The sequence below is a fragment of the Dermacentor silvarum genome, chromosome 9, assembly GCF_013339745.2.
Source record: "Dermacentor silvarum isolate Dsil-2018 chromosome 9, BIME_Dsil_1.4, whole genome shotgun sequence".
NCBI classification, from domain to species: domain Eukaryota; kingdom Metazoa; phylum Arthropoda; class Arachnida; order Ixodida; family Ixodidae; genus Dermacentor; species Dermacentor silvarum.
Genome location: NC_051162.1, coordinates 48,701,566 through 48,845,744, shown reverse-complemented (window position 1 = coordinate 48,845,744; position 144,179 = coordinate 48,701,566). Strand labels below are relative to the sequence as shown.

Genomic DNA, 144,179 nt, shown 5'->3' with positions numbered 1-144,179 from the left:
GCCCGAAATGTAACTAAAACAAAGGCCCTTAAGCTTTACAATGAACGACAATATTCGAGAATGCCCCGATGCTAGAAGGAGCTTCTTGCGCTGTGCCATAACTTTGTAACCGATGGTTAAAAACGCTCACCAGACAAAGCTAAAACCAGTACGCATAACAATAGCATCATTGTTAGGCAGTTCAGGAGCAGAAATGTGTTTATGAGCTCGCTTTTCTCATGCGGAATTAAAGTATGCAATTGTTACCTTCTTTATTATTGATGCAAAGATTACCCCGCATCGCCCTTAGGCATTACAGCTGGCCGGTTACAGCAATCAATCGAATGTGTCTTCATGTGCCTCGTGCACTTGCTCTTCATCCTGTGACACTGGCTTACTGTTCGGACGCGAAAGCAGTAAGTAATAAATAGCATACACGTTCTTATTGGTTTGCTACTTTAGGATATTGCAGTCGTGATATACTCACTATATCTCCTTGAGATATAGTGAGGCTACTCTGGTAATGGAAGCCTTACTGTGGTACTATATAGATAGAAGCTTCAGTATCAGTTTTCTGCTTCGGGCGATGAGTTATTCTGAACATAGCTCAGCTTTCGGTAACGTCCAACTCTCTTTTCGTGTGACCCCAAGACGAGCCAGGCATCTCGGTTAATTATTTCTTACGGAGAGCTAATGAGAGTAACTTCGGCCCGGTCCCTCACAGTACAGCCATATTCCCAAATTGGCCAAATTCAATTTACGTAAACCGCATTTTTAAGATTCAGGTGCGCTCATCGCTAGTTTTACAGAATTAAGTTCAACGCTTTACCAACCTCAGCTACGCCGTCATTTATTTGTTTCCATCAATACACCTCCACTAATAATATTTTTATGTTTGGTCTCACGATAGTGTTATTTGCAGTGCTTACCACGGTATTCTGTTGTATTGTACGTATTTATTGATGTGTAATAGTTGCCTGCATTTTTCTAGCTTTGTGATATGTTTACTTTCCTTTAATGATATGCTGGTGCTCAGTGTACTTTGATAAATAATTAAGCAAAATACAATGTTACTCGAATAAATGGCCTAAACATTACACAGTTGAGAAATCAGGCAGTTCAAGTATGCATCTTGAAAAGCAACAAGTTCTGCTGGTGTTGTAATACACGAGAGTATTAACTGTCGAAAGCTGGACGTAGATGACCCAACTCCAACTATTGTACAGCTGCTGGAACAGGTGGAACCGTCAGTGTAAGTGTTTAGGTGGTGAAATTAGAATTCCTCCCTTCTCCTTCGCATAAACTGAAAGGCGCACGCAAGTTTGTGGAAGACACCACCAAACATACGTTAGGCACATTCCGCGCTTGCCTCCACACGGTAGTATCTGTTGGAGAAAAACCATAGCACTACAGATTTTTTTTTTCAAAAATGTGGGTTTGAACGCTTCAAAACTGCACAGTGAATATGAGAGACGCCAAATATGAGAAGGCTCTATAGCATGACCTTTGGTCTTCCGGCTAGCAATATGATCCAATTACATGTATAAGTTGCATTCACCCATAATGTATAATCATTTCATTCAGAGCTTTGTGAGCGCATATTGCTTGTAAACCTTGTGTTAGCGTTGTTAACCAAAATACCGGCTCACCAATTTTTCACAAAGGCCCCGGCGGCGAACAGGAATCCACACCCACACTTGGTCTCCGGGATTGTAGCACACTTGTAGGTGGCGGATATTATAAGGCCTAGCATCTGCGCGCTGCTGCTGACCGATGTGCAGTCGCTCGAACTGGCGAGCTTCCTCAGCGCGCCCCGCAAATTCTTCTACGTCAGTAGTTACGTGCTCGGCGTATTGACACGGAAGCACAGCGTCTACCATCGTCTGAACTTCGCGGCCGTAAACAAGGCGAAATGGTGTGAAGCCGGTTGATGGGTGTGATACGCGAAGCACACATAAGGTAAGATATGATACCGTGTTCTGTGGAGGATGTCGATGTACATAGAGTTCATTTCTGTGACGGTCTTGTTTAATCGCTCCGTAAGTCCGTTGGACTGCGGATGATAAGCAGTCGTCTTTCGATGCCTCGTGTTGCTCGAGTGAAAAATTTCTTCCATGACCTGTACTGTGAACGCCGCCCCTCTGTCTGTGATTACAGTAGACGGGGCACCATAATGAAATATAGGCCGACGTATGAACGCCTGCACTACCTTAGAAGCCATGGCTCATGGGAGCTCCTCTGTCTCGGCATAGTGTCACGGCGATCACCAATCACCAAATCCCAAGAATGTCCGAGCTGACTTGGTCTAATGGGTTATGCAGTGGTTCGTTAGGGTTACAACAACCCGGCGGGCTTCAAGAGTTTAGGGTTTAGTTTTGTCCCCCGGGAAGAAAAGGAATGAAAAAAAAATGGGGGGGTGAGCCCGCACCACCATAAGGTATAACGGGCAAAAACAGCAAATGTAAACATAAAATAAAATGGGTTATCATCACCAATAACCCGCTGACATTCACGGCAGCCTTTAACACACTGTTTAACATTTGCCGAAAGCGCGGGCCAGTAATACATCCACGCACTCTGGCAAGCGTTAGTGAAGAGCCTAGGTGGTCAGCTGTGGGCTCGTCATGGCAAGCGAAAAGAATATCGTCCCGCAAGTCCTTTGGAACCACCCGGAGGTCGGCTCGGTCATTCGAACGGGTGTTTCCAAGCGAAGCTTGTATTGGCTCACGAGTTTCGGTGGTTGTTGTGGTCACGCAAAAAAAAACCCCGACTGCTCTCAGAGCAGAGCAGCTGTTCCAGCTGCGCCGACGCCGGATCATGTGACGCGCGCGACCTATCAGGGTCGTTTGGTGTGTCGCGGGGAGGGAAAGGGAAGGAAAGGTGGTTGGCACGCGCTCAGCTGGGCTTCCCTCGCCTCAGATCAATCTCAGCGACTGGTTGCGAAAGTCGCGCGTGGTGCGCTCCGTCGAGGAGCAGGCTGCGTTTGAGAAACGGCACGGTGAAGTCGCTCGGAAATGGTTCGTCGTCGACGTGCGGATTCTAGCGTGAGGGCTTCCGAAGCACAGGCGAAACGTCAGCGACGAGCCGCGGACCCCGAGTTGCGGGAGGGCGATGTTGAGGCCAAACGTCAGCGAAGAGCCGCCGACCTCGAGTGCGATGTTGAGGCCGAGCGTAAGCGTCGTCTTGCCCTCCGGGAACCCGACAATGCTGGTGCACGCCTCGGCAACGCTCACGCGAACTTTGCCGGTGTGACGGCCAAGTTTCAACACGAGTTGCTCAACCGCAGCATTGGAGCAAGTTGCAGTGCGTGTGACCGGTTGTGGATCGAGCACAACGTAGTATTCGTTAGTGCAATTCGTTCCGAGGAACACCGAAGACACACTGGACAAGATTCGCTTACCCTCATTTCCGGTAGGGGAAGGGTTGGTAATTTTTTATTGTACAGCACGGTTGTCTGGTAGACGGAAGGACGTTAATATTCGACACAGATGGCGTCGTATAGTTCTTAGGCGGCCCTCTAAGTGGTCGATCATAGGTCGAATTTCCTCGTCCTTATCCTGCCGTCTGATCAGGTCCGATACAGTAATCGCTCCCAGGAAGCCGTCATCGTCCTCTGACTCTCGGCTGACAGATTCGGCGGATGCACGTGACAGTGTGTCAGCGTCTTCGTGTGTGCGGCCAGACTTATAAACGGTGGTGACCGCATATTCTTGTAGCCGCAAGTTAACCGTGCCAGTCGTCCTGAAGGATCGCATCCCTCAGATATCGCTTCCATTTCGGACCATGATCTATATTGTACAACCATTTACAATCACGTATTTGATGACGCATGAAGTGTTTTTTTTTTCTTAACGTGGTTCTTCGCATTGTATCTTCATTCCTACTTTCTGTTGTATTAGCCTAACATTGTCTCGTCCTGTTTATTGTAGATCTTATTAGAATTGTACATATTCTGTACATCTGTAAAGCTCTGTGCGCTTGAGGGTAAAATAGATAAATAAATAAATATGTTTGCCAACCAACATAGAGCATGATGGTGCGTCACGACTTCGAAGGGACGGCCGTACAAATAAGGGCGAAACTTCGTGATCACCCACGCGACCGCGAGATAGACGGTCGTTTTTTTTCGTTTTTTTTTCTTTTTTTTATGTGGTAGAGTAGCTCGCCTCGGCAAGAGACAGCGAGCGGCTAGCATCAGCTATTACTCTTTGAATTTCGCCATGAAGTTGGACGAGTACTGCGCCAAGACAGATGTTGCTGGCATCAGTATGCACCTCGGGGTCAGCATAGCAACTAACACGGAGCAACTAACACGGGAAGCACTGAAGGTCATTCGTGCTTTGTGCATGCGTCATGATCAGAAGGGGTGGGGATGCCTGGTTGTTCAAAGGGCGTCGTATTGTTGGACATTTTATCACGAAGGCCACCACGGCGGCATTCCGATGGGGTTGGAATTCAAAAACGCTCGGGATTCACTGTAAAGAACTTCACGCGGTAAAAATTCTTCCGCAGCCCCCCACTGCTGCGTCCCTCATTAGCAGATTATGTTAAACAATACCAGGAAGCCTAATGACGTGGACCAAGGAGGCATAAGCAACTAAAGGTTGAGCACAGTAAGCGCACGCTACAATTACATATATATCTAGCCTTATTTTCTGAGAAACAATTTCGCAGAGCGCGAACGCTTATACATATTCCAACACTTACTAGATTTTAACCTTTTCTTTTAATCCTAACAAACCTCATCACATTTGGTGCTGTGGTAGCTCAGGAAAGCGATATCTCCATTCGCATGTAGACAGTTTAGGATCCCCCTATCTAAAGTTTCCATCTAAGAGGAAACTTTAGCTCGAGAACTCCTATCTAAACATATGAGAATGGAGAAATAGTTGTTCTCGGCAACCGCTCCACCAATTTCGAATCGGTTTGGAGTATTTCAACGGAAAAGGTTAAAAGCTAGTGATTGTAGAAAGCGCAATGTTTATACTGGCATGAATGTTATTTCAATATCGCTAAATAAAAAAAAACTAATGTATGATGCTTTTTGCGCTATAACACAGCAATAAAAAGCATATCGTAATTTTGTAAGCTGCACCTAATGATACGTTTAAAGAGGACGAAATTCATGTATTATAAACTGCCCCGGAATACGCTGCTAACTTGTGGCTTGTACTTCTGAAATACTCACGCAAACATTGTAACAGTTTTACGCAAGCTGGAAGCTCTCATAACTCAAACTTTTGCGCTCATATGGTTCAACAGATGACTTTTACAGAACGGCGATATCTGTTTTTGATGTAGAGTAACGGGTAAAGCCGGTCGTTATTCCGTTAGTCGTCCACAAAAAATGTGGGCCGATCCTGGCGGTGTGCAGAAAGTGTCCAAGTGCAATGGTACATTCCCTGTGAACTAGCGAAGCTGAGCCTGGCTGTCTAAATAAGCATGGTTGGGACTACTCTAGCTTAGTCAGTCATCGATAGTCAATCAATATCCCATCAATAGCTAATAGATAATCGATCAGTAAGCAATACATTCCGGAAAATGCCGGGGATGACTTGGTAGTGGTTAGCCTAGCCCAAATACGTAGCCAATAGCTTCGATAGCCAATCAATAGCCAATCAACAGCTAATCGACCATTGATCGTTAATCAATAAATTCCGGAAAGTGCTGGGGATGACTTGAAAGTGCTTAGCTTAGCCCAAATACGTGGCCAATGCCTTGCGATAGCCAATCGACAGCCAATCAGTAGCTAAAGAATAATCGATCAATAATCAATAAATTCCGCGAAACGCTGAGGAAGACTTGAGAGTGCTAAGCCTAGCCCAGATACCTTGCGATAGCCAATCAATAGCTAATCGATAATCTATCAATAATCAATCAATTCCGGAAAATGCTGGGGATGACTTAGTAGTGCTTCATCATCAGCCCATATTTGTGTCCGCTGCAGGACGAAGGCCTCTACCTGCGATCTCCAATTAACCCTGTCTTGCGCTACCTGATTCCAATTTGCGCCTGCGAATTTCCTAACTTCACCACTCCACCTAGTTTTCTGCCGTCCTCGACTGCGCTTCCCTTCCCTTGGTATCCATTCTGTAACTCAAATGGTCCAGCGGTTATCCATCTACGCATGACATGGCCTGCCCAGCTCCACATTTTCTGCTTAATGTCAACTAGAGCACCGGCAAACTCCGTTTGTTCTCTGATCCACACCGCTATCTTCCCGTCTCATTAGGTTAGGCCTAACATTTTTTGTTCCATCCCTCTTTTTACAGTCCTTAACTTGTTCTCGAGCTTCTTTGACAACCTCCAAGTTTCTGCCCCATACATTAGCACCGGTAGAATGCAATGATTGGGCACTGCAATGATCTGTGCACTTTTCTTTTCAACGACAGTGGTAATCTCCCCGGCAGGATTTGGTAATGCCTACCGTATGTACTCCAGCCCAATTTTATTCTTCTATAAATTACTTTCTCAGGATCAGGGTCCCCTGTGAGTAATTCACCTAGATAAACGTACTCCTTTAGAGACTCTAGAGGCTGACTGGTGATCCTGAATTCTTGTTCCCTTGCCAGGCTATTTAACATTATTTTTGTCTTCTGCATATTAATCTTTTACACTCCCTCGATTAAGGTCCTCATCGTAATTTGTCTCCATTGTTGCTGAATAGTTCAATGTCATCTGCAAACCGAAGATTGCTGAGATATTCACCATTGATCCTCATTCCTAAGCCTTCCCAGTCTAAGAGCTTCTTCTAAGCATGCAGTGAATTGCATTGGAGAAATTGTGTCTCCTTGCCTGACCCCTTTCTTGATAGGTAACTTTCTACTTTTCTTGTGGAGAACCAAGGTAGCTGGGAAATCCTTGTAGATATTTGCCAATATATTCACGTATGCATCCTGTACTCCTTGGTTGCGTAATGCCTCTATGACTGCTGGTATCTCTGCTGAATCAAATGCTATTTCATATTCTATGAAATCCATATAGACAGGTTGAGTGTATTCCGCAGATTTCTCTATTACCTGGTTGATGACATGGATATGATCCATCGTAGAATATCCTTTCCGGAAGCGAGTCTGCTCTCTTGGTTGGCTGAAGTCAAGTGTTGCCCCGATTATATTTGAAATTACCTTGGTGAATATTTTAAACAATACTGAAAGCGATCTAATGGGTGTAATGGGTTAATTCTTTAACGTCTTTCTTCTTATGGATTAGTATAATGTTGGCGTTCTTCCAGCTTTCTGGTACACTTGAAGTCGTGAGGCATTGCGTATACTGGGCCGCAAGCTTTTCAAGTATCATATCTCCTCCATCCTTGATTAAATCTACTGTTAGTCCATTTTCTCCGGCAGCTTTTCTCCTGGCCATGTCTTGCAAGGCCCTTCTAACTTCATCGCTAGTTATAGAAGGAGCATCTGTATATCCTGTTTATCACTACTTCGAATGAAAGTAGCTTGGCTGCTCTGGGCACTGTACAGGACAGTGTAGAATTATTCCACTGCTTTTACTGTGTCACCAAAATTGATTATGATATTACCCTGCTTATCTAATTTACGGACATGCTGTGGACATGCTGCGTCCATATTATACGGCTTCTTCAATCAGTCCCACGTGATAATTTAGAATATCCCTTACATTCTTCTTGTTGATAAGTTTTGACACTTCAGCGAATTCTATCTGATCTTTTGAGTTGGACACTTTCATGTTTTGCCGTTTCTTTATTAGGTCCTTTGTTTCTTGGGAGAGCTTACCTACTGGTGGCCTTGGTGCCTTACCTCCCACTTCAATTACTGCTTCTGAGATCAGCCTAGTTACGCTTTCATTCATTACCTCTGTATTGTCTTCATCTTCCCGTTCTAAAGCTGCATATTTGCTTGCGAGCACCAGCCTGAATTGGTCTGCTTTTACCCTTACTGCGTCTAGGTTGGCCTGTTTCCTCTTGACTAATTTCACTCTTTCTCTTTTCAAATTGAGGGAAATACTAGACCTCACTAAAGATGGCCGCCATAGCAGGGGTCGACCCCGGCGCTTTCTTTAATGACATGACGTACTATTAGACGAGGTGTGCCTTTACGTGGCACTAGCTAATTACTCCTCGTGGCGTAACAAGCAAACTGAAGTCGCCGACTGTGCCGGAAAATGGTGAACCTAGTCAGAGACAATGAACACAAACGCGCCGTCGTCTTCATTTTGTTGCGTTAATTTCATAGTCGTCATCACATCGTTGTCAGTCTGTCATTTTTACGCACACCTCGTCCTTCCACTGTCCCCATTGCTTCGTGGTTATGCCGTAGTCGTCACGCGGTCAATGCTATCGATGGTTTTCCGTCGTCGTCGTTGTCGTCATGCAGTTGTCATTCTATTTTGCAAGGGTATGCCAGCAAACCCAAAGAATAACCACAAGAAAAAAAATAAACAGGAAGCGTGCGGGTTAACATTTTCTTTTAGAAACGGCGTCCACCGATACCAAATGGAGCATGCGTAACAGTACTTCAGGTCACTTCGCGGTAATCAGTCTAACTACATGCGGCAATTTTTATTAAGAAACCGGAGCTCTTTACTTTTCGGGAGAACCGACGATATATGTACCCACACTTGTCCGGACTAAGTTCGCAGTTCTGAAAAGCTTCAAAAATCTCATTTTCGCTTTGCGTCTTAGCTTTTCCACCTGCTGAAACGTTACTGAGGAGGGTAGCTCAACCACATTCTTTACAATACATCGGTAGATTGCCAGCCCCTGCCCTCAATTGGCATGCAGACGCATCCTATCATTACCACACCTACCCGGCTGCCATGTGTGCTCTTTCCCACATGTGAGGACAACTTACTTTAAACCACACATTTCGCATCTACTACACTTGTTAACGTGTGCGGATTTCGCGCTCAGCCCTTTGCATACCGTGCTGCGAGACCCGCTTACATATGTTAGTCAACTTGCAAGACGCAGAAACAACCAACCTAACGACGTTCCTAGCATGAAGGTTTTAACATTATGTAAAATGACGTGTAGGCACGACACTACAACAAAATTCCTTCTGACCTGGATATGCTCTTCGCAATCACTATATACTGTGAAAACACAAGCATTCTGTTGCGTGTGTTTCTCGTATGTGTTTCCCGTGGAAATGTTGCGCTATCCAACTTCTAGTACAGGGAGTATGAGCATGGAGGTGCAGGCGCGCATCCAGGGGGGATGTCCGGATATCCTGACACCCCCCCCCCCCCCCTCAGATTTCTGCATCGCCCCCTCGCTACAGGGGGATGGCACTGTCGCAAAAAAATATGGCCACCAGCATTCTTCAAAAGTATTTTAACACGAAAGTGTTTTATTCCGGGGTCCACCAAGACTTCACTGACGTATTTCCGTCACGGAAATACGTCATAGAACATAATACAAAGTATGAAACCAGAAGAAAAAGTTCCACAAACATGCAAAATTTGGGAATCGAACCCACGACCTCTCGGTCCGCGACGATAGATCGCCGAGCGTTTAACCCATTGCGCCACAAACGCATTCGCAGAGAGCTACACAGACGCGCCTTATATATCTAACACTCCTCCGTGTACCCGCGCTCTTGCTCGGGGCGGTGCCGCCGCCTACGAGCAGAAAAGAGAAGTACTGCATTATGACACTAAAGCCCGGGATACATGGAGCGAACTTTCTCGACGAACTTCACGCGTCAAGTAACGACGCGGCGACACGACGCAGGATGTTTGCTGTGTTGCAATACATGCGGCGAACGCCGCCGCGCGTTGGCCGCCGTGTTGGCGGCGGTCCCGGCCGCCCGCTTCGAACTGAATTTGGCGTTGTCCTTGTAGAATTCACTTAGTTGGAAGCAAATGACTGCGTAAACGGCTTTCGCTTAGTCTCAGGCCGCTTCGACGACAGAGTATTATGGATAACCTTGAGTAGTTTTCGAGATCGCTTCTCGTTTCGAACGCGTCTAAGCCTAGCGAAAGAAATATCCGATGCCAACGTCATCTATCGGGGAAGTCGGGAGATAGGCATGACGACAGCATGTGGCCTCTGAGATCAGAAGATTTCTGTTGAAGGTTGTTGTAGAGAGCTTGCACTGCTTGTCTGTTTCCTCGCAGATCAGCGGATATGGGATGTACAAATACAACGCGATTCCTGAGAGATCATACTAGGAACTACTCAATCGGTGCAGAGACATGCAGACACGGCAACACCAACGCGATTGCAGACGACGCGAAAAGGCGCGCGCGCGCGAAACACCAGCATGCATTGCGACCGGAACTAGTGCCTCCTGATTGGCTGTCGTCCACCGCTGCGCGCTAGACGCTTCCGGCGGCGGCGTTCGCCCGACGAAAATGTTTGGACAGGCAGATCGGCTGCGGACGGCAAATTTCTTGACGCCGGCCGTCGGACGTTCGCCGCCCGACGAAGTTCTTCGCTCGGACGCCGGTTATTCGCTCCATGTATTCCGGCCTTAACGCGCACCGACAGTGAACGCTTCGGTGGTCTCAGCACTACGACGCCTCGATGCCAGCATTCGAAGGGACGCTGGCATCAAGAAGCACTACCAACGCCACCTAGGTGGCGTTCACCGTACTCAGCACAGCGGAGCGTGGCCTCCGCAATTAGCTCTGAAAATGTTTCTGAAGTTGATCGCGGAGGCTGCAATTACGACGCGCTGTACGCGCTGATTTGACTCGGTGACGATTCAGTTACGTGCTTTGTCTTGCGCGTTGTATTAGTGTGTCAGTTACGTGCTTCGTCTTTCGCGTTGTGCTAGCGTGTGCAGCGTAGTGCAGCTTCCATATGCACGACGGTTGCTCATGGTCATCGACGTTGGTAGTCGTGATGGAGGAGACGTGCCACCAGGCGTCAGCGTGGGTGCATCAACGCCTAAGGGCGCTTTAGCCACAAAACACCAATAGACATTATATATCAATGTGCAATAAACATTACACTACTTCTGTGAAGACACGTTTCACTTTCGTGTTCTATACCGATTCCTATATAAGAGGGATCAACCACATTTTTTCGCGAGTACCAGTGGTAGCAGCCATGTAGAAGTAAAGCTAGCTCGCTCACAAGCTTAGTTGTATTCTGTAGGGGTGTGGTGTCCCTAAGTTGCCGTAGTTATTTTTTATCATGAACACCTTGGACCTCCTGGCACCGGCCGTGCCTTACTCGTCCCGTCGGTGGCGTCGAATGAACGAGGCGACGTCCCTTTTGCCAAGCACGCTGACGTGCGCGCAAGCGCCTTCGCGCCTGATTAACTTAGTTCCCCTTCGGGGTGTCATCGGTTGCCTCATGGGCGGCCATCAGTTCCGCGACCAACCTGCTTAATGAAAGAGATCTCTCACTGAAGTGTTCATATATAAATAATAACAACTAACAGCTAAACTAAGAACTGCGCATGGCAACTTTTTTTAACTGTAGGACTAATTGTGATCACAGTTAAACGTTGACAATATCCAGCACGAGCACAGTACCCTTCGTACGCAACAAGTTTTTCATTGTAACTTCGCAGTTTTATTGTCGTACATTAAGCATACCAGACTCAAACCCGCCGGACCTGTTTGGCTGAGTGGGCGTTCTAACGGAGCGGGTCGAAGCCTCGAGCCGCGTCTGCGAAGTGGGGGAGCGTGACGTCAGCAGCCAACGCCAGCGCGCGGGCCTAGGATGGCGTCGCTTGGTTATAGCAAGGAGGATTTGGGTTAGAGAAACGGGAGCAGATGCACTCCTTGTGTAAAAGAAAGGCGTCGAGTGGGAAACAAAACATGAAGACGCTGGCTCGCGCTCTCGGCTAACACGCCGCATCGTTCTTCTTGTAGGTGGCGTCGTGAGTCTTCACACGCGGTGATTCGCATATCGTAAACACCCAGCGTTGGGGTTGCCGCGTTGGAGCGGGGCGTTACACCCGCATTCAAGAACGTTCCTCTAGTCAATACAACACCTCGACTAGCACCGCCATCCCTCCAAAGAAGTGGTCACTGAGCTTCATGATCATTCACGGGAATTCTTTAAATTGTCCCGTCTTTAACAGTCGAGAGGCGGCGCTGTGCTCAATAAGGTGGAGTGGAGGAAGAGATTCGAGTCAACGGCTGTTTGAGAATAGGGAAGTTAGTCCTCCAAATCAAACGAAGGTGTATCAGCCGAACACAAATAATCTTCTCTAAGGAAATCAAGGTGTCCCAACAGAACTCCAAAAACGGACGCGTGCTTACGCATTTATAACGAACCTGCAACAGATCGTCCCAAATTTTATTTTAAGAAACTATACAGGCTAGATATACCGAGTGTTCAAAATTAAGCTGTATGGTTTTCTTAAAATTAGGCACTGGGAGGCACGTGAAGACCAGTCTGCGCAAACAAGTTATGTGGCCAGGGGGACACAAAGTGAGATGATAATTATCGCTGTTGGCAGCCGAATTAACTAAAATTGTATAATAAACTTTTTATTGACTGCAGTAAGTACGTATGTTTGTATTCAAAAGTTAGAGACAGTCGTGTTTCTACACAGCTTCACTTGGAAGAATTCTTCTAGCATGTCTGTGCTCCGAGATATCCAACTCCATATTTTAATTGTCGTTCGCATGATACGCATGCAACTTGCAAGAAAGTGAGGATCGGCGCAAAGCTCCTCCCTGATGTGACGCGGCTGTTGCGTGCGGCGTTCAGTTTGACAACGGGGCGGAGGCATTGGCAAAGATAATAACTGTCCCTCTTCCCCTCACGGCTGGTGAAATGAAAAAAAATCGAAGAACCAGTAACTGCTGTCGTAACACGCAACCGCGCAGCCTGTAAAGATGGCGGCAGCTGCCATGCCGAGATAATGGCGCGAGCGGAGAAGCCGGAGGGCAGTGCGTGTGCGTAATGGTGACTAGATTGGTTCTTCCCTGGGTTACGCAAATAAAGTGACTGCTGATTTTTAAGTATTGTAAGTTTTATTGAAATCAAGAGCAACAACTGCACCATCAACAACAGAAACCTTTTTAGCTATGCTAACGAATATTTCATACTGCCGCTTTAAGTTTGGTGTTGTCATGCACAAATATCATGACAACACTTCACCCATCAAGATGTGAATGCCCTAAAAATGTTCAAAATGCCTCCCTTCCACAGAAACACAAAGCATAAACCGCTCCGCGTCGACTCGATAACTTTGCGCAGTACGACAATTGAAATTTGGGATCGTATATCTCGGAGCACGGACACGCTAGAATAATTCTTCGGACTGATACTGTGTAGAAACACGACCGCTTCTAAGTTTTCAATACAAACATACCCACTTACTGCAGTCGACAAAAAATAATCGTTCAATTTTAGTTAATTAGGCTGCTCACAGCGATAATTATCATCTCACTTTGTGCCCCCCAGGCCACATAACTTATTTGTACAGGTGGTCTTCGCGTGCCTAACTTTAAGAAAACCATAAAGCTTAGTTTTGAACACCCTGTATTATTAGGCACAGCCGCCAAGCACATGGCTGTATTGGGTAACGTCCTTTTCCCATACGCTCGGAGAAACCGATACCTGGCTTCGCTACAGGTCTTTTTCCTCTTTCTGGGGTTTCCCGTGCCAAAACCCGTTCTCATTATGAGGCACGCCATAGTGGAAGGCTACGGATTAATTTTGACCACCTGGGTTTCTTTAACGTGCACTACAACGCAAGCACACAGGCGTTTTTGCATTTCGCCTCCATCGAAATGCGGCCGCAGCGGCCGGGATTCGATCCCGCGATCTCGTGCTCAGCAGCGCAACGCCTGAACTGACTGAGCCACCACGGCGGGCTACAGGTGTTGCTCTAGCCATATAAAACGCGAGTTTATCGTGAGCAGAAACGGTCAATTACGCTAAATAGGAAAGGCTACTATCATCATTATTCACAGAAGCTGACCTCCCCCCCCTCCCTCACAAAAAACCTGGATCCGCCCCTGTGGAGGTGGGAGGTTAGTGATAAATCTAAAAACCTGATGCCATTTTCTTGTGGCACTTCATGAATTAAACGAGACTACAGCAAGCCTAAAACACTGATAGGATATCATTAATAGCATTAGTGATATTATTGTTGTAAGGCGCCCAAGTTCACGTCCGTGCCATCATGCGATCGTCATTATTTCATCGTTGTGATGCCGCCGCCGTCATTTCGTCATCTTCGTTCCATTGTGGTCGGTCCATTGTCGTCGCGATCATCTGATCGTAGTTTTACGCACGCTGGAATAAATAACAGTAGGGTGCCTCAGCAGCCTTGCATCATGCATGCGTCGCATGTCTCGTCTTTCATCGCAATTTTAAAGCAAACCTTTCTTTGCTTCTCTCTACACTCTATGGTGGCTGTCTGCTTTGACCGGATGGTCCCGGAGATAGTCCATGCTGCAGTGGCCCGGGGCTCCGGGTGGTGTAAGCGCATACGCGAGCTCAGACACAAACAAAGTGGAGCCTTTACCGAGGATATAGAGAAGCTCGCAAGAAGCGCCGAGCCGAGCGAGAAACGTCTTCAGTAAAACGCAATCGCATACAGAGAGAGAGAGAGAGACATAAATCTCATAAGTGAAAACTAGTGTCTGCCCTAGAATAATGCAGACTACAGAATATGAAGGTTATAAGGAGAAAACAAGGAATGAATGAATCAAACCACGTTTATTCAACTTTAGAATGCGCCAAGGGCGCTGCGATGGAAAAGGGGGTATTATTGCAAAGGGGGAAGGTTGCCGCTGCCTCCGTTTTATTAACTAACGTCCTGGAGGCAGCCAAGTGGGGGCCGCATGACTCTTGTGGCTCTCGCGGAGCCAATCGCCGACCGGTGGTGCCGCCGGGTCCTGGAGGAACAAGAGCAGTGCTCGCCAGAGCTCGATGGCATGGTCCGGAGGCGTGGGGTCCGGGCAGGCCCAAGTCCGGAGAGAAGGAGGCCAGGGTCACCACCTTATGGTGGCCAGGACACGAAGCCTACGAGGGATGTAGAGGGGGCACAACCAACACAATTGCTTGAGATCAGCATGACATTTGCGCGTGGAACAGAACCCAGTCATGACTGGTGGTGTGCCACCCCTGTGGAAACGGTTCAGCAAGAATGGAGTATAGAGGGTGCCTGTCTAAATTCTCCGAAGCAAGACTGACTCTCGCCATGTGAATACTTTCGACGGAAGCGACGGTATAGAGAGTGGATTGCCCACTGCTGTGAGGTAGGCGGCACGTCGTTGTTTGGTCGCATGCTTGTCTGCCATCGGATCTGCTAGCTCAGGTGTGGTATCTACGAGAGCATAAGGAGCTTCGGAGGCTCTGGCTAGCGCAGTGGAGAGATGAGCGCGCGCCAGTCTATGAGCGTTCTCGTTTCCAGGGACACCGCAGTGCGCAGGAACTCAGCGGATGGTAACATCGTGACCGCATTCGCGGAGCAGGCGTGCCTGGTGCCGGATCTTCTGCAGTACGGGATCTGCATAAAGAACATTAGCGCATGCCCGATGGGCAGCCTGGGAGTCTGTATACACATGATGGTGAACAGGATCTCAGACGAAGTTGCGAGAGCTCACTCCAAATAATCTGATATGGCCATTAGCTCTGCGCGGATGCAGTACATTGCTTCTGCTGAAATACATATGATGGCGTCGGTTCTGATTTTCATTTATCTCGTCGTACCACGCAGTGACGTAACAAGTGTCACTAGTGCCGTCTGCAGGAAGTGCAGCGTCCGTGTATACGATGCGTTTAGTCAAGGGGAGTGAACTCGCAACTGTAGTATGCCTCTTGGCATATGCAAGGCGCCGCATTCGCTGATTAGGGTCCATATTGAGAGGAAGTGGCTTGCCATCGGTGAGAGCCTTGATTTCCCACGGCGGCGTTTTGTTGGGGAAAATGGGCAACGTGTGGACGTCATACCCGAGGAGCATAAGTTTGTGTCGCCCGGCATTTGAGGCGCGAAGTCTCGTCTCCTGTGTATAGTTGTGCATGTCGACGAGCTCCGACAGGTTGTTGAGCTTGCCACAGCTCTTGAGCGCTTCGAGGCATGTGTAGCTTGGAAGTCCAGTAACAATGCGTTTGGCTTCGTTAAGTAACCGGTCGAGCGCGAGCATCTGCGTGCGGTTGACTGGGTGATACGGCAGCCCCGACATGATACGGGAGACGAGAAAACCTTGCGCGAACTGCTGCATTTCACGTTCGTTTACTCCATGGGTGTGGATTCTGTGTAAAGCGTGCATGATTTGTTTGCTTGTCTTCGAAACGCGTTGGAACCAAGTGTTCGCTGTGCAGTTCTCGTCTAGCTGCATACTGAGTATTCGGATAGTAGATTTCCGTGTGATGGGTCTGTTACCGATGTACAGTTTAAAAGATTGCTTTTCTTCCTGTTTGCCAAAGGTGGATCAGCCACCATGAATGACGACGACCTCTGTTTAGTCTGGGGCGGTGTGTAAACCCGTTTCTGTGGAGTAGTCGTGGATAATGTCGAGAGCTCTTTGTAAGACGCCCTCCTGCTCACCGATGGACCCGTTGATGCGTCCACACGGTGACGTCGTCGGCGTACAGCCGCGTGTTTCAGGCCCGGTACGTCCGCGAGGCGGCTTGTTAGCTGCTACATAGCTATATTAAACAGGGTCGGTGAAATCACTGAGCCTTGGGGGACGCCTTCTTGGTTGGTTCGTGTGGCGCTGGCGTCATGACCAGCCTTGACTTGGTAGCTTCGCTCTTCTAGGAAGCCGGCTATGAAGTTGTACATTTTACCTTTAATGCCAAAAAAAGGTGCAGGTCTTGTGTGAGCGTATGTTCGCTTATAAACGCAAAGTGGAGAAGCGTAGAGTTGCGGCAGTGAGCACCGAGTAGTGCGGAGGACATTTCGGCCAAAAACACGAAGCAGAGGAGCGCCAACAGGCAACGAATAAGGCTTGGAACTCGATTGCACACTTGCTCGTAAACGCAAAGCCAGTTGGCGCTGATACGCAGTCAGGAGACAGCCATAAAATAGGACCATGTCGCTTACGAGTACAAATAAGTACTTAGGAAACACTTTCTGCCGAACTATAGTTTTGATTGATTTGTGTACTCCGGGACAACTTTATTTGGCAACGAAGCCAAAGCTAAAGGGATAGAGTTCTGCAAGTAGTCCAGTATAGCCAGAGCTGATTTTCGTTTTCGCTATTGCGTTAGAACATTTCACTTCTTGCAGCTTCACTGGCCATAGCCTTGCACTAGTTGTCTTTCCACGTTTAGGTGACGTACTCAAACGCCATCCCTCGCACTAAATGTTGCTTTTAATTACTGCGATAGCAATCATCTGAATTTTCAGGTGAATTTTCATCGTTGCCGGGATGTCCCGAATAATGTCCAAGTGGGGTAAGATCTTATCGCGTTCCGCACGCTCCATGCTCTGTGTGCGAGGGAAAGCGTGCGAGGATGAGCCGAGAACACTAATGGCTCTAAATATTTTATTTATTTATTTACGTAATACTGCAGCTGCCTGTTGGCTGCCAAAGCAGGAGTAATACATTTGGCAAGGCAGGCATTGGCAATCATCTTCGAAGCATTTGCATTATTTTAAACACTACGGAAAAGATGACGAAAGAGTTAAAAGTGGGAAATCAGATAGCAACATCAGGAAAACAAGTCGAGGAGTCTACCTCTTTGTAAAAATATATTGCCACAAAAAAGAGAAACAATATAACAAAAAAGAAATCGAACCGCATGACAAGAAACTCTGCCGCATAAACTTTTCCACTAGGCATAGATGACGTCAACGCAGATAAATGATGAAGAAACAGCGGACGTTTTAATGACGTCACGTGGGAGCAGGTTTCATTCCGCACTTGTTCAATATAGAAAGAACGCGTCAGCGGTACGCACTCGTTCTTGTATGTGGCATTCGCAAAGTTTTGTCAGGCTTACCGCATGTTGTTTGTCTGGTTTTGAATTTCATACATGTCGCAGTGTTCATTATGCATGGTTAAATTCTTGAGTATACTCATACGTATTTTTCGGCGGTTCACCCTGCTGCGAAGTTCAAGATTAAGTCGAATGAATTTATAATGAAGTGCTTGGGGCCCTTGAACTCATTATACAGGTCACTTCATTGAAAAGGTTACACGCCGCACTAATAACACTAGAACCGGGATAGAATTATGTCTTCGTGACACGGGTCATTTCGTTGAAGAGGCGTTCGTTGTTAGTGAGCGCGGAACTCGGTTTGTGAGGCGTGTTACAACGTTATAACGGCGCCATCTCGGTACGCTACTTGTGCATGATTGATAATGGCGTCTCTCCTCTACAGTACAGCTGCAAATGTATAAGTGATAAAGCTATAACATGTTTTGCTTGCATGCGGTCTAGCAAGCAAACCACTCTAACTGATTTTAAAGATGTTTCACGTCAGAACGAAGTTTAAATAATTACTTGCAACGTCCTAATTAAGCCAATAACGTTAAAATATTGCACAAAATGCACTTACAATGCGTCCCATCTTTTTTTTTTTTTTTTTAGAAACATAATGTTTGTGTAGGAGAGAATTCTCTCGGGACATTGGGAAACGTAGCTGATAACGAAACCACGGCACTTTCACACACTCTACAAGAAATCAATTGAAAGAGAACGTAATTGATTCACATGCATTTAATTTCGTACAAACATTAGCCATAGCATTCCAATCAATTTCGCCTAATCTATCACGATGGCATTTGTACTTAGGCCAAGATACCGGGCAAAGTTTTGCGACGCTCCTGAGGCGAGGGTCGTATAGTTCCAACTAACACGGGAAGCAGAGAACGTCATTCGTGCTTTGTGCATGCGTCATGATCAGAAGGGGTGGGGATGCTTCCTTGCTGAAAGGGCGTCGTATTGTTGGACATTTTATCAGGAAGGCCACCGCGGCGGCATTCCGATGGGGTTGGAATTCAAAAACGCTCGGGATTCACTGTAAAGAACTTCACGCGGTAAAAATTATTCCGCAGCCCCCCACTGCTGCGTCCCTCATTAGCAGATCATGGTAAACAATCCCAGGGAGCCTCATGACGTGGACCAAGGAGGCATAAAAACTAAAGGTTAAGCACAGTCAGCACACGCTACATTTAGATAAACATGTAGCCTTATTTTCTGGGAAACGATTTCGCAGAGCGCGAAAGCGTATACGTATCATATTCGCCATATTCATATTCGCCATATCATATTCGCCATATCGTATTACGCCATATTCCAACAGTTACTAGATTTAAAATCTTTTAATAGTAACAAATTTGATCACATTGGGTACTGTGGCAGCTCAGGAGAGCGATATCTCCATTCCCATGTATATAGTTTAGGGTCCTCCTAATTAAATTTCCATTTAAGAGGCAACTTTAGCTCGGGAACTCCTATCTAAACATATGGGAATGGAGAAGTAGTTGTTCTCGGCAACCACTGTAACAATTTTGATTCGGTTTGCAGTATTTCAACGAAAAAGGTTACAAGCTAGTGATTGTAGAAAGCGCAATGTTTATATTGGCATGAATGTTATTTATATCGGTAAATAAAAAAAGTAATGTATAACGGTTTTTTACGCCATAACACAGCAATGAAAACTACGTATATCGCAATTCTGTCAGCTGCACTTAATGATACGTTTAAAGCGGACGAAATTCATGTATTATAAACGCCTCTGGAACACGCCACTGACTATAGTGGCTTGGACTTCAGAGATACTCTCGCAACCATTGTAAAAATTTTACGCACGCCGTAAACTCTCATAAATCAAACTTGTCCGTTTCATATAGTTTAACAGATGACTTTTAAAGGACGGCGATATCTGGTTCCGGTGTAGAGTAACGAGTTTATCAATTTTGTGCTTTAATTAACACCGGAGCTGTTTAAGCCGGCCGTTATTCTGTTGGCCGTCCACAAAAATGTGGGCCGATCATGGCGGTTGCACAGAAAGGGTCAAAGTACAATGGTAAATATCCCTGTGAAGTAGCGGAGCTGAGCCTGGCTAAGTCTAGATAAGTCTGGTTGGGACTACTCTAGCTGAACCAGTCATCCATAGTCAATCGATAGCCAATCAATAGCTAATCGATAATCAATCAGCAATCAATAAACCCCGGAAGTGCCGGGGATGACTTGGTAGTGCTTAGCCTAGCCCAAATACGGAGCCAATACCTTGCGATAGCCAATCGATAGCCAATCAATAGCTAATCGATAATCAATGAATAATCAATAAATTACAGAAAATGCTGGGGATGACTTAGTAGTGCTTAGCCTTGCCCAAATACTTTGGGATAGCCAATCAATAACCAATCAATAGCTAATCGATAATCAATCAATAATAGATTCCGGAAAATGCTGGGGATGACTTAGTAGTGCTTAGCCTAGCCCAAAAGCCAGTACTAGTTAGGTGCTCTTCAGCTGCGCTGTCTCTTTAGCATTGCGCCTCCAGTGCAAGCTACGCTAGTTTTGTCTCAAAGTCATTACAATTCAATATTTTTTCTTTGAAACGCAACAAATTTGATACAACTTGGTCTAGTGGTTGGCAAAAAAAAACATTTTTGCATTTTACATGTGCTTGAACAGCGAAATTCAAACAGGTCTCCAGCTAAAGTTTCCTCTTAGGTGACGAATATTGGATGTTGGAAAACGACGCATATTTTTGTTGTTCTATAAGATAGAGGCCTATCTCAGTAATACTCTTGAGCGGAAAGCCGATTCCATTATAAATGGTCCTCGCCGCGTTGCGGTCACTACTCGTCACTACTGTGTCCAGTGGGTGTCCAGTAGATAAGTTGAAATTATAAAGCGAATATTACTGCCATCAAAGATATATAGTTAGCAATTGTCAGTAAAATCCACTTCACAAAATTCAACCGCCGGATAAATACGCCCACGGGGAAAATAAATATATTGTTGAGTCGGACGCTTCAACAGCATCACTCCCTGCACTCGATTTATCCCGTATTAAATCCAAATCTTCCACGTCAGCATTATGTAACTTCAAATTTCCAAGTATTTACTAGTAAGACGTGTTGCCTTCTCGTACAATCACCAATCGTCATTATGATCAAGTATTGGATTTAATGTCCCAAAACAACACGTGGCCTAGTGACGGCCAACGTAGCAAGGGTCTACCCCTGCGCTTTCTTTAATGACATGACGTACTAATAGACGAGGTGTGCCTTTACGTGGCACTAGCTAATTACTCCTCATCGCGTGATAAGCAAAATGCACTCACCAAATGTGCCGGAAAATGGTAAACATAGTCAGAGACAATGAACACAAAATCGCTGACTTGAGTTCCAACACAAACGTACCTTCGTCTTCGTTTTGTTGTGTTAATTTCGTAGTCGTCATCGCACCGCAGTCATTCTGTCATTGTTATGCACACCTCGTCCTTCCATTGTCCCCATTGCTTCATGGTTATGCCGTCGGCGTCACGCCTGCAATGCTATCGATGGTTTTCCGTCGTCGTCATCGTCGTTGTCGTCATGCAGTTGTCATTCTATTTTGCAGGGGTATGCCAGCAAACAGAAAGAATAACCAGAAAAAAACTAAGCAGGAAGGGTGCTGGTTAACATTTTCTTTTAGAAACGGCGTCCACCAACACCAAATGGAGCATGCGTAACATTACTTCAGGTCACTTCATGGTAATCAGTCTAATCTACATGCGGCAATTTTTATGAAGAAACCGGAGCTCTTTTCTTTTCGGGAGAACCGAAGGCGTGCTCACACACTTGTCCGGACCAAGTTCGTAGTTGTGAAAAGCTTCGAGAATCTCGTTTTCGCTTTGCGTCTTAGCTTTGCCAACCTGCTGAAACGTTACTGAAGAGGGTAGCGCAACTACATTGTTCAGAGTGCATCGGTAGATTGCCGACCGTGCTCTAAATTGGCATGCAGACGCGTCCTCTCATTACCGCACCTACCCGGCTGCCATGTGTGCTCTTTCCCACATGTGAGGACAACTTACTTTAAACCACACATTTCGCATCTACTAAACTTGTTAACGTGTGCGGTTTCGCGCTCAGCCCTTTGCATACCGTGCTGCGAGACCCGCTTACATATGTTAGTCAACTTGCAAGACGCAGAAACAACCAACCTAACGACGTTCCTAGCATGAAGGCTTTAACATTATGTAAAATGCTGAGTAGACACGACATTACAACTAAATTGCTTCTCACGTTGTTATACTCTTCGCAATCACTATGGCCTCTGCCACAACACAAGTGTTCTGTTGCGTGTGTTTATCTTCTGTGTTTCCCGTGAAAATGTTGCGCTATCCAACTTCTAGCACAGGGAATATGAGCATGGGGATGGAAGGTTAGTGACAAATCTAGAAACCTCATGCCATTTCCTTGCGGCGCTTCACGAATTAAACGAGACTACAGCAAGCCTAAAACACTGAAAGGATATCATGAATGGCATTAGTGATATTATTGTTGTAATGCACCCATCTTCACGTCCTTGCCATCATGCGGTCGTCATTATTCCATCGTTGTAATACCGTTGTCGTCATTTCGTCATCTTCGTTCATTGCGGTCGGTCCATTATCGTCGCAATCATGTGATCGTAGTTTTACGCACGCTTGAATAAATAACAGTAGGGTCCCTCAGCAGCCTCACATCATGCATGCGTCGCATGTCTCATCTTTTGTCGCAATTTTAAAGTAAACCTTTCTTTCTTCTTTCTCCACTCTATACAGAATCTCTGCTTTGACCGGATGTTCCCGGAGATAGTCCATGCCGCAGTGGCTCGCGGCTCGGGGTGGTGTAAGCGTATACGCGAGCTCAAACATAAACAAAGCGGAGCCTGTATTGAGGATATAGAGAAGCTCGGAAGAAACGCCGAGCCGAGCGAGAAACGTCTTCGGTAAAACGCTATCGCATAGAGAGAGCGAGAGACATAAGTCTCATAACTGAAAACCATTCTCTGTCCTTTCAAAAGACAGAAAAAATGAAGAAAAAAGACATTGAACCACATGAGAAGAAACTACCGCATAAATTTTTGCACTAGGCATAGATGACGTCGACGCAGATAAACAATGAAGAAACAGCGGACGTTTTAATGACGCCACGTGGGAGCAGGTTTTATTCCGCACTTGTTCTAGCAGAGAACGCGTCAGCGGTACGTACTTGTTCTTGTTTGTGGCATGGAGCCTGTATTGAGGATATAGAGAAGCTCGTAAGAAACGCCGAGCCGAGCGAGAAACGTCTTCGGTAAAACGCTATCGCATACAGAGAGAGAGAGACATAAGTCTCATAACTTAAAACCATTCTCTGTCCTTTCAAAAGACAGAAAAAATGAAGAAAAAAAAGAAATTGAACCACATGAGAAGAAACTACCGCATAAATTTTTGCACTAGGCATAGATGACGTCGACGCAGACAAACAATGAAGAAACAGCGGACGTTTTAATGGCGTCACGTGGGAGCAGGTTTTATTCCGCACTTGTTCTAGCAGAGAACGCGTCAGCGGTACGTACTTGTTCTTGTTTGTGGCATTCGCAAAGTTTTTTCAGGCTCACCACATGTTCTTTGTCTTGTTTTGAATTTAATACATGCGGCAGTGTTCATTATGGTTAAATTCTTGAGTATACTCATAAGTATTTTTCGGCGCTTCACCCTGCTGTTATTGTTCAAGAGCGAGTCGAAGACCTTTATAACGAAGGGCTTGGGGTCTCTGAACTCATAATACAGGTCACTTCATTGAAAAGGTCACGCTAAAACCGGGATAGAATTATTGCTTCGTTACACAGGTAAATATACATTCCTTCGTGATCCGAGTCAAAATACTTTTTCAACGCATCTGGTGAATAGGGACCTCGTGGGGTCACGGAATTCCAGACGAACTTGTTCAAGAATGGAAGAACTGGCTACGTGAAGTGCCTGATATTGCATCATTGGCTGTTTAAGACTGCCATCCCTCGAGCTCCTTGTCAGACACACAGCTGCACGTTTTCACCGACGCGAGTAATGCAGATTACGGAGAAGTCGCCTATTTGTGCTTTCAAGACATTCTAAGGGCTCCTAGAGGCACTTCCTAATGGCAAAGGCCCGAGTTCCTCCATTTTAAGAACTTTCACTACGATGACTTGAGCTCACAGCAGCTTTATATAGTCTGGGCAAGGCTTTCAAAGTTCATCAGGAGCACATTAAATATTCTCTCCCTGCAATATTTTTGTGGCTCTAAGTTCTATTAAAGGATCCGTCACGACATGGAAGCCGTTCGTCAGTTAATCGAGTAGCCGAAATACAAGCACTAACACACAGACCCTTCACAATGGAACCACTGCTGTGGACGGGACGACCCTGCAGACTTGCTTTCTAGGGGATCGTCAGCGCGCTCACTCTGCACCAAGAACCTCTGTTGGAGAGAGCCAGCTTGGCTCGCAACACTGACCGAATGGCCACCGACAACAACTGTAGAGACCTGCCCACAACTTGTGACAGAAGAATGTGCGCCCGATACCGTCAGGTTATATGCGTCAAAAGAGCTCCACACTTCGGGCAGATATAGCTCCTGGACTAGCGTCTTTAGATTGACCGCCTATATCCTAAGGTTTGTCGATGGTTGCAGACGACTAGCACGTCAGAAGGAAAATATGCTACTGACTGAATAAATTGCCAGAGCGGAAGAATTCTGGCTCTCCTACACCCAAAGCCCAAGCTTTCTCAACGGAAATAGCATCGCTGAAAGCTGGTGCGCCATCGAAACGTCATCGCGGATAAAAGATCCCCATTTGTTTCTTGGGGTGGATGACCGACTTCTACGCATAATAACGCGACTACAGAACGCAGGTACTCAGCCTAAGCGTCAAGAACCCTCTACTGCTTCCTGGCGATCACCGAGTGACGCAGCTGATCGCCCTCAGTGCCCACAAGCGTTTCTTCCACGCTGGAATAGCAGTTACAGTGGCAGAGCTACGGGAGAGATTCTGAATTGTGACCGCCAGGCATTGCGTGAAGAAAGTGATCGCGAAGTGCTCATTGTGTGCTCGTTTCCGCCTTTGTGCCTGTGTCCCAATGGCACCACTGCCTGCTAACCGCGTGCAAATGGCTCAGCCTTTTGACACAGTAGGAGTGGATTTTTCCGGGCCGATATATGTGAGGGGTGAAACTGTTGTGAAAGCCCATGTTGTCATATTTACGTGCGCCGTAGTACGAGCCATTCATCTAGTGCTTGTTACACGTGCTAACACTGAATGCTTTCTAGAAGTTTTTCGCCGATTCACCTCTCGCCGCGGGTACTCTCGGGTTGTTTACTCTGACAGTGCGTTATCCTTTAAGCGTGCTTCCCGAGAGTTTCGGGAGTTATATGAACTCTAACGGGGCATGCAGTTCGAGACTATGTTTGCTTACATGGCATCTCATGGAAGTTTTCGCCAGAGCGCGCTCCTTGTTGGGGTGGGTTCTGGGAGCGCATGGTTCGATCTCTCAAGGACAGTCTCCGAAAGGCTCTTGGCACATCGTTCACCACTTACGACCAGGTAGCTACTTTCTTAACGGAAGTCGGACCCACCGTAAACAGTCGCTCGTTAACGTATCTGTAGATAGATAGATAAACTATAATCCAAAGATAGTTTTTGTCTTGCCCCAATGGGGCATCGCTAATAGTCGGGGCCCCTAGTCTAGGGCTCCGCTGGCTCTTGCCATCTTCTCTGCTCTCTGAATCAGCTTGAGCTGGTCGTCGAGGGCCGAGCTGGACAGCAGTGCCTCCCATTGTTCCCTCGTGGTGTTCTTGTCATGGTGTTCTATCTTGTGTAGCGTGCACTCTCACGTAATGTGGTATAAGGTTGGTGTGGCCCCACACCACGGGCATTCGTCCCTGTAGGCTGTGGGGTGCATGCGATGTAATATGTATAGGTTCGTGTAAGTGCCTGTCTGGAGCCTAAGCCAGGCGGCGGCATCCTCCGTCTTTAGTATTCGATGGGGTGGGGGATATCGGAAGCGACTCCCTCTGTGGTAGTTCAGGATTGCTGAATTCTTGGGGTCAACTGGGTCAGGGTCATCTGCAGTCGGCGTGATGAGTGCTCGTTTATGTGCAAATTTTCGAGCTGCTCTGTCGGCATACAGGTTACCCGTGATGGCAGCGTGACCCGGTATCCAAATGATGGTTTGGATGGTGTTGTCGTCAGTGTCCTCCTTGGGTATTTGGGCTAGGACTTGTGCCGCAGGTCTTGCGATTCTTCCCTGTAGGAAGTTGCGGCAGGCCTGCTGGGAGTCCGTGAGATCGTCAGTGGTTTGTTTGCGTGTTGGCCTTCGCGGATGGCTAACGCGATGGCCAGCTCTTCCGCTTCCGTGATCGTGTAGTGGCGGGTCGATGCACTGGAGGTGACGTGGCCTCGGCGGTCGCAGACCACTGCCACTGCGCCCTTTTTCTTCGTTCCGTACATAGCGACGTCCGTAAAACGGGCCGTGGTATCGAACCTGAATGTTTTCTCTATGTATTGCGCCCTCGCTTTCCTCCTTCCGGAGTGTAGGTTAGGGTCCATGTTGCGTGGTATTGGGGCAATGTGATACCTGTCCTGGACGTGACGAGGTATCGCGCAGGTTTCTTGGGTTCGTATTGTTGTGGCTTTGAAGCCCAAGATTTGTAGGAACTGCCGGCCCGTGTGAGTCCGCGCATACATGTGTGTATGCGACACCGGATGAACGAGAAGTGTTAAACCCCGCTCATTTCTTGAACGGTCCGAGGCTCACTGTCCTTCCCAATTTAAAAGCACTCAAGGTTGAACTCGCGACGCATACTGACTTTCTTGAGACGCGGATTCACGGCAAGAAATGGAAGAAAGCTTCTGGAAGCGGTGGTACAAAGAGTATCTGGTTTTGCTCAAAAACGCCCATAATAGACCCGCGATGCCTCTAACACAAATAAGGAAAGATGACGTGGTTATTATACAAGATGAAAATGTACCAAAAGTTCGCTGGAAACTGGGAAAGTAGTGGAGACTTTTCGTGGTACTGATGGGGTGGGTCGTGCCTGTCGCTTGAAATTGTCGAACGCCCAGGTAGTCTCGCGAGCAGTGCAGCGTTTGTACCCTTTAGAAATGCGCTTCTAGCACACACTCGCGCCAGGAGAAACAGCAAATGTAAACGCGATAGCCTTTTCGAAGAAAAGAGCAGGCTTCGTCGTCAGGGACGGACAAGCCTTGAGACAAAGAGACAATGATGATGATGATGATGATGATGATGATGACGATGATGATGATGATGATGATGATGCCTCAATCAATGGCACAACCCACTGTGGGGGATAGGCCACGAACCGGGTGGTATTATGATAGAAATTTCAAATAAATTAGTTTAGAAATAAATAAGTAATAAAAATTCAAGGAACATAAATAAATATTTGAAGATGTGAAACGAACCGGTAATTAAAGAATTAAGTTGTCTATACTAAGTTAGTCAGCCTTACAAAGAGACAATGCTCCAGCTCGTCTTCAGGGCTGATGATGATGAAGATGATATACTTAACACATGTACTCACTACGGGGAATTTGGCCAATAATTGGGCACCTGAACCTCTAGATGCGGTTTCTGAAACTGCAGTTACTGTGCAATTTAGTAATAAAAGCCGACAGATTAATTTTGCTAAACTGCACAATTTATAATATTAATGCCATGCATTAAAAACTCAAATATATCGGAGAATTGTAAAAGTAGGGATTTAAAATTTTATTCGTTTTGTTGACTGAATGAAACCCCAAATGGCATCAAATACGTCCCTGTGGCTAAAGCCAAATACCGAGGCACCGAATGTGAGTACTGTTTCTGATGTTAAATTTACCCCTAATTTAGCAAGAGGAATTTCAAGAAGTCTTTTTCTTTGTAATTTATACCGATGGGAGGTATTAAAAGATAGTGTTCTACGGTTTCTACCTCTAAACAGAATTGACACAGCGGCGATATCGCCAGACCAGTCCTGTGTAAATATAGCTTTAATGGTGGGACACGGCAGCGTAATTTTGTGATTATTTCTTCCGATTGTGTTGATGGGCACCAATGTATCTTCCACGGAAATTTTAGGTGCTGAAATTCAGTCCATGATGTTATTGTTTCAATGATATCCCTACGAATTGAAAATTTCTTATATCTGATCGCTGTTATTCGTGCCACCACCGGAAGGACCGACATTATCGGTCCATTCAGGGACACTCGCGCTAATGAATTGGTCATTTCATTGAAATGTAATCCGTAGTGTTCTGGTATCCATAATAACTTTTACAAGATTCAGCTGGGGGGGGGGGGGGGTAACTAATGTTATAAATGGCTTTAGAGCTGGTGAATTGGTTCAAGCTGTAAGCGCAGTACACCCAGAAATGGAATCGGTTATAATAACCACACTGGATTCATTTAAAGGGAGTTTTCGCAGAGCTAGAATCATTGCTAAGAGCTCAGCTTCAAATACAGGAGCAAAATCTGGCAGTCTCAAGGATAATGGCCAGCCAAGCGAAAGCGAGAAAATGCCAACGCCCGCCATATCGTCGTTCACGGAAGCGTCAGGGTGCTATGATCGGCAAGGAATTCGACAGCTCAACTGTGTGGGATACATCGCCGCGCGCTTTTCCGTGACGGGAGGCGGTTATCATCTTCTTGGGAAAACTCGGCTTCCACAAGTGCGGGAAACATCGCCGCGCGCTCTCGTCTTCCTGGAAACTGTACTTCTCAAATGTGGGAGACAGGCCCGAGCGCTTTTCCCGTGACGAGATAATCCCCTTCATTCCCGAGGAAGCGTCACACCTCTACGACCTGAGCAGACGAAAAGGCCAGCAACCAAAGGAGATGACCCGAGGGGGAGGAGGTCGTCAACTTGACCACCCGACAGAGGACTGACACTTCCGCAAGTTCCCCGAAGGAGACATCGGCTACCACAATACCACGAGGGGATATTTAAGGCCGTCCTGGCCCCCGTGTTAAGCAGAACCGCTTGAGACTCGGATAGACTCAAAACCATGTACCAATGAAGTGAATACAGTTTTTTTTTTCTATTTTTCATCATCACGATGCCCGCCTTCATCGTCGTCTCCTGATTGTTGCGGTGACGACCCACCTCACCCGGTCGAGATCATATCAAGGGTTAATGTTAATTCTGTGTACGCGTGACGGTAATCTTGCAGCAGATTATTTAATAACCTGACTGAATGAAACTTAGGGTTTTGTGGGAAAATTTCATCTAATTCAATCTTTAGATTCTGATTTGAGTAATATGATGGAATAACGTGTCGAATGTTCACATTTAAACTATCTGATTGCTTTAGTACAAACACAATCTGTGGTGTGTGAAAACGTGGCCAATGAGCAAGAAAGAAGGAGTTCGGATCGTTTGTGAAGACATATTCAGATCGTCTAATTAGAAAACTGTAAAATCTTAGAAATCTTTGTATCGTCAAGATGCGTAATCTGCAGGACAATGTTGGTAGGCGTGCTTCCTGATAAAGAAGATTGTTTGCTACAAACCTAGGGAGTCCCTGGCACAGGCTCAGGGCTTCACGCTGCAAAAGAACCAGAGGGTTAGTTTAATAAGCAGGGCTTCCCGGGAACAATACACAGCCGAATTCCAATATTGGGCGCGTGTACATTTTGTATATCATTATGAGAGCGTCCCTACGTTGCCCGTATTTTTGGTTGCTCAGTCTGCGTAGTAAACCTAAAGCACGCTGTGCCTTAGATGCTACATTTTCTATGTGTGGACTCCAGTTGAGTTTTCCGTCATAAATGATACCTAAGTATTTAAGAGACTCAACCTGGGGAATGGGTTCTTGATTGTAAAATATAGCGATTGAAACCAGGTCCGTAAGTGGGAACACCAAGATTGCGCTTTTACTTACATTTAATGACATGCAAATTGACTGAAGCCATATCTCAAGCATAGTCAAGTAACTTTGCAAATTTGGTATGTAGAATATATGTCGTTGTTAGCCGCGACGAATGCAAATCATCTGCATAAACGTAAACTTGCACATCCCGACTGGCTAGAATGGAACTCATTAATATGTTAAATAATATTGGAGATAGGACTGCTCCTTGGGGGTCACCGCGAGTCTGTTTGAATTTAGACGAAGAGCAGCCATCCTTAAAGCATTAAAGTTATCTTGATCTCAAAAATTCTGCCAACCACACAATAATATTTTTGCGACATTATGACTGTAGGACATTCAGTAAAGCTGAATGTTCCACGGAGTCATATGCTTTAGCTCAGTCTAATGTCACCAAAGCAGCATATTGTCTTCTTTTTCTAGCAAGTTGTATGCGGCTCTCTAAATCAACATGGATGCACCATATAAAGCAGTCAGCTCTGAAGCCAATTTGATTTGGATTTATATTAAATTATCCGACATTCAGGCAGTAATTCTGTAATGTAGAACCCTCTCTATGAGTTTGACCATATTACAAGTAAGAGAGATAGGTCTGATATTTTCTATTGTGTAACCTAATCCTTGTTGTTTAGGTATCGGGATTACTTTAGCTAGTTTCCAATCGTGTGGTATCCAGGCGTTGTTTAGAGAATAGTTTATAATGCTTAGGAGGTCACAAGGAGATAGTTCAAATAAAATTTTTATCATGCACTGTAATTTCATCACGACCTGGAGCTGACAAGGGTAAGTTTCGAATTACTTGAGCTAATTCAGGCAAAGTAACTTCATTAAAGTCTGACGTTAGGACTGGTTTTTGCAACTTATATGACATAGGACGACATGAATCTGCACTAAAGGCCTTTAGCAATCTGTTACTGCGAGTATCCTGCAAACCCGCAGGAAAGTATAAATTTACTAAAGAGATTGGTAGGCAACCCGGTAAGGTTACATCTAAGGCAAAAATTTCACTTTCAGGAGACATATGTTTATATGAAATCTTACCCTTGCGACTAACTCTATTAGTAATGAAGAATGCTAATCCTCCGTCATTCGATGGATGGTCCAATCGGAAAGATCGGAATTTATTTATATGAAGAGATTGATGTGCTCAAAGCCATGTTTTTTGCAGTGCAACAATATCCGGGGAAATTTTCGATGCCAAATACAATAAATCTGTTACGGCAGAGTGAATTGATCGGCAATTCCAATGAAGAACTTTGAGGAATCATATGGTTACGAAAGGATTGACTGAGTAACTGCCTTACTTAAAATGCTGTCTTTTTAGAAATTGTTCTATGTAAGGTTGTCCTTCAAGTATTTTTTGGTTTTTGAGTGAACAAGTGTAGTGGCTGTTTTCGGCGAAGGGGATCTAGATAGTTTTAGATAGAAAGGGATCTAGATAGTTCTAGATAGATAGGGGATCTAGATAGGTCCATGTCCATTTCATCTGAGCTTTTAGCATACTCAATGGCGCCGTCATTGTGGTTCTTCTTTACATCAACAGATGGACCCGCAATTTGATCATCTTGGGACGTGAGTTAAGGCGCTACCTCTTCATTTGATGATCGTGGACACTCAGTAGTTTGCGAAGTCATGCTAATAGCTGCTGTTGTGCCGAATATCTGTGCCATCTGGTTAGTTAGGATTTGTGACAAGGACTCACAAAGGTTTCCATCTAGTCGCTCCATGGCCTTCTCCATTGCCCTTTCAACTGCATCAGCAATAGCAATTGAAAGAGACGCTTCCGTGGCGATTGTATGACGGGCTGTGACAGCTGCGTATCCCTGTGTTCTAGCCTGCATTTCAGATATGGCTTCGTGACGAGAATAACGTCTTCGTTCAATGATTTCTAGAACTTGTATTTCTCGTGCCCTTGCCGAGCAATTTAAATAATCAGCAGAGTGGCCTTCATTGCAGAGGCAGCACTTTTCTTCCTTGCTGGTGCACTCGCTGGAATTGTGTTCCTCCCACAAACTCGGCACCTAGGAGCAGACCTACATTCTCTCATAGTGTGTCCGTAGCGCCAACACTTTACACATTGGAGAGGACGAGGGGATAGATGTTCCACTCGATAGATTAGGGGCCATGCCTTAATTTCTGTTGGTCTATCTGTCCCTGCAAACGTTACAATGACCGATTCAGTAGGAATTTTGCTCTTGTCTACCACACGTCCGCATCGATAAACTGAAATTGCACCTGCTGGTGAAAACATCTCTAATATTTCTGTTGGTTCCATGTTCACATCGACGTAACGCACAAGCCCTTTCACACATGCCAAGTGAGGTGGAAGGAATGCGCTTACCGGATTTGAAGCAAACATGGAACACTTAAGAAGGTCTTGTACACATGGCTGGTTTGGGGAAAAGCATAGAATACCTCCTCTGCCTAACTGGCGGACCTTTGTGATATTCTGAAAATGGGTTGTCACCGATCGCAGTTCCGCTTGAATCACTTTCGGGTTCTTCATCCGTATGATGCCATCATTGGTTGGGACGATAGCTACGTGAACTGATCTGACGCCGTTGCGCAGAAACAAATCCACAGGTAAATCCTGATAGCGAATAGAGGCGCACCACAGGAAAGTCCCTGGCCCTGGTGACGAAAATGGCATCTGTCTGGTCTGATTAGCAAAAATGCACGTATTAAACAACAACTACTCTACTAAAACTGTTAACAATCAAAAACGAGTCGGCAACTACTCAATCCTTGGCCGCAACCCCCAGAGCCAGGAACGAGAGGGTTCTTTACTTAATTTCTTTTTTCTTCTCCCTTGCCCATGCACCGCATTCAGCGTGCCACGCGCACTCCTCCAAACCTTTTTCTAGTCGGCTTCTATTCGCCGCACGGTGTAGCAGACGACGCTACCACTATACTTAAAATAGGCGTTTCAACAAGGCGTTCGTTGTTAGTCAGCGCGGAACAATTGCGCCATTCGGTTTGTGACGTGTGTTACAACGTGAGAACGACGCCATCTGTGTACGCTACTCGTGCACGATCGATTATGGCGTCTTTCCTCCACAGAACGATACTAAAGAAACGCGCCATGCATGATGAAACGCGCCGTGAAAGTACGGCTGCAAAAATATAAGCGACAATGCTATAAACATGTTTAGCTTACCTGCGGTTTAGTAAGCAAGCCCTCTAACTGATTTTAAAGATGTTTCACATCAGAACGAGGTTTCAGTAATTACTTGTAACGGTCCTAATTAAGCCAATAACGTTAAAATATTGCTACAAAGTGCACTTACGATACATCCCGTATTTTTTTTAATATATGTTTGTGTAGGATGAATTTTCTCGGGACATTGCGAAACGTAGCCGACAGCGAAAGCGCGGCGCTTTCACACACTCTAAAAGAAATCAATTGAAAGAGAATGTATTTGATTCGCGTGCATTTAATTTCGTACAAACATTTGCCATAGCGTTCCCCTCAAGTTCGCCGAATCTAGATGGGATTTGTAGTTACGCCAAGGTCCAGGCAAAGTATTGCGCCGCTCGCGACACAAACTCATAACGCTCCGCAGCACTCACATACGTAATTTTTTTGCAAAAGCCGCAATTTAACCACATGCTTCGAACTTTGCCACCCCATTACTCGTAACATATTCTTTATTTTCTTCAAGTATAAACAAAGTGCGTTGTCTAGCTCAACGAAAACACAAATGAGATAACTACGACCCTCGCGTCATGCATAAAAGGACGGAAAGGACGAAAACTTAGTGATTATTTGCAGTGCTTGTAATTTAGCCAATAACGTGAAAGTATCGCGCAACATTACTCTTAGGATCCCTCAACCCTACATCGTGACCAAAATTGAACTTCATTACTTGTACGTTGTTTTAGTATTGTAGGAAACGTTGCAAATAACGGCACTATGACAATTCAAACGCTTGAATAAATAACCTCTTGCAAGAGCTGTAATTAACCTACACAAAGCAAACATTTATCGCTCGTTACTGACAATAGGCTTCCTACTTCAACAAAATAAACACTTTGCCTTGCCTAGTTCACCGAGAAATCCCGGGAAAATCAACTACATGTCTTGTGTACCACATAGAAAGTGGCATAACGCAGGAGTTCATTAATTATTTTGAGAATACATAACAAACGTGCACAATTCAAACTTTCCGTACATGTTATCAAAGTGTGGTCCTCAGTTCCTCAAACTAGTAAATCTCTACCGTTTTTCGTCATTCATGGAACCGGACAAAATTTAGAAGCGTTTGATAAAACACCACTAAATGAGCCAAAAACCACGTTCTAGCAAATTTTATTTAACCGCTAATCAGCAAGAAATTTTGAAAATTTCCCTTAGCATTGCCATAACAATCCCCCCACACTTTCTCAAAATGTTAACTTCACGAGTGATGTATTTTCTCAGAAAACCGTGAAAATTGGCATAAAGTGTTTTCGAGGGATTCTAACACATTCGCTGTAAAACAAAGGTGCGCACATTGCTCGCTCAGAAAGAAGAAATAGCCTAGCACGTGTTTGTACGTGCCCTTTCTGACCACTGCATGCAAAAGGACAGGGTTCCTATTCATCTAGATTAGGATTACAACCTGTCTGCCACGCTCGCTGCGACGTAGACAGATGACGTTTAGCGAGAGGCGAGGAGGCTAATTAGATCTGAGCCTGGCATGACAATAGCGCGAGGTATATGACCACCGGAAACAGTCCGCATTGAGAGCCGGCAACGTAGATAAGTACATTGTAAGCACACTCGACATTACCACAGGGCAAAATGGTCGACGCTGCTCGAACTCCGCTTTATTTGTTCCTTGTTTTTTATATGATGAATGTGGTTACGGTTCATACTGAAGAAGATAAAAGTGAAGATACAAGCATTGATTCCCATGTCAATTGCACCGACTATCAAGACATCGTCAAGGTAAACTTTGTTTCACCTGTGATAAGGAACGTTGAAACAAATCCGTGCGTATTGTACGTCAAACGAATAGAAGCTTAGAAATGTTGATAATTTGAACACGATAACGGGCAATACAAAGCAGAATTGAAGCAAAACTAATAAATATAGGAATTTTAATAAATGAATTAAAAAAACATCGCTCTTCGCTGCTTCTGGACATCGAAATTGGGCAGCTGGAAGCTCGATGTGTGGACCTTTGAACAATTGTGCGACATTCGCGCTTGGTGATGTTTGTGGCGTTCTGTGCGCCAGGCAGACTCTTAGAGTGCTATGCAGGAAGGCCCGAGTTCGGCGGAACTCAGCATTTCCCCGAGCTCTGGTGGCACCCTCAGATTAATGAAGAAATGGTGCTAAGGCACAAACTTGAACACTCGGCAAGCCTCCAGTTTCACTGGCTGCTCTAGATTCCCGCGTTGGTTATCATCACTTTGGGTTTGTTTCAATGGGCGGTCGACAAAGTAGGAGTCACGTGGTCAAACCATGAGCGCCTTCTTGCATTTGTTTATCGTTCCACCGAGTGGCATTACCTGTGCAAATCAGTTATAAAAAAAGTATTGTAGTTTATTGTTATAACGCCTTCATGTTAGTTTATGAGCATTTCGATGAGTGTAGGGGGCGCACTGAATGTGCTTTAGAAATAATTTTCATTTATTGCATTTCGCGTTGTACGGCGAAAAATCACTGCGGATGCGTCATTATTTCAACCACTTGATTTTAGAAAGCAGCGACAGGTACCTTCTCGCACGCACTTTCCTTCTCACTTGCCCTCGAACTTCACTCTCCCGCAGGGCCTACGCCTTGCACTAATCGCGCGCTTTTCATGTCTACAACCAGTGGGCGCCATGGAAGAGTAAATGCAGGCGCTTGTTGTTTTGTCCGTCTAAGAGTTATTGTGGAATTAACGTCTCGAGACGCGACTACAAAGCTGTCAAGGTGCCGACAGATTGTTTGGAGGAGTACTTTACCCCCCAAAAAATGTCAGTTTCGCCCTATGGGCGAAGCAATGAATGCGATAGCAACACAGCAATGTCATACGAAGTAAGGTGAGCGGCCTTGGTAGCAATATGAATTGTAGTAAACATGAGCTGATTAAGTAATCAGGTGTGCTGCGACGTAAGTAGACCGACATGAAGAGAGACTCGATGACCACGAGAAGGCGCGTGTGAAACGGTGGTGTTTATGAGAAGCGCTTACCGTGGGCAGCGCGTGCGAAGGGACACACCTGTAGTGCTGCACTGCCGATCTGGGCAGCATTGCATGTGTAGCGTGCGTTGGAAAATGTGGCCCGACTATTACTAACTGAATGAACAAGCGTGGTGTGAGCGCGCACAAACAAACATGAATAGATCGCACTGAATGACTGCAGCCAACGACTGTCAAAACGCTGGCAGCGAGCGCAAGGTACGTGCGGTCTATCGCTTCAACGGAAACTGAGCGGCGAATGCACGGCGCATAAAGGTCAGAGCCGTGTGGAGATAAGAGACGGTGCGGTCGAACGAACGACGAGCGCGGTTGTTGGCAGCGTAGAAGTGCGCCCCCCCCCCCCCCCCCCCCCGCTACCTCCGGCGCTGGCTTCCCGCTTCCTTGCTTGCGCGTGGGAGAGATAAGAGACTGTGCGGACGAGCGACGAGCGCGGTTGTTGGCAAAGAAGTGCCCCCCCCCCCTGCTCCCTCCGGCGCTGGCTTTCCGGTTCCTTGCTTGCGCGTGGGAGATTGAGTGCGTTTGCTCTCCGTGATAGCGCGCGTCCCCGCACGCTTCCGCTGGGGCATACGGCGCGCGGCGAAGATTTTATCTATACGGAACCTCACGGCGACGGCGACGCCGACGGCAGAAATCCGGTTGAAGTGTCCATATAATTGCTATCGCAATAAAAAGGCTGGGAGATAGACCAGCAATAGTGCTCTGGAAATGGGCATCAAGGAGTGATTCAACAGCGCACTCTTTTTGGTAGCCTTCACCGTCTGTAGCACAGAAAAGTGCGGAGCCATCGCAGCTTTTGTTTTACGTCCGGGACTTTAAAAAAATTCAGCAATGGGAACATCAACGTATTTGATAGTATTCGCAAAGTGAATGAGCCTTTATTTACTGCTCTTCAAGAGCGCTGGCGCTAATCCTAATGCGCAAGGCACATGCTGGGCATAGGTGACGCCCTAACACTACATGGTTTATTGCAGGCGCTTCAAGCGGCGCAATACAAACTAGTGTGGTTAAAGCGTTGTAGCAAATTGTTCAGTTTTTTCTGGAGCTTCCCTGGGCCTACCGTCAAGGTTTCAAGTTTCAAGTTTATTCATCAACGATGTCAGTTTTAGAAAGACTTGTATGCAAAATTAGTACTACACAGGAAGCCGCAAAGTTAGAAACTGTCATGTGGACTCCAAAACATAAACAAAATGGCGAAAAGAAACGAGATATGGATCAAGCATTGGTTACGGGGATATTACAGACAATTTGAAAAAATAAGGAACAGTGCGAAAACAAAGAAAATATAAAGCTGTTTAGTAAGACAAAAACTTATAAAGACAACTTCTGTAATAAACAAGCAATGTAACTTTACAATACAATAAAAATGGGAGTAATATACCATGTAGTATTATAGATACGTTAATTATTAATATTACAATCACAAAAGTCAGTTGTTAGGATGAAGTGAGTTGTTGCATAAAATATTTCTTAACGTGGTTCTTGAATATATGCTCTATGGGTGATGGTTTAACGGTATATGGAATAGAATTCGACAGTTTGATTGCCGCAAATGTGGTAGTGAACTTACCATAGTTTGTGCGCAAAAGACGATTATCGAGTTCAGAGAACCTAGTAATGTTAGTATTTACAAAAGTTTCAATGACAAAGCCATCGATATGTGCAATATTACGAAATAACTTATATATCACGATTGGTAACCTAAACTGAAAGAGCTGATGAATAGAATAAATGTTTAAACTGCAATAAAGTGGCGTTTCATTGGATAGGAAATGGCTGAAAGTCATAAGACGAAGTGCCTGATTTTGCAGGCGTTGATGTTGGCTGAGGTGTGCGAACTATGCGTTACCCCAGGCTGATACGCAGTAAGATAAATGGCTGTGAATGTGTGCATGATTAAGGGAATGCATATTGTGCGGCTGGAATTATGGGTTTTAATTATGGCGCGTATTCCAAAAAAATCTTATGAACAACCGAATGCGCATGAAGATTGAATTTTAGGTGTCTGTCTAAAACTACGCCAAGACACTTTGTGCTATCAGATATTGGTATTAAGTTGTCGTCAAGACACAGATATAGATTTCGAAATTAGTGTCGGGAAGGAATGAAAAACCATAAAAACCGTTTTTAGCGGATTGAAGCACATGTTCATTCGACACCAGGAAGTTATGTTATGCATATCAGCGTTAACATTTCGCTGTAACTCGTCGACATTATTAGCGCAAGTAAAAATAGTCATTTCCTCTGCATATGATCACTATGATAAAATACAGTCTGTAGTGGTCAGAACGTTAGGTAGGTCGTTGATAAATACTAGAAACAGCAGCGGGCACTACCGTTGATAATGGTTACTTTTCCGGGGACGCCCTAGCTATGATCACTATGATATAAATAAGCCTATTCGCGCTGAAAGGTTCCGATGAAACCACGCCATATAGTGCACCAGCTTCCCCACGCCACACCAAAAACTGCCTTGCTTGATAATAAAGTTATCATCATACTTTATTTTGCTGTAGGTACAAGAAACCATTGCTTAAGCGCAACATCTAGTTCCCATGACCTCATTCCCCACCGGTGTTTTAGATTTCGATGGGATGATGGTCAACGAGATGGCAGTGCCACTACTAGGGATAGTTGGTACTAAGAAATCAAACTTAGTACAGTGAATTCCTTGCCAAACTGAGCGCTCGTGATTGGTAGGCGCTTCGCAATAGCTTGTAGGTCTCGGAAATTAAGCCGGTCTCAGCATTTCATTCTGCCAAAAAGGTTATAATATCTCAGCAAACTTTGGAATAACAATTAAATCCCATAAATACATGCCTCCAAGGATGTGTACTTAAGTGCTATTTTAACTGACGCGAACTATTAGTTGTACTATGTGCACAATTTAATGTGCAGATGCAGTCAACAGCCCATACGAAAGTCCACGCCCTGTTTAGCATAGGCAACAGGCAAATTTCAATGAACATATATTTAGTTTTTCACAAAAATCAAGCAGTATCAGCCATTCAAATAGTGAACAAAACGTCACAGCACGAGACAAAATGAACTTTTGTGAAATTTCTGTGAAGAAATGAACAAAATGAAACATCTGCACAACCGCCTTCGATAATAGCGTCAAAGACGTCAAAAAGCGATAGCCCAAGCTCCGGTTTCCGCTGCCATGATAGTTTAAAGTTCAATTCGGGGACTTTCACCACATACGAGTCAAGCCTGAGTTCGTCTCTCAATCAGAACGATAGGTCACACCCCGAGCGTAGCTTGTAAATCTTGTGCGCGTACACACTACGGTTGGGCCACGCCCAATCTGGTTGCCGAGTAAGCAAAGTGGTGCTGAAAGAGACCAGCAATGTTGACCATCAGATGCCGATGCATCTTAGCACCACTTTCGAAAACACATATAGCGTGGCGGACCGTATCGCTGGTTTCTGTATTTATCGGGCTGCAATGACATCACAACACTAGAGCCTACATCGTAGCCCCGAAGCAAAGAGCTGGACATCTCACTGGAGCTGCTTGCAAGGCGTTGGCCACGGTGGACGACGATGACGAATCAGTGGTCCGGGCCACACGCCATCCTACAGCCGCCCGATTCATGGCCGATCCCCCGTAGTGGATTGTGCCATACATATAGGCACCAAACCAACAGCAACACGTCACAGCTGTCAGTTGCGATGGTCGTGCTGTCATTCCTGATGAACCGGAACAGCAGTGTCGCAAACACTCCCAGCCCTATAAATTGTTGCGCAAAGCTTTGGTGGCGCCAGCGGCCTGCGCCTGAGGTGGCTGAAGTGAGCTGTCGTGGTGCGGCGCTGGTTTGTGATTCGTGTTACGGATTTGTGTTAAGCTCAGGAAGGGTGCGGGAAACGGTGGCTGTCTGCTATGCTGTTCTATTTTTCGCTTTTGTACGTTATGCAAGCCACAAAGCAACTTTTAGTTTTGAGTGTCTCAATACGACGCCTTCACTACCTTATTTATACCTCCGCTACGTTTCGCTGCTTGTCCGTGGCATCTTGCACTTTTCCTCATTACTAAGGTATGTTTCACGCTAGTGATGCCAACCCCTTGCTTTCAAATATCCAACTACCACAGAATTATCCACGCCGTCAGTGCTTACGATCGAGTGCTGGGCTATATACGAGCCCAGTATTAAAGTGGTGAAACAGCAAGCTCGAGTTGGGCTGTCTAAAATGGCTGAGGTGAGGTGAAAATCACTTTTGTACAGCTGCGACGAGAATATCATTTCGCGGCTATGTAAATTGTAATACGTCGTGAGTTCATCGCACTTTCAGCCATATGAAACGAAGAGATTCAGCAAGTGCCCAAGGGCATCCACAGAAAGCATACCCCCCCCCCCCCCCCCCTTCTCACAGAAACGGCTGCTCACCGCTAAGATCCCTGATGTTGTCAAGGCCTTCGATGACAACCTCGAAGACGCTACCGAGAAGCGAGAGCCAAGGGGGGCCCCTAAAACCGTCCGAGCATGTTAATTGTAAATACCACCGTGTGTGTCACCGACCCGACAGTGGCCACTGCACCCTCTCCACGGCACTGCAGGTGCTTGACTCACGCCCTTTTACTGTGTTTCTTAACTTCTATCACGGCCTTTCCCCACTCTAGTCATTTACTACTGCACAATAAACCAGTCTCGAAACAGACCGCAAGGAGTGAACTTCTTTCTTCGTGGCTCCTGCGCGCATGGCCGACGCCATCCAGCGAAGTTAACGCGCAGCATAAGTTTGCAGTCATTCAAAGGCGACAGTAATTAGATTCAGCCCATCGGCCCATCACACATGTGCTTGGTCCGCTACGCCGCCGCACTGGTCCGACCTGCTCTGGCCGCCTGCAACGGGAGCGATTCTTTGCAGAGAGTTTCGTGCAATCAGGTTAATCTGGGTACTTATTGCTGCAGAATCTTGTTGACATACATGGCTTTATCATGGCATCTTAGTGTATGCTGCTTTCGCACGTTCCACGCTATCTTCGTTCACTGACTCTCATCCAGCAAACGCGCTTAAAACTCGGGTGAGCGAAAAATTCGGGGCATCCTCCATAGCTCCCTTAGAATGGTGGCATCTGCGTCGTTTCAATGGCCACAGCCGACAACACTGTAGCAGACGAAGATGACGTTGTCTGCAGCTCATATAAACAAAACGCCCAGAAGTACTTCCTCTAAAACTGTTCTTAAAAGCAAATACCAGCCAATTTAAAGATCGAGACTATTAGCGAATACGGCCGGTGAGTGCTATATGGTACTTATGAACGAAACCTTTGTGAACGGGCGCCCAATTTCTGAGAGTATGGCGCCTGTTATTGCGATGACATTATAGGCGGAATTCACCAACTTTGTCTCTTCAGGGGGAAAATACGGTTTGATCACGAGTGCAGCACAGTCTAACACGGTGCCTCAAAGCGCTAGCTATGACAAGGCAAGAATGTGAGTACAGAAAACGCGACGTGTCTTCAGCGTACGCGAGCACGTCACGGTGTGCGCGAAGTGACATGTTTGTAAGAGATACGAGGTATAGGAACGTCACTTTCACAAATGAGTGTGTGTGTGTGTGTGTGTGTGTGTGTGTGTGTGTGTGTGTGTGTGTGTGTGTGTGTGTGTGTGTGTGTGTGCGTGCGTGCGTGCGTGCGTGCGTGCGTGCGTGCGTGCGTGCGTGCGTGCGTGCGTGCGTGCGTGCGTGCGTGCGTGCGTGCGTGCGTGCGTGCGTGCGTGCGTGCGTGCGCGCGCGTGTGTAAGGTCACTCGTGACGCTCGCGCACGCATCTGCTGAATCGTCACATTCATGAAATGCCACAGAATTTGTTTATCAGAGCAGCACACAACGTCATCTTCGTCTGCTACAGCGTTGTCTGCTGTGTCTAGTGTAGTTATTTTTATAATTTTTGAAAGCGAACCTTTATTTGCCTTTTTCTGCGCTTTAGGGGTTATCTTTCATCTCACCACTATGGAGTCCGCAGGTGCACACTGCCGTCATATAGTCGTGTATCGTCTTATACAGTGCCCGAATGTGTGTATGGAGGAAGTATTACAGGATGTGTGTCATGTGATATTTTTGTGAAAAAGGATGTGTATCACATATACTGCATCCTTTCCGCACCCGTAATCCTCACAAAGGTTGAAGCAGACACAGTCGACTGCCGAGCTCGAATAAAGTTTGTGTGCTAGTTGTGTACTTAGTGCACTGACCTGGTTTATGACGTATGCGCCACTCACCACGCCAACACCACCTAGATAGCACAAGGCCTACGCACTCCGATTCATGACGTCATGCTGCGTGGCCCGAAATTTCCATTTCCAAGGCTGGCGTGACGAAAGCAGTGACGTCAAAATCACTGTTGCTTACGCGGGAACATCCCAATTAGATTCTATGGCAGTCGGGCCAGGTAGCACGACGTCATGGATTGGAGTGCGTAGGTCTTGTGCTATCTTGGTGGTTTTGACAACCCCACCTAATGCGGTAAAACCGTCAGCAGGACCATACAGCGTGCACCCTTTCCGCACGCTTAGCTCCCGTGAATGTCTAATCAGCCAGTGTCGACCATGGCTTTCGACTAAAGGGTGTCCGCTAGATCTGCTATTAATTCACTCATGTGACTTAAGCCACATGGGCGCAGTAGGGAGTGATATAAATGCACAGAAATCAACAGCACGGAATCTTCTGTCAGTAGCAACAGCAGTTGCGTTTCGCAAATAACTTTAAAAAAAAAGGCACTGTGAATTACTAACTCGCCAGAAAGAGGCATTTCACGTCACCAGGTATATATGAAAGAGATTGCAGAAAATCCTTTCTCTCTGCTATAAATTCTGCCCTCTTGGGAGACCCAAATAGCTGCGGAAGAAAACGAAAAGCAACGACCTGAAACTACCTATATGCCGTATTGTATATGTAAAAAGACCTGCACATGGCAGGAACGCACGTGTTGTATTTCAACACATCATTCGCCAACACTAAGAATGCTTTGCCTACATGGACAGACATCATAGATGTGTCTTGCGTGCTCTTTTTTTTTTCGGGGGGGGGGGGGGGGGGCAGGTTAGTAGGGTTGTTACTCAGCCGCTGCAGACAACGACTGCACGTGATGTCACCCTGCGAACCCTCTATATAAGCCCCCGAGGACGAGAAGGCCGCCTTCCACAAAGATAGGTCCACCTATTTAAACTTTGGCTAGCCTTCCTGGGGCCCTTCGTCTCTGCTTATGCAACTTCTAAAGCACACAAGGCCATGAAAAATTTTCGGTTGCGTTTTTACTGCAAAAGCTGTAATTAGTACCCAAACGTTAAACTTTGGCTACGTGTTGCCTATAAAATTCCCCTTTGTTTCGTCTAATATAATAAAAGGTGCCTTGTTTAGTTAAGCGAGGAAGCAGGAGAAATCCGATGCGAACGTCATATGAAGCAGGAAAATAGAAAAGATGGTTTAGCAATTGTTTCAGTGCCTCTGAATAAGCAAAATTCCTGAAAATTTTCTCACACATTGCACTTACCATTACCTTCATTTGAACTAAATATAGACGTGGTGTTATGCACAAAGTCTGTAGGTTAGACCTGATGCTATATTGACTATACAGACCTACAGTTACATCGGGACATTAGCAAGCACAGCTAATGGCGGCTGTATCCAATCTTCTAACACCTGATTGGGGTTATTTTGCAATACCTGTATTTAATCCAGAAGTATTCGGAAGTATTCAATTTCGCACAAATATTTGCCCTAGCGTGCCACTCATTTCCGCTAAATTTGATTTCGGTGGAATTGATAGTTCTGCCATGGCAACGGGCTAAATTCTGCGCCACTCGTGTGGCACAATAATCACGCTCGATAACGCTTGAATGCGTAATTTATTGCAAATTCCATAATTAGCCCACGCGAATTCAACTTTATCAAGTTGTTGTTATTACATGGCCCTTACTGTCACCAAACATAAAGAAGCTGCATTGTTTAGTTCACCTTGGGCACCAGCCGAATATCAAATCAGGCATAAAAAGGAAAAGAAGAAAAGGGTCCCTATTTACGGCATCAAAGTTAAAATTCGGCAACGCATTGAACTTATCATATCCCCTTTTTCAAAAAAAATAGAAACTTGGTGTAACAGAAAGTCTTCTCTGCAGAATGGCAATGCATAGCTGCAAGCGGCCGAGTGACATTTTCGAACCGTTGATTAACAACTTTTTTTTGTAGAGGCTATATTTCATCCACATGCATTTAACTTTGCACACAAACTCGTGGTAGCGTTTCCCGCAAGTTCTGAGTATTTCATTGAGGTGGTAGTTACACTTACACCCAGAGGGGGCATCAGACTACATTTGGCGTCGCTAGTAAAACACACTCATTACGCTCTGGAGCGCTTGCAAATGTAATTTATTTTGAACGCCGTAACCAACCCACGCACTTCGAACTTTGCCGATACATTAAAAATAACTTGCCCTTTATTTTCACCAAATATATGCAAGGTGCATTGCCTAGTTCAGCGATGACATCGTCGGAGAAACTAACTACAACCATCACATCACGCATGAAAATAACTGAAAACAGCTGCGTTCAGTAATTATTTGCAACGCTTGTAATTAAAACAGAAACGTGAAATTTTCGCCGCCTCTTACACTCAACATTTCCCCTATCTTCACAACTGGAAGCTCCTGTCATGTGCAGTTATTTCACAAATTTGGGAAACATTGCGAAAAACGCAATGCGCAAAACCCGTAGAAATAAGGAAACATTCAGTTTTTCCCCATTTTTTCCTGTCTTATCTTTTCTCCTTTCAGCCGCTTTAACATAGAAGCTACCTGAACAAGTCAATACGCAGTTCATTTTCTAGGTAGGCACATTCGGTTGTGGTGAGAGCCAGAAACGGGCTATTTACACAACCATCACCGGCTTTATTTTTGTGCAAGACGCTTCGATTGTTTCCGTCAGCCTGCCTTTAGAGCCGTCATAGCACCCGAGTGCTGTGAAACTGCTTCTTGCGCACGCCCCTACAGCAGCGGTCAGCAAGATGTCCACCATCCGATAAAGCAGTGACTGCTGCTGACTGTGTTCCCTCAAGCAATCTTTCAAACAACGGCCCGCTTGACCAATATAGCACCTGCCACATGACAGGGGAGTCATATACACCTCAGCCACGTGGTAGTTAACAAAGCGTGTGGCGTGCTTTTTTTACGCAAGCTTCTGCACTTTGCGCTACATTCACTATATGGCACATTCTTGATAGTTTTCGTGGCACTGTGAGTATAATCGAAACGGCCACTGTTTCCTTCTGCCTTTTCGAGGTGGTGCGACGGCTTTGCATGTATGGCACCAGCAAGGGATGTACCTGGTGCCGTTTTTCATAGCGGCCAGTGGCCTGTCAGGGTTGCTTCAGCTCATAAAGTACGCTCTCAGCTTCATACACTATCGTGCGTTATGGAATCCCAGCGTCATGCAGTCGACTAACCTGGTGCTGTACACTACAGGCTACCAGGTGGATACAGGATTTCAGGAGGACCCGATGAAACAGGTCGCCAAGATGTGCACTGCGGTCGCTGACCTCTTAGGCCGCCTTGCCGAACAGTCAGATAGTTCTTCAGCCGAACCGCAACTCGGAGCACACGTTTAGCTGCCGCAATACACGGGCAAGGATGACCTGCAATCAGTGTCCGACTTCCTCGATAAGCTGGAGTCGTACACCAAAGCGACTGGCGCTTCGGAAGTGCATGCCTCGGCCTAACTCTTGCCTTGTCAGAAAAAGACGGACGTTGGTGGAGCGTTCAGACCTCAGACCCCTTTTCCAACGCGGGAAATATTCGTGGCGCCCGTCCCAAAAAAAGTTCCTGCCAGTTGAATACTAGCTCCGAGTCCGGGGTGAGCTTCGTTTGCGAACGGAGCACCCAGACAAAAGCTTGCTCGAGTACGTCGGAATAATCCAGAAGCTTTATCGCCGAGCACCACCATATGTGGCTCAGGTTTACAGAGTTGTTTGGGCCTTTCGACAGTCACCCCAGGTTTGAACCATTTTAGTATGGGCGCTGATTAGATACCCTCGAGCAAATTATGCGATTAGCACGCACGATTCAAGGCGCCCTGCTTGCCGAAAACACCTATGCATGTACCTGTCAGGTTTTTTTTTCCGAGAGGCTCCTATTCAGCTGAGTCAAAGTCTCGGTGCATTGAATGACAACGAGACCGCTTGTTATAAAGAAGACGCGGTGAAATTATGTGAAGACAACGGGAAAATGGTATTGGTACACAGGAATTACCAAGAAAAGCGGTAAGTTCACCTACTTAGAGCAGCTGCGCGTGTTAAACTATTGAGAAAAAGAAATCAATGTCCACATGGAAACCAAAAGTTCATTACAGAATTCCATACACCAAGACGCGGTGGACATGGAGGCGACGCGGAATGAACGGGGAAGATGGCTCATCGAACATATGTTGCATGTCTTTGGCGTGATGACTGTAGCGATGGCGGTGGCGCAGGTTTCCTTGTCGCTCCTGCAGCGAACACCGCAAAGTGTTCAAGTCACTTCGAGACACTTTGAAGCCCGGAAGAAGAGTTGTCCGTGCTCCGGTTGGGGTCACGGAGCTAGGGCCCTAGCCTAACGGCTCTCCCCAGTTACCGGTGGATGTCGACTTTCGTGGCAGACGTACGAGCAGCCCGGCGTGTTCCAATTCTTCTCAACTGTCTTGCCATTCTTTATCCGTGATCCCCCAATCAAAATTCACGAGAGTGTCTTCATTGGCTCCGCTTTTCACTATTTTTCGTGTTTCTGACCCGCGGGCACGAGGTGCAACAGGCGGCTCGTCATCGTTGTCCTCTTCTTCGGCTCTGCCCTGCTCCAGGTTATTCAACTGTGTTGATAGTTGCAGTTGTACGCACAACACAACAACCACTGTGCATAAGTTTTCCTGCGCACTATTCTCCCCACAGTACCCCCGGCCGCAACCAAATTGTACCCTAGGACGGTCGTTGGTTTGGTGAGCTTCGCCCTCATCGCGCGACGAGACGAGCGACGTTGCTGCGGCGGCCTGTTCCTCATGCGTACTGGACCCCTTACCCTGCGGGCAATGGTTGCGTGTGTCTGACATTATGACTGAGGTGGTCCAAGCAAAGGCAGGGTGAATGCCCTTCGCTCCATGCTGGAGCACACCGGCAGGACCCCGATTGTGGTTCGGCCTGGCAAAGACCTTCTATTTCCGAAGACGGAAGGCCCTCTTGTATCTGGTTTCAATCCGGAACGCTTCCGCAGTTAGACGCCAAAGTCCTAGGAGCAGATAATTTTTAATAGCGAAGCTGTTTAAGCCAGCCGTAATTTGTGCGTGTGCCACGATATTATCATCATCAGCATTGGCTCGAGTGTCGTCGTCTTCTTCTTCTGCAGTTTAATCCAGCCGTTATTTGTGCGTGTGGCACGAAACTGTCGGGCCGTAGCCATGGCTAACAGGCGACGCCACACAGACACGGCTCCGCCGAGCTCCCGCCAACTGCGCGCTACTGCGCATGTGCCGTCACGTCATCCCGGTGCGTCTGCGCTCGGCGCCCGAGAGAAATAAATAAATAACTAAATAAAACAAAATGAACGTTTTTCGCAAGGCAGGATATAAACCGGGGTACCCACGGTCCGAAGGCGGGCGCCATAAATACTGCGCTAAACATCCACGCTTGCAGAACGTGCATTTATTGGAACCATGTGGTTGCATTGTACTGACGATTGCAACACAACTTTCTTTGGGAGAGTGAAAGAGAAAATGAAAGCGATATAGAGAGAAAGAAGGGGAGAGAGACAGAGAAAGAAAGATAACCTAGCTACAACCAAGAGACGCAATCAATCGGCCAGCTTCGCTGTGTCTTGAGCTTTGCGCGGCATAGTGCAAGCTTTCGCCTTTTTTTAGCAGTGTAGCGAGGCAGGATATGGATGGCGGCAACGCTACTGCCAAAGCGCAGCTGATATCAAGCAGAAAAAAAAACAGTGAAGACTGTTAGGCGGTATTTATTCCCACAGTAGGTCGCACTACTCGTGTTCCGATGATAGAACACAAAATAAGCGTGAAGGCAGTTGGAATGATTGTGCCTGCTCTATCCTGATTGTTGCTGCAGAACTACTGCAGGAATTTGTAGGAGTTCTGCGGCCAGTTGCATTTATAAGCCACACTCTGACTCGTTCCGAACGCAGTTTTTCTGTAACCGAAGAGTGCAAGGCTATAACGCTCGTCCTGAAGACGTTTGACATATATTAAAGTGGTACAGGCTTTGTTATACAAACCAATCACCAGGCTTTGCCTTAGTTTAAATGCCTCAAACCTTCATTAGGAAGGCTCACACGATTGGCTCTGACATTGCAGCACAATGACTACACCATTGAGTAACACAAGGGCTGTACGATGATCGTCGCTGACGCGCTTTCTCATGCACCGCTTTCATGAAGCACCATTTTCTATGAAAGCCGTAGTAGGATCTCAGCAAATTGTGATGGGGCCGTTTTCCTGGAGCCCGCACCGTAATCAGGTCTTGTTAGTAGTTGCATACCACCTTATTAAATTGGTGGAACTGTTTCACTTGCGCAGGTTGACATCACAGAAAGTCTGAGAAGTCTTTCTCGAAGCATTGTCTCTATTTGACTTCCCAGTGCAGCTGATCACTGACAACGCGACGTACTTCTTCAGCCCGGTCTTCACAGAGTGCTGCAAAAGTACCAGATTCGGCCAGCTAATGCGCCTGCGTACCATCCTGAGACCACAATCATGAAAAGGGTGAACCGTAATCTGAAGTTGATGCTTCCCGCGTACAAAGCTCAGCACAAGGACTCGGATTTGAAAGTTCCGGGGAAGGCTTTTGCTACCAAAACAACTGTTGCCTGCTTCACTGACTTTCCCGGCAGGCACTTGAACTTACGAAAAGAGTTGCATTTTTCACGGGATAACCTCCTTAAGTTCTGTAACACAAATCTTCTGGAAGATTTGCATGTGACCTCCAGAGGCGTTTGAGGGACGCCATCCAGCATCGTACATGCCAGCACAGCACGGTACTGGAAGTGAGTGCGGTGCTCTCAAACATGGGCTCGGGCCAGTTTCCTTTACGACCAAGACTCATGGATCCGGCTAATTTGCTTCGAGCTTGAAAACATTGCGACGCATCGTCCCTACACGGGCCGTCCTTTATGATCGGCACGATTCTACTCCTAGCCGCTGGACAGACCCTATCCGAGAGACAGAGAAGTTTCCTATGCCACACTGCCAAAGAAGATAATGCCTCCTGAGTGTACCACACGCTGCTGAACGTCTCGCGTTCTGCTAACGACGAAGGCATTTCTTCGCTCATGGAGGGCAACAAGGCTTCGAAAGATTTATAGTGATAGGCGTGACTTTTAGAGCGCAGCTCTCGGGCGCTCGTTCCTGCGCTGATGTGACGCTCGATGTGACGCTCCCTTGCCAGAGTAGCGCGCATCGTATGTATTGAAACAAAGCGCTGCATTAGCGAAGGACGGTCTGCTGCAGCAGCTGTGAATGGCGCCCACGCGTTACCCACTCTCACGATCTCTCTGTTAGGGAGGTAGTCGCACGAAATTTCGCTCCCTTTGCTATGTGCCACACGAGACAGATTGTTTGCGCCAGCTACGCTTCTCGCAACGTTCCCCTCCTAATATAAACCGTGTGCCTATATAATCCTAATACAAAATATTGACACGCGAAATGAAAACCCATAGAGAGCGGCACTCAAATTTCGCATTAGGGAGTATCATAACTGATGAGTGAATTTTTCGGGCCCGCGTTGCGTGTAGCACTTCTTTCAATATGCCGCAACAGTGCGATCCGAAGTGGTTGGCCAGGCCTATGACGAGACTTAGGTCCGTATTCACAAACAGCACTTACCTTTACCTTTTGACTTAAGTAGCCGGTCGTTGCTTAACGCGTTTCATGGACCAATCTTGTACTTAAGGTAAACTTTAATCGACACTTCAGTGTCGGAAAGTAAAGTACAGCCATTGGCAACTTTAAGTGCGACTTTCGCTACTCTCACCCAGCAAGCAAGATGACCGACTGCTACGGAAGCCTCGCCGACTTTGCCGATTTTGCCGGATGTGTGCACGATATTACGGAGGACGGACGAATGCAGCGTCCCTTCTCTTGTTCTCGACCACGCTGTGATGGCGCGAAACGAGCTCCAGGAGCACGGCGCGTTCTTTCTTCGGAAAAGTTTGTTCTATTTTTCCATCGTCTGCCCGGGTTGAAAACGCACAACACACACACACTCTCTACGCAAAAACACCACACGTTTTCAGCAACAAAACCAAGAAAGTCGGGGTGGCGGCACACACAAACGCAGTGGCTGCGAGAACCAATGTGAACTTGTGCCCAGACGAGTTTGGGTGAAGCGCTAAAACCAAATAGTTATTTGTATTTTACTCAGCAGAATGCGCGTGCAAGCATTGCAAAATTTATATCCGCATTACTCTGCAGCAAAAAAATTTACAATTGGGCCGATCGTACACGTAAATTATTTACTTATCCTCGACACCAAACGACATACTTGACCCGAAAAGTGTTACTTTCGAAAGTGATACTTAAGTACTCTCCTGAAACTTTCCTAACATTTGTACTTTTCCCGCACTTATTGACGCCTTACCTAAGTTCCGTTTGGGAATACGCGCCTTACCTTGCTTTACTTTGCATTTCTGACGTCATCTGTTCTTTGCAATGCAAAGACATTTCTCAACAGTGCTGTCCTATTGGTTAAGTGCTAAGCATCTCAATTTTATTTCAGGCATTCAACATGTCTAATATACTTTGGATTCTTGGCTTCAACTTTCATAGCAATCATAGCGCAACAAGATCATGTATTTTCTTGAACGTATCGAACCTCAGTCCTGCGGAAATGAATTACTCGAGTAACTTTATAAAGAATGGCTCAAGGTAAGCGCTGTAACCCGTCATTATTCAAACGCCCGTGAACTATTCCCACTCCCGGAAAGCGTAACGTTTTTTTTTACTTCTACGCCAAAATAATTTCAGAAATGGGCTATCAATGACGAGCTTTTCAAAACACCATATGGTTCGACTGCTCGAAATTCAACATCGTAAATAAATACACATTTCTCTGATGTGAATACTTTGTTACTGCATTTAGAGTTGCTGTTGAAAACCATAACTGGTTATCGTAATAGGTGTTTTCAGTAGCTCAGCTGGAAGACAAATTTTGTTTATTAAGTTATATATAGTGTTACTGGTTCTCCAAGAACAAGATATGAATACTTAGACCTGTACCTTACAGAGTGCAAGCCCCATCAAGCCGAATCTTCGAGCCTTTAGCCTCTAACCTAGACATCTGTAACTCGATGCCAAATAAAGGTGGTTTCACTTGATTTGAGTTTGAGTTAGTTAAGAATTCGTCCAATGTAAATTCAGCAGTGATTAGGGGTAATTGCGAGAGAATTGCATGAGCATTACATCACACCTCTTTGAGGTCCAGGATTCATTACCTATACCGCGTTCATCTAATTGCAAAGTGTTGTTCCGGAGCTCACCCCACACACGTCCTAGCTCTTCCAGGAACGAATTGCAACTGACGACAGTTCGGAGCAGACCGCCGTAAGTTGCGCCAATATATATCCCGTCCTATCTCTACCTCTACAACGCGGCCGGCTTCCTACACCTCACACCACACATGCACTTTTTTTTACTTTTACATTTTTAACGCTCCCAAATTAAAAATTTCCTTCGATGTATCAATCTTCATATCGCATTCAGGCATTGAGCAAAGATTTGGCGGTTTCATCCAGAAGGGGATGTACTGACAACAATACCAAAATTTAGCATTGCGCTCGAACTCCTTAGACGGCGTTTCAACTATATGAAGGTGCGAAATAATGGCGTGTCGCATCATGTAAGGCAACTCCGGCTGGGCAGAATGAACAGTACCCTGGCAGCTACCAGGTGTCTCACGACGCTGGCGTAATGAGAAGCATTGCAAGTGCAGGTTCGTGACATTTCAAAGTGCACACTGAGTCTACAAACCGTCACCAAGCCATGTCGACTTCAGATACTGCAATAATGCTTTCTCTGCCATAAACGCGCAAGGGCCATGGTCTAAAGATCTTCATTTCCGAAAATGGTCTTTATTCCAGCCGGTTTTAATGCTGTCCGGAGAGGTTCACGCTAGACGTCGTACCTGGGACAGAGACACAAGCTGTGTTCCATAGTTTGTCTTGTTCCAGAAAAGTCACACACGGTTGTATCCCATATTACGATGCGGAAAAAGTATGCCTTTGTAGATGCCACATCCGGAGCCAGACGCGCCACAACAACGTCGCCACCGAGCGGGGAACTAGTGATGGTGCCTTGCAGCTTTAGGGATGGATCAAGTGTATAAAGATGACACATCGCGAGGTTGGGAAAAGGCCATTATTCGTGCGCCATAGCTTCAGTCACGAAAATGTTTTCTGGGAACGTCAGTTCTGGATAAGGGGATTCAACTGGTCGGCCTTCTACATAGACGGACGGGGCGGCATCGTCGGCGAGGTCATTACCAGCAACAGCCAGTATGTCCAGGCAGCCACTAAAATATAATTCCAGGCGCTCTAGGGATAGCTTGATGGTGGTCATCTCGTATATGTCATATACCAGCTGTTCATGAGTCTGTTATACAGGGCAAAATGCAAACTCTGAAGTGCATCCTTAGAGTCGCAAAATAGAACCGGTTTCTGGGGTGCCTCTTGCAGCAGGTATTTTACAGCAGCACGCAGGGCAACAAGCTCTGCCGCCGTTGATGTTGTCACGTGTCAATTTGATTATAGTTTTCGTAGCCAGAATGACAACGGCACCCAAACAGCTGGTAGATGATACCTAACCATCAGTACATATGTGTATTCGGTCCCCTTACGTCTCATTTATGAGTAGCATCGTCATCTGTTTCAGTGCCATTTTGGGTGATTGGCCTTATTAACACCCGGAATATATAGGCCCACCTGAGGCCGTTAAGGACGCCACGAGGAAAAATAAAGCCTTGCTGCTGGTGTGTACCCTGATTGGATGCAATCTTGACGGGTGATGATAATCTGGGAAAACGTTGCACGAGGTCTCAACGACAGCAAGAACGTCAAGTAGTTCTCGGGAACGCGAGAAGATGAGAACATGCACCTTGAGACAATCAACAGAAACGCATGTTTGGATGGCATTGTCATTGCACAGCACGATTGTGTTGAAGTGCAGCGAAGAAGTTTTAAACACGTGCACCACTGCTTAGCCTTGTACTCCAATGAACGTACTTGACTTTAACATACTGGGCAACACTGGAGCAACATTGGAAGGCTATAAATAGAGCTCTGTACAACTGAAGCATGGAACGTACAGGTGTGGGTCATGTATTTCCGCACATCAATCTCAGTACATGGGAAATCGACGATAGTTTTTTTTTTCGTCAGGTACGCGCAATGAGAGCTCCACGAAAGATTTCGGTCGACTATTGCACCCAAAAATTGGTGGGCCTTTCCGTAGTTTATAGCGTGTTCATTGTTGGAAATTGGGTATGGCGTCACAGGTTTACGCGTGGCGGCAATCAACGCACATTTCGCAGTCGGATACACCCAATCTTTGTGCTTGAAAATAGGCTTATGCCAAGGTTGCAGCCTGCTGCAACCTAGCGCTCACCTGGAGGCGAGTAGCCGCAGGAATCAAAAGGCAAATGTCATTGGCGTATATCGAGAGCTAGACTGTTCTTGCTAAAACATCAGCTAGTCCAATGAGTGCCGCACTGAACAAAGCGGTAGTTAATACTCCTCCCTGAGGCACGCCGGGGTGCGTGTTATGTTCAGCTGTGGGCCATCTTCTGTTTGTACAAAATATACGACCGAAGAGTTATGTAGTCGCATAACCAACGAAGCATCCGGGCGCCGATTCCAATAGTCTCCAGGGAGTTGATGATGGCGCCATGTGCAACGTTGTCATACGCACTTTTTACGTCGAGAAAGAGCACAACTGATATACGCTAACGGCTTCTCTCCTGTTGAACAAACGTTGTGAGGTCAATGATGCTATCAATTGAGGAATGCTCCCGAAGAAAGCCTGCCATAAAAGTGGGGTAGATATTGTAACACTCGAGATACCATTCTATACGTGAAAGGCGCATCCTTTCCATTACCTTTCCGATGCAGCTTGTCAGACAAATACAGCGATATGGCACAAATTCCAACGTGGATTTTCCCGGCTTTGGAAATGGTACATGTCGACTTAAGTTCCATTGCCGTGAGTTGTTGAAACTGTTGAGAAGCGCTCATTTTGTCACTTGTCCAACGTCTCTCATGGCAGCATATCTGACGCCATCAGGGCCTGGAGCCGAAGGATGATTGTTTGATACCTCATGGAAATACACAGCTCAACTTTTATGTAGACCGTGGGCAAGGAAGACACACACAAGCGCTAAACTCCCAACTAAAGCTATAATCAAAACGTAGTGACATATATATGTATATATATATATATATATATATATATATATATTATATGTGCTTCTGACTTTCCTATATATATATATATATATATATATATATATATATATATATATATATATGTCGCTACGTTTTGATTATAGCTTTAGTTGGGAGTTTAGCGCTTGTGTGTGTCGTTGACAACCAACAGAGGAGTTACTGCATAAATTTTTATTCTTATCATTGTTGCACTGTGATAATCATTCCATATATTCCATATATATATATATATATATAAGGAATGATTATCACAGTGAAAAAATAATAAGAATAAAAACCTTAAGCATTTGGTCACGTGCTCATCTCCACGCAGCCCGGTGCCATTATCAATGCTATGAAACTTGATCCGAGCAGTATGAACCCTAATAAACCATTAGCGTTCGTTATCAACCTTATAGGACTAGATCCGACCAGTGTCGACCATTTTCTTTCCTTATCAACCTTATCGGACGTGATCCGACCCTCATCAGCCCATATACGTCGCTATTAACCTTATCAGATAGCTGATAGATATTATAAGCCCTTATCGCTTTTTAGCATCTTATCCATCTACCTCGAACCATTATCAACCGTGATGAGACCCATATATAACACCTCATCACTCATTATCAACTCTGTCACTGCTTAAGTCAGTGCGTTGCGCAACGTGAAGCGCATGAGCCCTCAGATATCATTTGCCGGTCGGTGAAGGAACACCCCAAGGGCAAGCGCATCCCGCGACCACCGATACCCATGGGGATCAGGCGTTTTTAGCATTACAATTTCTTTAAGACGCAATTTTCCTGATGTCTGCAATGCACCAAGGCGGCTATACATATGGTCCTAGAGATTACTTTTATTCCACCATCACCAAATCTTTCAACAGAGCCTTCATAGAAACTGTTCTCGTTTGACATTTGTTTTGTACCGCCGGTACAACACATTGAAGTGGTTCAGATATATTCACATTAGAGCACTGCACGGGCTCGGGCTTACCCGAAAGCCCGGGCCGGGCCGGGTAGAGCAGCTTTTTTCACGGGCTCGGGCCTGGCTCGGGCACGGCGTGTGCTTTTTGACCTGGGCCCGGGCCGAGCTCGGGTTTTTTGACGCGGGCCTGGGCCTGGCTCGGGCTTTCTGCGAGTTATTCTCGGGCTTCTCAACTCTGAAAAACATGTATTTTTCGGTCTCGGGCCGGGTTCGGGCCGGTTTCGAGCCAGGCTCGTGCCGGGCTCGGGCTTAAGGTAAAGGGGTGCCGGGCCGGGCCGGGCTGGGCGGGTAACGTAGATTATTTCCGGGCCCGGGCCAGGCCCGGGTCTCGCCATAAAAGTTTTGATCGGGCTCGGGCGGGCCGCCCAATGTAAAAACGGGCCCGGGCCGGGCCCGGGCCGCAAAAATCGGCCCGTGCAGTGCTCTTCACATCCTGCAAGGGTGGGTTTTTAGACCAGTAGATAAGAGACTCGGCTTCGGGGTCAAAGCTTCGAAACTCGCGACCACGGTTTTTTTTTTTGAAAATGTATTACGTTTTATACAATCATTTCTTTATAGCCAGTCGTCTTATGTGACAGACGAACGGGTAGGCATAAAAATGCTTGCGCATTTAACAAGTTACAGAGGCACTTACATAGCCTCACGTGAATTCAATTCGAAAGCATTCTGGGCGTACCTGTCTACTATATCGATGCTCATGTCACGTTACCTTGTCACATGGCTCCTTCACTTCGTCATGGGAGCTTGCAACCCGTGTACTTAGATTTAGGTGCACATTAAAAAAACCCTAATCACGAGAAAGAAATTTACAGAATAAAATTGGGTTAGAGTGCATACTGCAGGTATTGCCAAATCCTGACTGGGAGCTTACGACTGTCGTTGAAAAGAAAAGTGTACAATCATTGCATTCTACCGGTGCGTTATAACATATGGGGCAGAAACTTGGAGGTTAATAAAGAAGCTCGAGAACAAGTTAAGGACCGCTCAAAGAGCGATGGAACGAAAAATCTTAGGACTAACGTAAGAGACAGGAAGAGAGCGGTGTGGATCAGAGAACAAACGGGGATAACTGATATTCTAGTTGACATTAAGCCGAAGAAATGGAGCTGGGCAGGCCATGTAATGCGTAGGATGGATAACCGGTGGACCATTAGGGTTACAGAATGGATACCAAGCGAAGGAAAGTGCAGTCGAGGTCGGCAGAAAACCAGGTGGAATGATGAAGTTAAGAAATTTGCAGGCGCAAGTTGGAATACGCTAGCGCAAGACAGGGTTGTAATTGGAGATCGCAGGGAGAGGCCTTCGTCCTGCAGTGGACATAAAATATAGGCTGATGATGATGATGATGATGATGAGCAATAAAAACCCCAGGTGGTCCAACATTCCGGACTCCCCCACTTCGGCGTGCCTCATAATCAGGTCGTGGTTTTGGCACGTAAAACCCCATAATTTTTATGTGAGTTTGCAACTTTTATTCTTAGTTGGTGACGTGACTATTTCACATGATATGTTCACTTGGTCATGTGACCTTGCAACTTTTATTTTTACTTCGTGACGTCACTATGACGTATAACGTGGTCATGTGCTCGAATTGGGCAGAATAAATTTTGGCAGTGGGCCACCCAAATTTTGGGACAGGGTCAAGTGAATTTTGGTACTGGGCCAGGTAGGTTTTCAACGTGAGTTAACTCAGTTATCGAATTGGGTGCAGTCAATCCTGGGGGTGGGCCAAGTCAATATTGTGAGTTGGTCAAGTCGGTGTTGACCATTGGTCAACCTAATTTTCTAATTGAGCAAACTCAATTTGTAGGGTGTTGGCCAGGTCGGTTTTCACTGACATTGAAACGAGGCCTCATCACATGGTCACGTGGGTTTTGGTAGCATTGGATGTTAACACCGCACGCCAGATTTTCCTCATCATGGGCATTAAAACTCCTGCGCATGAGTTTTTATACCTCCATCAGCGTCCTTCATCAGTCCGATGATGAAATAAATAATATTATTGTAATTATTATTATTATTATTATTATTATTATTATTATTATTATTATTATTATTATTATTATTATTATAATGCGAGAGAGAAACAAAGACTAGGAAGTTAATTAGAGGCTACCCCATTTCGTAAAAGAAACGAAAAATGATGAAAGTAATTAATAAGGCGGTCGCGCGCAGTCCGCCCTTTTTATATGCCACAGCAGCGCATTTAAACCTCTCGAATCAAGCATTTAAAAACTGCATTCTGAGAGTGACGGTTCTCTCAAGGTATCTATTGTTTTAAATGCCAAGCATTTCTTGGCGAACATTAGCCACTTTCACAGTATCTATCTACCTATCTATCGGTCTATCTATCTAGCCGCCTAGGTCTTTGTGCTCTCGTGGTCGTTTCGTTAACTTGATATGTACCAAAATTAGCACAGTATGACAAGAGTGTATGATGAACATAAATGATAGGTCTTGACATTAATGTCATGACATGCGCGTCATGTAGGTGATGAAACAGCCGCCTGTCTCGGCGCTCTCACAGTCGTTTCCTCAACTTGGTAGTTACCAAAACAGGCATAGCATGACAAGAATTTATGCCGAACATAAACGATAGGTCATGACATCAATGTCATGACATGCGTGTCATGTAGGTCATGACAATCACCCCGGGAAAAAAAGCTGGACACTAAAAAAACCGCTGAAATGGGTTCAGACGTGGGCACTAAATGAAGGAAGCACTAAAGCATCATGGTAGAAGTCATAGTCATGAGCATGATACAGCAAAAATGAAAATGGCTCAGCGAGAACAGATTACCACTCAAAAAACACTGAAATTGGTTCTTACGTGGGTGCTAAGTGAAGAAACACTAAAGAATTGTGGTAGAATGAGCCATGAGCATGGCTCAGCAAAAATGGAAGGGGTTCGGATGTGGTACTAAGTGAAGGAAAAGACTTAACTTTGATGGTATAAGTCATAGTCATGCGCATGACTATGGCTTTCGCCTTAAGGTCTCTTAGGTGTAGCTAAAGTGACTCCTGAGGACTCATGACATGAATGTGATGACATGCCTGTCATGTAGGTCATCAACAGCCGCCTGCGTCATGGTGGTTTCGTTAACTTGGTAGGCTCCCCGCACACTGCTTGGCATAACATCGATTCCTACAGGGCGTGGGATCTGCCGGTTTTTTGTTCTTAAGAAAATGGTTCGAAAGAAGTTTATTACTGCATTTTAGTTTAATAAACACTTAGTTACTTCTGTCACCAAATTACTGATGTCTGTATCATGATATTTCACGAATCATGAAATCACGAATGCGTTTATTTCCAATCCCTGTGTTTAAATTCTACATAAATTTATATGTCCGCCCGTCCTTCCCACTATTCGTGGTTAATGTTAATGAGACGTTAATGTTGGCTTTATTTTTTTACTTTTTACAGAGGCTCGTTCCAATACCATGGAACTTTCTATTCGACCCCGTATACAATTGGTGATGGAGAGAAGAGACGTGAAACACCAAACAGCGTCACAGTTCGCACAAATCAAAGTATTTTTCTTGTTTCTCTTTTTGGTTCATTACTTTTCATCACAGATCTCTCAAAACCAATGGTAGTGCTCAGGGCGGCTCCGAGATTGAGCGGGATGATGTTATGTTAGCCAACTGTAACGCCCGGCTGGAGACCATGTATAGCTTCAAAGTATTTAATATTGCAGAGGATGGTATTGATGAGCAATATACTAACCACATGAGCTCTTTATTCGACACAGGTGGAAAATAGAATAATGCAAAAAGCCAGTGAACATCATCATCTCAGTAAGCGAATCGTTTCTTTTTCGCTCTCGCTCACTACAGCGTGTCGGTGCTCTCGCTCGACACAGCACCGTCATCGCTTTCCTAAATTTACTTTGGTCTAGATATGGTTTGGGGGAATCTTATATCAAATTGGCAGATTGACCCGAAGTCGAACCAATGTAAGCGACATCAATGATGGCAAAGTTCTTACTGGTAATACAAATATGGCTGGATGTCGTAATGCTCAACTTGGCGTCACAAGTAGGCGGATTGGCGTGATTAGAGTTTTTATAGTTTTAGGCGTTTTTTCTATACAAGTTATATCAACGTTTCATTATTCAATATGAAGTTTGAAATGTTAAGTTTATTTCAGGCAATCAATAAAATATGTACATACATACTCGTATATGTATATATACCACATACACAGTTGCCTAGGGGCCAGGCGAAAAGGCAAAAAAGCCTGACAGGGCGCCTGCCCCGGCCCCGAAAACCCAAATTGGCCCCAAAAAGACACAATGCTCAGTGTTACAATTTAACAGAAGCTATTACAGTGCAGAAAAAACAACAACAATGACCATAACATACAAAAAGCAGCTCAGTACAGTAACGCTTTTGTACGCAAATGAGAATTTTCACATTTAGGTCACAAGAAGGTATACAAGTGAAACCAAAAAATTGACAAAATTAACGCAGCAAATGACAGCGAATGAATTGATTTTAGCGACTTCCAAATGACACAAAGTAAAAAAACAACAGCAAGTATTGTTGACAACATAAAACATGAACAAGGTTTATGCTTGTACTGATTAAATATGAATGTACCTTGCTTTTAGAAACGTGGTATGAGCCGATCTCCTCAGTCAGGGTAGCTATAAAAGGGTATTGGTTTAAAAAATGCGGAATCTGATAGCTCCGTTTCTCAGTCCCGTAATTGGTGTGTGGTTTTTCTTTTCTATAAATCTTATGACGGTAGGTTGTGACACTGGTCTTTCTCAAGATGCCTCTGAAAAAAACCTGAAGGATTTGATTGATTGTAAATAACCATCGTCATTTTTTGTCATGACGTTTGTAATCGTTAGTACTTCATGTTTTTTGAAAAGAGGTGCTGTATGAAACCTGTGTGGTACTCCTTCGATTAGTCGTATAGCTTTCTTTTGCAAGACATGAATTCTATCCGTGTTTGATTTAGTCGTACTCCCCCACACAAGAAGATAGTAGTGGATGAGTGAGTGAACTATTGTGTAATATAGCTTTTTTCTTTAACCTTTGTGGAAGTTGTCGTAATTTACAAATAATACCCGTAGCTTTCGAAATGCTGGAGCAGACGTAATTCGTATGCAGGAACCAGTCTAAGTGCTTTTGAAAAAGCACCCCAAGAAATTTATGCGCTGTGACGCGTTCAATTTTTTACCCTCAAAAGTTATGTTAGCTTCTCTTCTTATAGTCTTATTACGTGGGCGGAATAAAGCATATTTCGTTTTGTTAGTGTTTAGTTCAAGTCTATTAATTTTAGCCAATCAGATAGATGTCTCAACCAAAGATTTGCTTGTCGTTCAAGAAGATTGAGCGTGTTACCAGAGAATACATTGATGTCATCAGCGTATAGAACTATGCCGGAGGTGAGTGGTATGTTAGGAATGTGGTTAACATAAATCAAAAAAAAAGCAAAGGGCCTAGGATTGGCCCTTGTGGAACACCACATGTGATGTTGCCCATATTGAATTTAGTGTAACTAACCCCAGTATATTGCTGACGATTAGTTAAAATAAATTTTGGTTAGTTCTAAAGCCATTCCCCTAATTACGCATTTAGGCTGTTTCAGTGATAAGATATGGTGCTTAACTGAATCAAAAGCCTTCTTGAAGTCGAGAAAGACCTCGCAAGTGAGTAATGCATGTTTAAAACTGGCAAGTATTGTTTTCTTTAATGTCTAGTAAGGCCGTTTCAGTCGATTTATTGTAACCATATTGTTGTTTTATTATCACCTTTTCGTGGAGTAAATGATGAGAAAGTCGTAAGTTCAGAACCTGCTCAAAACATTTAGAGAATATAGGCAATAATGAGATTGCCCTATATTTAATAAAATCATTTTTATTACCGCCCTTACCAATAACCGATACTCTTGCGATCTTTACGTCATCAGGAAAAATACCAGAACTGAGAATTATGTTACATATTTGCGAAAGTGCTTGACTTATAATATGCTTTAATAGGCTGCTTTAATAGGCTGACGCTTTAATTCATCTACGCCGCATGCAGTTATTCTTTAAATTTTGCAATAGTGTGTATACCTGTATTTCATATTCAGTTGTGGGGAACAAAAAACGGATGGTGCAACATTGTCAGTGACCTAACAAGTATAATTGCTATTTCCGTCGACACAGGTCGCAGAAACGCCAGCTTTCAGGAAATGTTCATTAAACATATTGGCAAGCAATGCAGCTGAGCATGTTTCATCTTCTAGCATAAGCTCCGATATAACAGATTTGTCTTCTTTAACCATAAGGTCATTTACCCTTTTCCATACTCCTTTCGAGTCATTGGATACCCTAGCAAACAATATGCATTGAAGGCGCCTCCATGGGACACCGAAGGGGCAACGGAGGCACCAAGACTGGAACCAGTGTTGGTCCGGGGGCTTGGGGCTCCCGAGGCCTCGACGTGCCAAGGGATGTATAAGATCGGCTGATTTTGTATGCGAACACCCCCCCCCCCTCCCTCCCTCCGACACGGTCCTGCCTCGGCGGCCCGAACCTGGCTGAACGCTCGGTTACCCTGGCTACACTGGGTAAAGCTGTCATCCCTGGTACGGGTTGGTACGGGATACCCTGGCTGAAGCTGTGATACCCCTCCCACTGCCTCTTGGGTGCCCAGGAAATCCTGCGCCTCCCGCATTATTTTAATCACAGGTGCTGTGCTGAAGGCTCCGTTTGCCGGATACATGTGCAGCCCTGCATCATTAGCAAAGAATTCAATCCGTAAGTCGCGACGAAGAGCACCCCGCGACTTCTGTAACGTCAATAAGATCCTTGCCGCAAGGCTTAGCGTTTCGCTTGAGTTCCTCAAACCATGTCCTAAGAATACGCGGAGGTGACAAGGCACGACACCGCACATGCGACAACTGTCATAAGTGATAAATTCCAGGCACACTTAGTCATATACTATGTCAAAAGATTAGCGGCAGACTCCACCACGGGCGGAGTCTTGCACAGCTACGGCAGTGGCGCCCAATCGATTTCGCCAGCGAAACAGCGCCGCACGGAGACGCATATTACCACGTGTACTCGTTTATCTTTGCCGGTGACCGTCTTTCACCGCCTAAGAAATGTTTAAAGATATCGCCCAGCACAAGGCGCAACATTCTTTGTCGGAACTTTTCCGATTGTTATCACTGGTTTGTTGTTGACGTTGTCGGGAGCCTTGTGCAATCAGACTGCGTGCGCGAGGAAAATAGGGGTGCAGGTTCCAGAAGTTACACGAGTACCAGCGATTACGCTGGAAGGTTAAATCTGTCATGTAAAAATAGCAGACGTGTTTATTCCGCAAACAATATTTTCGACGTTTGCTGACTGTGCTCGCCACTATCATTGTTCTTCGAGGGCCATATTTCTTTCTGCGCACAACTTCGCTCAATAAAGACCATTACGCATTACGAACATCTCACCGTTTACAGAACCGCTCCTTCAGACGCATCTTTGGACACACCAACGCTTTCAACTCATCAGCGTTACCACAAGCAATTGAACTGTGGAATGGTCTTCCTTATATTTTAGGGGCCAAGCTCCTTATAGCGGCACCCGTTCGTCCCCGTCGTAGTAGGTAGCCACGTCTAGTTTTATGAATTGCTCAATAGATGGCGTTGTGTGTCCGTATATGTATGTATACCCATATATACATATATATGTATACGTATAGTATAACCGGAAGCCGACTTCCGCTTCCGGTTCCACTTCCGGTTCCGGTTCCGGTTCCGGAAGCCAGCTTCCGGCTTCCGGAGAACGCTTCCGGCGTTTTATGCAAAAAGTGGTCGCAGTTTCACCTGAAAGGCGAAGCATCAATTGCGATAGCAAACTTGTAGAGAGCTATACGGAGTAATGATATTAGCTTTATCAGCTGTATAAACTTGGACATGCAGCAGCATCGGCAACACGCAGAACTGTTGTCGACGCCATCGGCGTTTTGCCCGCGTTCGCTCAAAATGCGTGCGGCGTTGGTGACTGTTGCCGGAGCCTGTGATATAAATAGGCACTTGGTGCCGCAGCTAAACGTCGCCTCCCTTCCCTCCCCCTCCCCCACGGCTTCTCGCGCGTCGGAAGAAGGTGCGTTTGCTCTACATATATGGTGATTGTAAAGGAGAAAAGAGACGCCTACTTCTGCAGCCCTTAAGCGAGCACGGCGCGGAACGCGCGTTTGTTCTCCGCCGTGCGTTCACTCCCCATGAAAGACGCGCCCCTCGCGCCCTTTCACTCGCACATACAGCGTTCGGCGCGCGGCGACGATTTCTTCTCCAAATGACGTCATACGGAACCTCACGGCGACGGCGACGGCGACGCCGACGCCGACGGCAGAAATCTGCTTTTGAGTGTCCATATAATTGCTATCGCAATAAAAAAAAATTCCGAAAGTTGTGTCCGGAGCGCGGAATCGAACCAGGGACCCCTAGCTTCCGAACGCGCGGCGCTAACCACTACGCCACGAAGAGCACATAGACACGCACCACGATAGCAATAAATAGCCAACATTAACGAAAGGCCGCGTTTCTGGCGCATTTCTAACGCGTTTGTGCTAGCGCGTTACGGCCCGTGTAAGAAGCTGGTGTAAGACGCTGTGGCCTCTCCGCCTTACCTTCAACGCGTTTCGAACGCGCTGCCCAAGGCGGTGGCAAGTCAAGTTCAAGTCGAGGAGCGTTTATGAATACGGGGGGTATACTCTCTCAGCAGTCATGTGATGGCGTCGGCAAACGCGGTGCACGTTCCGGCATGTGTAAATGGCTGCGTAAGATCCCCTTACTAGAGAGTACTGCACGTTTCTAACGCGTTTGTGCTAGCGTCCCCTTAAGCGGGAGATCCGATGATTCCCTTCGGAGCTTCGCCCACTCATCATCATTCACCTCGTGGATATGCTGTGATTTTTTTCTCGACATTCATGACCCTGTTAAGTTTCGTCATGAAGTTACAGCCTTTTTTTCAAGACCAGTTTCTTTCATTGTTCATCTACTCTTAATTATGTTCACGCTTCTCGCGAACTTCTCTATTTCGTACTGTCATAAGACGTAGCCTTCCATTACTTTTGTATCAATTGAAATTAAAGGCTGTACCCTTACATCGTGTATGTGACCATATATTCCGATAGCCTATATCGCGTTCCGATAGCTATTATGTGTAGCGACGAGCGACTACGTAGACCGGTAATAATGTCGCGGGCTCTCGCGGGAGGGAAAAAGCGCAAACCGATCCCTTAGCGTAGCATATTTAATCTGTCTCGGAACGCTAGCCCGTGCAGGTGCGTGCCAGCGGCTCGTGCCTCGTGCAGACGCGAGCGTCTACAGAATTATCATGCGACGCCGATGCTGCTGCCGCTACAGAGGGCTCCCCTTTAGAGAGGAGGAAAGTTCGTACGAACGATGAAAAGTCCACCTGACGCAGTGAGTGAGTGAGTGAATAAACGTTTATTGGGTCCAGCAAAACGCGATAAAACGCGCACCCGGCTAATCCCACGACGGGACTGACTGGCCTAGCCTGCCAGCCCGATCACGGGCGCGCTGGACAGCCAGGATTTGGTCTTCAAAGAGGGGACTTCGCAAGAGTGCGTCCCACTCTTCCTTGCTGAACTTCGGGCCCAACGACTCGCACTCCCAGAGCATGTGAGCCAAAGTAGCAGCGTCCCACAGGCCGCGCAACAACAATTCGGATAAATATCAGGATATATGCTGTTAAGAGACACCGGATTTGGGTAGGAGTTAGTTTGCAGGAGTCTGAGCGTGACCGCCTGCGGCCTGCTTAGCTTAGAATGAGGCGGCGGGAAGACCATTCTGGCTAAGTAAAAGAATTTTGTGACTTCATTGTGCTTGATTAAAAAAAATTAAATTATGGGGTTTTACGTGCCAAAACCAGTTCTGATTATGAGGCACGCCGTAGTGGGGGACTCCGGAAATTTGGACCACCTGGGGTTCTTTAACGTGCACCTAAATCTAATTGTGCGTGATAGGCGAGTCCCTGATTGTGCGTGATAGGCGAGTCCCTGTGGTCGGGGGGAGAGTCGTCCGATCCGAGGGCAGCGCGGTCGGTAAAGTCACGCGCAGCCTGGTGGGCAGACTCGAGGTTCAGAGGAACCCCCTCGACCACCCCGACGTGGGCAGGGAACCAAAGGATAGAGTGTGTGGAGCTGTCGCCTTGTTTGGCGCATTTCAGAATTTGAACTACCTGCCGGTCTACCCGGCCTTTCTGGAATGCCCTGACGGCCACTTTCGAATCGCTATACACCCTGTCTCTCCGACCGTCTTGCATGGCGAGTGCATTGGCAACCTGCTCGGCCACCTCGGGTTCCGTCGTCCGAACTGAGGCACAGTTGATGACTTTGCCCAAGGTGTCCACGACGGAAACCGCAAAAGCCTTGCTGTCTCGGTACGCGACGGCATCAACGAAGCTTGCTTCAATCTTGTCCTTGCAGATTTGTTTTAATATCGTGGACGCTCTTGCCTTGCGATGGCCTGCGTTGTGCACGGGATGAACGTTGCGGGGCAACGGAGCGACAAGCTTCTCCCCTATTTCTTTAGGGATCTGGGCGTTGCTAGCCAAGTTCTTGGTGGGGGTGAGTCCGATCTCCTCAAGGATCCGCCTGCCGGCCGGCGTGGTGGATAGCCGAGTTAGCTGGGCCCGTTCCTGAGCCTCGGATATCTCCTCCATGGTGTTGTGTATGCCGAGCCGGAGGAGGTCCTCTGTATGCGTTCTGACGGGCAGCCCGAGGGCTTTCTTGACAATTTTTCTAATGAGGGCATTGAGCTTGTCCCGCTCGGCTCTGAGCCAGTTGTGCATGGAACCGTGTAGGTGAAGTGACATAGCACAAAGGCATTGATGAGCCGCAGCAGCTTGTCCTCCTTGAGGCCACGACGTCTGTTCGTCACCCTTCGCACGAGGCGAAAAGCGTTGTCGGTCTTCGCAATGATTTTGCGCAACGCAGTACCGTTGCCGCCACCCGATTCGATGAACATACCCAGAACTCTGATGGTGTCGACCCTGGGTATCGGGTCGCCGCTCCGAGAGAACAGGTGAATGTCACTTTCGGAGACCGGTTTCCAGCCCTTGGGTCTACCCCCTCTTTCTTTTCTGTAAAGCAGAAGCTCGGATTTTGTCGGGGAACACCTGAGTCCGGTGGGTAGCAGGTACTCCTCTGTGACGTCTACAGCCTCTTGCATGGCGCTTTCCACTTGCCCTTCGCTGCCACCAGTGCACCAGATCGTGATGTCGTCGGCGTAGATGGTGTGTTTGATACCTTCAACTTGGGTCAGCTTCCTCGAGAGGCCGACCATGCAGATGTTGAAGAGCGCGGGCGAAATGACCGAGACTTGCGGCGTGCCCCGTGGGCCCAGGAGCACCTCGTCGGAGACAAATTCGCCGATCCGCAGCTTCGCTTTCCTCCCCGTCAGGAACGAACGGACGTAGTAATACAGCCTGGGGCCCAGCTCGAGGTCCGCGATGGAAGCCAGGATGTATTCGTGGAGAACGTTGTCAAACGCTTTCTCGAGGTCGAGTCCGAACAGGACCCTGGTGTCCCTGGTACTGCCGTCGATGATGTGATGTTTGATCATCTTCATGGCATCCTGCGTCGAGAGGCCGGCGCGGAAACCAATCATGTTGTGAGTATAGACGTTGTCTTCGAGATATCTGCTTAGCCTCGACATGCTCCGCCACCTTCCCGACGCAGGACGTGAGAGAGATGGGTCGGAGATTGTCCACGTTCGGAGCCTTGCCGGGTTTGGGGATCAGGACGGTGTTGGCAGTCCTCCGGTTCTCTGGGACACTGCCGTTTCTCCACGTCCCGTTGATCTTCTCGGTGAGGTATCCGATTTAACGGTCGTCAAGGTTCCGCAGCATCTTGTTGGTGATGCCGTCGGGACCCGGGGCAGACTTGCCGTTGAGTGCAAAAATGGCTTGCCTGATTTCCGCCACGGTGAAGTCTTCGTCCAACTCCGTACGGGCCGGGCCGAGGTAGTCGGGAAACCGGACTTCCTCGTCTCCGTGCTTTCCGGGCAGGTACTTCCCCATGAGCTTGGCTACCAGCTCGTCCCCGGAACAGGATCTGGTACCTTCGTGCAGGGCTCTGGCAAGCGTGTGTCTCTGGTTGGATCTGGTGGTGCCCTCGTCGAGGAGATGTTTGAGCATGCCCCACGTCTTGCCGTTGCGCATGTGCCCGTCGATCGAGTCGCAGACCTCGTCCCATTGCTGCTTGCCGAGGGTCCGACAGTGATCTTCGATGGCTTTGTTGAGCTCGGAGATCTTTTTCCTCAATCTTCGGTTTAACCTTTGTCCCTTCCATCGGAGGAGCAGTGCCTGCTTGGCCTCGATAAGGTGGGCTAGCCTGCTGTCCATCTTCTCTACTTCCAGGTCGGTGACGATCTTCTTGGTGGACGACTCCGCGTCACTCTTGATTTTCATGCACCAGTCTTCCAGGTCTTCGGGGACGGCTGCGCTTTCGTTGCCGCGGAGCTTGCGGACATGGTCCCAGTCTGTGATGGTGAACTCTCTAGATTTACTTCGGGCGACGTCGAAGCGGGTCTCGAGCACGTAATGGTCGCTACGAAACTCCATTGCGGTGTTACTCCACTCGGCTCCCGCGATGTTCTTCACGAACGCCAGATCGGGGGTGGTGTCCCGGCTCACCGAGTTGCCGATTCGGGTCGGGAACGCCTTGTCCGTGATGAGCGTGAGGTCCATTTCGTTGGCGTTCTGCCACAGACTCCGGCCCTAGCTCGTGTCGTAGATGTAGCCCCACAATCCGTACGGGGCGTTGAAGTCCCCGACGACTACCAGGGGATGGGTGCCAGCCAGGTCGACGGACTTCTTAAATATCGTCTTGAACTGTTCTCGAGAGTCCCTGGTATTGCTGTAGATGTTGACTATAAACACGCTGTTTCTCCGCTGGTTGCGTTGTCTCGTGTTGAGCAGAACCTCCGCCATGACGTATTCGACCTTGCAACTCGCCAGCTTCAAGTCGTGAGACAAGTGCGTAAGCTTCTTGTCAACTAACGTGCATACTCCCCGACCACCAGGTTGACCGGAGACGGCCTGATAACCGGGAAGGGATGCGGCGGACACTAGGGTTTCCTGTAATGCTATTACCTGTGGTTTGTTAGCTAGCGATCTAAAATATTGCTGGAATGGAGCCCTCTTATTGGAGTATCCCCTGCAGTTCCATTGCCAAATTCTGAACACTTCTTTCGAACTATCCATGAATAGACACGTTTTCCGTACTACCTGCTGTAAGCAAAGCCGCACGTAAAAAGTTTCCCCCAGTCTGATGCGTCGATGTGCTCGTAGCCCCGATTATAGTCGACGACGCGTTCGGATCAACGACCTGCATCGGAGTTGTGGACATAGTACTTGGGATCACCAGACGCTCGAGAGCATCGATTCGATCGCCCAGCGCGCCTAGGCCTCTCTTCGGGTCTCCTAGGGCAACCTGCACCTGTGCTAAGCCTTGATGTAACTGCTGCACGCTCGTAGTGAGCGTGGCCAACATGCCCTTGATCTCATTCGTTTGAGAAACTGATTCTTCCTTACTGGAAACTGCCCTGCGCTTGGAGGCCCCGGCCGAGTCGCTGACGGGAACTGGTACTTCGATGGCGGTCGGGGCCGACGCTTTGACCAAAGCACTCTGACTGATTACCAGTATCTTAATCTCCGTCATTTCGCTAGCCATCTTTCTCACCATTTCTTTTAAGTCTGCGTTTTCCTTCTGAAGGCGCGCTATCTCGGCGTCCCTAGCTTGCTCTGGGAGCGGGTCGCGTGGGCCCCGGGAGGGTCCCGTTTCGCCGCCGCCACTGAACCCTATCGGCGCAGGATAGGGTCGACTGCCTCTTCATCTGCTGGCCGACGCTGGAACCGGACCGGGCCCTTGAGACGGAGCGGCTCCCAGAGCGGCGCCTGGATCTGCCCCTGGACCTGGATCTCTCCCTGGACGGGGACTTGGAACGCCCAGGGGTAACCGACGGAGAGGGGTTCCTGGATCTGGAGCTTCCGCGGGCTCCGGAGCAACCGGCGATATCCGGGAGCTGTCGCTCGCCCTTGGCGAAGGACGGAGACTTGCTTCTATTGACTCGGGATCGCTCCCGGTGCCTGCGTCTGACGACGTACGGCATCTGGTACCTCTGGTTGCACGCCTTGGTGGCGGTGAAGTGTCGGCCACCGCACAGCCTGCACTTGGGGTCGCACTTGCGTTGCTCGTCGGGGTTGGCGACGCCGCATCCTTTACACACGGTTTCATCTGGAGAGGGGCAGACGTCTGCTCGATGCCCGAGGCGGCCACAGGCGTAGCAAACCTCCACTTGCTTTCGATATAAGGTACACTTGACGAGCGTACCGCCGTACGAGACGTAGTTTGGCACCTTGTAGCCGTCGAAGACCACTACCACGGTGCCCGTGCTCTTGATTCGTTTGGCCCCCAAGGCCAGTGGATTCTTCGAGTTAACAATCTTGCGGTCGAGCTCCTCCGGGCCGTCACACGGAGCGATGCCAGGGATGACGCCCTTGCACGTGGAGTGGGGCGCGGCTTCATACGCGTTGACGTCGTGCTGCTGACCGCCAACGGCGATGCACTCGACCCTGACGTATCGGGTCGCGTTCTCTCTGCAGGGGGTACTGACGACCATGATATTTTGTTGAAAATTCGGGCAGATCGTGTCCGAGTCCCGCTTCGCCGGGTCGATGCCGACCACGTTCCATATGGCCTCGGCCACAACTATCGGGCCCACCTTGCTGATGTTCAGACCTCCCATTGGCCTGACGATGATCTTCGCGTCTTCTTTGGGCAGTGGGGGCATCCTCCCACCCCGAATAATCTTGGCTTTCGCCCTGCCACGGTCTCGACCACCCTTGGCGGACAAGTTGTCGTTTGGCTTAGCGCCGGTTGAAATGCCACCAACTCGCTCAACGGGCGCCGATTTGGCTCCGGAGCGCCTGACAGCAACTGTTTGCCATCCGGAATCCTTGGAAAACTCTTCGGGAGTCAGAAGCTCCCCTTCCACTTCAGTTGCCATGATTGCACAGTCTTAGAGTGTCCGCACAGGCTAGAAACGCGGCGGGCGTCGCAGCAGCACCTCGCCGCGCTAGCTCAAACGCGGTTAGCGTTAGCTTCGCAGTGGCGCGGTCCGGGCGAAAAAGGGCGATAACATCGAAAAAAGGCCACCCACTTACAAAAATTGGGTATCGACGTGATCGCCACAACTTTACGTGTCCGTAGGCATCAAAATCGTCGAACTAGGCACAAATTAAATCACCGAAAGCATTTCAGAAGCGGGAGCCGGTCTTCACACGTCCGCACTCCCCGCCGCTCACGAGCGTCTCCCACGTGACGCAGCTCGTCTTGGCGTTGGTCTTGTGTGTCACGGACGGAGGCGGCGTCGACAGATGCAGCCGGATTGCGTCGCACATTGGTGGGGCCGATGGCGCGGGTGCTTCAATGTAGGCGGGTTTGAGACGTTCCAGGGCAATTGTGTCCGACCGGCCGTTGACGTTCACGTCAAAAGTCGTCGAACGACGCTCGAGAACACAATATAGCCCGGAGTAGTGCGGCTGAAAAGGCTTCCGCACGGCACAGTTACGCACGAAAACGTGGGTAGCAGAGGTGAGTGTGGGAGAAACGTACGGAGACCTTGCTTCTTGCGAACGTGTAGGCACGGGGCGCATCTGGCTGAAGAAATCTTGCAGTTCGGCAACGTAGTCGGCAGGTGATGCATAGGTGTTTAGCTGGTGGCGACAAAGAAATCGCATGGAAGGCGTAGGTGAGTGCCGTAGACTAGCTCAGCACTGGAACAACCTAGGTCGCTCTTGAGTGGGGCTCTGATGCCAAGTAAAACGAAAGGCAAATGTAGAACCCACTTTTCCGGTGATTCATGCGACATAAGGGATGCCTTGAGATGCCTGTGAAAACGCTCAACAAGTCTATTGGACTGCGGCTGGTAAGCAGTCGTGCGAAAACGTCTCGTTCCGAGTAGTTTGAGCAGCTTATTGAAGAGTGCTGAGTCAAACTGCCGACCGCGATCGGTGACTATTGTGGATGGGCAGCCGAACCTTGCAATCCATGTAGACACGAAAGCTGCTGCAACAGTGAGCGCTGAGATGTCAGATATAGGCATAGCTTCTAGCCACCGTGTATAGCGGTCGATGCATCTCAGCAGGTAGCAGTAACCTTTCGAAGGTGTGAGAGGGCCGACGAGGTCCAGGTGTACGGTGTCAAAACGAGCATTCCGTGGAAGAAAAGACTTGGCAGGCGGAATGGGATGACGCTGGATCTTAGAGCGTTGACACGACAAACAGCAGCGAACCCAATAGCGAACTTGCGCAGTTTAGCCGAGGCCAAGCGAAACGACTGCAAAGAAGCTTCTGTGTCGCGCATATGCCAGGATGCAACATGTTTTGCACGGTTTCGAATAGGCGTCTGCGAAGGGATGCCGGAATGTTTGGTCTAGGTTTGTCGGTAGAAGTGTCGCAAACGACGGATGTACCATCTGGAGTCAAAACGAATTTCTCCAATTTTAGTTACGTTGACGAATTCCGGAGTGTACGAAGCTCAGTGTCGTCACGCTGTTGACTGGCGAGTAAGTCGACATCGATGATGAAAGGCTCCGACCTCAACGTGGAAACGGTATTGACGCGACTCAGAACGTCGGCTGGAACGTTGTCGGTGCCCTTGATGTGGCGGAATGTTGTTGTAAACTCGGAGATGTAGGAAAGGTGTTGACTCTCGCGGGGTGAGTAACAGGACGCCGAATGATTCATTGCGTGCACAAGGGTCTTGTGGTCTGTCCAGACAGTAAATGCACGGCCGTTCTAGTACATGTCGAAAATGTCTGATATCCAGGTAAACGGCGAGTAATTCGCGGCCGAACACGCTGTAGCAGGACTGCGCAGGCTTCACTTTCTTGGAGAAAAAGGCGAGCGGATGCCATGCATTGTCCATGAATTGCTGCAGAATGGCACCAACGGCGGTGTTTGAAGCGGCCGTCATGATGTCAGTGGACGCGTCTGGCTTTAGGTGTCTGAGCAGCGTGGTGTCGGCGAGGGCGGACTTGACTCTTGTGAAAGCGTCCGTGGCCTCTTCATTCCACCGAAGCAGTTGTTTACGTTCAATCACCAGCAGAGCCTCTTGCGGAGCCATAAGTCGCGTGCAATTGGGGATAAATCGGCGGTAGAAATTGACGAATCCGAGAAATTGGTGAAGCTTGGTGAGTGTGGTTGCTCGGGGAAGGACTTCGATGACGCGAATCTTGGACGGCAGTGGTCGAATGCCGTTAGCATCAACGATATGACCGAGGAACTCGTGTTCGGTTTGACCGAATTCGCTCTTGGCGGCGTTGATGAGAATTTCTTTACTGGCAAGGCGTGAGAACAACACCCGCAAGTGGTGAAGATGTTCTTCCGCGCAAGAACTTGCGACGAGAAGGTCGACAATGTATGCAAAAACGAAAGGCAGGCCTCTGGTGACGGAATCGATGAAACGCTTAAAGGATTGGCCCGCGTTCCCTAAGCCGAAAGGCATGCGGAGAAATTCTAAAAGACCGAAGGGTGTGGTGATGGCGATGTTGGGAATGTCGTCTTCAGCGACCGGTAGTTGATGACAGGCGAGAACGAGATCGACCTTAGAATAGATCGTCGCACCGTGTAATGCTACCGTTAAGTCCTGAATGTTCGGGACATGATAGCGATCAGGAACTGTAACAGTGTTTAGTGCCCGGTAATCACCGCATGGGCGCCAGTCTCCCGTTTCCTTAGGCACCATGTGAAGGGGTGATACCCAATTACTGGAGGAAGGGCGGATGATGCCAAATTCCAGCATGCGTTCGAACTCCGCGCGAGCGATCTTGAGTTTCTCCGGGCACAAACGCCGGGGTCGGAAAAAGACTGGTGGGCCGTAGGTGACGATGTGATGGCACACGTCATGTTGCACCGGTTGCCGTCCAGTCTGGCAGGCGCGTCAAACTGGGAAACGTGTGTAGGAGCGCGGCGAAAGGTTCGTCCAACATGGCAGAAATAGGCGCAATCGGCGATGTGTCTGATGATGAGACACCGCAAACGGATAGCTGGATCACGGATTCGATGAGGTGGCGTCGTTGAACGTCGGGAAGGAGTCCGTAGTTGTGCAAGAAGTCTGCGCCAATGACTGCACGACGGACGTCTGCAACCAGGAAAATCCAGCGGAACGATCGTCGAAGGCCAAGGTTTATCATGACGGAGCGTTAGGAGAAAACTGGAGTCCTGGTGCCGTTGACGGCTTGAAAAAACGACACAGGTGTCGCTTTTCGGTTGGAGTGGTGGGCGGGGAGAATGCTGACGTCAGCTCCAGTGTCGACTAAGAACCGTTGTCCTGTAACGCTGTCCGTCACGTAGAAAAGGCGACTTGTGCGATGGGCCGGACCACTCGTCGCCGTTAGAGGTCGGCCGGCCTGTTTCGCTGCCAAGTGCAGGGACGCTGACAGTGACGAGCGTTGTTTCCAAAACGGCGGTAGTAGTAGCAAACGCTAGACGTTGTAGGTGATGTTTCATTGCGGGTGCCCGTGCGTCTTGATTTGCTGGAACTACGGCTGCGTGGGCGACGAGATGACGTGGGGCGATGTTCTGCTACACAGATGATGCGTTCCAGGCGCTCACACAAGAGTCGAGCGTAGACTGTGCTGCTGTAGAGCAGGAAGTGTTTGCAGGGCGGTTATATTATCACCCGGAGACGATGTGGTGGCTGGGATGGTTGGGGTGGCTACTTCGATGATTTTGTCGGCCAAAGCGGCAAGTCCGGTAAGATACATGGTAGAGGCTGTCGCCAGGACCATCTGAGCATTAGCCTGGAGTCGTTGCACAAACAATTCGCGCAACAGCGCGTCGTCGATGGATCTCGCGTTGTTTACGAGCAGCTGCCTCATTCGGCGAAGAAGTTGACTAGGGCGTCGGTCGCCGAGTTCTTCAGCGAACAGAAGCTGCTGGATCTGAGAACGCTGTGAAGCTGCTGTGCGCTGTAGCAGGGCTGCCTTGAGATCGTCATAGGCGGCGATAGACAATGGGGCGTTCAACAAATCTGCTACTTCGTCAATGGCGGCGGGCGAGAGCGCTGCAACGGCGTAATGAACTTTGAGGCTTGAGAGTGGATACCAGCGACTTGAAATTGCGATTCGGCCTGAAGAAACCACGCCGAGGGATGCTGGTCCCAGTACTGTGGGAGGCGTACGGTGATGGCCGAACAGGAGGGCTCACCGCGTTAATCGGAAGGGTTCTGGCCTTGAGCTCTCGTAGCATTGGTTTGGTCCATGGTCGTCTCCACCACAGGAGCGTATGGCAGTATCACGTCAGAGGTCACCAAACTGTGGCGACGAGGGACCACGTAGAGCGGTAAAGTCGCGGGCTCTCGCGAGAGAGGAAAAACTAACAACCGATCACTTAGCATCACTTAGCGTTGCATTTTTAATCTGTCTCGGAACGCTAGCCCGTGCAGGTGCGTGCCACTCGCTCGTGCCTCGTGCAGACGCGAGCGTCTACGTAATTATCATGCGACGCCGATGCTGTTGCCGCTGCATATGTAACGTCATTTCATTTTATGTACCTTAGCATACGACTTATATACTTGTTGTCTCTTTCAATTCTTTTTAATCCTTCCACTTATGAATATATCTATTGTATAATCCGCCGCCCTCACACGATACTTCCGCTGGAGCCTGTGATGGTTTTTTTAATAAATAAAATAAATAAGTGAATAAATAAATAAATAAATAAACAGTGTTTTGTGATTCATAGGTTTTGCTCCTGTGCTCTTCACCGTCACTACAGCGTGACATCTGGTGGAGCTGCTTCTTCTGTGACGGACACGACCTACAACTCACCCAGGCCGTAACGACAACGTGCACGTCACCACGGACCCGCGAGCTAGCCTCAGACTTCAACAACTGCAGCCTCTGTGCGGACTTCTAAGCGACACCAGGAAGATAATGACCAAGGCAATAGCCGCAATGACAGTCCCCGCGTCATCGGCCATGATCATGCTCCAGCAACCAAGGCTGTTACCAGCGTTCCGTGGATCATCTCAGAGACCTTGTTCGAAACTTATAAAAGAGTAACCGCGTTCCACAACTGGAAATTCATTGACAAACTACCGCATGTATATTTTGCCTTGGAATAAGCCGCCAGCACTTGGTGCGAGAATTGAGAGTCCACCTAAGCAATGTAGAAGCGGTTTCGTAACACCTTCCCTGACAGTTTCAGCAGCGCCGTAGTAAAGAAAAGACCGAAGCTTTCCTAGAAGCCTGCGTGCAGCTTCCAAATGATAACATTGCAGTCTCTACGGAAGACATTATCAATCTCTTTCATCACGCCAACCCTGAAATAACCGAAGAAGAGATGGTCCGTTTTTGCATGCGTGGCGTGAAACAAGAGCTCTTCGCCGGATTATTACGTGACCCGCCAAAGACTGTCGCCGAAATAGTTTCGGAGGCCGCAACGATCGAGAAGATCAGACGTTACAATACAACCGCGTTCGCTGACGATAATCTACGCAGAAATTCAAGCACTATGCTCGAATGACCTACGGGAGGCGTGCGCAAAGAGCTACGAAAGATGCTCCTAGAGTCGCAGCCCCAGGATCCATTTTTTGCTGATACCGTCCGGGAATAAATTCAACAATCACTGGGATTCCCTGAACCACCCCATCGCCAGCCGGCAGTGATGATTTACGCTGCTTTCGCACCCCGGCAGGTTCCGCCTCCGCGCCCACGCCAGAGCTCCTCAGCGCCGCAATTCCGCCGTGAGACGTCGCCACCACCAGCGCGGCAGCCTGTGGGTCCGCGCAACGCCCCAATGAAGACGTATGTTTGGCTTGCCCCCGACCGCTCGGGGGCAAGCCGCTCTGCTATCAATGCGGAGAACACCAAGCCATGCCTACCGATGATGCCCTTACCGCGAGATGAGACTGTGAAGTTTTGCCCGTCAACTCGACATGTCCAGAGCAAGTAAAACGTATTCATAGTGAAATATATAGCACGCACAATAGACAAGGACACTGTGAAGGGGGACACGCATGAGCGGTGACGGTGACAAGAACTTTTATTGGTCTTTAGAAACTGGCCAGCGGGAGCCGAAGGCCCCCTCAGGTCAAGTCGGTGGCTCCGCCCACGATGGCACCGGGAGGCGAAATCCCGTTGCGATGTGAACGCTTTTCAATATTTCTCTATGAATACGTACCAAGTGGCCCAACTATCAGTTCTGCTGCAAGCAGAATGGCCAGGCGACACCCCCGACTACTTGGCAGCAACTGATTGGAGCTCTCGACGACCATACCATTCGCCATCGCCAGACGCTACCGCTAGCCGCAGCACTGGCAGTGCACTGTTCCAACATCTGACTGGTCCGTTTGCCCACATCCGGTTAACTAAAAGCATCAACCGATGGACATGCGGTTGCTGTTTGCCGAAGTGCCGGAGATGCTCCGCCAACAAAGAAGACGCCAAAAAGCGGCATTTCGGCGGCTTACCGACGACACTACGACACCCGAACGAAGGCTCGAAGCAGAGATAATGCCGCTCAGAAGCCCTTGTGACACGACATGACTGGGACAACGCGACGCAGCCGAGATCCGATACCATGACCTAACTGCAATGCAAGAAAAATTACTACCGACGTCAACGTGATCTCGAAAGGCCACGCAGTAGCCGACTACTCTGTTATAAGTGGATCTTTCGTCGCTCAGTTCAAGACAGGACTGCATGGAAAGGCTCTCAAATTTAGACAGCTGGATGAAACTTAATAACGCCGACTGGAATATGCACGGCAAGAATTACCATTCATGACCGAACCTGCCCCGCGAGCTTCGTTATCGAGCAAAAGCGCTCATGAGGCGCCATTCATGGTATGTAATATCAGCGTCAAATGAAACGTGAACAACGGAGCACGTAACCCACTGCTTCACTGTTCACTTTTCATTTGACACCGATAGTACTTCCTGAGCCAACACAGCGCAATCATCGACCTGAAGTCCAAGTCAATAACGCTGGAGAGCACTCTGATCCCCGTATTCTAATGTTCCTCCATTCTACACGGCACCTCGACTCAATGATGATGATGATTTATTGCCATCCCCTATTATTGTCATCCCCGATGATATTGTCCTCCCCTATGATATTCTCATCCCCAAAATTCTGCTTCGAGAATTTCCTGCTGCGACATGCTGCACCGGAAGTGCTCATTGCCGACCAAAAACTACATTTGCAACAGAGATGACTAAAGTCATCCTACAGTAGAGCAGGTTAGTCACCGCAGGACCGCCGCCTACCACCAGCAGACGAGTGGTCTCTCGGAGCGACTGAACAAGACCCTCGCCGACATGTTATCAATGTATGTGGACGTCGAGTGCAGGATGAGGAATGCCGTCCTTCCGTACGTAACGTTCATTTGCAATACCGCACTGCAAGAAACAAGGCAGGGAGATGACGCCGTTCAAGCTGGTTTATGGAAGGAGCCCGACGACGGCGATCAAAGACAAGCTCTCTCATGTCACCAACGAAGACGACGTCGACGTCGCTCGGTGGACAGATAGTCCGCTGCGTATCAAGGATCAGCAAAGGTCAAACATCCAACACTACAACCTTCGAACGCTATGTGGACTACTAGCCCGGCAACCGTGTTTGGATTTGGATCTCAATACGCCGACGTGGACTTAGTGGAAAGCTACTGCCACAGTACTTCGGTCCATACAAGATTCTCCGCCGTATGGAGTGTGAGGTCGTGCGGGACAGCATTACGCAATCACAGCAGCGCGGCCTACAACCTGAAATCAAATCAAATGCAATGAAATTGAACATTGTTTTCGTTCAGTTTTAAGCAACTGGGGCATTCAGAGAAATAAAGGAGTCTACACGACCGCTTGACTAGGTTCTCGAACCAACAAAACAATATTGAAAGTTGCGAGAACATACCACAATAACAACGAAACAAGAAATACTCGTTTTATATTGAGGAGTTCGGTCCAATGAAACACATGATTATACAAAAGTATGAATAATTAAAATTCAGCAAAGCTAAAAACCCAAAAAACGAAAAAAAGGAAGAAATTAGGCATACAATTGTTACGAACTTATACAGCATTGTGTTGCTTGAGACAAAAACACGTCAATTAAGCCGCTCTTCGCGCGCTGACGAACTCTGAAACCAACGAACCCCAGGTGGTACAAATTATTCTGGAGTACCCCACTACGGCCTGCGTCATAATAAGGTCGTGGTCTTGACACGTAAAACACCATAATTTGATAATTAATTCTGGCACCTTAGTTCCGTTTCGCTTGGTTATTTTTCGTTGTTGCATATGCTGTACCTCGCTTTTGTGTTCTGTGTGCGGCTTCGCGACTATGCATTTTAAGAGGAGAGCATTGCCACGTGTGCTTGTTTATCATTTCTAGCGTCCGCCTTTCTCCGGCTAACAAATGTTTAAACTTATCGTTGGTTCTAGCAGTAGTTCATGTTGTCGCAGAGCCTTCTGCAACCAGACTGGGTGCACGACGAGAATAACGGTTTGCATTCTAGAGCCTTATTGAGCAGCAGCGTGTACGCTGGGAGGTTCATCGTGCCATGTAAAAATAGCCGACGCACCGGATCCGCACATCAGAGTTTCGACCGACTTGCTCACCGCTATCACGGTACTTCGAGTGTCGCTTGTCTTTTTGCGCACAAGCTCACCAAATAAAGAGTGACTTTCATGATTCACTGATTTTGCTACTGTGTTGTTCACCGTCACTATAACGTCACAACACAGAGTTTTACAGAGAAAATGTATGTAGCAAGCCGATTCGTCCTTCTGTCGCCTGTACGCCGTAAACTATCATCATCAGCAAGGGCTCGAGCGTCGTCGTCTTCTTCCACAGATGGATCGTTGGCGCCCCTCGGCGCAAGCGCGCTCGTACGACTGCTCCCGCGTTTGTCGTCTTCTTCCACAGCTGGCTCCATTGCCGCACATTCTTCCAGCGTAGAATTTCACTTCTCTTCTGTCGTCGTGATAGGGAGGCCGCGTTTACGGTGGTATGAGCCATTCATTGTCTTACCGTGACGTACAAATTTAATTTTGAAGCAATTTATTTTGAAGAATCGCAAGTGGCAGTGGGACAACGGCGCACTACGGGCATATACCATCAGTGACGTCGTTCTCCGACGCCGCCGAACGTGTGTGTAACCTCATTAAGAAACACAAAGACGTAACCAAATATTTAGAATGACTTTATTGAACAATTCCGATTAGCCCAGTAATAAACACCCAGGCCGCACGCTTCCGCTTCGCTGGTTAATCATCTGTACGGAGTACTAGGACGGTGATTTTTTGAATAGCGTTGTCCTTAGTGCGCATGTTCCGAACGTTATTGGGTTTCTGTAGTTTAAGTGCGCTATGATAACTTACGTCATTTGGCGAGTTTGACACTCGTAATCTTTACGCATGCTAAGAAATAGCGTTGATGAACATGGCGGTAGCCATAGCTCCCTCTTCAACGTGCATTCTCTCACTCTCGTTGATCATGCTCTCACTCTCGTTGATCATGCTCTCACTCTCGTTGATCACCGGAACCTATTGTAATTAGCTTTGGCTTCCTCTGAACTCATCCGAAACGTTAGTTATGAGCGCATAGCGCGTCCATTTTTCGAGATCGTTCGGCAATTCCAGCGTCCGTATGCCTAATGAGACGCCTTCGCATATCTTGGCATGGATACGTCTGGTACGAGGCACCAGATGGCGCACTTGTTTAATGTGACTCTCACGAGTGAAGCCGACGGGAGCGGACGTGTCGAGTTGAGGTGCCATTTCAGCGCAGCAGGAGCAGCGTGCCAAAGAGATAAGTTTTGTTATTTTATATTTCACTTTTTGGTTTTTTAGGAGGGTTAGCTTAGCCAAGCAATCTTCATAAATTATTTTAATGCTTTTTCACTTTCTTGGTCTTCTCGCTTAGATAAAAGTAGGTAAAGAATAACTGTTTTTTTTTTGCCACATCTACGCCTTGTTAGTACGAGATGATGGTTGGTACTAGGGGGAACCCACGCGTGCGTTGTTCTGAGTGCGAGCGTTCCTACGCGCTGGAAGAAACGCGGTTTAAGTCAGCACGCGAAACGAATGGTGCAGATTTTATCTGTAGGATGTGTGTGCTAGGGTCGCGGCTAGACCGCCTAGAGCAAGACAAGGATAGGTTAGCTAAGCGGGTTGGAAAGCTAGAAAAGGACCTTAAAATCGAGCAGAAGCAGAGGAAGGAGGCAGAAGAAAAGCTAGCTAACGCAGAAATCCAGCTGAGCGCCACCATTCTGCAAAGCAATGATGAACGCATCGAGGCGAGCACCGCGAACGGAGCTGGCTCCGATGCGAGTGCAGAGACAGCCGAACCCGCCACGCCGGGAAGCAGTGGCGGAAACGTCAGTGATAGTCACGAAGGGGATACCACTGACGCGGCCGGGGAAGAAAACAAAGCCAAGGGCAAGGATAAGAAAGGAGGGGAGGGCATTGATACTTCGGGGGCAGCTTTCGGCGATGAGGGGGAAGGAAAGCGTCGAGTTGTCTTTGTTGGGGATTCCAACATGCGTAAAGTAGAACCGGCGATAGCAGAGAGGGTCGGGGCAGACGAACGAGTCCAGGTTAGCGTGCTTCCGGGAAAGCCGATTAAAGAGGTGACAGCGAAGGCCAAGGAACGCATGTGGGACACAATGGAGGAGAGACACCTAGTGGTGATAATGGGCGGAGTGATTGACGTACTGCACGGACGAGGAGCAGGGATCACAAAGCAAATAGCCAAAGGGGTCACCGACCTGCGGAATGTTTCAAAGGAAGTACAAATCGCGGTGTGCACGGTGCCAGAGGTTGAAAGGCAGGGTTATAAAATTGAAAGGGCAGCTCTTGCACTAAACCGGGAAATTTGGACTCTAAGCTAAAGCAATGAATTTTACGGTCATTGACATCAACCGAGAAGTGCACCGAGCAGGCCGCGAAGGCGCTTTTGTGGTTGACGGGATACATTTTAGTGAAAGTGTAGCAACACCGGTCGGACGTCGATTCGCGGCACGAGCTGTAGCTTTTTTAGGCGGGCCCCAGGCAATCAGGAAGCAGGATTGAGTATTGAACATAGCGAAACACCAGTAAAGGGCAGAATTAGGCGACCAGGAGTCAGGAAAAGACGCAGAAAGGATAAGAATAGAGAAGGTAAAATTTGCTACATGAATATGCAGGGTGGTCGCAAGCAGGAAAAATGGCTGGAAATTCAAACGCAACTGAATGATGAAGCGATTAGCGTGTACGCCTTGACCGAAACGCATCTACGAGATTTGGAGCAGCCGCCTGTTATTGACAACTTTGTATGGGAAGGGTGCAACAGAATGACCGGGTCAACGAAAGGCGGAGGCGTAGGCGTACTAATTAGGCGAGGTCTGAAGTGGCGAAGGGTAAACGAGACATGTAAAGAGCATTTATGGATTAGTGGTACATGGCAAGGTAAAAAGACGTGGCTGGGAGTAGCTTACCTATGGACAGGTAGTGATATCAGAGAAAAAAATAAGGAATTGGTCGATTGCATTAGAAGCGATATTAATGAGTTCAGTAACTCGGGCCAGGTGATATTAGTGGGAGATATGAATGCGCACATGGACGATTTAGACGGATATACTGATTACAACGGCTCTCTAGTGCTGGATTTGTGTGATGAACAGAACCTTATAGTAGTTATCAGGGAGAATAAGTGTCATGGACAGGTAACGTGGCAATGCGGAAACAGGCAGTCATGTATCGACTACGCCTTAATCTCAGAAATGGCCTACGAACAACTAGACCAAATGATAATAGACGAAAATGGAAAAAAATAGCCTGGGAAGCGATCATAGACGTTTAGCATTAAAGTTTAGGCGAGATACCAGCGCAGAACATGAACCAATAGCCTCAGAGTTTTTAAAAATGAAGGACGAGCCAATAACAGAGATCGCAAACAACATAGAGAAGAAAATTGAAGCTTTTCCTACAGCAGTCTGGGAATATAAGGAACTGGTGGAGGTTATGCAGCATGAAATAAGGCGGACACGGCAAAACAATTGTTGGATTGGAAAGAGGAAACCACGTAAGGGGTGGAACAAGGAAATTTAACAAGCTATAAAAGAGCGTAAAGACGCATCTAGGGTTCATCGAGAAGCCAAAAAGTTGGGATTACAAGAAGAAGAGGTGCTCCTTAGATGGAATACATACCGAGAAAAGAAAAGGGTTGCGAGTGAGCTCGTGCAAGAGAAAATTAAATGCGCAAGTGAACGTTGGGTGCATAACATTCACAAAAGAGACAAAGGCGCCCCAAAAAGATTGTTGAACCATATAAAAGCACTTTGAGCTCCAACTAGAAACTCGCAAACGGCTATAGGGGATGAAGACGGTAACATCTATGAAGGCGATGATGCGCTGCGGTACATCACAGACGTTATCAGGCATAACTTCGGCACGAGAAAAAGCGTAGTTCAGACAACAGATCCAGCAACAACAGAGAGGCCTGAGAGATCAACATTTAGCATAGAAAGCTTTTATTGGAAAAAGGCAGCAGAAAATGTCCCTAACAACACGGCAGCAGGACCCGATGAAATCCCAATACAGCTAATCAAAAACCTCGGTCCAAAAAGCAAGGCACTGCTGACTAATGCCATAGAGCAAGTGATTAGAACAAAGAATGTTCCCGTTGGATGGCGTGAAAGCAAGATGAATCTCATCTACAAAGGCAAAGGAGATAAGGATAAGACGAGCTCGTACAGGCCAGTTACAGTAACGTCGGTGATATATAGAATGGCAATGCAAGCCATAAAATTAGAACTGTCGAAGTGGGTGGAGGAAAACGGTGTATTGGGGGAACTACAGAATGGGTTCAGGCCAGGCAGACGCTTAGAAGACAATATGTTTGTACTAACTCAGTGCATAGAGATTTCAGTAGCTCAGAAAAGACCTTTATGGATAGCATTTCTAGATATTAAAGGAGCTTATCACAACGTAAACAGGGAATTGTTGTGGAATATTCTTCAATACAAAGGCATAGATGACGATTTCGTGGAGCTGCTGAGGGAGATATATCGAGACAACCAAGTACAAGTGCATTGGGAAGGCCGAAAAGGAAATGAAATGGTGGGAATTCACCAAGGATTGAAGCAAGGATGCCCTCTGTCACCATTGTTGTTCACGCTTTACGTCAAGGGCATAGAAAGACGACTGGAAAACAGCGAATTAGGTTTTGATTTATCCTACATGCGTAATGGAGAAATGGTGCAACAGAAGGTCCCTGGACTGATGTACGCAGACGACATTGTGCTACTAGCGGACAATAAAAAAGATTTACAGATACTTGCGAATATATGTGGGAACGCAGCGACAAATCTAGGCCTTAAGTTTAGCACAGAGAAATCAGGGATTATGATCTTTAATGAACACACGAGTAACTTCGTGGTGTCAATTCAACAGCAAGTAATACCCATAGTGAAGCAATATAAGTACCTCGGCGTACACATAAACGAAGGAAAGAATTACTCAAGCAACCACCAAGATAATCTGAAAATAAAGGGGAAGCGGAATGCAGCAATAATGAAACACAGAGCACTGTGGGGACACAATAAGTATGAGGTGCTGCGTGGAATCTGGAAAGGAGTAATGGTGCCAGCGCTAACATTCGCAAATGCAATTATATGCTTAAAATCGGATGTATTGGCGGGTTTGGAAGTTGACCAAAGATCAGTAGGCCGGTTGGCTGTGGGAGCACACGGTAATACGACAAATGAGGCAGTGCATGGTGACATGGGTTGGGCCTCTTTTGAAGTCAGAGAAGCACAAAGCAAAATTAGTTTTGAAGAAAGGCTCAGGAACATGGATGAAAATAAATGGGCGGCTAAAGTGCACAAGTATCTCTACATGAAAAGCGTGGACACAGAATGGAGGAAGAGGTCAAGGAAGTTGGCAACCAAGTACAGGATAATCGAAACTGTAAATAGACAACCAGGGGTCATCAGAAAGAAAGTGAGAGAAATAGAGACCGTGAATTGCATGCAAAGAATGGAAACGAAAAGGACAATGGAGATTTACAAGAATGAGAAGAAAGAAATTAGAAGGGAAAATCTGTACGATAACACAAAGGGCCGTGCCTTGCTTTTTGAGGCTCGATCCGGTTGCCTAAGGACGAAAACATATCGGAACAAATATTCGGAACTAGATGAGACATGTGTATGCTGCAGTAAAGATCCAGAGACCACTCAGCACATCCTAATGGAATGCGACGGGATCCACCCAGCGAGAACCATAGGTAACGTGCCACTCCCAGAAGCGCTTGGGTTTAAAGTGGAAGGAAACATAAACAGATCAGCCGTAGAGATCAGCAAGAGTCGATTAGAGTACTGGTGGAAAAAAAGCAGGGAAAAGATGGATACGACCTGATCTCTTAAAATCATAGGCAGCGGTACAAGGTAAATTTTTGAAAAAGAAAAATAATGAGAGGCATACAAAAATGCTAGATAAAGAACATGTATAGTATACCTGATTAAATCAAGCAGGCTAGGTGACTATTTGTCGCCGCCCCGTTTCAAAGGGGATGCCAATAAATCATCATCATCATCATCATCATAAGCGCATCATGTGGCAACCGCGGCGGACAGACGTGTTTCTCCGGGGCTCCGAGGCGGCGACGAAAACATGAGTTTTTTGTGCGCGCTTTGAGCTTGCTTGTGTTGTTAGACTAGCAATTTTTTTAGCCTTTAAATAGTAGATTGGAAGCGGTGGGGCTACCAGCTGATGGCCTTTTTTTTCTTTTTTGTGTGTGTATCGGTTCTATTTGGTTTTGTAGGACAGTCAGAAAATCCTTTCCTGGCACGTGTTTCAAGACGTGTGACCACGTGGGACGCTAAGTCTTTTAAGTCTTGAAATAGTAGGTTGGAAGTATCAAGAATATTAACCATTAGTGTTTTCAGTGTGTGTGTATGTGTATCGAAAATATTGCTTTTCTAGGACAGTCAGAGCGTGGCTACGTGTTCGAACACGTACGCACGTGTGTCATGACTCAAGTTTGCTCAAAATTTACTGGAGATACTTCGTGACAAATTGCGGATAAATAAGTTGTGGCACTTTAAGGTTTTAGGTTCTGGGCGTATCGGCTTTTTGTAGGTACGTGTTTCTGAAGGTTCGGTGATAGCGTTAGAGAAAGCCAAGTGCAACGTATGGCAAGAAGGGTGGTAAAGCATGCAGCGTGCGGGCGATCCCTTAAGGTAGACGAGGGGACGGATGAGAATAGCCTGGAAACGGAGCCAATCTACAGGCACTGTGATGTCCATGCTGGGCTAAAGAAAATGGAGAGTGTCCACGATTAGCTTGTGAGAGCGATGGCAGAGCTGAGAAATGAACTGAACATGGAGCGTGATGCATGGAAGACAGTAGAAGAAAGACTCCGAGCAGCTGAAGAAAAACTGAACAGAGCCGCCATTACGAACGAAAATGGTAGTGACGATATAACGCCGGCTCCCGGCGGGACAGGACCAGAAGTGCCCACAAAGCGCATAGAATGCGTGGAACATGCAGGGTGGGCAGCTGGAAGGAGCGTCACCTACCTTGAAGCTGCCGTGAAGGGAAAGCAGGAACGGAGGGGTCAATGACCTGTGTCAAATCGGAATCACGCGGACAAGGATGACAAAGAGAAGCAGGGGTCAGGAAGGGAAAGTGAAAATGTCATAATCACGGGTGATTCAAATCTGTCCAGATGCTCAGAGGCAATTGTGGAGCGCGTGAAAGGCGACAAAAAAGTGGCAGTAGGGACGTTTCCAGGGTGGTCATGGGGCGATGTCATGGAGCGAGCAAGAGAAAAGCTGGTGGAGAATGCGCAGGCATGCAACCTTGTAATAGTGGCGCGCAGCCTAAATGACGTGCTCAGCAGGAAAGGGGTGGGACTAGCCCATCTTTTGGCGAAGGGTGTAGACGACCTCCGCAAGGGGTCTCTTCGGGTGTAGATTGTGGTATGCACTGTGTGGGAGGTATCTGTAGGTTACAATAACTTACAATGTGCAGTTGTGGCCACTAATGAGGCGATTTGGAAAGTGAGCCGAGAGAAAGGTTTCGAGGTAGTGGAAGTCAACGGGGAAGTGAGAAGGTATAGTGGTTTTCAAAGAGACGGAATCCCCTTCGTTCACAGGCTTGGACGTGAAGTGGGCTGGCGACTCGCTGGTCGTGCAATTGCTTTTTTGGGGGCCCATGAACTCTCAGGAGGTCAGCGTCAGTAGCAATGAAGAAGGCCCCTTAAGGGAACTATTCACTAGCAGCGCCGGTAACAACAGAAAAACTAGAAAGAAAAGACCTCGCTGTGCAATAGGTTACATAAACATGCAGGGTGGTAGAAGAAAGTAAAAGTGGTTAGAGATTGAGGAGTAGTTAAATAGAGAACAAATAGGTGTGTACGCGGTTTAAGAAACGCACCTTAGAGACTTAGAAGAGCCACCAATGATTGGGAATTATGTTTGGGAATGGTGCAACCGAACCAAATTGGAAAGAAAGGGAGCGGGAGTCGGAATTCTCATACATCAGGGGGCCAAATGGGAAAGAGCAAATTCAAAGTGTTAAGAGCATCTTTGGCTATCAGGCACAGTCAGTGGAAAGAAAACTTCACTGGGTGGGACGTATTTATGGACACGAAAAAATTGCAAAGAAAAGAATCAAGAGTTAGTGGAATGCCTAAGCGCGGATATTAGGAGTTTCGGGAATAAGGGCGAAATTACCCTGTTGGGTGGCATGAATGCCCACATACATGATCTAGACAGTTATACCGACAGCAACGGGAGATCACATGGGCAGGCGGAAATAGACAAGCGGCCATCGATTATTGTCTGTTGACAGAAGGAATTTATGATAAGTTGAACGAAATATGGTCATTGATGAAAAAGAGTATAGCAGCATAGTGAATGGCCATAAACGCATCATTTTGAAAATGGGATATGCATTTGGGAAAAAGAGCAAGGAACGAAGAGGGACGAGTCCAAATTTGAACAGTGAATAAATAGCAAATAAAGTCATAAGTGCCGAGAAAGAACTTGACGGATCGCCAAGCAAGGAGGGGGAATATAGTGAACTTGTAAGTGTAATGGCGTGAGAAGTGAGGACAGAGAAGCAACGTGCTTGTTGGAAAGGAAAAGGGAAGCCGAAAAGCTGGTGGAACAGGGAGATACGGGAGGCGATCGACGAACGAAAGAAAGCATCACGAGAACACAGGCTGGCCAAAAATGCACAGTTGCCGAAGGATTAAATAGACAGAAAATGGGGAAAATACAGCGGGAAAAACACCATGGTTCAAATATTAGTTCAAGCAAAGATTAAAGGGGAAGTACATGTCAGAAATACGTGAGAAAAAGAAGGTCATACCTAGAACATTTTTGAACGACATTAACTATTTAGGCAGGAAGTCGGGAGCAGTACAATAACATATCCTTGACGAAGATGGAAACAAACTTACGTTCGGAAAATTACGTTCGGAAAATAACAGCGAAATCATTTCAGGGCAATGGCGAGGTGGTTTTTCTGGAATTTGAACGAGGACCAGATGAAAAAGGAGTTGGTGCTGAGTAATTTCCACTGGAAGAAAACTGAGGAGAAAATTCCTAAACGCACAGCCACCGGTTTAGAGGAGGTTCACGTTAGGCTGATTAATGAGCTAGGACCAAAAAGTAAGGAAGCTCTGTTGAAAGCAGTAGAAAAATACAAGATAGGTGAACGCATAGGTCAAGATAGGTGACAGTTGGCGACAAAGTAGAATGGATTTACTTTATAAAGGTAAAGGGAAATGAAAAATTCACTCGTATAGACTGGATAATTACATCGGTAATATAGAGGTTAGCAATGCAGGCGATTAAATTGAAGCTGCAAGCATGGGCAGAGAATAATGGCATATTGGGACAACTTCAGAATGGTTTCAGGATCGGTAGGCCTCTGGATGACAATTTATTTGTCCTTACTCAATGTATTGAAATATCCATAGAAGAAAGGAAACTGCTATATGTGGCCTTTTTAGACATTACCGCAGCGTATTACCATGTAGACCACAACATTTTGTGGGACATTCTGGAAGTGGAAGGTATAGGCAATGACTGTATACAGCTGTTGAAGGAGACTTACGGAGAAAATACCGTGTGTGTTGAATGGGAAGGTACGAGGAGCGAGGATAAAGTTGATGTCAACAAGGAACTGAGACAGGGTTACCCTTATCCCCGCTGCTGTTTATGAGGTACATGGTAAGGATGGAAAGCGTGCTAGAAGGAATCAATATCGGGTTTAATCCTCATACAAACAAGCCAGCACAATAGTTGAGCAGCAACTTCCAGGTTTATTTAATGCGGATGACATTGTGTTGCTTGCTAACAAAGTGATGTGCGACACCTGGCATCTGTGCAGAAGAATGTCAGAATTTAGGATTAAAATTTAGCGTTAGAAAATCAAGTTTTATGGTATTCAATGCAAACAGTGATCAGACAGTGTCAATACAGGGCCAGTAAATACCTGGGTAAAAGAATGTAAATACCTTAGTATGTGGATAAACGAAGGCGATAGGTATCTGGAGACACAGGAAAAACAATAATAACAAAAGGGAAGAGAAATGCGGCCATAATGAAACACAGAGCGCTATGGGAATACAATAGGTACGAGGTGCTCCGGGATATGTGGAAAGGTGCAATGGTTCCAGCACTTACATTTAGAAATGCGGTTGTTTGTTTGAAGTCAGGGGTACAATCGAAACTCGATGGCATCCAAAGGTCAGTGGGACGCCTCTCATTGGGCGCTCACGGGAAGAAAACAAATGAAGCTGTGCAGGGTGATATGGGCTGGACAAGTTTTGAAATAAGCGAAGCTCAAAGTAAAATTGATTATGAAGAACGACCGAGAAATTTGGAAGAAAGTAAATGGGCTGGGAGGGTGCTCAGATATTTGTACAGGAAAGACATTGACTCACAGTGGAGGAAAAGAACTAGGAAGCTTACCAGCAAGTATGCGACCGGTATGGTGAGCAACATGGCAACGAAGAACGTCAAGCGGAAAGTCAGAGAGGCGGCGATAATGTCATGGGTGGCGGCAATGGAAAAGATACCTACTATGAGTAACTACTTAAGAGGAAGGAACGATATCCGGAAAGAAACAATTTATGATAACTCAAAGGGAAGCTCATTTACTTTTCTAAGCGAGATCAGGATGCCTTAGAAGACACACTTATAAAGCGAGATACCACAAGGAAGAAGACGCATGCTCTTGCTGCGGTAAAGATAGGGAAACGATGGAGCGTGTTTTATTAGAGCGTGAAGATATCTGCCCAGCGGCCGATTTAGGAGCCGCTGGCCTCCTTGTTTCCCTTGAGTTCCGAGATAGCCGGGGCAAAGTAAACACGTCCGCAGTAGAGATTAGTAAGAGGCGATTGGAAGATTAGTGGAAGAAAAGTAGGGGAACGACAAACAACGGAGGCGCACAAAACCAAAGTTCCCAATAGGTTTTCAGATAGTTTAATGCTTGGAATTCTTTCTATAAGTCTGTTTTCTCAAATATAAAGCTAGAGCATTAGGCAAAATAATAAAAAGAGCTTGGTGGCGCAACCCACCACCCCGTTGCAAAGGAGACGCTCATAGCATCCATCCATAAATGCATAAGCATTTTAGGGGCGAAGCTCCTTAGGGTGTGGGTCGTTCCCTCCTCTGTAGTAGTAGTAGTAGTATGTAGCCACCTGTAGTTTTATGAAGTGTTCACTAGATGGTGTTCCGGTTCCACTTCCGGTTCCACTTTGCGTGCGTTCGGTGCGAACGCGGTCAAAACGCCGACGGCATCGACAACAGTTCGTTGCTGATGCTGCTGCATGTCCAAGTTTATACAGCTGATAAAACTACCTTGAGTCGACCCCATGGCTGCTCCGCATACTACTCAGGGTTCCCCTACAGGAAGATGGTGTAATTTTCTCTCTCGTTCCCGACGCGCGCTCTCTTTATCTCTCGTCCGTAGCTGTGGTTTACCCGAATGATCCCACGGTGCTTCGCCCACTCATCATCATTCACTTCGTGGATATGCTGTGATTTTTTTTGGCGAGTACCCCTGCAAAATCTCTCCGGCACGCACAAAGTTTAATGCCTTGTACCTGCAGAAAAAATGTGTAATTTACGAAGACATTTAATCCTTATAGTGTAAATGTAGATGACTGGTTGCTGTATATGCGATAAAGAGCAATCGAAATCAAAAAAAGTTCAACAGAGAGAATACCCATAGGGGCACATAAGGCTCCATAGAAAATGCATGGGGAAGCCTATAGTAGGGGTGGGCCAACTTGAAATTTAGGGATGGGTGACCAGGACTTTGGGGGTGCGCCAACTGAAATTCGGGGTGGGCCACCTTGAAATAAGGAATGTACGAGCTTGAAACTTGGATGGTAGGCCAACTTGAAACTTAGGGGCGGCCCAACTGAAATTTAGGGGTGGGCCACCTCAAATTTGGAATTGCCAACTGAAATTTCAGGGTGGACCAACATGAAATTTGGGGATGAGCCAACTGAATATGGCCTTGTGCCAACTTCAAATGGGGGTGGGTCAGCTTGAAATTTTTGGGGATGGGCCAACCCAAATTTAGAGGTATGCCTACAAATAGTTAGACCCACTCCAGTTTGAGTCTCTGCACACTTTTTAACATCTTTCTTACGTTTGCATTTCTGTACGGTAAACAGTCTTGAAGGGTAATGCACCGTAACAACCCGCAAACGTGCTTACGTTGAACGTGCGTTAAGCGAGGAACTCTATTCTAAAGCTGTCTAATATACTGGGCTCGCGCGTGCACTTGTGCGTTGCTATTCGACGAGGCTAGCTGGCTGCTGTGAGACGACGTCCCTTCAGCAGCTTAGTGTCGCGCGTCTCTAAGGCAAGCGTGGAGCAGAAACGACAAGCGTGGAGGAGATCACATAAGGAGGCATTTTTGTCAGCTTGTCGACCTACGAAAACAGCCAAATACACCAGAGAAACTGGCTTGACTCAAAGAATAATGCTTCGCATTCAAAATTGGCATACGCTTCAGACCTAGTCGGAGTCCTAACCAATCTATAGATTGCACATGGCCCTTTACCAAGACCTGCTTGATTTTTGTTGAAAGCGCTGTGTATTTCTGAGCAAAGTTCAACACGTAACATTATTTTCAGCAGCGTCAATTTAGCTCAACCATTACGAATGTGCGCTACAAGCAGCCCACGTCTCTTCTTTGTCGTTTCATAAGCACAGTAAGAGCAGTTAAATCATCGCCCCAGTTTTGCAACAGCAGAAAAATAACCTACAATTTTATATATAGCTCATTTCCTTATCATTTGGTTTATTTCCTCGCAGTGTCGCAGTTTTGTATATTATAATGTGACCCTTTCACAAAACTATGCGTAAATCTGATGGACGAGAATTCGGGGAATCGATCATACTGAAATCGGGTGTCTTTAAGATTGTTTTATCAGCGAACAGAATGACAGCTGCAGCTAAAATTTCAAAGATAAAGGCTTGCACGTAAATAACAGGCTGGGGTGGCGGTAACATGTTGCAGACCGTTCTTGCCCTATCACGAGATAAATACAGCCCCGGCTATAGTTACGAAGTGTGGTACAACAAAAAGACGGACCGATTTGCCAGGAAAGGCAAATTAGAGGCTTCAGAAGACCAAGAGTCAAATAAAATACTAAGTTGAGCTTGAGAAATCGATTTTCAGAGCCCATACTTTACACATGCGCTTGGCCACCACTGGCGGCTAAAGCAAGCAACGCATAAAGTGCCTGTGGTTGCACTGTCTATTTAAACGCACTGTGTTTGAACATCCACTTTTGTAACGCGCATGGCTAAACATCGGAGAAGGCGCGTCCGACACTCATTCGTTATTGATTTTGGAGAGCCGCAGAACGGGTTCAATTTAGGGTTGCAAACACGTAAATGAAATATCTTTCTGCTGCTCACTCCATGGCCTCAGTGCCCGCTTGCACACTTTCATATCACAGTAATGCGTTATAGTTATAATTATAAAATAATTATTATAATGTATATTATTATAAATAATGGTATTACTATAAAAATGTAATTATAATCATATGAGTAATAGTATCAAATCTGTAGCGACGAATAAAGGGCTTAAAACAAAATTTAAGACCGTGTGAAATCATCCACAATTAATTAGCAATGTTTGTTCAAACGTGATATTCCGCATAACCATTTCTGTTTTTTGTAAGACGTGAGGCGGTTGCTCACTCACCCCCTCTTTCACCACCTTGTCAATCTGCTCGCATACCTGAGCAGATTGACATAGTAAAAGACAAGAGTGTCTTTTTCCACATGCTATGCGTATAATATGCGTAAAGGCAAAGGGAGAGAAGGTTATAACGAAGACAGGGACGTCAACCAGTCAAGAGTACAGGTTTGCTACCCTTCGCAGGGAGAGGGAAAAGGGAAGAGAAAGAACGGAGAGAGAGGGGGACATAAAGCCGTGCACGGCCAGCACTACAGAGTCAAAGGCGCTGGTACGTACGAGACGTTCTCAGAGAGCACAAAAGTGTCTTCACTGCCTTCTGAGCCGATGATCGGTGGGGACCGTGTTCTAGTATAGTATATTCACTCAGAGGACGATCATCTAGTTTTCTGAGTGCGTTGCAATACAGATTGCATTTTTCCTTCAAATTGAGGACAGCAGCACAATAAGTGGTCAATAGTTCTCCTCGCATCCGCAGACATCAAATGCACGACTTTCAGACATTCCGAATTAGTGCTCAATAAGCTTTCTTAAAGGCAACTCCCAACCACAACCGAGACAGAAGAGACGTTTCGCGTCGCAGCAGTCCGGCCGGTGGTCCGAGTTGCAGCGAACGGTTTAGTCTGTGCAGTCTGGTGCGCCTTGTACGTGACGGAAACCGCTCTGTTTTAGTCCTTACTCTCTTTATTGCACTGTGTTCAAATATACTGTTTCATAGATTCATTCACGCGGTTGGTCTGTCATTACCAAAACTGAAAAAAAGCATCCTCGACGTCGCAGTGGCTGCATAATACCTTTAGTTACAAATTTATGGCAATACATAAGCATTCAATTTTTTCAGTTTTGTGTCGTGCGATACCTTTACGGAACGCTCTCCCAGACGACATTGTACTCCACTCAAAACAGTGTATTTCGTGATCTTCTATTCGAAAAAAAATTTTTTCGGCTTCCGCCGTATAGCACATTGCTTTCTTGAGTCGCCTGAATTTCTTTGCGTGCTTACCGAACATTCACATTGATAACTTGGATTATGTAAACGTGCAAGTGATGGCGTCAATGCCATGTTATGTGATCACCCTAATACGACATTTCGCTTCCTCTGTTTTTCGGCCATTTCTGCGTATTTTTGTGTTATATTATTTCTCATATATTTGTGGTGTTTTGGATATTTCCCTTGCCGTACTAATGTGTTTTAATACTTATATGACTATGTACAACCCCCCCCCCCCCCCTTATTCAATGCCTTCTTGAAGGTCTGTAAGGTACTGTAAATAAAACAGAATAAGAAAATATATGATTCTTGACCTTACCACGTTTTTGCAGGTGTTCCTGATGCCCTCCCGGAAATGAATTATACACTAATATATTCAGATTACGAAGTTTGCATGCTTCTTCGATTAACAAGCCTAGGCAGAGGTACGCAGAATACGGACTTGATTCTCTCACTCTTTCCTTTTTCGTTTTTTTTTCTTTATGAAAAGAAGGACACGCGTAGAGCCTGGCGAAGGACGCCCCACTGGTGGAGGCCTTCGTAAGGGCAATTGGCGAAGGGAGCAGCCTCCAACCTTAGTTTTCTGCGTCGCTGATCAGGCGTCCCTGTTTGATTCACGTTTTCGGAGTTAAATAAGCAACACTCATCGCATGTGTGCAGTGGCCGCAGTTTGAAGACATATCGAAGAAAAATGGTTGTCTGGTGAGGTGCTCAGATACCAACAAAACTTCGCCGGTGGCATGGTTGGACCCGTGAGGCCTTCATGAGCGGTAGTGACACTGCAGTGCATCGCCGGATTTTGGGCGGGAAACTCCTGGATCTAAGGTTTCCATTTCTGTCATCTCGGTGTTTGTTACAACCCATGATGTTTACAGGGATAAGCGAGAAAGTTGATCACGGCGTATACACATATTTTGGCTCGCTTTGACCGCGGTGCAGCATGGGGTTTAAATGAATTTCGCTTGGGTTTTGAACGCCGCTTGCCGAGTCTGCCGTTTGCTGCTTCTTGCCGTGTGGCTCCAGCTAGGATTCACCACTGCACTAGTGCATCGTGTTGTGTGTTAAAGCTGCTGGTGCTTGCAAGCACTGATTCAAGTTTGTTGGTTTTGTGCGGCCCGTTATGTCGTCGTACCAGCTGTGACAGAGCTGATGTTTTTTTTATCTGTTTAAACGTACAGCCTTCAGCATTTTTAGCTATATCGCCCGGGAACACTATAATATGGTTGTACGTCGTCCTGAAGGTAACATCGCATTAGACGACTCTTCTACTGGAGAGTGCGTAGTGCACTTCAGCGTACTTCTGCCAGTCCCGCTGCTTATCACCGCTTAAAGGCGTTAAAATGACTCGTGATGGACGCTCGCGCGATATAGCTAGAAATGCCGTAAGCTGTACGTGGCTTCGCACATGTTGAACCATTTCTAGTTCATGAAGAACTGCTGTTATCTTTTAAGCACTAGGGTTTCACATCTTCTTGTTTGGAACGGGCTTATATAACGCTGTATTTTATGGTAATGCTTATCAAAATCATTTTATTACAGAATTAATGAAAGTGCTCCTTTAACGGCTTGATTTCTTTCGTCCGAGGACATCGCCAATATTGTGGTACCTCAGGGCCAAGATTGGTCTAAGGTGCTGGATATGGTATTGCTGTTTGGTTTTCGGCGAAACATTCGCGTCATGCGTGTGAAGTCATTACAGTTTGCTGATGTTGGAGTGATTTACCACGCAGAGTTCCAGTAAATTTTGTGCTTCAATGCATAAAGCGACGTTTTGTTAAGAAACGAACTGGAACGCCAATGCATTTCTCCGCAAAGTTCGAGAATTAATATCTCAAAACTGGTGTCATCCCGAGAATTCGTTCCAAGTGGATCCGCCTTGCGAACTCCACGGCTACAATTTGTAAATTGCAATATGGGCCATCAGGTAATTAGGTAAAAACTTAATTAGTGATTTTTTGTTAATTATTCGATTATGCATTTCAATTTTTTGTGTAAGTAATGTCCGCCTCTTCGAGAAGTCGACCTCATGAACTAGAATTGTGCAATTTGCCACAGGCAACCTTTAAGAATTTCTGAAAGTGTTCGCTGAAACACCCTGTATTTTGAGACGTCTCTTCCATTATATTGAAAAAAAGATAATAATAAATTGGTAACGTTCAGCTTTGTAAGCTTCCAAGCAGGTCATTAAGACATTTTGAAATTGCGACTAGAGCACTGCACGGGCCGATTTTTGCGGCCCGGACCCGGCCCGGGCCCGTTTTTACATTGGGCGGCCCGCCCGAGCCCGATAAAAACTTTTATGGTGAGACCCGGGCCCGGCCCGGGCCCGGAAATAATCTACGTTACCCGCCCGGCCCGACCCGTCACCCCTTTACCTTAAGCCCGAGCCCGGCCCGAGCCCGACTCGAAACTGGCCCGAACCCGGCCCGAGACCGAAAAATACATGTTTTTCAGAGTTGAGAAGCCCGAGAATAACTCGGAGAAAGCCCGAGCCTGGCCCGGGCCCGCGTCAAAAAACCTGAGCCCGGCCCGGGCCCGGGTAAGAAAGCACACGCCGTGCCCGAGCCCGGCCCGAGCCCGTGAAAAAACTGCTCTACCCGGCCCGGCCCGGCCCACGGGCCGGGCCGGGCCCGGGCTTTCGGGTAAGCCCGAGCCCGTGCAGTGCTCTAATTGCGACTACTGTCACGAGAAGGGTAGTTCCTGAGCTCTTTCTGAATTGAACCTCCTGTTTCTTTCCAGAAGGCGGCACATAGAATATCTGAAGATTTTCTATTCATATTAGAACTCTCTTTGTCACCTCTCATATCGCTCCCTTTTAACGCCTGTTTGCCTGACCTCAACTAGAGTATATCATGCCTCTAATATCAGAGAACTCCATCCACGCACTAACACTTTCAAATACAGGTTATTTCCCCACACAATAGAAAAGTCGAATTTGTTACCTGCCGAAGTTCGTTTGTTACCCATTTCTCAATTTTGTAAGTGCTGACGTGTATAGTTCCTTTACATTTGTCTGTTTCTATGTTCTTGTCTCTGCATATCGTCTGCATATAGTAATTAGTTTTACTCACATGTACACCCACTCCTGCCATAGCACGGACGGGCTGGAGTATGTATAAAAAAGTTGTCGCAGTTTCACCTGAAAGGCGAAGCATCAATTGCGATAGCAAATTTGTAGAGAGCTATACGGAGTAATGATATTAGCTTTATCAGCTGTATAAATTTGGACATGCAGCAGCACCGGCAACGCGCAGAACTGTTGTCGACGCCGTCGGTGTTTTTCCCGCGTTCGCTCAAAATGCCTGCGGCGTTGGTGACTGTTGCCGGAGCCTCTGATATAAATAGGCATTTGGTGCCGCAGCTAAACGTCGTCTCCCTTCCCTCCCCCTCCCCCCCTCCCCCACGGCCTCTCGCGCACGAAAGAAGGCGCGTTTGCTCTACATATATGATGATTGTAAAGGAGGAAAGAGACGCCTACTTCTGCAGCCCTTAAGGAAGCACGGCGCAGAACGCGCGTTTGTTCTCCGCCGTGCGTTCACTCGCCGTGAAAGAGCGCGTCCCTCGCGCCCTTTCACTCGCACATACAGCGTTCGGCGGCGCGCGGCGACGATTTCATCTCGATTGACGTCATACGGAACCTCACGGCGACGGCGACGGCGACGGCAACGGCGACGGCGACGGCATAAATCTGCTTTTGAGTGTCCATATAATTGCTATCGCAATAATAAATAAATAAAATAAAATAATGTGCATCAATAGTAAAGCGATAACTCGCGTTTTTATTGGCACATGCTTTTGGCGAAGTTCGTTGGCCAGGGCCATTAACACTTTCACAATTGCTCTTCTTGAGGCGACTTTGCCAGAACCTATTTGGCGAAGTCAAGTGTATTCATCGGTAGCCGTGTCACTACAAAATAAATATTGTAATCATGACCAGCATGAGAAACGCCAATTAATATACCGTGATTGCCCTTCGCGTAAAGCCCTCAGTTATTTTTAATTCTTGGCGACATTTAGTTGGGACAGCCGGTGCGCTGCGTTTGTCTTTGTTTCTTTTGTAAAACGCTATTAAAGGGTTTTTGATTGTCCATAGTTGTAATGTTAACAAATCACAAAGTTACTGGAGGCGTGGACGGCATTAGCATCGCTTTTCGCGACATCTTGTAACCTTTTTCCTCCTATAGTGTGCGGAAACATTTCGCATTGCGTGAGTGTTCTCATCATTTGACGGGGCATTGCCGCATGATATGGGAGAGATCTGCTGTCTTGACAGGGCAGATGCGACACTTGGGTGTCGGGTATGTGACGGGAAAAAATAAGCGCAAAGTGCGCGGGGTTGCAGTTGGTGCTACAATATTTCTCTCTGGTGAGTGCTAGGCACAGATAAAGTTGGATACATTAGGTGTTGGTGTCTGTAATGTGTGCAAATTTTATGGAATGTGATGAGTGTGTCCTTATTGGCGTGTTGTTCGGAATCATTGGGTTCTAGAGTGCGGCCCACATATGCAGCCACTCGGTCCGTGAATCCTCGAGCAGCGGCATGAGCCATTTCGTTGCCTGGTAGTCCTTGATGTGCTGGAGTCCAGATGAGAGCGATGTAGTTTTTCGGTGGGTGAGCGACTAGTAGAGAGTGCGCGAGGTTTGTAATGTAGCCGCTACTGAAGTTCCGGATAGCAGTGTTCGAGTCACATATGATGACATCGCAATCAGGTAGCCCCGATGCGAGTACAATGGCGGCCTCTTCCGCGTCACCGGCCGAGCTGGTCTTGATTGGTGCTGATCGAACAGTGTTGCCCTTGTTGTTTACGACAGCTACAGTATATCGATGCTGAGTGGTGTATGCTGTGGCGCCCACATAGTAGACACCTTCTTCCTGTCCATATATCTGCGTTGTAGCTCCTTGGCTCGAAATTCCCGGCGTTTATTTCTCTAGTAACATCTTCATCTTACTAAGAGCGCACTGAAGGACGTCGGTTTACTTATTATTTATTTTTCCTAATATATACAAAATATGTGGTTTTACTTCCCAAAAAAACATGATCTGATTAGGAGGCACCCCATAAAGCATTACTCCAGAATAATATAAACCACCTGGGGTTTTTTCACGAGCATCTAAATTAAACTAAACGAGCATTCTTGCATCTCACTCCCATATAAACGCGGCCAGGATCGAATGTGCGATCTTTAGCTTAGCAGACCAGTGCAATAGCTACTAAGCCACCACGCACTCAAGGTGTAGCTGGCTCTGTTTATAATAAAAAATGCTTACAGGCATCATAAAAGAGGTTTGAGCCACACGCTCAATGGTATTGTAGTTTAGTGTGTAATTAGAAGTTATTAGCCACCGATGATGATCATGGGCAAATACAGGCGGTAGCTTGACGAAGATTCTGATGTTCGGATGATAACATAAATTGTCGCGGCGACGACGTGTAAGACGCTGGCGAGCGTATCAGTGATGTGAGTGGTTACCTAAGCTTATTAACTTCACATTTGGGATTTGTTTTTACTAAAAGCTAGAAATATAACATTCTGCTATTTATACAAGCCAATGCACCGTATTCTTCATTCGCGTTGTATTTTCTGCCTTTGTATTCTAAATTTCTACTGATGCGGTCTTTTATTTAGCGTGTAATCTGAAACACTTGTAATGTTCTTGTTTGTTTCTCTTGTTCGGTAAACAGGATGCATCCTCTTCCCCGTCGTTACTTTTTGTTAGCAATGCATGAAAACAAGGTTTCGTCAGACGACATTACGCGCCTTTAACCTCAATTCCCTGGCAAAAGTACTCTACTGAAGATGGTGAACACTGTCAACATCATGAAAACTACTCTCTGAAGTAAACATTTTTAAAATGTGAGCTAACATGATATCTTTAGAATCCCTACCTTTCATATGTCGGCGCGCTCAACCACTGTCGAGATGTACCAGAAAAGTACGAAAGACGAGCACTCAGACAATACGCACGCCGGCTAAAAAATAAACGTTCTGTTAGTTTGGAAATAATGTATACGCATATTCAAATGGATGTGGCTGATGATTGCCTGATGCGCCTTGCAAATCTGGCATGCACGTAAGTGTAATCTGGCGATGCACGTAAGTCTAATGATACACTTTATATTGAGTCAGCCTGTGTGTTGTCTAAGCCTGTCCATTAGTCGGTTCTGCGCTGTTTGGTTTCGAAGATGTGAGCAAGGAATCGTCCAAGGGAAGCGAATGCCAGGATATGGATACAGAGAACAAGATAGTAGAAAAGGAATGTAGACCGGGTGATTCGATGGCATGTGTATACATGCCTCTTTTGAGCAAGGACGCTTTAAAACAGTTTCTACAGTGAAAGTGATGTCCCGCAATGTGCACTGGACTCATCTTACGAGGAGCAGGATGGAAAATTAGCTTGCAGTGTGGAAATAGAAGCGCTTTCGTCTAACTTCCTGTGATATTGAGATGACTAATCCTGCCGCATGGATACCGGTTGACGTTCCGCATTTTATCGCCAGTTTCGGAGTTAGGCCTGAACGCCTTGGCAAATTTTATGGGAGACCACGCCATCAGCATTCAGCCTAAGGCAATAATTTCGTAGGGAAGAACCAGTTCAGCTTCTGTAGTAAGCTTTGCATTTACACTAACAGAGCAAAGCACTTAAGCTGTGAGCGGACTCCAGCCGACAAGGCTGTATTTCAGATAGGAAGAAGGGGCAAGCGCTGGCTTCACCTCTCCTGGTAAGATGTGGGAGCATCCATTCAAGCAATTATCTTTTACACCTGATTGCTTTTGCGGGCACTGCGTTCTTCAAATGTCACTTACCATAGTACGTGATTCTGCTTTTCATTTTGCAGGGTATGGGTGTATGGTTCTCCTTACAACTGCAAATGTAACCAATGGAATGCCGCCTCATTGCGAGAAGGTCTACAATAACTCATGCGGAAGATATCACCAGTTCCATCAAATTTTCAACAATACCTGCGACCTAAATGTGACTGGAGCAAGTAGTCGCGCTCCTGAAGAATGAATAAATGAATAAATTTCAGGGCTGCTTCATTTTATGTTCATTTATCCTCTGAAGTTACAATCACATAATGCCCACAGACAATCACAACGACAAAAGCATCGGGGGAATTATTAGTTTATTTATTTGAAATGTAGAGATAATAAACAAATGAGAGTGGACGATAAAACAAATGACTGCACCTGCAGCCAGTTGTTATTCTGTTTGGTTTCTGGTTCAACGATTTTCCAAATATTGCTGCATCAAGTTCTACCAGACATAAGGTGTTGAAGTATGGGTCGTGCAATATTGGAAAGAACATGTACAAAACAGAAATTGCCATACTATGCGCGCCGTCCTCTTCGTGGCACCTCAATACGCCATATGCCACAGGGGTAGCTGCGTCAGGCAACTTTATTGATACGAGTTCCCAAAGACGGCCAAATTGGCAACAGAAATGTCACTGAAACAGTCAACGTGGTCTGAACGCTATATGTTTGTTGTCAGTCTTCCAAGTTTTCTGCCGCTTGTGTGCTCCGTCTGACGGTCAATGATCGTTAATAAAGTGCGTATACGTATCCCACAAGATGTATGTGCTCAGGACGAACACGAAAGAAACTGCATGCTACATTCCCCTCATGTCGTCACTGCGGCTTTTTAACGAAATTTAAACTGACAGGTTGGCAGGTGTGGTAGTACACAAAGGACAGCGATGGTGTGTAAGAGAGTTTGCAGGTCTTCGCAGGTCCCTCGGCAGGGCTGGGAACAATGGACTGACTATTGTTAATTAGCAGCAGACGGGATCCCCGGCGGGCCCGTGGACACCAACTTCGATGAGACAATGACGCGACTCTGGTCACCCGGGAAACGGAACGCTCAAGTGCCTAATATGTGCCCCCCTCTCCCCCTCCAAGAAAAAAGTGATCTGAGCCAAAAGACCCCGACCCGATACTAGCCAAATGTTAGTCGATTGGGGCCTCTCCTAGCAGAACTCCAAAGTGAAGCCGGTTAAACTGGACGTGAGGCACAAAAATTATGAATTGCAGTCTAAGATAAAGCTGCAACTACTGATGCAACATATAGTAATACTAAAGGTAATCTTTATTTCAAGATCATTCAGAATTCCGTTCCAAACCAAATATTGGAGGCACCGACGCAGGTTTCAACGATGCCGTTTCACAAAAACTAGTCCGAAACTCCAAATAACAGGTTTGCTGTAATTTTCTCACTGCTAGAAATACGCGCCTCCAAAATTCTTAGGTTTTACGTCTAAAACCACAATCTACGTATGAGGCGCACCGTTTTGGGGGATTCTAGATTTCATTTGACCACCTGGGGTTCTTTACCGTACACTCAATGTACAGTACACGAAAGTTGTTGCATTTCATCTACGTCAAAATGCGGCCGCCGCGGCCGTAAACGGAACCAGCGACCTCGTGCTATAGTGGCAAAACACCATAGTGGCTAAGCGAGCCCGGCGAGTAAATGTAGCCTTCAAGAGTGTGATTCCTTTATGGAAGGAATAGCTGCGCGCCGTGCCGAGGAAGAACCGAAGTAGAACGCGTCCGGTATGCTGCCAAAACGAGGCCCCGAACCTGTACGTTCACTTTCGGCTTATAGTTTACTTTAGCAATCATCTTCGAAGGTTTCTTCAAAATTTCTTTCTTACCTTAACACGCTGCCTACGTGTTCGCGAGGGATGTTGTAAAAATAGCGCAATGGAGATATTATAACTTCTCAGCGCATGAAAAGGACAGAAGACAGCCTGTATGCTTCTGACCACCACCCCACATAAGTTCACTTCAGCGCACTTGGTATCTAGAATGACCTCACATTATGGCTCTACAGCCAGCGCTATCTCTGTGTTCAAGTGACGCAGTGTAAACGCTCTCGGGGCATCTAGTTAGGGACGGTGGACTCGTCTGTTCCTGCGTCTGTATCTAACGCAAGTTTACTTTACGCGACTTGGAAACAGAACCCATTTCGCGATGACTGTCCACGCTATTGCGTCGACGTCATACAACAGTCATCATCGCGTCGTCCTCATACAGTCGTCGTCAAGCATATTTTGTCATACTATCGTCGTGATGTCGTCGTGGTCGTTCCATCATCGTTAGTTTTGTCATCCCACTCTCGTCAGACCATTGTCGTCGTAACGCTATCGTTTTACTACCGCGGTCACTTCAGAAATGTCATACCATTGTGGTCATGCCGTTGCCGTCGTCATACCACCTTCGTCGCTCCATCGACGTCATTCCTTCGCCATAATTGCATCGCAATCATTATGTGGTCTTTCCATCGTGGTTATCCATATGACTGCCATAGTAATGCCATCGTGGTCACTGCGTTGTAGTCCGAGAGTCACTATCATGCATCCGTTGTCAAAACGCGATCGCGGTCTGGCCATCGACCTCATTCCATCTTTGTCATCCGGTTGTCTTCATACCATCGTCGTCATGGCATAGCCCTCATGAGGTTGTTGTCACGCTATAGGCGTTACACTGACATCACCTCACTGCCGTCCCGCCACCGTCGTCATACCATCCTTTGTCGGTCCAGCAGCGCCATTTCTTCTTCCTTATTCCATCGTCATTCACAGCGTACTTATACACTCAGAGTAAAGCCGTCAAGCTCCTGGGTGACCTTCGCCTATGGCAAGCGGGTGCCATACCAAAACGGGTCGGTACCGGCGACAATGTATGCCGTATATACAGGGTGTAACAGCTAAATCTAGCCAAGTTGTTCAATTAAAAGAGAAGAATAACAGAACAAAGTGTAAGATACAATTATAATACCTACGGCGTGCGGTCGTCAGACCTCTGACAATCGAACATCATAGGTCTTAAAATCGGAATTAATACCTGAACCACACTTTGGGCGCACGCCCGTTTTGAATGCTAGCATGCCCCGCGTTACGCAGGCTGCACCAATCGGCGCGGCATTTTCTTGCCTTTACTGCTCAACCGCGCGCGGTCTTGGTGTGGAATCGTTTTATTGTTTAGTAAAAATGATTGCGAACGATCTTTACAAGCCTTCATCTAATCTATACTACGTGCCATTTCGTAAAGTAGGCGCAAGACGACTTGTGAAATGAGGAAACGTTTATTTTGCTTTGTATAAATGCTCGTTCCGGGTTTTTGTGCATTCATCCAACGTTGTGGCACCAGGTAAGCAGCAGTAGTTTCTGTACGGAGTTCCACCGGACGGCATCAGCTGAAAGAAGTAAATTACAAGCATGTGTCATTTTGGTATTTAGGCATTATAGCAATACTGCGTGTAGAGGCGAAACATGCGAAAGTGGTGAATGGGCAGCATTGCAAACAAAAGCAATTCGCTTTTACATACATGGCGCAGAAAATACCCGACTCATCCCAAACAATGCCATAAAATATGAACATCTGCTTTCCAAGCATTCCCCCATTCCCGGGCATTATTTGCTGCACTTCAATAGCACAAATACACGGGCGACTGCGCGTTTCCAAAACAACTCCGCCTCAGCCGACGCGATGGTACGCTACGTACACAAAGATGGCCACAACAAAAGCTACCAGCCAGAACATGCTAGGCACTCGTAGAATGCCTCCTACTCGCACTCAAGACAAATGCGTTGGTGCAAATCCTGTTTTCAGTCGTTCAAAAGACGGAATTTTCGAGTGACAAGTTCATGGTTTTTGAGCTCCTCGGCGTTACCATTTGCACGCCTAGCTGCCGGCGCAAGCAATACACTCCCGTATTATAACTCTTGCTTTAGTTTTCCGGGGGGGGGGGGGCTGCCCCCCTCTCCCCCGGCGATACCGAAGCCCCCTCCCCCCACTCCTCAAATGTCGTTACCCTGCAGAGCCCTGTAACCCACATTATTTGTGGTTTCGTTTATGTTGCCTCTACTTTTTCCCTTAAAATTTTAATGTGGCTAAAAGCTAATGGCATCATTGTTGCCGTGGATGTGCACGGCTTTTATTCATACTTTCGATTTATTTCTGCAAAAGCTGACCATAGGAAAACAAGCGCATTAGAAGCACCAACGGCGGCTACCTCATCCTTAGTTTTTGCACTTCAACGTGTTATTTTAATTTCCGGTGTGAACATCATGCACAGACACATTATATTTCAATGTGTACACAGGGCAAAGTTTATTATACTTTTAATGAGAAAGAGGTAGCACGCTAACAATTATTTCTAATGATATGGATAGCCTATGTCTAGAGAATGAATATGTTGCTTTATGTTCAACTCGCTACAAATTGCTTTTCGCGCTCTTTTGGCGCTGAAAAAGACCTGCAGACTTGAGTGACCCCTTCAGCAGAGTTATTTATCAACTCTGTGTGAAATTCACGCGAACGATGTGTGTCTCAGCATTGCTTCTCTTTCCAGTAGGTAATGCTAGCGACTCATGAAAACAAAACTTATAATAATTTACAACATTTATTGGGGATGGAAACATCGCAACGTGCATGCAGAGGTCATAAATATATAATTAACTTAGTAACCGAAGTGACGCCAAGCAGGATTCACTCGAAATCAGGATCAATAGCAGTTATGCGCAGCAGAGCTTTTACTAGGACTCAGAAGTAAAAAAAAAAAAAAAAAAAGAGGCTGCAGTTTCGCCGCAAAGGCGAAGCAGTGTTAGTGATAGCGAAGCATAAGACAATTACACGAAGGAAGATTCTTCCCGTATAAATCCGTCTAAGAGCCACACCCCCAACTTGAAATCAAATGTTGTTGTTTTTTTATCCAACCGAGAAGCAATCGCATTCACTGCTGATTCCGATCGCGCTCCACTGCGAATTTTCCTGCGCAGCGTGCTGTCGCGCGTCGCAACTATAAAAAAAATTCGGTTACAACTTAAGAAGACAGCAGAGGTGCACCGCCCTGATCACTGAAGCGCAGCAGCCGATTGCCACCGCGACTACAGAAATAGTCCCGCTGACGCGAGTCGGCCCAGCTCGAAGCGCGGGCTGCCATGTCCTTTGTCGGCGGGGTCACCGGCTGTCCGGCTCATGACGTCAGTCTAGAGTGCGCGCCCATTGGTAGATGCTCGTGTGCATCAGCCTTTGAGGGGAAGATGTCTCTGCCTTCTAAAGTTGCACACGGCTATAGATGGCGAGATGAGGCGATCGCGCAGGTTTGCGGTGGATTTCATACTCGTAGTTGGAAAAATTTGATAAAATGGCCCGGTCCCATGTAAGGCTCGTCAAAATTGCGTCAAATAAGTGCGGCCTTCACACGAGTCTGTACGTTGGTTATATCACCTATATGAATTGAGTAACATTTACTAATTAAGATAACAAACATCATGCAATGCACCGCGAACATGTAAGCCTATAAATATCTCGCGGGATGACCACGAGCAATCGCTTTCACAAGGCTGGTATTATGAAGAACGCCGGTAGCGGGAACTAACGGTTCGTACAGCCATGCGATTCACCGCGATTCCGAAAATTAGATTCATCATCATCCTCTGCATATTTTTATGTCCACTACAGGACGGCCTCTGTCCGCGATCTCCAATTACCCCTGTATTTTAACTTAGGCAGGCCGCCAATGGAAACTGAACCTGGAAACGTTCAACACGCGCACCCTCTCGAGTGAGGCTAGCTTAGCAGGACTATTTGAAGAATTATCAGGCATTTCCTGGGATATTATTGGCCTTAGTGAGGTTAGAAGAACTGGTGAGGCTTACACAGTGCTGACTAACGGCCACGTCCTCTGCTACAGAGGTCTTCCAGATAAGAAAGAATCCGGGGTAGGATTTCTAGTGCATAACAACATAGCGGGCAACATTGATGAATTCTACAGCATTAATGAGAGGGTAGCAGTCGTCGTAATAAAGCTGAATATGAGGCACAAAATGAAGGTAGTACAAGCCTAAGCCCCAACCTCTAGTCACGATGATGAAGAAATAGAACAGTTTTATGAAGATGTTGAAATAGCAATGAGAAAGGTGCAAACTCAGTGTACTTTAGTCATGGGCGACTTCAATGCAAAAGTGGGGAAAAAGCAGGTTGGTGAGCAAGCAATTGGCAACTACGGCATTTATTATAGGAATGCAAGAGGAGAGATGTTAGTAGAATTCGCGGAAAGGAATAGGCTCCGAATAATGAATACCTTCTTCAGGAAGCGCAGCAAGAGGAAGTGGACCTGGAGAACCCTAATGGAGAAACAAGGAATGAAATAGATTTCATACTCTCTGCCGATACAAGCATAGTGCAGGATGTAGAAGTGTTAGGTAAGGTTAAGTGCAGTGACCATAGGTTAGTGAGATCTAGGATTTCTCTCAATTTGAAGAGAGAGAGAGTGAAATTAGTCAAGAGGAAACAGGCCAACCTAGACGCAGTAAGGGTAAAAGCCGACCAATTCAGGCTGGTGCTTGCAAACAAATATACAGCTTTAGAAAAGGAATATAAATACAACATAGAGGTAATGAAAGAAACCGTAGCTAGGTTGATCTCAGAAGCAGCAATTGAAGTGGGAGGTAGGGCACCAAGGCAACCAGTATATAAGCTCTCCCAAGAAACAAAGGACCTAATAAAGAAACGACAAAACATCAAAGGGTCCAACTCAAGAGATCAGATAGAATTCGCTGAACTGTCAAAACCAATCAACAAGAAAAAAGTAAGGGATATTCGAAATTAAAACGTGGGAAAGATTGAGGAAGCCGTAAAATATGGACGCAGCATTAAATCAGTAAGAAGAAAGCTTGGCATAGGAGAAGGAAAGATGTATGCACTGAAAGATAAGCATGGTAATATCATCAGCAATTTCGATGACATAGTAAAAGCAGCGGAAGAATTCTATACTGACCTGTACAGTGCCCAAAACAGCCAAGCTACTTTCATTCAAAATAGCGATGAACCGGATACAGAGGCTCCTTCTATAACTAGCGCTGAAGTTAGAAGGGCCTTGAAAGACATGACCAGGGGAAAAGCTGCTGGGGAAGATGGAGTAACAGTATATTTAATCAAAGATGGAGGAGATTTCATGCTTGAAAAGCTTGCGGCCCTTTATACGCAATGCCTCACAACTTCATGTGTACCAGAGAGATGGAAGAACGCCAACATTATACTTATCCATAAGAAGGGAGACGTTAAAGAATTCAAGAATTACAGACCCATTAGCTTGCTTTCAGTATTGTATAAAATATTCACCAAGATAATTTCCAATAGAATCAGGACAAAGCTTGACTTCAGTCAACCAAGAGAACAGGCTGGCTTCAGGAAGGGATATTCTACGATAGATCATATCCATGTCATAAATCAGGTAATCGAGAAATCTGCAGAGTACAATCAACCTCTCTATATGGCTTTCATAGATTATGAAAATGCATTCGATTCAGTAGAGATATCAGCAGTCATAGAGGCATTGCGTAATCAAGGAGTGGAGGAGGCATACGTGAATATCTTGGCAAATATCTACAAGGATTCCACAGCTACCTTGGTTCTCCACAAGAAAAGTAGAAAGATACCTATCAAGAAAGGGGTCAGGCAAGGAGACACAATCTCTCCAATGCTATTCACTGCATGCTTAGAAGTATTCAAGCTCTTAGACTGGGAAGGCTTAGGAGTGAGGATCAACGGCGAATATCTCAGCAACCTTCGGTTTGCAGATGACATTGTGATATTCAGCAACAATGGAGACGAATTACAACAAATGATTGAGGACCTTAATCGAGAAAGTGTAAGAATTGGGTTGAAGATGAATATGCAGAAGACAAAGATAATGTTCAATAGCCTGGCAAGGGAACAAGAATTCAGGATCGCCAGTCAGCCTCTAGAGTCTGTAAAGGAGTACGTTTATCTAGGTCAATTACTCACAGGGGACCCTGATCACGAGAAAGAAATTCACAGAAGAATAAAATTGGGTTGGAGTGCATACGGCAGACATTACCAAATCTAGACTGGGAGCTTACCACTGTCGTCGAAAAGAAAAGTGTACAATCATTGCATTCTACCGGTGCTAACATATGGGGCAGAAACTTGGAGGTTAACAAAGAAGCTCGAGAACAAGTTAAGGACCGCACAAAGAGCAATGGAACGAAAAATCTTAGGACTAACGTTAAGAGACAGGAAGAGAGCGGTGTGGATCAGAGAACAAACGGGGATAGCCGATATTCTAGTTGACATTAAGCGGAAGAAATGGAGCTGGGCAGGCCATGTAATGCGTAGGATGGATAACCGGTGAGCCATTAGGGTTACAGAATTGATACCAAGAGAAGGGAAGCGCAGTCGAGGTCGGCAGAAAACCAGATGGGATGATGAAGTTAGGAAATTTGCAGGCGCAAGTTGAAATACGCTAGCGCAAGACAGGGGTAATTGGAGATCGCAGGGAGAGGCCTTCGTCCTGCAGTGGACATAAAATATAGGCTGATGATGATGATGATGATGATTATGATCTTAACTTAGGCTATGCGATCTGCAAGACTTGGGGCGCGGAAAAACAACCTAAGGAGGAAGACAGCGCACATGAAGTTAGCAGCCATCCCTGCTCGCCCTTGATCATTACAGCCCCCAATGATTACCAACAATTGGATACGGCACGCGGGCCGCGTAAGCGTCAACCGCGCACAGCGATTCGCAGCTACGGTAGGGCTAGATAAGAAGACGCGTGCTCTCCTCCCCATGCGCGCATTTGATCACGTGACCTTCAACTAACCCGAATATTGGCCACGTGGGAAGATAATGTCGATCAAGCAACAATGCTTTTCGGCTCAGTGTCACGCGCTTTTTCTCGCACCCACAGTGTATGGGTCGCTCAGTCATATGACTTATGGACTTTATACGGAATATCACGGTGACGACGACAGCAAAAATTTACCTGGAGTGTCGATACAATTGTCGCAATAAAAGCAGAAATAGAAAACAGGCGTCGAGCTCGCTTCTACCGCGGCTGCGGACGTTGCAATGTGCACCGGCTACGAACACAGCATGAGCATCAACGACAAAACCAACAGTGGGTACCTCGCTTATCGGTACTTCGCCAGAACCCGTCTGACGCTGAAAAGGGTGTGTATTGTCCACCCAATGCCTCCTCTAAGAGGTGGCATTGGTCCACGGTATATGCACTAGCGGAAACATAAGACTAGGCGCGCGAGGACGCAGCGCACGTGAAGAGACCAGCCATCTCGGATGGCCCAAGCTTGAACTCGGCAGAGATTAACTCCAAAATAAAGCGCGTGATCCGCGTATCTATGGCACAGGCAGAAAAAGTAGGAGTTGAGGACCCATCTGTACTAGCTGCTAGGCTAAGAACACTCCACGCTGCTATCAAGAAGGTTCCTCACCACACGTGTTTCCATCAGCGAGGGACATGTACTGCCAGAGGTTCTATGAAGTACTTGACACAGTGCTGTCTTCGTTAAAGAACAGGTATCTACCTGATATGTGGCAGCATAAGTCCCATATTGAGCAGCTTGCCATAGGGAAGTTCTACGGTGACGACCTTGAATCAGGACGCCTGATCTTGCACAGAGATATGCTGATTGGCATTTTAAGCCATCAAAGGTCGGCAAATTTGCACACATTCGAGGACGTCGTGCACATGTTTATGGGGAGAAAGGGCGAACACCTGCGAAAATTTTTGCCGGAAATGGCCAAGCTTAAAAAATTGCGTTGGCCATACCGGTGGCCATACATGACATGCATGTCATGTAGGTCATGAAAGAGCCGCCTACGGCTTGGTGCCCTCATGGTCGTTTCGTTAACTTGGTAAGTAACAAAATTGACATAGTATGACAGAAGTGTATGACGAGCATAAGGAATAAGTCATGACATGCCATGAAATGCGTATAATGTAGGTCATGATAATAACCCAGCGAAAAAGATTAACCCTCAAAAACCACTGAAATGGGTTCTGACGTGGATACTAAGTGAACACTAAAGAATGATGGTAGAAGTCATAGTCATGACCATGATCGAGCAAAAATGACAATGACTCTGCGAAAAAAGATTAACACTCAGAAGCCGCTGAAATGGGTTATGACGTGGGTACTAAATGAAGGAAACACTAAAGGATGATAGTAGAATTCATATTAATGGCCATGACAGAGCAAAAATGACGAAGACTCGGCGAAAAAAGATTAACACTCAAAAGCCACTGAAACGGGTTCTGACGTGGGTACTAAGTGCATGAAACGCTAAAGGGTGCTGGCAGAAGTCATAGTCATAGCCTTGACTCAGCAAAAATGACAATGACTCAAGGGAAAAAATTAACACTCGAAAACCAATGGTATGGGTTCGGATGTGGTATTAAGTGAAGGAAAGGGCTAAAGGTTGATTGTCGAAGTCATAGTCATGAGCATGACTAAGGCTTTTGCCTTAAGGTCTCTTATGTGTAGCTGAATGGACTCCTAAAGACTCATGGCATGAATCTCATGATATGCATGTCATGTAGGTCATGAAAGAGCCGCCTACGTATCGGTGCTCTCAGGGTCGTTTCGTTAACTTGGTAGGCTCCCCGCACACTACTTCGCATAACAGCTATTCCCACAGGGCGTGGGATCTGCCGGCTTTCTTAAACACATCCTCTTGTACAGAATATTTAGAAACAGAAAAGGCCTGTCTTGAAAAATTCACAGGCCTGCGCGGCACACGCAGCACAGTAACAGCGTAAGCTAGAGGAGCGGCTCAAGAGTAGCTCTAATTTTGGCACCACGTACAACATGGTCTTCGCATTGAAGTCTCTTTGCCTCGTTTTGACGAGAACGATCTGAACTGTCAGCCAGGCGTCGAGGGCCTGGTTGCAGCCGCGCACGTAGCTCTACGATTCACTTCTTCGGTTCGTACCTTGCAGCGGTTCGTATCTTGCGAGGAGGTGACATGACGTGTGCCGAAGAGGTATCCAGAATACGTGGCGCACATCTCACATCCCTGACCCGTGCACGGTACGTTGCTGTTGATGATGATGACGATGACGATGGTTTATTGGCATCTACAAAACGCGGTGTTGACAAATAGTCACCTAGCGTGCTTGAGTCCTGCTACATGCAACATGCAACTGCTATATGCAACTGCTACATGTCGGGACACGTGGTGGAATATTAGCGAACTGCAAAGCAAATTTTGTACGTATCCAAGCTACGCATCACGCATGTCACATGACGTGTCAAATGGCACGATACCATGCTAGTGATGTTGCTTATTATATAATGGCATTTCCTTTGAAACGGGACGGTGACCAGCAGCCAACTAGCCCGCTTGAATTATTCCGGTATGCCATACCTGTTTTTCATTACATCAATATTTATACATCCCCATATTGTTGTTTTTCTCCCTCAAGACTTCTCCATCTACCTTGTAACGCTGCCTATGCAACGGCTACATGGCGTGCCACCTGGTGCAATAATTTGCTACTGCAAATTACGCTATGCGGCACGCATCTCACATCGCAAGAAATGTGGCAGGATATGATGCTAATGATGATGATGATTTATAGCCAACTACCCAGCTTGATTAATTCAGGTACACAATATATATATATATATATATATATGTATGTATGTATGTATGGATGTTTCTAGCATTCATGTATACAACTCCTTAAGAAGAAATAAACTTTATTGTGGCCGACACCTGAGGCTACTATTAAAATAGTGGCCTCAGGTGTCGGCTTAAAATTATTTTCTTCCTCAAACCGTCTGCCTTGTACCGTTACCTGTGCATCTGCTGCATAGCGTTCTACCTGGTGTAATAATATGCTAATGTAATGCAATATGTGCACGTATCGACGCTACGCTGCGCGCATGTCACATTGCGTGTATTGTTGAAAAAAAGCAGTAAAGAGATTGATACGAGCGCATCTCTTGCAGTCATAGGTAGCGGCACAAGGCAGATTTTGAAGGAAGAAAAAAGAGATTAAGGAGATGTATACAGAAATGCTATATAAAAACATGTCTAGCATGCTTGATTAAATCAAGCCGGCTAGGGTAGCATTTGTAATAGCCCCGTTTCACAGAGGATGGAATTAAATCATTATCATCATTATCGTATCTCGCGTGCTAGGGCCCGTTTATAGGGCATTTTTCCGCTGCCTGATAACAAGCGCTTCCGTGGTAGAGTATCTGACTCCCGCGCAGCAGGCCGGGGTTCGATCCCGGCGGGAATTGGGTACTTTTTTTTCTCTTTTCCGACGATAGCGGTTACGGACACCGGACACCGGCGGCGGCGGACACCATCGCCAACCGAAACGGCTATTGGAATGAGCTCATAACATCTTACGCTGTAATGACTCCGTAGTGCCACAAAAGCATCGCAAAGCACTTTTGGAGCTGGTTCACAGCGACAGCTGGCTGGTCATCTAGGCATAAGAAAAACAAAGAGCAGTCTACTGAACAACTACTACTGGCCAATTTGCTTCAAAGAGTGAGAACTCGGTGCACTCGTACAACGATCGCCAAAGGACCGGGACACCAAACGAAAAGGTGAAAGCGCCACCAGTTTCGGTGTCCATAAATAGCGAGCCTTTTCGAAATTAGTGGTAGACGTTGTAGGTGCACTTCCTCTAGCGGCAGCAGAAAAGAGGTACTTGCTAACCTTCCTTTGTCCTGCACCAAAGTTCCACAAAGCAGTACTTCGAGATGAATTACAGGTAGAAGTGATTCTACTAGTGCTGCCAAGCCTACGGGCTTGCCAGCACTGCAAGCATGAGCCCGAGCGCGTGCTTACCTTCGACGCCAGTTCATTTTGCAGGTGCTCCTTTTCCCGTACCTTTGGCGACAAGGCGATGGATGTCCCGGCAACGACTGGATAACTTTCAGTTCCCCTGCCTGGGTACCCGCATGCCGCTCACTTGGGCTGCCCTGCCACAACGCGCACCGTTTGAATTTAAAGATGCCATACGGATGCTCACCCGTCTTGGCATCTTGCTGGACGCACCGTCTCGGCGATGTTCTGTCTGCGCGCTCGGAGGGTCTGCTTCGCTGGCTTCAAGGAGTCTGCACCATGTGTCTGCCCTCTGTCCGGCGGCACCCCACGTCAGGCTTTCTGGGTGACCCATAGCAGCCCCGGTGTCCAGTTGTGTCGACGCATCAGCAAAGATTTTGGTTACCACCGCGGTCGCTCTTCATGACACTGGCGATAACTAACCGGAAATCACCCACCCTCTCTACAACTCGCTGCCTTAAGCAAGAATGGATACCGCGCGAACTTCCATGGATTGGCAGCACTGCAAGCATAAACCCGAACCTTTGCCGTCGCCAGCCTGTTCATTTCGCAGGTAAACAACCCATATTCATTATATATTCGAGCGAATCTTGTATTGCCTCACGAGTGTCGGTACCGATGAAGCTGTGACCGCAAAAAAAAAAGCTTTCTCGCGCAAGTCTCGCGTAAGCAAAGGAAAACGGCGGGAAACGCTGGTGAAACACGTGAGGCGCGCGCCCGTAACACGTGACGGGAGCACCCAATCATGAGCGGGCGCGCGCCCGGCGAAGGGCAAGGCAAGGAAAGGGCCTTTCGCGGGTTGCGTCGAGTCTCCGTTTCAGTGCATGGCTCTTCGACGTCGTGTGCTGCCGCGCGGGGTTTGTGCGTTTACCCGCACTGCGTCGTGCGTGCCGTAGGATTGTTCCCCTGCCCCACGTCCACGTTTCCCTTTGCCACTTCGAGTGACGAGGCATCGGGACGACACCTGCTCCACGCACGGGTTCGGTGCTTTGTGCACGCGCCACGTGTGTTGTGTTTGTGTGCGTGTGTCTTGTGTTTGTGTTCCGCAGTGGGAATGCATTTCTCGTGACCTGTTTTCGTGCTTTGTGTTTCTACCGTGCCTCATGAGTTTCCGCACACCGGGAGGACGCCCACCGCTCACGGGTCACCGTCGTCACGCCAGCACATCGTTCGTGACACTCGAGCCGACGACTCTTCAAGAGTTTCGTGCAAGAGAAGAGCTCGAGAACCGTGCTGCGCACATTGCCGACGAGTGGCTGCGTGAGCAAGCCACATTACGCTGCCGGCGGACCCTGCCCTGCCTGTGGCTGTGCTCGGCAGCACTGCGGCACCGGCAGCTGTTGCGGAGCCTCCCCAGGCGAGCCCTTTCTCCCTGGTGCAGGACACCACGCTTGCTGAGAGGTTTGCCGCTCTGCTGCCCTCTTCAGACGACGAGGAGGACATGGACTCCTCGCGCTCGCAGAAACGCCCCCGCGAAGCGGAGTGCGAGGAGGACGAATCGGCCGGCCCTCGCAAGCAGCCACCTTGCTCGGAGGCTCACGTATCAACCGTTGCTCGCTCGGAGCGGACGGACGACAGCAGCGCCGTCTCCCGACTCCCGGGACAGACGGTCACCACATCGTCCCTGCCCCCGCACAGGATGGTGCTCGTCCCGAAACGCCGGCGCTGGTTACGCCCACGGACGTTCGCGCTACGCCAGCTGCTGGTGGCGATGGCGAGCTCCCTCACACGTCGTCTGCTACCACAGACGCTCGCCGCCCGATCGGATCGGTCCCGATGGTGCTCGCGGACTCCACGCCTCCCGACTCGAGGCTGCATGGCTCTGCCTATCCGGCGGCACAGTTCCTGAAGGGGTCCCCCCACCACACCCCTGCACAGCAGAACCACGGGAAAAACATGAGGACTAAGAAACAGCAGAAGCAGAAGAAATCTGCTAACACTTCAGAGGCTTCTTCCTCACGGGTTGCTGCTGACCCACGCCACGCATCAGTGACCCAGGTCACCCCCAAGGCTGTCCAGCACGCTGCCCCCGGCGTCCAAGAGCCTCCCTGAGATGGGTTCGAACTGGTTCGTTCCAAGGCTGACCGGCGGAGCACGAGGGCCCTGGAGAAGGCTGCTCTGCCGGTGAACCCTAAGGTGGTCGGCACGGTGCTTTTCCGTCCTTCGGCACCCGATGGAGCCTTCCGTTGTGCGCCACGCCTCGTACTCGCGGCGGCACTTTCAGCGCGTCCCGGTGTCGCTGCGGTGCGGGTTAACAACAAGCGCAACATTGTGGCCGCCGACACCACCACCCGGGCGTGCCTAGAGGAGCTGATGGCGGTCACCGAGCTCCACGGAATCCCGGTTACCGCCCGTCTGCCGGCTGAGCGCGGTATCAGTACCGGCTTCCTGCATGGCGTGGAAGGAGAGCCTGCCGACGAGGACCTTCTGAGAGCCATCGAATCCAGCGTCCCGGTGGTGTCTGCAACCAGGCAGGGCAACACCATCACTATCCGTTTCGCGGGACCGGTCTCCCCTGAACACGTGAGCCTGTTCAAGCTCTGGTTCAGGGTAAGGCCGGCCAGGCCACGCCCACTGCAGTGCCGGCAGTGCGGTCGTTTCGGTCACGTAGCGGAAGCCTGCAGGTGGCCGACGGGCTGCATCGGCTGCGGCAAGAGCCACGCCACAGGGTCCCCTTGCTAGACGGTCCACTGTGTTAACTGCGCTGGGCCACACACTGCACACACCCCCGCCTGTCCCATGTGGCAGCAGGAACGACGTGTGGCCACCATCATGGCCTCCTCCACCGCAGCACTCTACAGGCGTGCGGTCAGAGCCGCGGTGCGTGAGGAGAGCAAGGTGGAGCAGGCCTTCACACATCCGGCGCGATCGTTCGCGGGTGTGGTGAAGGGTGCCCCCACTCCCTCACGACGCCCAGTACCAACTCCGCGAGCCTCCTGCTGCCGCATGCCAGAGACTGCTGTGGCCTCCACTACCACGCCGCCACATGCGTCCATGGCCCAGACTACAGTAGACCAGCTGTTGGCCAATCTCCTGCTGACCATGCAGGCAGTCGGCTCTTTGCTACCTACTGAACATCCACTGAGAGCCATCTGCCTGCAGGAAGTGGCAGTCCAGACCACAGCCAACCACCATGGCTGATCCGCATAGGGTGAGGAATGGTCGTCGCCGCCCCAGTGTCCTCCAGTGGAACACTAACTCCCTGCGGCGGCGACATGCGGACCTGTCCCTACATCTCCTGCAGAGCGAGTACGATGTGCTCGCTCTGCAGGAGGTGTACGTAGCTGCTGAGGAACTGCGCCTCCCTGGCTACGTGGGTTATAGCAGCCGAACCTCATGTGCCCGGGCGGATTGCCATGCAGTGCCTTGCCTCGATCGACGACAGCCATAAGCAGGGCGCACCTCGTTGCGCTGTGTACGTGAAAAAGGAACTCCTCCAGGCGGAGGTGAGCGTGGCAGACCTTGTCAGCGGCCCCCTCGAGTGCTGTGCTGTTCGAGTGCGCCTCGAGGGTACCGACACCACAGTGGCCTCCGTCTACATCAGGCCAGGCGAGCCGTGGAATCCTGCATGCCTGCGGCAGTTGGCCCACCGTCTGGGGAGGGAGTTCCTACTTTGCGGGGACGTCAATGCCCATCACACGGCCTGGGGCAGTAGACGGTGCTGCCCACAAAGGAAGGAGCTGCAGGACGTTCTCCAGCAGCTGGGCCTGCAGATCCTGAACACCGGTCTACCTACGTTCCTCCGACGCTCTGGCCGGGAAGTCCGCTCGTCCATTGACATCAGCGTGGCCACAAAGGGCTATCGGTACTCCTGGGTACCACTCTCGGACACCTGGGGGTCTGACGACCTGCCTCTCCTGCTCTCTCCATTCCAAGGCAAGACACCTAGGTGTCGGGAGTGCCACATCGTGGACTGGCGGGCCTTCAGACGGCTCTGCCATCAGGACACCTCCGGCGGAGACTTCCTCCAGCTGGTGGTCGACAGCGCCAGGGCCGCAACTATCACCACGACAGCACAGGTGGGCCAGCCGGTTCCGGACCTGAGGCACCTGGCCCTGCGAGCGAAACGGCGCCGGGCGGAGCGCCAGGCACTGCGCACTGCCTTGCCGGAGCTTTGGACCAAGTTCCGCCGCGTGGATGCCGTCTGCAGACGCCATGCACGGAGACGCCGGCGCCAAAGCTGGGAGGGTGTCTGCTCTTCTATGAGCCGCACCCAGGATGGTCCCCGTGCGTGGCGCCTGTTTAAGTGCCTGCTGATGGTTCCACAAGCCACACGTCAAGTGCTCTAAGTTGCCGTGCGCCTTGGAGTCAGAGCTGCTGCCCTGGCCGAGCTCTTGGCAGATCGGTTTGCTGCCAGAATATCTGCCCTGCTAGCCACACCACCACCGGCTGCTGCTCTGCCATATCCTGCGTCCTGCCATCATCCAGGATGGGTGGCTGCACAGATCCAGGAGCTGTGTAACGAGTCCATCCGGATTCACGAGCTGGAAGCAGCACTCAGCAGGACCAAGCGCCGGAGCATGCCTGGAGCTGATGGTATCACGTTCCAGATGCTGCGGAATCTGGAGGAGGCTGGTCGGCAACGGCTCCTGGCGTGCTTCAACGACATCTGGAGCACAGGAGACATGCCAGAGAGCTGGCGAGCAGCAGTGGTAGCGCCGATCCTGAAGCCTCGGAAGCCTGCCACAGCACTGTCTTCGTACAGGCCGGTCTCCCTCACCTCTGCGGCCTGCAAGGTGCTGGAGAGTGTGGCCCTGGCGCGATTGGAGTGGATTGCGGCGCAGCTGCAATTCTTCCCAGAGCAGCAATCGGGCTTCAGGTGCTACCGCTGTACGGCGGACTCAATCGCGGACGTCGTCGCCACTCTCGAGGATGCCAAGACCTGCGGGGACGTGGCCATGCTACTGCTGCTGGATGTGGAGAATGCTTTTGACGGCCTCCCTCATACAGTGGTCGAGGCTGCCATGGACGGACTCGGCATCAGCGGGTGCCTCCGTGGCTTTGTCACCGCATTCCTGTCGGGAAGGACCTTCCGTGTCCGTGTTGGAAGGGAGCTGAGCGAACCCAGGGACATCACAGCAGGTGTCCCACAAGGGTCAGTGCTCAGCCTCTTCCTTTTCAACATGGCACTGGCAGGATTGCCGGCATCACTCCCAGCCGCCGCCCGATTCCCGACCCGCTGCTCCATCTATGCGGACGATGTGGCACTCTGGGTACGGGGACCGAGGTGGTCGATCCCAGCCATCAGGAGGTCGCTGCAGGAGGCCCTGGATGCAGTCGTCTCCTACCTAGGAGGCATTTGGCTCAGGGTATCTGCTGCCAAGACAGAGGTCCTCCTGATACACCCGGTGGCCTCGGCACGTCTGCACGTCAAGCAGCTGAAGGTTGGTGCCAAAGCACTGCCATGGAAGCCGGTGGTAACGTACCTGGGGCTCACCATCGACCGCGGGCTTACTTGGATTCCAGCTGCCAAGGCGACCATGACCAAAGCGCGCCGAATCCAGGGGGCTATCAGCAAGCTTCAGCAGCATGGTCGTGGATGTACCACGAAGTGGTCTCTGCGGCTCAACCAGGCCGCAGCAACATCTGCTCTCCTCTACGCCCTCCCATTGGTGAACCTGTCTCCAGCCAGGAAACGCCAACTGGAGGGACTACACAGGGGTGCCGTGAGGGCCATTCTGGGGCTCCCCAAGTATTCCCCAGTAGCAGCAACACTCGCCGAGGCCAACGAGTGACCTCTCTCTCTCCGAATGCTCCAGCGAGCGCTGGGACACCTGGACCGGCTACACCGGACACCTGATGGCAGGGCCCTCCTAGAACGACTTCGCAGCCTACCATCGTCACGGATGGGAGGGCTCTGCCTTCTGTACGAGCAGATGATGACTCACCCACCAGTGGCGGTTCCTTCACCACCACCACACCACCGGCCACCGGAGGTCCACCTCTCCCTCGATGGGGCTACAAAGCGTCGGACACCTGTGACCGCTCTGGAGCAGGCAGCATAAACCAAACTCCAGGAGCAACTGGAGGGTCGGCTGCAGGTGTTCACCGACGGATCGGTGATGCCGGATGGGTCAGTAGCAGCGGCGTGCGTCATCCCTGCCAGAGCCATCAGCAGGCAATGCCGTCTGCCGTTCCCAGCGAGTTCGACAGCGGCGGAACTTGCGGGGCTTCACCTGGCTGCTGACCTCCTGTTTGAGGACCCACCTGCACAGCCGGTTGCTGTGCTATGCGACAGCGAACCGGCGCTGCAGTCCCTTTCCAACTGCCATCGAGTTGGACTGACGGGGTTCTCTTGGCCGCGAAGTTTTCGGCGATCGCCTCCTCCGGAGTGTCCGTCTCCTTTCACTGGCTGCCCTCCCATGTGGGCATAGCTGGTAACGAGGAAGCGGACGCCCTCGCTAAAGCAGCCCACCACCCAGGAGTCACATTCACTCGATCAGTGGCGGCTTCAGACTACGCGAGGCCACGACTGAAGCAGCTTCTACTGGCGATCCACTCCGACCCGAGGGTGACCAATGGCAAGGGACCCAAGCTGCTCCCCGAGTCTGGCCTCACCAGGCGAGACAGAGCCACCCTGGTGCGACTCCGGACTGGCTGCATATGGACAGCAGCTAGGCTTCATGCCAATGGCCGCAGCGCCTCCCCCTCGTGCCGATGATGAGGCGACCCCGAGACACTCGAACACCTTCTCTGCGCCTGTCCAGCCCTAGCACAGGAACGTTCGAAGGTCATCCGAGCCTATAGACTGCAGGGACTTCCTGCTGACTCACTCACCAACCTGCTGTTCCCATCCCGCTACCATCTCCCCGCACTACACAGCTTCGTGGAGTTCGTGGAGGCGAGTGGGATAGCAGCATACCGCTGAGCGTACCTGCCCTTGCCGGTCCCTGCCGCCTCTGCTGCCTACCCATGTGCGGACGAGCCCCCTGAACTATCTATCTTCTCTTTTTCTTTACCTCCTACTCCTCTCTCCCCTACGACGCTGCGCCGTGCTCCCCGATGGGCTGCAGAATTAAGCCTCTCTTCCTTATGTATAATAAACACCAGTAGTAGTTTCAGTGCATGCTAGGCAAACGGATGGGGAGGCTGAGCGTTGATCGGTTGGCGGCGGAACAGGCCGCTTTCGACGAGAAACGCCGACAACGTCGCCAGGAGCAGGCGCGCTCGCCGTGCGGATCCTGCGTTCAAGGCAGCACAAGCCCAGGCTCGGTTTACGGCGGCAGGTAGCGGATCCCACGTTAAACACCTGTCCGATTCCCAGCGTCAACGAAGGGCTGCGAACCCCGAGGCCACGGAACGTTACACCCAATTTTGAGGGTACAACAAGCCCCCCCCCCCCCCCTGTCGCCGCTAGGGGAAAGGCCGACGAATTTTTGTAGACGCTCTTGCTATGCTGGTCTGTTAGTGCTATAGAGCCCATGGGTTGTTGTGATGGCTAGAGACTGCCTGCGTGTTTTAACAGCGAAGCTGTTCTAGGTAACCGTAAAAAGTGGCACTTGATTTCGCACAACCTTGCCGAGCTATGACGTCACTGCGTTGCCTAGCAACTACCTCGCGGAGTGGCGTGTGTCTCGCCTCCTCTCCGTACCGTGCACATGTTGCCTTGACATGGGACGTTAAGGAGAAGGAAGGAGAGCATGCACGCGGAGCACGCAATGCTTTACTTTTCATCTAACTTTTCATCTAATAATAAGATTTGAGAAGTTACCTAATTAATGAAGACTAATTTTGTAATTAGACGGAATGCAAGAAATAATCTGAGTATCTCCAAGCGACGGCAAACAGCATTACATTGGTACTAACCAAATGGGATCACTTCCGCCAGTATCGGGGAAAAACATCCCCCCACACAATTCTTGGCCTCGGAGAATGGATTCAGATTCTAAAGAGTGACGTCGCAACCGCAACGCAGGAGATGAGTGTGGAGAATCTGGCGTCCACAGACTCTCGTCTCCTACACATGTGGGAGGCACGAGAAGGCCTAATGCTAAGGTGAAGACGGCAACGCCACAATAAGAAACTCCGACGACTAATCGCACAGTTGGAACGCGACATTCAAACTCACGGCACCACGCTTGAGCGCCAGCAGTCGGAACAAACAGGTGGCAGTCTGAATGGTCAAATGGGGGCCAAGAAACGTGGCATCTATTACGCCATCTCCTCGACCCTAACAGCACCAAATCCGAGACCCGAAAACGTCTTGAACGCATCATTCACCAATACCCGGGCACCCGGGCTCGGACGAGGAGTTGCTTGACGAACTCACCAATATCTATATCAATGTCCAAGCCAACTTAAATGGCGGTAGTAACACCAGAACGCCACCACCAGAATACCGGGGAAACTCTAACCCCCAACTCGATGCTGATTTTTCAGAGCCTGAGGTTTGCGCGGCACTGCATAGGCTGCGCAGAACATCGGCACCAGGTCCAGATCGAATGACCAACAAAATGCTCCGCAACCTCGACTCGAAATCAGTGCGGGCAAATACATGAATAAATGCTAACGATCCGGCCAAATACCTGCAGAGTGGAAGCACGCCAGGGTCTCCTTAATTCCGAAACCGGGCAAGAAACTCGAGCTCGGCAACCTGTGACCCATCTCCCTTACCTGGTGCCTGGGTAAGCTGATGGAGCACGTTGTGCTCTGTCGCCTACAAAATTATGCAGAAGAGCACAACCTTCTTCCCCCCTCGATGCTGGGCTTCCGTGCACATCTCTCTACCCAGGATGCCCTCATCCAGTTGCACAACGCCCTTATCAAACCAGACAGTGGCAAAAACACCAAAGCTCTATCGGGTCTGGACCTTCGCAACGTCTTCGACAACGTGAAGCACTCCTCCATTGTCAGCAGTCTAGCCGCACTACAACCAGGAGAGTGCACATACAAATATATTAGTGCCTTTCTCTCCGACAGAACGGTTGAGCTATCGGTGGGCTGCCTCACTTCCCAGCTGATCAAACTCGGCGACCGTGGCAACCCTCAGGGAGCCGTTCTCTCACCATTTCTCTTCAACCTCGCAATAAGGTCACTACCCCTCAAGCTGGACGCAATCCACACACTTTATGCGGACGACATGATGCCATGGACGGCCACCGGGTCCGACGGACAGATCGAGGAGACTCTCCAGAGGGCCGCGGACGTAGTCATCCAACATGTGGGTGACGCACGCCTCGAGTTCACAAAGCAAGTCTGAATTGATGATGGTCCGACCTCTCGACCTACGAAGAATAAAATCTCCACTACCCATTATCAACGTACTGGTTAACGGCATGCCAATACCCCAAGTGGAGCACGTTAGGATACTTGGCGTCATCGTGCAGAAAAACCACCACAACAATATCACACTAGACCGCCTTGCCATATGGGTAAATCAGATGGCTCGTTTGATACACAGGGTAAGCGCGCGCAGGCAGGGCATGAAGGAGAAGAAATTACTCCACATAATTCAGACCTTTGTCGTGCCGCGCTTCACGTACGCTTTGCCATACCTACAACTCCGACAAACCGAACGCGATCGCCTAGACCGCCTGATACGCATGGCTTATAAGACCGTCCCGGGACTTCCCCATAATACCTCAACAGAACGCCTCCTCAGTTTGGGCCTACACAATACCGTGGAGGATCTCCTAGAAGCGCAAAGGACTGCTCAAATAACCGGCTTCAAGGAAGCAGGACGGGCCGTTGGATCCTGGACCGCATTGGGCACAGGGTTTCTCCAACGCGCAATGACCCTGCCACCATTCCACCAGAAATTAGGAAGCAATTCCTCATCAAGCCAATACCAACGAACATGTTAGCCAGCCACCATGATGGAAGAAGAAAAGCGAGAGCAAGGACTCTCCACAAAACTCACAGGTCTAACCCGGAAGCGGCTTACGTAGATGCCGCCAAATACCCATCCAATAACAACTTCGCTATCAACGTGGTCTCTCTTCCCAACAACAGCGACCACGAGTCCCGTCTACGCACAGCATGCTCGCTGAGAGCCCCCAACGCAATTGAAGCCGAAGAGGTCGCCATCGCACTTGCAGCAGCGGCAGGCTTCACCACAATTCTGAGCGACTCCAATGCCGCCATCAGTAACTTCACTCGTGGCATCGTAGCTCCTACAACGCTACGACTACTTCACCCCCTTCTCTCTTCTCGTTCTCACTTTCCCCCTGAGTATGGAAGCTAGGAGGACGATGACGACGCAGAGGTTTTCACTTGTCCAATCGTATGAGTCCCGGTCCAGTAGGGGAACCCGGGGAACGAGGCTGCCAACCAACATGCTCGAGGATTCGCCCACCGAGTGCCGGGACAGGCCTCCAACCCGGAGGACTCGAATAGGGAACCTTTGACGTCATACAGTGACATCCCCAGCTGCTATAGAATCTCGAGACAACCGCGACCACCACCTCACCCTAAATTGACCAAGTGTCAAGAAATCATCTGGAGTCGCTTACAGACGCATTCGTTTTCTTGCCCCCAGGTCCTCTCCTACATATAGCCGGAGCTAATCGACCCCCACTGTAAGCTATGCGGAGATATCGTCACTCTCCACCCCATTATCTGGGACTGCTCGAAGGACCCTCGCCGCCACTCTCTCATGGCCGCTCCCACATCCCGGGCATGGAATAATATCCTCGCTGGGGTCTCGACCTCAATCTTGGCTTCGGGAAGCTTCTTAGCCGTACTGTCGACCAGGTAAACTAAACTGGTTTCACCCGTGAGCTCATCGTCGTTGACCAAGTCCCTTAGCACGATCATAGCCACAGCAACGTGGGAGGATATCGGAGTATGTGGCATATAGCCGAAGCAACGAAAGTTTCATATTTACCACTACACGTGTTAAATAAACATGACGTCAGACTGCTTTTCGCATTACCATCGACAGTCATTGTGAGATGAAGTTAGTATGAGGTATACGGAGTTGGTGTTGTTGTGTGGCCCAGTTCATGCGAGTACTGAAAAACGCAGGACCGATTTCACACGCTGCTGTGCGGGAAATTACCGCAAAGGAAGGACGCGGATGGGCTCCGCGAAGAGGGGTCGCGGGAGACACCCACGCATGGAAAGAAATGCGGCTTAGTGGTTGGGCCGTAGAAGAGCTGCCAAATGCGCACCCTCGCTAGGACAAAGGGCAAGACGGTCCGAGCTGAATGGCAAGCGTTCGGCGAGACGGGCGTGAAGAGAAGAGGAAGGGATATTTTTGAAGCCATCGCTAGACGCCCCCGGGCTTCCCAGATGTCCCGTTGACAGTATCGGCCGCTACTGTGGATTGTTTGTGGGCCTCGCCGCCGGACGGGGAAGCGTAGACAGAAATTGGGCGACGCGAAACACGGCCACCGGGTTATAGTGTCATTGTCTGGCATCCGCGCGCGCCTTTTGAGAATGCCTAGAGAAAACGGAAATACTTCTGCGACCACTTAGCCGGCTGCGACCGATGGGCGCTGTTGTGAGCGATCGCCATAGGGTCACAATTACGGTGTGCGGGGCGCTCAAGCGATCCAGCCCACAGCTGCACGGGGTGGCCGAGTTTTCTTAATGCTGGCAAAGCAGCCCATTGTCGGGCGCACATATGGTCAATAGCAGATGGCTTCGTGGGAACATTGCCGCAGCTGGTGTGGCGGCTTCTTGAAGGAGGTGTTTAGCCCGTGGGCTGATGCGTACACAAAGCTGAACGACAAGGGCAATTTGTGGTTACAAGTTCGAGCTCGAGCCTGGCCTCCGCTGCCAGCGGTCATCAAGGCTAATACTCGGGGTCTAACGTAGGGGAGAGTGAGATGACACGTTCCTTTCAGTGAACCTATCCCTCCTTTGCGTGTTGTAGATTGTGACATGCTTCTGACCAATGCCGCGTCTGTCACGAACGTGTTGGTGCCATCGGATGCAATGGTGTGAACCCCCATGTGTGACTGGCTGGTTTGCGACTGTTTGTGCAACTGAGCGTTTAAAGATTCATGTTTTGCTTGTATGGGAGAGAGCGGACGTCCGGCGTGGACCCGGAAAGACGCCTGTGCGTTTTAATAAAGCGTCTCTTTACCGGACAAGGGCTCTTCCTTCACGCTGCAACCGCGCACTCAAGCAATCGAGGGCCGCGGACTTCGGAGCTCAAACACCTTCCCTCCTTTACTAGTATTGAAGCTAGCAGAGGGTAAAGGAAAAGGAAATGAACTGATGAGTCCTGCTGTGTTTTTTTTTTAGTCTGACAAATCGTTTGCTTCTTCGATTTCGCTCTCAATACGCAGTGATATCGCATCACATCACGTCGCTCGTTGCACCTGCACAAAACTGCCGCTGCTGCCGGCGCTCAGCGGCGGCGCCCAGCTGAGGCTACAAGCCCATGTACCCGTAACAATGGATCCCAATTACACACGATAGCCCCCTCCTCTTACTACACGACAACGATGAAAAATTATGGTTGGTCCTTCTTTCAAACGAATCGGTAGAACACGAACGTGAAGCGTGTGCTCACAGAACCTGTTGCATGTTTGCTTCGTGAACTTACGGTCTGCTGCAGCGAAATGCGCACGATCTGTGGGTCAGCAACCGGGGGCGGATCCAGGTTTTTCTGTCAATGATGATGATAGTAGCCTTTCTTACTTACCGAAATTCACCGTTTCTGCTCACAATAAACCCGCGTTTTATACGTCTAGAGCAGCACCTGTAGCCCACCGTAGTGGGTCAGTCAGCTCAGGCGTTGCACTGCTGAGCACGAGATCGCGGGATCGAATCCTGGCCGCGGCGGCCACATTTCGATGGAGGCGGAGTGCAAAGACGCCCGTGTGCTTGAGTTGTAGTGCACGTTAAAGAACCCCAGGTGGCCAAAATTAATCCGGAGCCTTCCACTACGGCGTGCCTCATAATCAGAACTGGTTTTGGCACGTAAAACCCCAGAAAGAGGAAGAAGACCTGTAGCGAAGCCAGATATCGGTTTCTCCGAGCTTATAGGAAAAAGACGTTACCCAAACAGTGATGTGCTTGGCGGCTGTGCCTGATAATACAGGGTGTTCAAAACTAAGCTTTATGCTTTTCTTAAAATTAGGCACTGGGAGGCACGCGAAGACCACCTTTGCTAATAAGTTAAGTAGCAAGGGGGCCACAAAGTGAGATGATAATAATCGCTGTGATCATCGAAATGAGTGCCCAATTAACTCAAATTGAACAATTATTTTTTTGTCGACTGCAGTGGGTATGTTTGTATTGAAAACTTAGAGGCATTCGTGTTTCTTACTGCAGTCAATAAAAAGTTAATTATTCAATTTTAGTGAATTCGGCTGCTGGCAGCGATAATTATCATCCTACTTTGTGTCCCCCTGGTCACATAACTTATTTGCGCAGGTGGTCTTCACGTGCCTCCCAGTGCCTAATTTTAAGAAAACCATAATGCTTAATTTTGAACACCCGGTATATCTAGCCTGCATTGTTTCTTAAAATAAAACTTGGGATGATCTGTTGCAGGTTCGTTATAAATGCGTAAGCACGGGTCCGTCTTTGGAGTTCTGTTGGGACACCCTGTTTTCCTTAAGGAGATTCTTTGTCTTCGGCTGATACACCTTCGTTTGCTTTAGAGCTCCAACGCGGCAACCACTACGCTGGTTGTTTACGATATGCGAATCACCGCGTATGAAGACTCACGACGCCACCTACAAGAAGAACGATGTAGTGTCGTAGCCGAGAGCACGAGCCAGCGTCTTTATGTTTTGTTTCCCACGCGACGCCATCCTTTTACACAAGGCGCGCATCTGCTCCCGTTTCTCTAACCACGCGACGCCATCCTTGGCCCGCGCACTGGCGTTGGCCGCTGACGTCACGCTCCCCCACTTCGCAGCCGCTGCTCGAGACTTCGCCCCGCTTCGCGAGAACGCCCACTCGATAAACGGATCCAGCGGCTTTGACCCTACTATGCTTAATGTACAGCAATAAAACTGCAAACTTACAATGAAAAACTTGTAGCGTGCGAACGGTACTGTGCTCGTACTGGATATTGTCAACGTGTAACTGTGATCACAATGAGTGCTACAGTTAAAAAAGTTGTCCATGCGTAGTTCTTAGTTTAGCTGTTAGTTGTTATTTATACAGGGTTTTTCCGAAAAGTAATGTCAGTGAGTCGATTAAAAAGAAATTATTGATCAGATCGGTACAACACAATAAAATGTTTCAAAATAGGCTCTTCCTGCGTCGTTAGATTGCTTCTAGCGAGATTTCCAACCACCGAAGGCGTCACGGTAGGCCTCCTTAGGAATGACCTTTAGAGCCTTGGTGCAAGCCTCTTCAACTTTGCCAACTGTCGCGAAATGCTCCCTTTCATGGGAATTGTCAAGCGCAGAAAAAAGAAGAAGCCTGAGAGAGCCACGTCAGGACTGTAGAGTGGCTGGGGAACCGTTGGCATCTTTCAATCGGCCAGGAAGCGGGTCAAGAGGAAGGCGGTGTAGGCTGCATGGTGCGTTGTCATGGTGAAATTTCCAATCGCTCCCGATATCAGGCCGGGTGCGATGAATCCTTCGTTTGAGTCGCTTGAGCACTTTCACGTAGAATTTGGCGTTCACGGTTGTGCTATGGGGTACAAACTCATGGTGGACAAGGCCACTGATGTCATGAACACAATCAGCATGGTCTTGACCTTTGACTTGCTAATTCTTGCCTTCTTGGGGCAAGGGGACGCCGAGCTGTGCCACTTGGCACTTTGCCTTTTTGATTCGGGGTCGTATTCAAACACCCAAGTCTTGTCACCTGTGATGACATTGTCCAAAACGTGGGGGTCACTTTCGCACAAGTCCCAAACCTCCTGGCACGTTTCAACTCGGCTCGATTGTTGGTCGTCCATTAACATTTTGCTCAAGATCTTCGCGCACACTTTTCGCATCTGAAAATTATTCGTCAAAATCTCGTGAACGGTACTTTTTGGAATGTTTACGGTCTGTGCCACTAAACGGACACTCAAACGAGGGTCTGAGTACAAAAGATCTCTCGCGCGCATCACATTTTCTTCGGTGATGGTCGTTGATGGCGGTACAGCGCGGGCTTCATCGCTGACCTCTTCACAGCCTTCTAAAAAGACCTTGTGCCACGGGTAAACTTGACGTTCCGACAAACAATTATCACCACAAGCTGTCTTTATCATAGGAAAAGTTTCCACTGCAGACTTGCCGAATTTCACACAAAACTCGATGGCAATCCTTTGTTCCAACGAGCGCTGCATTACGGCTTGCACGGTAAATGAAAATGAGTTGACGAAAAACCTTGTCCTTACTCTCCAGATGGTCGCAGACGACTTGGCCACAGCGCGTGCGTAAGCTAACTTCCCCCGTCCACCAATCCCAACTGGTCTTAGCGCGCTGCGACGTATAGTCGCTTCACAATATAATCACTGACATTGCTTTTCGGACAAACCCTGTATATGAATACTTCAACAAATGATCTCTTTAATTAAGAAGGTTGGTAGCGGAACCGATGACAGCCAATGAGGCAACCGATGACACCCCAAAGGGCAACTAGGTTGATCAGGCGCGAAGGCGCTCGCGCGGACATCGGCGTGCTTGGCAAAAGGGACGTCCCCTCGTTCATTCGACGCCACCGACGGGACGAGTAAGGCACCGCCGGCGCCAGGAGGCCCAAGGTGTTCATGAGAAAAAATAACTACGGCAACTTCGCGACACCACACCCCGACGGAATACAACCAAGCTTGTGAGCGAGCGAGCTTTACTTCTACATGGCTGATATCACTGGTACTGGCGAAAATTACTTTTGAAGAATGCTGGTGGCCATATTGTTTTGCGACAGGGCCATCCCCCTGTCAGCGAGGTGGCGATGCAGAAATCAGAGGGAGGGGGGTCAGGACATCCGGACATCCCCCCTGGATCCGCGCCTGTCAGCAACCGTGTTGCAGGTTTGCGTAGCGCGTGGCGTCCTGCTGGCGAGCGCCGTCTTGCTGGCGAGTGGCTTCGGCGAAGGTTCGAGCAATCTCTTCCGGCTCCGTAGTGGCTACGGCAGCCAGTCGAGCTAGAGTGACCTAGAATAGTCGAGCGCTGCGACGCGCTCAGCTACTGGAATGCCAGTAGCAGATTTCGCACCGTGCGCCGCGAACGCGCAAGGGCATTCTGCTCCACGCTGGCGTGCCTCTCGCCGGAGCGAAGCGAGATTCGCCCGGCGACGTCGTTGCCTTCCTGCGCCTATTAGCGCATCAGTTGTCTTAGGTGATGCCATCGCAAGCAAAGCAGTAGGCGATGGCCGATGCACGTTGAAGCCGCAATCCGTAGGCGACGAGGCGCCACAGGCTAAACCGACGCTAACTGCCTACACGAGGCCACAGAAGCACATAGATTTGTCTGAGCTTTGTGCATGTGGAGTTAGACTTCTTGTGGCTTTGTTTATTGCGCCTTATATGCCTTCGTTGCTGTAAATTTCAGAGAAATCTATATTTTTAGAACAACAGAAGACGCTGCGAACACGCACAATCGCTACTGATTACAACGGTTCAGCTTGTCGAGGCGGCCGAATCGACACGCGCCAAGCATGTCAATACACTGGCGTCCGTGGCGTGATGGTTTCCATATCGGGCGTTTGTACTAGAGGTCCTGGGATCGTATCCTGCCGTGAAACACTTTTAATAGTGTTTGTTTACTGTATTATTTATTATATACTTATTTATGAAAGTCTATGCACGAGGCTACACCCGTGTTGCCAACCATTTTTTTTAAATACCCTACGTCATAGTGAAAATTACCCCACACAATTTTTTTATTATCCTACGTTTTACCCTGCGCCTAAAATGGCACAGTGCAATAATAATAAGCTGCACACTATACTTCACAATACGACGTGATATATGTGCGGTAGCGTTACAGTCGGTAGCGACTGTCATCGAAATAATTAGCAAAAACAAAAAGCGCATTTCAAATGCGGGCGTACGCACCTTCGCGCACATCGTCTCCCAGAAGTGGAAGGGAGAGAGAGAGAGATTAAAGTCTGTATTGAGCAAAAGATTGTGGTGTGGCTTGCTAGTCCGGTGTGGCCTGTGTTGCATATAGGAAAAGGCCATAACAAAAACAAAACGTATCAAATCAAAGTAAGCTAAGCAATGCCACAAGACGGGCGCTCCGCACCTTGCCGTCGCAGACAGCTCCGATTCGAACGGCTCCTAAACTGTATATAAGAAAATAATTGAAAGGTGGGCAAGGTGGTTTCATGATGTAAAAGACAGCGCAATCAAACCAGGGATAAAGTGAAGAACAACACAATAAAATGCAGTTGCGAGTTGAGCGCCCGTCTTGATCTTTCTGAAGAAAAAACAACAACGCTATCACAGAGATATGTCCAGTCATATCTTTCGGCTCTGCCCTATGCTGGTGAGATGTGAATTAAAATGGCTCCAATTTTATTCAAAGAAAGGTATAGTTTTCCGGTTTGTGTCAAGAATAGCGCCGTCGGAGATGTCGCGTCGATCCACTAGTTTTTAAAATGGCTCGTCAACTTCATTTTTCGCTGATCGTTGACGAGTAAAACGGTCTTTCCGGGGTTTTACGTGCCACAATCAGTTCTGATTATGAGGCACACCGTTGTGGAGGGCTACGGATTCATTTTGACCACCTGGGGTTCTTTAACGTGCACTACAACGCAAGCACACGGGCGTTTTTGCAAAAAGTGGAAATTACCCTACGCATGGTAAGAAAATCGCATTACTGCCCTACTCGGTGCCCGTAAATTTTCGAAAATACCCTACAAGTAGGGTAATTACCCTACGGTTAGCAACACTGGGCTACACTTGGTTCTTTATTGATGATGATGATGATTTATTGGCATCCCCTTTGAAACGGTGTGGCGACAAATAGTCACCTAGCCTGCTTGATTTAATCAGGTATACTACACATGTTCTTTATCTGGCATTTTTGTATACCTTTTTCAAAAATTTAGCTTGTACCGCTGCCTATGATTTTAAGAGATCAGGTCGTATCCATCTTTTCCCTGCTTTTTTTCCACCAGTACTCTAATCGTCTCTTGCTGATCTCTACGGCTGATCTGTTTATGTTTCCTTCCACTTTAAACCCAAGCGCTTCTGGGAGTTGCACGTTACCTACGGTTCTCGCTGGGTGGATCCCGTCGCATTCCATTAGAATGTGCTGAGTGGTCTCTGGATCTTTACTGCAGCATACACATATCTCATCTAGTTCCGAATATTTGTTCCGATATGTTTTCGTCCTTAGGCAACCGGCTCGAGCCTCAAATAGCAAGGTACTGCCCTTTGTGTTATCGTACAGATTTTCCCTTCTAATTTCTTTCTTCTCATTCTTGTAAATCTCCATTGTCCTTTTCGTTTCCATTCTTTGCATCCAATTCACGGTCTCTATTTCTCTCACTTTCTTTCTGATGACCCCTGGTTGTCTATTTACAGTTTCGATTATCCTGTACTTGGTTGCCAACTTCCTTGACCTCTTCCTCCATTCTGTGTCCACGCTTTTCATGTAGAGATACTTGTGCACTTTAGCCGCCCATTTATTTTCATCCATGTTCCTGAGCCTTTCTTCAAAACTAATTTTGCTTTGTGCTTCTCTGACTTCAAAAGAGGCCCAACCCATGTCTCCATGCACTGCCTCACTTGTCGTGTTACCGTGTGCTCCCAAAGCCAACCGGCCTACTGATCTTTGGTTAACTTCCAAACCCGCCAATATATCCGATTTTAAGCATATAATGGCATTTGCGAATGTTAGCGCTGGCACCATTACTCCTTTCCAGATTCCACGCACCACCTCATACTTATTGTGGCCCCACAGTGCTCTGTGTTTCATTAATGCTGCATTCCGCTTCCCCTTTATTTTCAGATTATCTTGGTGGTTGCTTGAGTAATTCTTTCCTTCGTTTATGTGTACGCCGAGGTACTTATATTGCTTCACTATGGGTATTACTTGCTGTTGAATTGACACCACGAAGTTACTCGTGTGTTCATTAAAGATCATAATCCCTGATAGCTCTGTGCTAAACTGTGACTATCGAAGCGCTCCCTGTCGGCGCTCGTTAGTGTCACGATGCAGCACTTCGCTTCACCGCTCCTAGATGGCGGCGCCGGAGCCGACAAAAAAATTTAAAGAACGAAACATAGCATGTGCTCAATCAGGTGAGGATGGACTAGTCAGTGCAGTGGCTCCACTGGCACAAAGCGAGTGGGAAAGGGCAGAGAAGAGGGTTCCTAGTAGCACGTCGACAGGTCCTGATGGCATCCCAATTATGTTGATAAAGACATTGGGCCCAAAATCTAAGAAAGCATTAAGAGAGGTAGTGAGCAAAATGATAACGGACGGTAAAGCCCCTGACGGGTGGAGACTGAGCAGGATGAGCATGTTATATAAGGGAAAGGGGGACAAAGCCGACATAAACAACTACCGTCCCATAACAGTGACGTCAGTGGTTTACAGGGTGGTGATGCAGATTATAAAGGACAGACTGTAGGCATGGGTGGAGAGCGAGGAGGTGCTGGGGGAACTACAAAATGGGTTCCGAAAACAAAGAAGGTTAGAAGATAATCTGTTCTCATTGACACAGTGTATTGAAATAGCAGAAAAGGAACACAGGCCCCTATGGCTTGCCTTTCTGGATATCAAGGGAGCCTATGACAGTGTAATCCAAAAGGATTTGTGGGACATACTGGGCACTCTAGAGGTGGAAAATGGAGTAAGAAATCTTTTTAAAGATATCTATAAAAGTAACAGGGTGCTTATAAAATGGGAAAACAAGGTATCTGGGCCTATAGAGATACAGCAGGGGCTTAGGCAGGGGTGCCCTCTGTCACCTCTGTTGTTCATGCTGTATTTACAAGGATTAGAGAAAAAATTAGAGAGGAGCGGACTTGGCTTCAACCTTTCCTATTTCAAGCAGGGAGAATGGATTAAACAGTCATTACCAGGACTGATGTATGCAGATGACATTGTACTTATGGCTGACAGCAAGGAAGACTTGCAGAGATTAATGGACATCTGTGGTAAAGAGGGAGATAGCTTAGGTTTGAAGTTTAGTAAAGAAAAATCGGCAGTCATGACTTTTAATGATAATCAGGGCAGTGAGCATAGGATACAGGAGGTTACGCTGGAGGTGGTGGATAAGTACAAATATCTTGGAGTGTGGATAAACAATGGGGCTGAGTACCTAACGGAACATGAAAAATATGTGACGGCTAAAGGTAGCAGAAATGCAGCTGTGATGAAAAATAGGGCACTGTGGAATTACAATAGGTACGAAGTGGTGAGAGGGATTTGGAAAGGGGTGATGGTCCCTAGTTTGACTTTCGGCAATGCGGTCCTGTGCATGAGATCAGAGGTTCGAGCAAGGTTGGAAGTTAAGCAGTGAGGGGTAGGTAGACTGGCTCTGGGAGCACACGGAAATACACCAAATCAGGGGGTACAGGGTGACATGGGATGGACGTCATTCGAGGGCAGGGAAGCCAGCAGCAAGATAGAATTTGAGGAGCGATTGAGAGAGATGGCAGAAAAGCGGTGGGCAAGGAGAGTTTTCAGTTATTAGTACATGAGGAATGTTGATACAAAATGGAGGAAGCTGACCAGAAAACTGTCAATCAAATATTTGGACTGCAGGAGGGGTGCAAACCAGGAAACAGCGGTTAAGAAAAAGGTTAAGGAAACAGAGAGGGGTCTGTGGAAAACAGGGATGCAGACGAAATCAGCACTGGGCACATACCGAACTTTCAAGCAAGAAATTGCCAAAGAAAATATCTACGATAATTCTAGGGGAAGCTCTTTGTTGTTTGAAGCCAGGACGGGAGTATTGCGGACTAAGATGTACCGAGTCAAGTACCAAGGTATAGACACGTTGTGCTGTGAGTGTGGAGAAGAAGAGGAAACGGCTGAACACCTCATACTTTTCTGTAAGGGGCTTAACCCTACAGTGCAAGGCAACGGGGCTGATTTTTTCAAAGCATTGGGGTTTAGGGACAGTGAAGGCAAAATAGACTTTAAGCGGGTAGAAATAACCAAACAGAGGTTATCTGATTGGTGGATAAAATTAAGGCAGGGGTGAAATTTCACCCACCACAAAGTACAAATTATGTTAATAGTCATGGCTAGGTGGCGTATGCCACCGCCCGATTTAAAGGGTTCAGCCTCATCCATCCATCCATCCATCCATTGGTGGCTCAACCTACCACCCCGTATCAAAGGGGACGCTCATAGCATCCACCCACCACATCCGTTGCTGGAAATCCACCACATCCGTTGCTGGCATAAAACACTTTCGTGTTAAAAAGTTCACTCACGATTACAATACTCCCTAATGCGAAATTTGAGCGCAGCTCTATACGTGTTTTCATTTCGCAACATATATTGGCTGACGCGGACAATTTGTCTCGTGCGTCATGTTGCAAACAGAGCGCAGTGTGGCGCGATTGCCTCGCTAATCGGGAGATAGCGAAAGGCAGCGCGTGGGTGCGATTCAAAGTATCCGCCGCATACAGACGTCCGCTCATGCAGCGCTGTTTCCATATATGGTACCGGCGGGCGCGCTCGCCGCATGCCTTATCGTTGGCGTCATCGGTGAACAGATGCGCGCTACTCTAGCGCCATCTCGTAGCCATCGTCGCCGGAGATCCCGTCTTGCTTGGCACTACGCTTTTCTCATGCTTTCGCCATACCCTCCTCCTCCACTTTCGTCCTCGCGCTCCCTTCGCTATCGCCGTCTTTCATCCCCCGCTGCGCTCCACATTCGCTCTTTCATCCTTAGCTGTGCTCGTTCGCTCAGTTACGCCGACACTGCCGCAAGAACGGACGCCCAAGAGCTGTGCTCTAAAATTCGGCATGCGAAAGCTACTTCTTTGAGTCTGCCGACAGCAGTGGTGTACTCTTGTCTGCTGTTTTGCACTAGCTGCCCAAAAATATGCAGGATTTTACGGGCAGGTGTCAGCCCTTCATGCTTTCAAGGCTGTTGTGGCACAGAACGGCAGACTTGTGCTGACAGATGCACGGGAGACAACCTCGCACCTCCCACTTAAAGGGACCCTGAACCACCCCTCGCGTTTGGTGAAATAACATACTCCGTGGGTAGCGTACGCTGCTGTGAACATCTCAGTAAAGTTTTGCTGTCGTACGGGGTGCGTGGAGCTCACAAGCAGAGCGCGAGGTCACCTTTCTCTCAAACGCTCTCGTTTCAACAGAAGCCATGATCCTCACTCTTTTCTGTGTGCTTTATTTCGTAATAAAGCACATTCCAATATGCGGCTGCTATAGGTCGCTGCGGCTGTCTACACCACGGCCTCCGCGGGGTGCCGCCATGAGTCCACTGGCTAAGCGCACTGCAGCTCGCTGAAGACAACCGCGTTTGGCTTACGTTTAGCGCATCATAGGCACCAAAATCCAAAGTCGTGGCGTCTACGTTTACATCCAAATTGAAATCTGAACTGCGCGCCACGGTGACATTTCGAATGCAGAGCGTTGTGGCCACGCCCCACCTCGCCGTAGAAATCGTAGAGCAAGGCATTGAAGGAACGGGCAACACAGCAGAGGCCGTGTTAGATTGCCAACAACTCCGCTTCTGCTGAACGCATTGAAGTACTTTTTAGGCAAACTATTTTTCAAATAGCCTATTTTCACTTCAAATGTATTTCTCCACTTCAATAGAAAGTGGTTCAGGGCCCCTTTAACACGCCTACACGACTGCGCTGCCTGGCGATCTTTTCATATGCTCCCGCGAGCGGAGTTGCTGAGCAGCGTCCATAGCACCGCCTGGTCCAGGTTAGGTGGCCTGTTGTTACGATCTCAAATAATGTTTTCGTGCAGTTACACTGTACATTAGTGCAGTGCCTATAGCTCTCGAATATCGTATGACAGCTGCCAATTGCAGCATCTCCTGACAGATTCGAACTGCTTTTATTTAAGAGGCTATGGCAACCATCGCTGTAAAGAATGCTACAAAGCCAATTTGAGCACATTGTAGTACAAAAAACACAATGTCATGAACTTATGAGCAGCTTTAAAGCTGAAAAGGACGTATTTGTACAGAAACCAGTAAAATTGGTTTTTGATAAAAGTTTTATTTAATTGGCATACGATGAGGAAGAAAGCAGCAGTGGTAACAACAGTGCATAGGAGAATTTAAACGCAGCATACAGCATAACAGTACAAAAATATTATATAGAGTAACACTGAACAAACAAATCCGCTGCTACGGCAGATTGTAAGTGGAAATTGTAGTGCTGTCAGACAGCAGTGCACATTGCAGGAAGACCTGTAATATGCCTGAAATGCCTCTCATTTATGCTCGAAAGAGTGGAATGAGCTCCAACGCTAACCGAAGCTTGTCATTCGCCACGTATCCCTCACGTTCTAGATCATCCAAACTTAACGAGCGTTCTAGGAAAAACAAGGCCTTGTTGCCAACTGGTCCTGGCTTTCCAAAGTGTGTGATACTGCGAAATGCAAGATATACACAAGAGCGTTCTTGGTTGCTCAACGGATGTAAAGCGCTCAGCTTGAATTCCCGATAAAATGGCCACTCCAGCGAGTCATCGTTCACGCCTTTGAGCAGCTTAAGGCGCAAGTGCACGGTGACCGACTCATCACCTTTAACGAGCTTCACGCCTCCCAATATGTGATAGCCAGAAAGATACATCCTTTCACCATTATAATCATAAAATCCGTCAAAATTTACACATTCCTTAATTGCTTTCAACCCTTTCAAAATGAAAATGCCACGCTCAGTGTTGCTCGACCCTCGCGTGAGTTCTCTTTGCTGGAGTGGTGTTTGCTGTTCCGTTTGTTCCTCTCTCTCTCTAGGTGCAGTGACGGAACCATCACTTGTGGCACACGTTTCAGAGGTCGTCAAGTTTGTTGCATGCTTCACGTCTTTTACGAGAAGAATTTCCTTGAACTCCCTCAGTCTCTGCGAAATTTCCCCCAAAGTTTCAGCGCTTTCTGCGATGTGTTCATTAAAATCTGCTTGAAACATACACAGATTATTTTTATTTTGTTCCAACTTCTCGAGACTAGTCCTTTTTGTATCTTCCACAGCTCTGCTTAAAGTGTCACCCAGACTACTTATGCTGCCAGAGAGTTCGTTGAGCCTGCTACCTTGTGCCATCAACATTTGTTTGACTGCTGTGATGGAGGCAACACCAGCAGCCGTTTCCAGAACACCACTCTGCACTGTGCAAGTTCCGCTTGCCGATGGCTGTAACAGCGCTTCTTTGATCGTGTTCATACAGTGTGAAAGCTCATTTAGTCGGTCACTTTGTGCGCTACTCTCGCTAAGGACTTCATCTAGCCTGTCTTTCATTTCGCCGACTCGCACGTCTAAGCTTGAGTTCAAAGCTCTCAGTATTGCTTCGGGATCACTGGATGAAGCTTGCGAGGCTCCAGACACTCGAGACACTGTATGATCGCTACAGTCACTCCTGAGATGTGCGCACACATTGTTGCAGGGAATCACAGCCAAGCACTTAGGACAAGACGTGGTGTGGTAGTCGCATTCTTGGACGAAGTGCTCGTACAGCTTGGAGGCAGCCATGACCACACCGCAGCCGCTTTCTTCATTCCAGCATTTTACCTGCAAATTATTTTTTAAAAAACAAAAACACATTATTTAATTCACCGTCATGGATTCCATGAGAAACACTCGCATGTCAATTACTGGACATTTTGGCCAATATTCAAAGCTAGGATTACAAAGTACTGAAGCAAAACAAATTTCCAGAAAACTACACCGCTTATGGCTTTTAGAGAAAGCTGAACGAACTCAGTAGCTCGTGTGGTACAAGTGCCATTACTGAAGTCATTAACACTATATTACAATGTCTTTCTAAAAAAGATGCTGTGGCTGTGAACCTGTAACCCTGTCTGATGTCACAGTGATTAGGTGCCTCAGCTTGGAGGGTAAATATTTGTACAGGGTCACCCAATCATGGTGAAACATTGCAATAACAGTGGGTGCACTATCATTCCCACATTTCTTCGAACTTGTCGGGAAAGATGTGGCTAATACGTCATTTTACAAAGGTCTACAATAATTAAAGAGTAATCTACAGCCAGCTTCATAGAAATGCACTCGAACCTCACTGCGACGAATACGACACGAAAATACCTTTGTTAGATTCGATGTCTATTATAACTAATACGCTGATATTGGAAAGAAATGTTTAATTCAATTAATTTATTGTATGACTCCGTTATATCCAAAAATTCGTTATATCCGTGTTGTTTTAAGAACTCGAATAGTATTACTACAGGGCTTGGTTTTTCAAGACCGGAGGACCTTTGCCTGTTGCGAATCATAAGCACTGACCAGGTAGAATGCATAGCAGGGCAGATTGGTTTCGATTTAAACTACACACATGAAGGAAAAGACAAAAGTGAAGACACATTCGCACACATGGGGCATGGGTGCCTACTAACAATGTAGTGTTTATTGAAGTTGTTCTCCAAGTTACTTGTACGTGACGTTACTTGTACGTGACGTTACTTGTACTTGAACAACCACTAGTTGCAAAGCTGTACCCGTGTCTCCTTCCCTTTCATAATTGTGAGCGACAAGTAATGAGTGTTGGCCAGTTACAAGAAAAATGATGCCAAAGGTCAATACAGTCGAACCTCGTTACAGCAAAGTGGCATCTGACACAAAAATACTACCTTTATATCCAATATTTGGTATAAGAATATATTCCTCATATCGATATCAGCAAGAAACATCTTAGTTTACTTTGTAATATCCGACAATTGATTCTATCCTCGCTCATTATATCGAAATTCGAGTGTTTATTTGCTAAGCTCTACTGTCCTGCAAATCAGCTCCCCCACCCACTAAATAACCTTCACTGTATTCACGCCTGAGTTCAATAGAGAAATCACCATTTCAGGCATAGCTACAAGCTGAATCCAATTGTAAGATAAAAACGTGAACCTTAAAAAACTCAAAGATGGTTCATTAGGAAACAAGGTAGAATAGAGAAAAATGTAAAACATTAGGTCATTGAGAACAATGAGAGAAGATGAGAACAAGACCTAGAGTAGCCTGGAACATTGGTCAGAAGAGTGAAGCCAAGAAACAGGGCAGGAATAGGCATGAGTGTACAGAATGAGGCTGAAAAGAAGGCTGAAAAGAAAAGGCAGAGAGTATAGACAGGAAGATAAATCAGAAGTGACAGTAGAATAATATCTCACAACAGGCTCAACAAAATGCTGTCCCACAGAACAAGAGCTTTGACAAATTTTCAAACAAAATATCAGCCATGATAAAAATTAGTAGCAACATGGTAAACTGATGATTCACTTGCTTAACCGATACCTTACGCAACTTATATCATATAGCGCCTTTATTTGCAGCTTGGTTACTCGAGGGCACGCGCCCTTTCCCTTAGCGCGTTTACTCGCTTTTCCTCGCCCAAGTCCAACCACAGTCCACCGACCACCATCGTGCCTAAAGCCCCTCCATCAGCTCACTCATGGCGGTAGTACTATGGAGGGGATTTAGTCATGCCTACCACGAAAACAGCCAAAAAAGTAAAAGAAAGCTATTGGCTTTCTTGCAAATAGCTTTGTTTTTGTTTTTTTCTGCGAAAAACCTGTGGCATTTCCTTTGCGCATCTAACACAATAACGATTTCTTTTACATTTTTTACTTTCTGCCCTAAAGAAGTCAGCTGCTAGCTGAATAGCAAGGAGGAAGGAAAGAACTAGGAGGGATTCATTGGGCAAAACTGAAGAGTCAGCCCAACACGTGATGCTGTCGCGGTAAGTTTCATACTGGTAATACACAGCGCGAGAAGAAACACGGGGACAAATAGCAGAACAGCGAATACCATGTCTGCTATTCATCCCCATGTTTCTTCTCGCGCTGTGTAAATACCAGTATGAATAACCAACTAGACCAGTCAGCCACCTTGGTAAGTTTCAGTGTCTTCCACCACTGCACGCTCTTCTTAAAGAGAGCACAGGCGCGACAGCAACGTGCAGCTGCCACACTCGCAGGCTGCAATATAAGCTACTGAAGCTGTGCGAACACATCGGGTCCGCTGAGCAGGGTCACGGACTGTTTGAGTGAGAAAAGGTTAAGGCAATGTCTTCACGAAAAGTTGGCTTGCGAAGGCTGGCTCAGCTGCGTAATGGTCCCTTCCAGCGTATTTCTTTCCTCCGTGGTCTATAACCCGTCCTTTTTTGAGTGTGTGTGCTTGAATTGCCCAACAACACATGTTGTATGCATCAACTCCGCCTCCCTGCTACCCCCTTCCCAGGATTCGAGGTACAAACGCAATTGTTTCTTGTACGCACCTCACTGCAACCGCCATACTAACACTGCTAAAGACTGCTTCTTTATCCTCTTCATGGAAGAAGGAAAAAGACTAGCAGGGCACATGACATCACAGAGCTAGCCTTGGCAAGCCAACCTTCACTGACGCTGCATTGTTTCGTTCATGGTAGCTCTTAGTGACACCACCATTGCGATCAGCCCACTCTACATTTCCCCATACTCTCTGCAGGCTCTGCAGTTGCAAACTGGCACTTGCCTATCACGTAGTGAGGGTCTATTTCTCCATAAATCTTTCCTGTTCATTTGCTACGACTAGGTGTCGAAATTGTCACGTGACACATTGTCCTAGTTTTTTTCCTACTGCTTTCATGATCCCATCTGTTTACTATTATGCTATATCCATCAGCGAATTGAGGAATCTCGGCAGTGCACTAATATGCTTTCCACTACGTCACATGCAAGCCAGCTTTCACAAATACACACTAGCCTTCCCTCAATTTTACGACCTAGATAAATCAATTGACGACACTGACATTGCATCAAATCAAGCACAAGGATCGCATTTGAAAAATCACACAATGCTATTTCACTTGCACTATTTAAAAACAGCTCTTCACACTCTGTCTAATGTGTCCCATTTAAGGCAGAGTTGGGCTAGTAGAAATTTAGACAGAGACGCGTTCTATCGTTAAGAAAAATCAAAACAGGTGCAGAGACAAAGGGATGACAGAAAATATCGAGCGCTGGACATCTTGGCGCATGTCTACATAAGGGCGGGCAGCAACTTGGCTCGACTTGACTATTGCCACTATAAATTTCACAAAGCCCGAAAACGCTTGCCAAGATCCACTGCTCTACCTTTTCTGTAGTCGTTTGTCTCTGCACCTTTCATATATTCTTATGCGTTGGAACATGTCTTTGTAATGTGTCCCGCTGTCAAGTCGTATTAGCTTTGTGCAAGACAGAGCGTTTATTCAAAACAATGTTTAACCAACTGGCCCCTGCTGCAGCTTTACTGACAGCGGGAGTTGAAATACCACAAGCACCAATAATTCCTTTTGATATTACCAGCCTCTTGACTTGCCTGTAATATAATCATGTGCCAAAATGCTGTAGTTCTCAGTATGGAGCTACCAAGAGTATCCCATGAAAAAGATAACTTAGAAAATGACAGATGCCTTTAATACTGTTAGAAATAACAAACTGATTCCACACAAACATACAACCTTTTCAGGGAAAGGGGGAAGAATTTGAGAATCGAAATACGTCACTGGTAAGTCCTACATTTCCTGTTTGTCACATGCTTGGCTGTTGCAAACACACTAGACAAAGAATGTGCCAGAATGATCAGCCTCCCGCAAGGCAGTGTTTGCTGGCCTTTATGAAATCCTACTTGAAATGACAATATAAGAGTGGCCAGTGACTATATCAACATGCATGCATTGAGAGCATTTTTTCACTGCCTAACTCCTGTTAGTGTTATATTGCTTGATGCAAGACGTGCCTCCACGTGCTGGAACTTTCCGGAATGTTGACGCCGATTCTGACTGACATTACAATGTTACAATATAAAAGGGAGGGAGCAATTACACAAGGCAGGGCTGGAGCTAAGTTTGTGAAGCTCAATGCGACATTATTAGGTGGTATTATATGCAATTAAATTTACGTTCCGACACTCCCATTTGCAACACTGCTTCTGTTCTCGTACTACACTCAGCTCAATCAGAAGCCTTCTCCACACAACCAATAGAAATTAGTAGCTCACACAAAAGTTGGATACTATCTTTAAATATAATTTCTTACAACAGTGAACAATACTGTCCAATCACCTAACGGTCCCCTTTCCCAGAAATTGTCAATAGGTCCAGAATTTGTCAGCAGTCCTTCCCAGCAGCTCCCAATTATAAGCTATTCACAAAAGGACCAGGACACAAGCAAAGCATCCTTACCGTTATTTGCTTGTGTCCTCATTCTTATGCACATTCATTACAATGAATTGGCTCCAACTTGACCAACTTGTAGTCAATCTAAACCTAAAATATATGATGCCAAAACATTTTGTGGTGCAGCACAGCACCAAAGTCATGTAGTACCTTGTGATTACACAAGAAATGCTGCAACTGTTAGCTAATGGCTATGGTCGCCTGGTTACTGCACTGCTAAGAACCAGTAATGCTGCCGTCTCTGTAAATCAGAACTATAGACGACTGAAAATGCAACAAAAAAAATCAGAAGTATGAATAGGACTGACAGAAGTAACTTTAGTGTTCCTGTGAGATTTGGCATTGTTTATGGCTGTGGTTCATGCATAAGCACAGTTCCAGTGAAAGTACTAAGTTTCGGTTGCATTCCTTCCCACCCCTAATCTTAAACCTCTTCATGGTGCTCTAGCAGAACGCAAAATGTTCCTAACACAGTACACCCACACATTTCTGGTTTTCTCTGCTCTCCCACATTATGCTCCAGTTCCTGAAAGCAAAACAAAAGCTTTGGCTGTCTGTGGTTCTGCTTTTATACTTGTGCATGTCATTTTGTCTTGTAGTTTGCCCTTATAATCTTGTGTAGACCAATTTTCAGTCCTTTCACAGCTTTATTGTCTGCTGTGTCATGCACTGTCACATGTCAAACAATGCAGAAAAGTAAAATTGTGAAGTTTAACATCCTGATACGGCACAGCGGGTTATAAGAGATGCTGTAGAGGAGCCCTCTGGACTAATTTAGACCACTTAAAAATCTATGTAGACGAGCATTCCATGCATTCCAGTCGAACATGGTTGACGATCACAGACACTTGAAATGATCAAAAGTGATTGCACAAGGAACGCCGCTAAGCCAGTGAAATGCCCTGTTTGATCATGTTCAGCACTGCCACATGATGCTAAGCAACAGAATAAGCTGAATTCCTTGGCTATCTTTTTTTTTTGTACATGTCCATGTGCATGAGAAGCAATCCAAAACAGCATCGCAGGAAGCTTGCAGAAGAATGTGACATAAACCTGCATTTTAGCAGCTTAAATAACAGTTTTATTTTACCAGCATGCTGACGAGCTCTTGCAAACATGGCGCTGTGCCTGCAAAATATCAAGGTTATGTCAGGAAGCAGCATACAAATAAAGAGCAAGTCATTTTATGTGAAACAGAAAACATCTATGCAACTTCCTCAAAGAGAACCAACAGCATAACAAAAAGTAAGCTCGTAAAAGAAAATGAAACATGTCCACCAAACACGATCTGCAAAGTTTATCAGGTATGTATTGCTGGCAGTCTCACACTGTGAAATAAGGTCATAGACCCTAAAGCATTCCACATCAACCAAACAGTAGGCAGTTGGCAAGTCAAGTTACACTGCAACTTCATTATTAAGCGGGTGGTGGGAATGCGGAATTAGGCACTGAGTTATAAGATTTTACATCTCAACACCACAATCAGGGCAAAAATATGTTATAGCAGGGGGCTCCGAACGTGCACCCAAACCTTAGTACACGAGCATTTTTGCATTCCACCCAAATCGAAATGTAGACATCACAGTTATGAATCATGCCTGCAACCTCATGTTTGGCAGCAGAATGTCATGGGCACTAAGAAACTATGGTGGTTATGGCATAAACATGCCACGAGCAATTCTACAATCTAATCAACAATGAACACACTCCTATCCTGTGTGTTGAAATAAAGAGGGCGCCAAAGTAAATGTTATTAAAGCGTACACAAAAGCTTTATTTCTGTCAGAGGGAAGACAGGACAGGTCAACCCGCAGATGTTGGAATC

The 144,179-nt window shown here is 47.5% G+C and overlaps 3 protein-coding genes across 7 annotated transcripts in view; 2 read left to right on the top strand and 1 right to left on the bottom strand.

The window, feature by feature from the left end:
* The first annotated feature begins 34,379 nt into the window (after positions 1 to 34,379).
* On the top strand, positions 34,380 to 100,587 carry LOC119465227 (uncharacterized). 2 transcript variants are annotated; one of them, XM_037726025.2, is made up of 5 exons: positions 34,380 to 34,631; positions 50,615 to 50,763; positions 58,723 to 58,829; positions 93,879 to 93,971; positions 100,386 to 100,587. In XM_037726025.2, the coding sequence occupies exons 1-5, from the start codon at positions 34,485 to 34,487 to the stop codon at positions 100,556 to 100,558; spliced, it is 669 nt and encodes a 222-aa protein (XP_037581953.1). In that variant the 5' UTR covers positions 34,380 to 34,484; the 3' UTR covers positions 100,559 to 100,587. The 2 variants fall into 2 exon arrangements, with proteins under 2 accessions (XP_037581953.1, XP_049512634.1); XM_049656677.1 differs by lacking the exon at positions 93,879 to 93,971 and having other exon boundaries at positions 34,383 to 34,631.
* Positions 100,588 to 121,885: 21,298 nt separating this feature from the next.
* On the top strand, positions 121,886 to 122,386 carry LOC119463575 (uncharacterized). Its single transcript, XM_037724404.1, has one exon. It carries the CDS (start codon positions 121,886 to 121,888, stop codon positions 122,384 to 122,386), a length of 501 nt encoding a protein of 166 aa, XP_037580332.1.
* Positions 122,387 to 136,197: 13,811 nt separating this feature from the next.
* LOC119465226 (uncharacterized) overlaps positions 136,198 to 144,179 on the bottom strand; it is a 34,469-nt gene continuing 26,487 nt past the window's right edge. For 2 of the 4 annotated variants that reach the window (XM_037726022.2, XM_037726024.2), the window contains one exon: positions 136,198 to 137,715. In XM_037726022.2, the coding sequence (XP_037581950.1) occupies positions 136,426 to 137,715 (1,290 nt within the window). In that variant the 3' untranslated portion in view covers positions 136,198 to 136,425. Of the gene's footprint in view, positions 137,716 to 139,166; positions 139,258 to 143,444; positions 143,483 to 144,179 lie in introns of all 4 variants that reach the window. The other 2 variants (XM_049656027.1, XM_049656028.1) reach the window with 2 other exon arrangements.

Bases quoted from the DNA above. Each gene is read 5' to 3' on its own strand.
- LOC119463575 (XM_037724404.1), top strand. From the start codon at position 121,886: ATGCTGGGCTTCCGTGCACATCTCTCTACCCAGGATGCCCTCATCCAG.
- LOC119465227 (XM_037726025.2), top strand. From the start codon at position 34,485: ATGGTCGACGCTGCTCGAACTCCGCTTTATTTGTTCCTTGTTTTTTAT. The intron at 50,764-58,722 runs GTAAGCGCTGTA...TACTTTTTACAG, and splicing joins TTTATAAAGAATGGCTCAAG to AGGCTCGTTCCAATACCATG. The intron at 58,830-93,878 runs GTATTTTTCTTG...ACGTTTTTGCAG, and splicing joins CACAGTTCGCACAAATCAAA to GTGTTCCTGATGCCCTCCCG.